The sequence below is a fragment of the Pongo abelii genome, chromosome 9 (genome assembly GCF_028885655.2).
Source record: "Pongo abelii isolate AG06213 chromosome 9, NHGRI_mPonAbe1-v2.0_pri, whole genome shotgun sequence".
NCBI classification, from domain to species: Eukaryota; Metazoa; Chordata; class Mammalia; order Primates; family Hominidae; genus Pongo; species Pongo abelii.
Genome location: NC_071994.2, coordinates 8788894 through 8926873, shown reverse-complemented (window position 1 = coordinate 8926873; position 137980 = coordinate 8788894). Strand labels below are relative to the sequence as shown.

General features: G+C 50.4%; 7 protein-coding genes across 39 annotated transcripts; 3 read left to right on the top strand and 4 right to left on the bottom strand.

The window, feature by feature from the left end:
• Positions 1-40280: 40280 nt before the first annotated feature.
• On the bottom strand, positions 40281-47410 carry AP5B1 (adaptor related protein complex 5 subunit beta 1). The gene is made up of 2 exons (XM_003777706.5): positions 46866-47410; positions 40281-46766 (listed from the first exon to the last, which is right to left on the bottom strand). The coding sequence occupies exons 1-2, from the start codon at positions 47013-47015 to the stop codon at positions 44280-44282; spliced, it is 2637 nt and encodes an 878-aa protein (XP_003777754.3). The 5' UTR covers positions 47016-47410; the 3' UTR covers positions 40281-44279.
• Positions 47411-53436: 6026 nt separating this feature from the next.
• Positions 53437-62445, top strand: OVOL1 (ovo like transcriptional repressor 1). The gene is made up of 4 exons (XM_024255338.2): positions 53437-53908; positions 60462-60679; positions 60969-61158; positions 61477-62445. The coding sequence occupies exons 1-4, from the start codon at positions 53809-53811 to the stop codon at positions 61770-61772; spliced, it is 804 nt and encodes a 267-aa protein (XP_024111106.2). The 5' UTR covers positions 53437-53808; the 3' UTR covers positions 61773-62445.
• LOC112135488 (uncharacterized) lies at positions 55425-99941 on the bottom strand. 14 transcript variants are annotated; one of them, XR_010141710.1, is made up of 7 exons: positions 99818-99832; positions 92538-92823; positions 90814-90939; positions 69728-69831; positions 58716-58814; positions 57189-57437; positions 55425-55861 (listed from the first exon to the last, which is right to left on the bottom strand). XR_010141710.1 is itself a non-coding variant. In XM_054525622.1 (3 exons), exons 1-3 carry the CDS (start codon positions 59088-59090, stop codon positions 55812-55814), a joined length of 624 nt encoding a protein of 207 aa, XP_054381597.1. In that variant the 5' UTR covers positions 59091-59220; the 3' UTR covers positions 55425-55811. The 14 variants fall into 14 exon arrangements, 1 of the variants encoding a protein (XP_054381597.1); XR_010141700.1 differs by lacking the exon at positions 99818-99832 and adding an exon at positions 97563-99808 and having other exon boundaries at positions 57189-57511; XR_010141701.1 differs by lacking the exon at positions 99818-99832 and adding an exon at positions 97563-99808.
• A 12-nt stretch (positions 99942-99953) lies between these two features.
• SNX32 (sorting nexin 32) lies at positions 99954-119972 on the top strand. 8 transcript variants are annotated; one of them, XR_010141697.1, is made up of 15 exons: positions 100026-100362; positions 114437-114541; positions 114880-114990; positions 115110-115231; positions 115390-115513; positions 115710-115814; positions 116014-116119; positions 116287-116362; positions 116599-116638; positions 117424-117479; positions 117589-117748; positions 117832-117917; positions 118265-118367; positions 118717-118880; positions 119192-119972. XR_010141697.1 is itself a non-coding variant. In XM_009246134.4 (13 exons), the coding sequence occupies exons 1-13, from the start codon at positions 100327-100329 to the stop codon at positions 118316-118318; spliced, it is 1212 nt and encodes a 403-aa protein (XP_009244409.2). In that variant the 5' UTR covers positions 99954-100326; the 3' UTR covers positions 118319-119972. The 8 variants fall into 8 exon arrangements, 1 of the variants encoding a protein (XP_009244409.2); XR_010141693.1 differs by having other exon boundaries at positions 117424-117510; XR_010141699.1 differs by lacking the exon at positions 117832-117917.
• CFL1 (cofilin 1) lies at positions 119742-124379 on the bottom strand. 5 transcript variants are annotated; one of them, XM_024254924.3, is made up of 4 exons: positions 124152-124379; positions 120874-121181; positions 120592-120668; positions 119742-120387 (listed from the first exon to the last, which is right to left on the bottom strand). In XM_024254924.3, exons 1-4 carry the CDS (start codon positions 124185-124187, stop codon positions 120275-120277), a joined length of 534 nt encoding a protein of 177 aa, XP_024110692.1. In that variant the 5' UTR covers positions 124188-124379; the 3' UTR covers positions 119742-120274. The 5 variants fall into 5 exon arrangements, with proteins under 5 accessions (XP_024110692.1, XP_024110694.1, XP_024110693.1 ...); XM_024254926.3 differs by having other exon boundaries at positions 124166-124270; XM_024254925.3 differs by lacking the exon at positions 124152-124379 and adding an exon at positions 123035-123568.
• On the top strand, positions 123196-131341 carry MUS81 (MUS81 structure-specific endonuclease subunit). 8 transcript variants are annotated; one of them, XM_054525607.1, is made up of 18 exons: positions 123196-123716; positions 125160-125265; positions 125608-125821; positions 125906-126035; positions 126287-126372; positions 126882-126980; positions 127146-127214; positions 127379-127464; positions 128003-128143; positions 128332-128424; positions 128522-128643; positions 128726-128823; positions 129419-129535; positions 129642-129737; positions 129939-130067; positions 130142-130245; positions 130717-130800; positions 130892-131341. In XM_054525607.1, the coding sequence occupies exons 3-18, from the start codon at positions 125687-125689 to the stop codon at positions 130956-130958; spliced, it is 1656 nt and encodes a 551-aa protein (XP_054381582.1). In that variant the 5' UTR covers positions 123196-123716; positions 125160-125265; positions 125608-125686; the 3' UTR covers positions 130959-131341. The 8 variants fall into 8 exon arrangements, 6 of the variants coding, with proteins under 6 accessions (XP_054381582.1, XP_024110687.1, XP_063584147.1 ...); XM_024254919.2 differs by lacking the exon at positions 123196-123716 and adding an exon at positions 124350-124719; XM_024254918.3 differs by lacking the exon at positions 123196-123716 and having other exon boundaries at positions 124753-125265.
• A 1-nt stretch (position 131342) lies between these two features.
• On the bottom strand, positions 131343-137765 carry EFEMP2 (EGF containing fibulin extracellular matrix protein 2). Of its 2 annotated transcripts, none has more exons than XM_009246132.4 (11): positions 137590-137765; positions 137151-137268; positions 136879-136927; positions 136067-136273; positions 135445-135567; positions 135034-135150; positions 134770-134889; positions 133422-133541; positions 133207-133333; positions 132773-132968; positions 131343-131981 (listed from the first exon to the last, which is right to left on the bottom strand). In XM_009246132.4, exons 2-11 carry the CDS (start codon positions 137259-137261, stop codon positions 131820-131822), a joined length of 1332 nt encoding a protein of 443 aa, XP_009244407.3. In that variant the 5' UTR covers positions 137262-137268; positions 137590-137765; the 3' UTR covers positions 131343-131819. The 2 variants fall into 2 exon arrangements, with proteins under 2 accessions (XP_009244407.3, XP_063584148.1); XM_063728078.1 differs by lacking the exon at positions 137590-137765 and adding an exon at positions 137369-137445.
• Positions 137766-137980: the final 215 nt, after the last annotated feature.

Sequence of the window (137980 nt, the reverse complement as noted above, 5' to 3'; positions counted from 1 at the left end):
CATTCTGGGAGGCCAAGGCAAGCAGATCACCTGAGGTCAGGAGTTCGAGACCAGCCTGACCAACATAGTGAAAACCCATCTCTACTAAAAAGTAAAAAAAAAAAAAAAATTAGCCTGGTGTGGTGATGCACACCTGTAGTCCCAGCTACTTGGGAGGCTAATGCAGGAGAATCACTTGAACACGGGAGGCGGAGGTTGAAGTGAGTGGAGATCTCGCCACTGCACTCCAGCCTGGGCGACAGGGTGAAACTGCGTCTCAAAAAAACAAACAAATAAATAAAAATAAGAAAATAAAAAAATAAAAAGATTAAAGACAAAGTGTTGGCGAGGATGTGGAGAGAAGGGCACTCTCGTATACTGTTGGTAGAAATGTAAATTAGTGCAGCCCTAATATGAAAGAGTATGAAGGTTCCTAAAAAACTCAAAATAGAACTACCATATGATCCAGGAATCCCATTGCTGGGTATATATTTAAAGGAACTGAAATGAATATGTTGAAGAGACATCTACAATCTCATATTAATCACAGCATTATTCACAATAGCCAAGATATGGAATCAACCTATGTGTCCACCGGTGGATGAAAGAATAAGGAAAATGTGGTGTATATACAAAACAGAATACTATTCAGCCTTTTTTTTTTCCCCAAAAAAGGGAATTCTGGCTGGGCGTGGTGGCTCATGCCTATAATCCCAGCACTTTGGGAAGCCGAGGTGGGCGGATCACTTGAGGTCAGGAGTTTGAGACCAGCCTGGCCAATGTGGTGAAACTCTGTCTGTACTAAAAATACAAAAATTAGCTGGGTATGGTGGTGCACACCTGTAATCCCAGCTACTCAGTAAGTTGAGGCACGAGAATCACTTGAACCAGGAGGTAGACATTGCAGTGAGCCAAGACCATACCACTGCACTCCAGCTTGGGAGGCAGAGTGAAACTGTGTCAAAAAAAAAAAAAAAAAAAAAGGAAATTCTATTATTTGCAACAACAGGGATGAACCTAGAGAACATTATGTTCAGTGAAATAAGCCAGGCACAGAGAGACAAATACCACATGATCTCACTTACATGCAAAATCTAAAAATGTCTACCTCATAGCCAGCTGCAGTGGCTCATGCCTGTAATCCCAGTGCTTTGGGAGGCTAATGTGAAAGGATTTCTTTTTTTTTTTTTGAGGTGGAGTCTTGCCCTGTTGCCAGGCTGGAGTGCAGTGGCGTGATCTTGGCTCACTGCAACCTCCACCTCCCGGGTTCAAGTGAGTCTCCTGCCTCAGTTTCCTGAGTAGCTGGGACTATAGGCACATGCCACCATGCCCAGCTAATTTTTGTATTTTTAGTAGAGACGGGGTTTCACCATGTTGGCCAGGATGGTCTCAATCTCTTGACCTCATGATCCACCCACCTCGGCCTCCCAAAGTGCTGGGATTATAGGTGTGAGCCACTGCGCCCGGCTGTGAGAGGATTTCTTGAGGCCAGTAGTTTCAGACCAGCCTGGGCAACATAGTGAGACCCCATCTCTAACCCCCCAAAAAAATTAGTCAGGTGTGGTGATTCACACCTGTAGCTCCAGCTACTGGAGAGGCTGATGCAGGAGGATCACTTGAGCCCAGGAGTTCAAGACTACAGTGAGCCATGATTGTGCCACTACACTTCAGCCTGGGTGGCAGAGTAAGACCCCATCTCTAATACAATACAGTAATATAAAAATGTTGTAGAATGCAAAGTATTGTTCCTAGGTGTGTCTCTGAGGGTGCTGCCAAAGGAGATTAACATTTGAGTCAGTGGACTGGGAGAGGCAGACCCACCCTCAGTCTGGCATGGCACCATCTAATCAGCTGCCAGCACAGCTAGATTAAAGCAGGCAGAAGAACATGGAAGGACTTGACTTGCTGAGTCTTCCAGCTTTCATCTTTCTCCCATGCTGGATGTTTCCTGCCCTCGGACATCAGACTCCAAGTTCTTCAGCTTTTGGACTCTCGGACTTACACCAGTGGTTTGCGGCTCTTGGGCCTTCGTTCACAGACTGAAGGGTGCACTGTTGGCTTCCCTACTTTTGAGGTTTTGGGTCTTGGACTGGCTTCCCTGATCCTCAGCTTGCAGACAGCTTATTGTGGGACTTCACCTTGTGATCATGTGAATCAATACTCCTCAATAAACTTCCCTTCATATATACATCTATCCGATTAGTTATGTCCCTTTAGAGAACTCTAATACACCTGTCTAACTGAAACTTTGTACCTTTTGAGCAATATCTTCCCATTTCCTGCTCTCCCATGCCCCTAGCCTCTGGTAATCTCTGGATACCTGATATAAAGGGTGCAACAGCAGGATATTTTCATTTTTCAGGTCATAAGATGGGATGGGTTGAAACCTTGTGCCAGCATCATCTTTATGTGGAATCTAGAAGACATAAACTTAAGTAGGAGGTCAACAGGAAAATTATAATTTGGAGGAGGAGAAAAATTAATGCATCTATGCCCACGGCATCATGTTTTTTATCTTTGTGTTTGTGAAACAACAGCTTTAAGTCTTGTAGGAGCTCACAAGTGTAAATCATGGTGTCCTCCTCTTATGCTGTCAGGAATTCATAGGAAACAGATTTAATCTTGGACAGGTGTACCCAACTAGTGATTCCCTGAAGTTTAACAGCAGGGAAGGTACTTAACAATACCTGATAGGGGCTCTTCCGTTTGGGTTGTAATTGATCCTCTGGGGATCCTTTTTAACAAAAAGTTTTTCATAAGACTAGGTGTTCAGGTTGAACAGAGGAGCTATTTCTTTCCTGTGTGGGAAAGGGAAGTACTTTGTTTTTATAATTTTTGAAGGGCCTTTGTGCCTAGCCTAAATTCTAAGGGGTGGCACAGTGAGGCATGTTTGGCCCCCTGTTTCCTGTCATGGTCTGACTTCTTTTTTTTTTTTTTGAAGGCTTCTTTGGAATTCCCTTTGGCTAAGGGACTTAGAGTCAAAAGACTTATAGCTAATTAAACCTCCTAGGTCAGAAGGAAATGGAGGTGAGCAGGCACTCATTTGCCCTTAAAATCTTTTAAAGCAATATAAGAGTCAAAAACTAAATGCCAATAAGGTTATATGTCAAAAAAAAAAAAACAGCATAGAATCAAGCTATATTGGGGGAAAACACTGTTTTCACAGACCTCTAAGACAAAACATTTTAGCACTGGGGCCCAACAATAATCAGAACCAGAGGAAAAAAAGTCACAATGTTGATGAAAAGGTTGATGGAAAGAGCCATCATCCCAGGCCTTCTTAAATGGAGAAAGAATTGAAAGCAGTGAGACACAACAACAGTTGAATCTTTGAGATATGAATCCAAGACATTTTAAAATAAACCAGGTAGATTATTAAAAGCAAAACTTCCTGTAATTTAGCAAATCAATACCTTAAGAAAACCTGTTGCCAATATATAGACCATTCTCTAGAAAGTCTACCACAAACAGTTTTCCTTTAGTCATAGTCAGCTTAAGCTTAATCATACACAAAATTCCCTTTCACAAACCCCATCATGACCCACATGGACCATCTACAACATGCTTGGACTTTCTGACTTGTCCTATAGGACCCCTTCCTTAAAGAACTAATCATTTTACTCTAGGATAAGAATTTACTACACAAGATCCCTCCTCATATAAAATAACTTTGTATCCTTCCTTGTATCCTTCTTTGTATCCTTCCTAGTATCCTTCTTTGTATCCTTCCTTGCAAAAAGTACATCTATCCATAACTTTCTTCATATCTCTCTTGTTTACTTACTGGTTCCTTCACATTTTGAACCTCTCTTTTAATAACTTCCAAATTAGACAAAAATTATTATTTTTCCCAATAAAAAACACATTGGGACATATGGAAGAAGGTTAGTTCTAATATTGACAGGGAGCTTTTTCCCTCATTTGCTGGCGATGGTTAGGACATTCTCATTGTGAATGGTCCTTTTGCTTATAGTAGGCACACTGATTCTGGACCAGGAGCCAGTGAGTTGGGGGCTCTCATTTGGGCATCCCAGATGGTGATCTTGTGACACTTTCTCAGGATAGGTAATTCTAAGGTGGCAGAAGACTTAAAGTAACAGCTAACAATTGCACTTTTTGGCTATTTCTTTTCTTTTTTGAGACAGGGTCTCACTCCACTTGCCCAGGCTGGAGTTGCAGTGGCATCATCTCAGCTTACTGCAGCCTCAACCTCCTGGGCTCAGGTGATTCTCCCACCTCAGCCTCTTCAGTATCTAGGACCACAGGCATACACTACCATGCACAGCTAATTTTTTGTATTTTTAGTAGAGACAGAGTTTCATCATGTTGCCCGGGCTAGAGCTGTTTCTTTTGTCTTTTTTTTTCAACTCTTTTTCCCTGTCCCTATTGTTGTAAATTTTAAAGGCCAAGTTTCAGTATTGGCTCATAGGGGTTTGAGGTTCCATTGCTGCTTTTTGTAGCTTCCTCCTAATGTCAGGGGCAACTTGAGTAATAAAATGCATACCCAGAAGAGTTTGCCCTTCTGGGGAGTCTGGGTCTGTGTTAGTATATTTCCTGAGTGCCTCAACCAAACAACCTTGAAACAGAGTGGGATTTTCATCTTTTCCCTGAGTTACTTATCTAACTTTGTCATAATTGGCTGGCTTAACTACACACTTTTTCCTCCACTTTTTTCCCCCATGGCACAGCAGGGAGACAACAATACTTGCAAGTCATGGCAAGTTAAATTAAAAACATTGTCAACAAATTCTTCTATAAACTTTTCTAGATTTTCTGAAAACTGGCCAAATTTTTTGCATAAAGCCAAATCTGACATAGAAAATGGCACATGTATTCTAAGTATTACCCCATTTCCATCAGTTACCTCCTACAATGGACACAAGTTTTATTTTAGAGGCTAATATGGGGCCCCACTCCTGGTGGTACTGGTTGGGCTTACTACCTTGGGAAGTGAGGAATATAGGCTGGGGCTAGTTGGATAAGGGTGCCTGATAAACTTGGGGTGGACTCCCTCAGAATTGGGGGACTGAGGAGACTCCAGGAAAGATGTAGGCCTTCTAGGGGGAGCAGCTAGGAGGGAAACCCTTAGGCATGGCTTCCGGGTTCCTGGGAGTAACATGAGCCCATAAAGGACCATAAAAGCCTGTACATAAAGGACCTCCTCCCATTTTCCTTATTTTATATAAAATAAGTCCAATTGTAAAATAGCATTACAATATATAGAACCAAATCTATATATTAGGCCAAATCTCTTGGTTTTCTAATTTGTTTTGGACCCAAGTGGTGCTGCGATAGAAAATGAGTTTCTTTTTCGTTAAGTTGAATTTGAATTTGCTCCAACAGCCTAAAAGACACCCTAGTGGTGAGTCTTCTGGGATGTTCATCGTTGTCTCCATGTCTAACAAGGATTTATACTGGACATAAAAGTTTTTCTTTTCTTTTCTTTTCTTTTTTTTTTGAGATGGAGTTTCGCTCTTGTTGCCCAGGCTGGAGTGCAATGGCACGATCTTGGCTCACTGCCACCTCCGTTTCCTGGATTCAAGCAGTTCTCCTGCCTCACCCTCCTGAGTAGCTGGGATTACAGGCATGCGCCACCACGCCTGGCTAATTTTGTATTTTTTTACTAGAGATGGAATTTCACCATGTTGGTCAGGCTGGTCTCGAACTCCTGACCTCAAGTAATCCACCGGCCTCGGCCTCCCAAAGTGTTGGGATTACAGGCATGAGCAACTGCGCCTGGCCAGAAGTTTTTCTAAGTCTAGTGAGAGGGAAAACAACTGGGCTGTCATTATTTTTCCCTTTTAGATTCTCATTTCCTGCAGAGGTGTAAGCAAGGCATTATGGAAGTGGATTGTAGGCATTTTCCAGTGGATGAAGTACGACAAAGAAAGTATTTTTATCAAGCAAAATGTAGAAGGAAAAGTGTAAATGAAGTGGCAAGAAAAGAAAATGCTGCTACAGAAAATAACTTTAACTTTAAGGCAGAAAACAAGAAAAGGCAAGACCGAGATTCCCCTAGAGTGTGCCTCTATCCCACAATCCTGAGAGACAGTACCAATGCCAAAACCCTTGGAGTTTGCCAGGGGGCAGCCAACAGTGAACCCCAAAGGCCTGGTTGGGGCCACAGAACAACATGACTCTGGTGTCCCAGGGTCAACACAACAGGGGACCTCTCAAAGACAAGTGTTCTGCCTTAAACAACTGCCCAAATACAGTCTATCAGGGAACTAAAGCAAAAACTACAAATGAAACATACATTTCAGAGAAAAAATTAAAATAAAATAAAAGGCTGGGTGTGGTGGCTCATGCCTGTAATCTTTGCACTTTGGGAGGCTGAGGCAGGTGGATTGCTTGAGCTCAAGAGTTCGAGACCAGCCTGGGCAACATGGTGAAACCCTGTCTCTACCAAAAATACAAAAAATTAACCAAGTGTGGTGGCATGCACCTGTGGTCCCAGCTACTCAGGAGGCTGAGGTGGGAGGATCGCTTGAGCCCAGGAGGTGGAGGTTGCAGTGAGCCAAGATCATGCCACTGCAGTCCAGCTTGGAACACAGAGTGAGACTCCATCTCAAACAATGAATACATAAATAAAAAGAAAAAGAAAAACATTTAAAATAAAAAATAAATGGCAATGGAAAAATGAAAAGATGTTAGGGAAAAGACTGAGAGAAGGAGTGACAATGACATAGTTGGTCAGATATGCCATGGGAGACTTTGAAATGACAATCTAGCCCAAAGCCTTATTTCTTGGCTTACTCAACATCAAGGGACAGAGAAGACAGTCACCCATCTGCAGAGCCAAAATGGACCAGTCAGTCTCCAACTTGGGGCCTGGGTTAAGGGCTCCTCCCCAAGTTTCCCCAGCTTGAACAGGCTCAGCTACCATGGCGGATACTGGCGCACAGGCCAGTGATCTGCTCGTCAGAGTGGCGGGTCCCACACAACGCAGTAGCTCTGTGGCTGCTCACCTGTCTGCTCGGCTCCACTGCCTGCCAGGAAAGGTAATGGCTCTTAAAAGAGCCTTTGGCTAGTCTTACAGCTCTGCAGCATGTATTGCTGTAGCACCAGTCACCATCTCACCTACTCTCATTCATTGCTGTCTTGCTGCTTCTCATTGCCTCTCTCTTATTGCTGCCTCTTCACTGTCCGCCGCCTTGCCAATCTCTGTCTAGCTGATCACCATTTCTCCCTGTCTCTCATCGTCTCACCTCTCTGCCAATCGTGGATCACCAGTCTCACTGTCAATCACTGTCTCTCACCATCTGTCCACTGATTGCTGCCGTCTCTGCTGTCACATCACTTCTCTGCTGATCGCTGGTCACCACTGTCTCACTGCCACTTCACCAGTCACCAATAGCTGTCATCTCTGCTTGTTGTCTTTGTGGTCACCAGATGATACAGGACAGGTAAGCCCCAAAATTAGGGCTGAGCTTTGGTGAGTTCTTGGCTTCACCCAGGAAAGAATTCAAGGGTGAGCCAGTGGTGTTAGACAACAGCAACTTTTACCGAATGGTGCTGCTCCTTGCAGACCATGACTAACTAATTGGCAGTGCACCCAGAGTAAGAAATGTATGGGTTAGGCCAGGCATGGTGGCTCACACCTGTAATTCCAGCACTTTGGGAGGCCGACGCAGGCAGATCACTTGAGGTCAGGAGTTCCAGACCATCCTGGCCAACATTGTGAAACCTCGTGTCTACTAAAAATACAAAAATTAGCCGGGCGTGGTGGTGAGTGCCTGTAATCCAAGCTACTCAGGAGGCTGAGGCAGTAGAATCACTTAAACCCAGGATGCAGAAGTGGCAGTGAGCCAAGATGGTGCATTGCACTCCAGCCTGAGCGACAGAGCAAGACTCCGTCTCAAAACAAAACAAAACAAAAAATGCCAGGCATGGTGGCTCACGCCTGTAATCCCCAGCACTTTGGGAGGCTGAGTTGGGTGGATCATGAGGTCAGGAATTCAAGACCAGCCTGGCCAGCATAGTGAAACCCCGTCTCTACTAAAAATACAAAAATTAGCCAGGCGTGGTGGCGGGTGCCTGTCCCAGATACTTGGGAGGCTGACACAGGAGAATCTCTTGAACCCAGGAGTCGGAGGTTGCAGTGAGCCAAGATCACACCGCTGCACTCCAGCCTGGATGACATGGTGAGACTTTATCTCAAAAAAAGAAAGAAAAAAAAGAAATGTATGGAGTCTTGGCAACTGTGTTTATATTCACTTAAATGCATTTTCAATTATATTCAAATTAAGGAGTGAGTCAATTCAAATTGAGGGGCTGGTTATTTAGAACTTTCTAGGAAAAGGGCAGTAACTTCCAAGTTGTTGCCATGGAAAGGGGTGGTAGCTTCCAGGTCATTGCCATGGCATTTCTAAATGGTCACGGTACTTGTGGGAGTGGCTTATGCTAATGAATAATGAGGGCAGCCAGGGATCACTTTCCTTGCTATCTGCTGGTTCCTGCCAGTTTCCTCACTTTATCCTGTCTAGATCAGATCCTGTTTTGGTCAGCAGTGTTGTGATCAGAAAACAAGTCCTACTGGTCTCCTACCTCAGAAAGAGCACAGGATTGGCTAATTTGAATAACTCTGGTGGGTTTGGGGGCATAGGGGCTGTCTCTTGTTGTCTAGCACCTGGCCCTGATTTGATTCAGGGCAGGAGAAATATTGGTTTGGTGTTTGAGGGTTGAGTAAGAAAGTAGTTCAGAGTATGGGCTCTGGATCACAGGAAAGATGGAAACAACTTTAGCCATTAGTTTGGCCCTTAGGTTAATGGATGCCAAACAGACAAATACACAATCTAAGTAATCACAGTACAGTGCTCTGAACCAATGACCTATATGTGATGTTTTTTCTCTTTTGGTCATAATACAACAGTCTAGGAACCAAGGGTTAGAGGTGGATGTGGCTTCTCTTACTTAGACAATAACCATCTGTCTTAGTCTGTTTGGGCTGCTAAAACAAAACCCCATACAATGGGTAGTTTATAAATAACAGAAGTTTATTTCTCACAGTTCTGAAGGCTGGGAAGTCCAAGATCAAGACACTGTCAGATTCGGTATCTGCCAAGGACCCATTTCCTGGTTCACAGATGGCACCTTCTTGCTGTATCCTCGCATGGTGGAAGGGGCAAGGCAGCTTTCTTGGCCCCTTTTTTTTTTGAGACGGAGTCTCGCTCTGTCGCCCAGGCTGGAGTGCAGTGGCACTATCTCGGCTCACTGCAAGGTCTGCCTCCTGGGTTCATGCCATTCTCCTGCCTCAGCCTCTGGAGCAGCTGGGACTACAGGCACTTGCCACCACGTCCAGCTGATTTTTTTGTATTTTTAGTAGAGACGGGGTCTCACCGTGTTAGCCAGGATGGTCTCGATCTCCTGACCTTGTGATCCGCCGGCCTCAGCCTCCCAAAGTGCTGAGATTACAGGCGTGAGCCACCACGCCCTCTTGGCCCTTTTTAATAAGCTCACTGATCTCATTCATGACAGTTCCACCCTCATGACTAATCATCTCACCCCAAGCCCTATCTCCTAGTTCCATCGCCTTGAGGGTTGGGATTTCAACCTGTGAATTTTAGGGAGACAAACATGTAGACCATACCACCATCTCATTACTTTTTTCAACTCTTACTGGACATAGTTTTAGACTTAGAGAGAACTTGCAAAAGTAGTACAAAGAGTTCTTAAATATTCCTCACCTGGCTTCTCCTAATGGCAGCAGCCAGCCCATCGGGAGCCACAGCTGCGAAGATGCAGGCTGCAGCGTGGGAGTCGCAGAGGAGGAGGCACAGCCGGGGCTGTGTGGCCCACGGGGCCGGCGGGAGCTGGGAACAGGTGAAAGCCCCTTTGGCAGGGCAGGAGCCAGCACCCCTGGTGCAGCCGCAGCCACCCAGCTGCAGCTCCAGACCCCAGCATCCCTGCGCTCTTCAGGGCCCAGGAAGCCTTTTGCCCCCACAGGCTTGAAAGTGCCTGCTCCCGCTCCCTGGCCTCTCCCCACTCCTGGAGCAAAGTTGTGGCCCAGCCTAGGCGCTGTTGCAACCCAGCTGGGTGTGTGCACACTCGAGGTGGCATTGACACACCAGCCCCCTGCCACCTTGGCCACCTCCAGACTTTGGGCACTGATAAGCATGGGAGGGAGGCCAAGGCGGGGCTGGGTTCGGGCCTGCAGGCTCCCCTCAGCATGAACAGCCTGGGCACCACGGACAGGACAGCATGTTGATGGTGGCAGGAGGCAGACAGGCTCCTGGGCGGAAAGGGGTGGTCCTGGTGAAACCCTACCTTCAAGCGAGAAATGGCCTGAAGCCTGGGAGCTGGGCAGCCAGTTCTGGGTGGAGTCCGAAGTCCTGAGTGAGAATTTACGGTGCTTTTTCCAGGCCCACCCATAGCCGTCCATGGGCCAATCAGCACGCACTTCCTCCCTTCTGATCCTATAAACACCCAGGACTCAGCCAGACTCCAACAGACTTCAGGACTACCAGCAGAGGGAAGCAGCGGCCCACTTTGGGTCTCCTGGACTCTTCAGGATGACCTGCCTGCAGAAAGGATGACCTGTCTGCAGAAAGGAGCTACCCACTGGAGGTCTCTCCTCTGCTGAGAGCTGGTCACTCGGGGAACAACCTGCCTGTAGAAAGGAGCTACCCACTTCGGGTCTCCTGAGAGCTGTTCTGTCGCTTAATGAAGCTCCTCTCCACCTTGCTCACCCTCCAGTTGTCCATGTACTTCATTCTTCCTGGTCACAGGACAAGAACTTAGGACCTGCCAAATGGCAGGACTGAAAGAGCTGTAACACAAACAGGGCTAAAACACGTCCCTGCCATACCCCCCAACCCTTGCCATGTTGTGAGAGACAAGAAGGAGAGAAGAGCTGAGGCCCTTCCAGGATCCCCAGACCTAGGGGCTCCCCAAGCCAGGGGCTGTGACAGCCTCTTTGGGGCTCTGCAGTTCCTGGCATCTCCAAGCTTCTGGGTGCCACTGTGTTCCCCTCGTCCAGACACGGGTGCCCGCAGCGGAAGCTGTGTGTGTTACATCTGGTCCAGCCGCAGCCTCGCATGGAGCCGGCACCTGTGCTGACACCCAGAGCTGCCTGCCCTGCAGCAGCGGCTGGTGTGCCTGTTCCGCGCGGTGGCTGGACCCCACACTCGCTGGCTCACACATCCCTGGCTTGCCCTTGGCAGGTGTGGGATCTGTGCTGGTAGCACTAGCCAAATGCAGCCTCCCAGGCCGGGTGTGCAGAATGAGCCCAGTGGGTGCAAAACCCAAGTACAGGCGCCACGGGCCATGGAGGTTTCCAGCTGGCAAAGGGACACCCTAACGATACTGTGACACTAACGTTATCATCTTCTATATCCGTAGTCCAATGATCAAAACCAGGAAATCTGCACTGATAAAATAAGACTAACTGATCTGTAGTCGTTACTAGAATTTTGCCAGTTTTTCCATTAATGCCCTTTTTCTGGTCCAGGATTCACTCCAGGGTCTCACATTGCGTCTAGTTTCGGAAATGCCTTCTAGTCTTCTATCTGTGACAGTTCCTCTGTGATTCTGTGATGACTCTGACTTGGGCACTGACCGTTATTTTGTAGAATATCTCTCCATTAGGATTTGGTTGATGTCTTTTCCTAATTAGATGGGTGGTATTTCTGGCAAGAATGTCACGTAAGTGCTCTTGCGCCCTTCTCAATGCAGCACATTACTTCTCCTATTCCTGGTGCTTTGCTCTGATCACTTGCTTAAAGTGGTGTCTGTCTTCTGTCAGAGTTCTCCACTGTGAAGTTACTAGTCTTTATTTTGTAATCATAAGTGTCTTGTAGGGAACTATTTTGAGACTATGCAAATAATCTGTTCCTCACCATGCTTTTGCCCACAGATTTGAGCATTGATTCATGATTCTTGCCTGAAACAATTATTATTATGGTGTTTGCCTAATAGTGATTTTCTATTTCCATCATTCTTTCTACATTTCTTTTCTTTTTTGAGATAGGGTCTCACTTTGCTGCACAAGCTGGAGTGCAGTAGTGCAATCAGGGCTGACTGCAGCCTTGACCTTCTGGGCTCAAGCAATCCTTCTGCTTCAGCCTCCCAAGTAACTAGGACTACAGGGACACACTACCATGCCCAGCTAATTTTAAAATCTCTTTTTGTAGAGATGAGGTCTCATTATATTGCCCAGGCTATACATTTTAAAATTTGCATTCTGAGGCTGTTCTTTCTCCCTAATTTATTTATTTATTCAATGATTTATTTACATCAACATGGGCTCATGGATATTTACTCTAAAGATTTTAATTTAGGTCAGGCGTGGTGGCTCACACCTGTAATCCCGGTAATTTGAGAGGCTGAGTTGGGCAGATTACTTGAGTCCAGGAGTTTGAGACAAGCCTGGGCAACATGCTGAGACCCTGTCTCTACTAAAACTACAAAAAATTAGCCAGGTGTGGTGATGCAAGCCTGTAGTCCAAGCTACTCAGAAGATTGAGGTAGGAGGATCACTTGAGCCTGGGAGGTCGAGGCTGCAGTGAGCCCTGATTGTGCCACTGCACTCCAGCCTGGGCGACAGAGTGAGACCCTGCCTCAAAAAAAAAAAAAAAAGATTTTAATTTATTACTCTCATGATTTATTTTGTTGCTCATCTTGTTCCAGATTTGGCCATTGAGATGTCTTTCAATTTTGCTGCTTTTGTACATTCATCATTTAAAAAATTTTATATCAATATTTATTTCACCTACCATAAAATTCTCCCTTTTAGTTGGGCATGGTGGCATATATCCGTAGTCTCAGCTACTCAGGAGACTGAGGTGGAAGGATCACTTGCCTCCAGGAGTTCAAGATCAGCCTTGGCAACATAGCAAGACCCCATCTCAAAAAAAATTCCTTTTAAAGTGTAAAATTTAGTTATTTTAATATATTTATAAGATTCTGGAGTCATCACAACTATCTAATTCCAAAATATTTTCACTACCCCCAAAGGAAATGCCATATTATTTCTCACAGTTTTTTTTTGTTTTGTTTTGAGACGGAGTCTCGCTCTTTCACCCAGGTCACTTCCATTTCTCATTTTCCCAGCCTCTGGCAACCATGATTTACTTTCTTTATGGATTTGCCTATTTTGGACATTTCATATAAATGAAACCATATGATATGTGGCTTTTTGTGTCTGGCTTCTTCTTTCACTTAGCATAATATTTTCAAGGTTTAACCATGATGCAGCATGTATTAATATTTCATTCCTTTTCATGGTTGAATAATACGACATTATATGGCTATACTACCTGTTGTTTATCCATTCACCCATTGATGTATATTGGGTTGTGCTATGGTTAGAGCATTTGTGTCCCCTCCAAACTTCATGTTGAAACTTAATCCCCAATGCAGTAGTATTGAGAGGGAGGGTCTTTGGGAGCTGATTAGGCCATGAGTACGCTACTGAGGACACAACAATAAGGTGCCATCTCAGAAGCAGAGACTGGACCCTTACCAGACACCATGCCTGCTGGAGACTTGATCTTGGATGTCCTAGCTTCCAGAACTGTGAGAAATAATATTTTATTGTTTATAAATCACCCAGCCTGTAGTATGTTGTTATAGCCGCACAAGCGGACTAAGACAGGTTGTTTCCACTTTTGGGTCTTTGTGAATAATGCTATCATTAACACGGATATACACGTTTCTGTGTGAATACACGTTTTCAGTTATCTTGGGTATATACCTAGAAGTGTGTATCAGTTTGCTAGGGCTGCCATAACAAAATACCACAGGCTGGGTGACCTAATAAACAGAGATTTCTTTAATCACAGGTCTAGAGGCTAGAAATAGGAGATCAAGAACATAGTTAGTTTCTGGTGAGATCTCTCTTCCTGGCTTGTAGACAGTCACCTCCTCACTGTGTCTTCACATGGTCTTCTTCTCTGTGAATGTGTGGAGAGAGAGCTCTCTGGTCTCTCTTCAGTTTCTTATATGGACACCAGTCCTACTGAATTAGAGCCCTGTCTTTATGATTCACATAACATGAATCACCTCCCTAAGGGCCCTGCCTCCAAATATAGTCACATTGGGGGTTAGGGCTTCAACATGTGAATTTGGGGTGGGAGACCAAATCAGCCTATAACAGGGAGTGGAATTGCTGGGTTACATGGTAACTCTGTTTAAGTTTTTGAGGAACTACCAAACAGTTTTCCAAAGCATTTTCATCATTCTGTATCACCACCAGCAACGTATGAGGGTTCCAATTAGTCCATGTCTTCACCAGTACTTGCTACTGTCTGTCCTTTTAACGGTAGGTATTCTATTGTTTGTAAGGTGGAATCTCATTGTGTTTTCCTATCTCGCATTTCCCTAATGAATGATTTTGTGCATCTTTTCATAATATTGGACACTTGTACATCTTTGGAGAAATGTCTATTCAAGTCATTTGCTCATTTTTGATTAAATAATTTATCTTTATGTTGTTGAATTGCAAGAATTCTTCCTTCATATTTTCCAGATATCAAACCCTTAATCTGTTTTATGATTATCAAATATTTTATCCCACTTTGCAGGTTGCCTTTTTATTGTTGATAGTGTTCTTTGATGCACAATTTAAGATTTTGATGGAGTCCAATTCACATATTTTTATATTTTTTCTTTTGTTTCTTATGCTTTTGGTATCATATCTAAGAAACCATTGCCAAATCTAAGCCCATGAAATTTTACCCCTATTTTTTATTCTAAGCATTTTATAGTTTTAGCTCTTATAGTTAGGTCTTTGATCAATTTTGAGTTAATTTTATATATGGTGTGAGGTAGGGGTCCAATTTTATTCTTTTGAATGTGGATATCCCTTTGTCCTAGCTCCATTTGTTGATGAGATTGTTCTTTCACCCTTATATAGTCTTGGCACCCTTGTCAAACATTAATTGACCATAAATGAGTGTTTATCTCTGGGCTGTCAAATTTTTTCCATTGGTCTATATGTCAATTTTATGCTAGCAACACTGTTTTGATTACTGTAGCTTTGTAGTAAGTTTTGAAATCAAGAAGTCTGAGTCGTTTTTCTAAATTTTTATTTTTAGAGCAGTTTTAGGTTCACAGCAAAATCAAGCAGAAGATACAGAGATTTCCTATAGACCCTCTGCTCCCACACAGGCACAGCCTCTCCAACTATCAATACCCCATACCAGAACACCAGAGTGGTAGTTTTTTATCCTGGTGGATTCGAGGCTGGAGTTGCCCCAAAAGCTGAGGTATGGGAATTGCCCCAAACTGTCAGTTAGAATCCAAAGAAAGAAGAACTAAATGCCAGGTAGTTAGTCCATTTCTCAGGGAAACTTACAGAGTGCTGCAGTGTATCGTCACAACAGAGAGCAAGAAAAAAGTATGGTCTACCTAGGCATGCCTACAACAAGGAGGTTGGGGTATGAGTTTATATGTTGGTTTAAAGAGCCTGGCTCAGTGCTTGGGCTTGTTTCCTTCAGTGTTTTGAGCAACAACCTAAACACCTTATTCAGTGCCTGGGAATATTCAAGTCCCCGGCTTGGGGTCAAGCCTGCAGGGAATAACATACAGCTGCTAAGGCACTCTGTTTCTCTGTCAGAACAAGAGAAAAAGTGGGGGGGAACTGGGAGGCCTTACATTAGTTACAGTTGATGAACATACTTTGGCACATCATTATTATCCAACATCTATAGTTTACATTGAGGCTCACTCCAGGTGGTGTACATTCTATAGGTTTTGGCAAATATATAATGATCTGTATCCGCCATTATAGTATTAGATAGTGTAGTTTCACTGCCCTGAAACTCCTCTGTACTCCCTGTATTCATCCCTCTTTCTCCCTTAACCTCTGGCAACCACTGATCCTTTTGCTGTTGCATAGTTTTACCATTTTCAGAATGTCATGTAGTTGGAATACTACAGCATGTAGCCTTTTCGGACTGGCTTCTTTCACTTAGTGATACGCATTTAAGGTTCTTTCATGTCATTTAATGGCTTGATAGTACATTTCTTTTTAGCACTGAATAATATTCCATTATCTATTCACCTACTGAAGGACATCTTGGTTGCTTCCAAGTTTTGGCAATTATAAATAAAGCTGCTAAAACATCCATGTGCATGTTTGTGTGTGTGTGTGTGTGTGTACACAAGTTTTCAACTCATTTGAATAAAAGGAGTGCAACTGCTGGATAATATGGTAAGAATATGTTTAATTTTGTAAGAAACCACCAAATTATTTTCCAAAGTGGCTGTACCATTTTGCATTTCCACTTGCAATGAATGAGAGTTCTATTACTACACATTCTCACCAGGTTTGGTGTTGTCAGTGTTTTGGGGTTTTGCCATTATAATAGGTGTGGGGTGGTAGCTCATTATTTTAATTTGCAATTCCTAATGACATATGAGGTTGAACATCTTTTTATATGCTTATTGCCATTTGTATATTTTCTTTTGAGGTGCCTCTTCAGGATATTTTGCTCATTTTTATATCAGGTTGTTTGTTTTCTTATTGTTGAGTTTTAAGGGTTCTTTGTAAATTTTCTCTTCTTTTCTTTCCTTTATTTTTCTTTCTTTTTTTTTTTAGATGAAGTCTTGCTCTGTCGCCTAGGCTGGAGTGCAGTGGCATGATCTCTGCTCACTGCAACCTCTGCCTCCCAGGTCAAGTGATTCTCCTGCCTCAGCCTCCTGAGTAGCTGGTACTACAGGTGTGCGCCACCATGCCTGGCTTTTTTTTTTTTTTTTTTTTGTATTTTTAGGAAAGACGGGGTTTTGCCATGTTGGTCAGGCTGGTCTCGAACTCCTGACCTCAAATGATCTGCCTGCCTTGGCCTCCCAAAGTGCTGGGATTATGGGCATGAGCCACCATGCTTTGTATATTTTCCATAACAGTACTTTTTCAGAAATGTCTTTTGCAGATATTTTTTTCCCAGTCTGTGGATTGTCTTCTCATTTTCTTGACATTGTATTTTACAGAGCAGGATTTTAATTTTAATGAAGTCCAATTTATCAATTATTTCTTTTGTGGATCAGGCCTTTGGTGTTATATCTTTTTTTTTTTACACTTTAAGTTTTAGGGTACATGTGCACAACGTGCAGGTTTGTTGCATATGTATACATGTGCCATGTTGGTGTGCTGCACCCATTAACTCATCATTTAACATTAGGTATATCACCTAATGCTATCCCTTCCCCCTCCCCCACCCCACAACAGGCCCCTCTGTGTGATGTTCCCCTTCCTGTGTCCATGTGTTCTCATTGTTCAATTCCCACCTATGAGTGAGAACATGCAGTGTTTGGTTTTTTGTCCTTGTGATAGTTCGCTGAGAATGATGGTTTCCAGCCTCATCCATGTCCCTACAAAGGACATGAACTCATCATTTTTTATGGCTGCATAGTATTCCATGGTGTATATGTGCCACATTTTCTTAATCCAGTCTATCATTGTTGGACATTTGGGTTGATTCCAAGTCTTTGCTATTGTGAATAGTGCCACAATAAACATACATGTGCATGTGTCTTTATAGCAGCATGATTTATAATCCTTTGGGTATATACCCAGTAATGGGATTGCTGGGTCAAATGGTATTTCTAGTTCTAGATCCTGAGGAATCGCCACACTGACTTCCACAATGGTTGAACTAGTTTACAGTCCCACCAACAGTGTAAAAGTGTTCCTATTTCTCCACATCCTCTCCAGCACCTGTTGTTTCCTGACTTTTTTATGATCGCCATTCTAACTGGTGTGAGATGGTATCTCACTGTGGTTTTGATTTGCATTTCTCTGATGGCCAGTGATGATGAGCATTTTTTCATGTGTCTTTTGGCTGCATAAATGTCTTCTTTTGAGAAGTGTCTGTTCATATCCTTTGCCCACTTGTTGATGGGGTTGTTTTTTTCTTTTTTCTTTTTTTTTTTTTTTTGAGACGGAGTCTCGCTCTGTCACCCAGGCTGGAGTGCAGTGGCGCGATCTCGGCTCACTGCAAGCTCCCAGGTTCACGCCATTCTCCTGCCTCAGCCTCCTGAGTAGCTGGGACTACAGGTGCCCGCCACCACGCCTGGCTAATTTTGTGTTTTTTTTAGTAGAGAAAGGGTTTCACTGTGTTAGCCAGGATGGTCTCAATCTTCTGACCTCGCGATCCACCTGCCTCAGCCTCCCAAAGTGCTGGGATTACAGGCGTGAGCCACCGCGCCCGGCCGGGGGTTGTTTTTTTCTTGTAAATTTGTTTGAGTTCACTGTAGATTGTGGATATTAGCCCTTTGTCAGATGAGTAGATTGCATCTAAAAAGTATTTGCCATACACAAGGTCATCTAGATTTGTTCCTATGTTATCTTCTATGAGTTTTACAGTTTCGTATTTTACATTTAGGTCTATGATTCATTTCAAGTTAATTTTTGTGGAGGGTTTAAGGTTTGTGTCTAGATTCTTTTTTTCTTTTTCTTTTTTTTTTTTTTTTTGCATGTGATGCCCAGTTGTCCCAGCACCATTTGTTGCGAAGACTATCTTTGCTCTATTTGTATTGCCTTTGCCCCTTTGTTAATGATCAGGTGGCTGTATTTATGTGAGTCTATTTCTGGGCTCTTTATTCTAGTCCATTGATGGATTTGTCTGCTCTTTTTCCAGTACCACAGTGTCTTGATTACTGTAGTTATATAGTAAGTCCTGAAGTTGAATGGTGTTAGTCCTCTGAGTTTGTTCTCCTTTAATATTGTGATGGCTACTCTGGGTATCTTTGGTGGTGGTGATGTTTGTTTTAAATGTCTCCATATAAACTTCACAATCAGTTTGTCAATATAAAAAATAACTTGCTGGAATACTGATTGAGATTGCATTGAATCTATAGACAAAGTTAGGGAGAACTGACATCTTAACAATATTGAGTCTTCCTAATCATGAACATGGAATATTATTCTATTTATTTAGGGCTTCTTTGATTTCTTTCATCAGAGTTTCATAGTTTTTAAAAAATATATAAATCTTGTACATATTTTGTTAGATTTGTACTTAAATATTTCATTCTGGAGGGAGCTGATGTAAATGATACCGCGTTGTGTGTGTTTGTTTGTTTTGAGACAGGATCTCAATCTGTCACTGAGGCTGGAGTGCAGTGGTGTGATCATGGCTCACTGAATCCTCAGCCCCCTGGGCTCAAGCAATTCTCCCACCTCAGCCTCCCCAGTAGCTGGAACTACAGGCACATGCCCCATACCCAGCTAATTTTTTTTGGTAGAGATGGGGTCTCATCATGTTGCCCAGGCTGGTCTCAAACTCCTGGGCTCAAGCAATCCTCCTGCCTTGGCCTCCCAAAGTGCTGGGATTACAGGTGTGAACCACTGTGCCCAGCCTGCATTTTTTTTTTTTTTTTTTTTGAGATGGAGTCTCGCTCTGTCACCCAGGCTGGAGTGCGGTGGCACAATCTCGGCTCACTGCAAGCTCCGCCTCCCGGGTTCACGCCATTCTCCTGCCTCAGCCTCCCGAGTAGCTGGGACTACAGGCGCCCGCCACCACACCCAGCTAATTTTTTTGTATTTTTAGTAGAGATGGGGTTTCACTGTGTTAGCCAGGATGGTCTCAATCTCCTGACCTTGTGAACTGCCTGCCTCGGCCTCCCAAAGTGCTGGGATTACAGGCGTGAGCCACCATGCCCGGCCTCCAGCCTGCATTTTTGATATTTTTTATTTTTAATTTTTTAGGTACATAGTAGGTGTATATATTTATGGGTTACATGAGATGTTTTGATACAGGCATGCAATGCATAATAATCATATTCAGGTAAATAGGGTATTTATCACTGCAAGCATTGAACCTTTATGTTTCAAACAATCCAGTTATACTCTATTAATTATTTTTAAATGTACAATTAAATTATTTTTTGCTATAGTTACCTTGTTGTGCTAGCAAATAGTAGGTCTTATTTATTCTTTCTAACTATTTTTTGTACCCATCAACCATCTCCCCTTCCATCACCAGCCCCCACTGCCAACTACCCTTCCTTGTCTCTGGTAACCACCCTTCTCCTATCTCCACGAGTTCAATTGTTTTAATTTTTAGCCCCCACAGATAAGTGACAACATGTAATGTTTGTCTTTCTGGGCCTGGCTTATTTCACTTAACATAATGTTCCCCAGTTCCATCCATTTTATTGCAAATGACAAGATCTCGTTCTTTTCTATAGCTGTATGGTACTCCATTGTGTATATGTACCACATTTTCTTAATCCATTTATCTGTTAATGGGCATTTAGGTTGCTTCGGAATCTTAGCAATTGTGAATAGTGCTGTAATAAACATGGGAGTGCAGACATCTCTTTGATATGCTGATTTCCTTTTTTGGGTGTATATATCTAGAAGTGGGATTGCTGGATCATATGGTAGCTCTGTTTTTAGTTTTTTGAGGGATCTCCACGATGTTTTCCATAGTGGTTGCACCAATTTACATTCCCACCAACAGTGTACAAGGGTTGCCTTTTCTCCACATCCTCGCCAGCATTTGTTATTACCTGTCTTTTGAATAAAAGCCATTTTAACTGGGGTAAGGTAATATCTCATTGTAGTTTTGATTTGCTTTTCTGTGATGATCAACTACGTAGAGCACCTTTTCATATGCCCGTTTGCCATTTGTGTGTCTTTTTTTGAGAAATATCTATTCAGATCTCTAGCCCACTTTTAATCAGATTATTAGATTTTTTTTCTGCAGAGTGGTTTGAACTCCTTATATATTCTGTCAGATGGTGTGATGGTTAATACCGAGTGTCAGCTTGATTGAAGGATACAAAGTATTGATCCTGGGTGTGTCTTTGAGGATGCTGCCAAAAGAGATTTACATTTGAGTCAGTGGGCTGGGGAAAGCAGATCCACCCTTAATCTGGTGGACACAATCTAATCAGCTTCCATTGAATATAAAGCAGGCAGAAAAACGTGAAAAGGACAGACAGGCTTTGCCTCCCAGCCTACATATTTTTCCTGTGCTGGATGCTTCTTGCCCTCGCACATTCGGACTCCAAGTTCTTCAGTTCTGGGACTCAGACTGGCTCTCCTTGCTTCTCAGCTTGCAGAAAGCCTATTGTGGGACCTTGTGATCATGTAAGTTAGTACTTAATAAACTCCCCTTTATATATATAGAGAGAGAGAACACTGACTAATACAGCTGGGAAGTTTGCAAATATTTTCTCCCATTCTGTGGGTTGTCCCTTCACTTTGTTGATTGTTTCCTTTGTTGTGCAATAGCTTTTTAACTTGATGTAATTCCATTTATACATTTTTGCTTTGGTTGCGTATACCTGTCGGGTATTGCTCAAGAAGTCTTTGCCCACTTTGACGTGCTGGAGAGTTTCCCCAATGTTTTCTTTTTGTAGTTTCATAATTTTCAGTCTTAAATGTTTTTAATTCATTTTCATTTGATTTTTTTGGCAAGAGATAGGAGTCTAGTTTCATTCTTGTGCATATGGATATCCAGTTTTCCCAGTACCACTTATTGAAGAGACTGTCTTTCCTCAATATATATTCTTGGAAACTTTGTCAAAATCGAGTTCACTGTAGATGTATGAATTTATTTCTAGGTTTTTGATTCTGTTCCACTGGTTTATGTACCTGTTTTTATGCCAGTGCCATGCCATTTGGTTACTATAGCTCTGTAGTATAATTTGAAGTCAGATAATGTGATTCCTCTAGTTTTGTCCTTTTTGCTTAGGATAGCTTTGGCTATTCTGGGTCTTTTGTGATTCCATACATATTTTAGGATTGTTTTTCTATTTCTGTGAAGAATGTCATTGGTATTTTGACAGGAATTGCATTAAATCTATTGGACATTTTAACAATGTTGATTCTTCCTATCCATGAACACGGAATATCTTTCCGTTTTTTTGGTGTCCTCTTCAATTTCTTTTCTTTTCTTTTTTGAAATAGGGTCTCACTCTGTCATCCAGGCTGGAGTGCAGTGGTGTGATCATGGCTCACCAAAGCCTTGATTTCTCAGGCTCAAGTGATCCTCCCACCTCAGCCTCCTGAGTAGCTGGGCCTGCCGGCATGAACCACCATGCCCAGCTAATTTTTCTTTTTTGTATTTTTTGTAGAGTTGAAGTTTCACCACGTTGCCCAGGCTGGTCTCGAACTCCTGGACTCAAGAGATCCACCTACCTTGGCCCCCCAAAGTGCTGGGATTACAGGCTTGAGCCACCATTCCCAGCCTCACTTCAATTTCTTGCATCAATGTTTTATAGTTGTCGTTGTAGAGATCTTTCATTTCTTTGGTTAATTCCTAAGTATTTTATTTTATTTGTAGCTATCCAGTGTGTGTTTTTAATTTCAGATTCCACTTGTTCATTGATGGTATATAGGAAAACAATTGATATTTTTATATTAATCTTGCATGCTGCAATGTTGCTATAACTGCTCATTAGTCCCAAGGGTTTGTTGTTGTTGATTTTTCCAGATTTTCTACATAGACAATCATGCCATCTAGAACACCTTTCTTCCTTCCCAATCTGTATACTTCTATTTCTTTTTCTTTTCGTAGCATTAGCTAGGACTTCCAGCATAATATTGAAAGGAGTGGGGAGAGAGGACTTTCTTTTCTTTTTTCTGATCTTAGCAGCAAAGCTTCTAGTTTCTCACTGTTAAGTAAAATATTAGCTATAAGGTTTTTGTACCTTTTAAAAACCAAGTTGAGGAAGTTCTCCTTTATTCCTAGTTTACTGAGAGTTTTTTTTAAATCACAAATGGGTGTTGAATTTTTTCAAATGCTTTTTCTGCATGTATTGAATTATCATTTGATATTTCTCTTTTAGATGTGATGGATTACATTAATTGATTGCACACCTGGGATAAATCCCATTTGGTCATGGATTTGACCATTTGTATCATTGGATTTGATTTGCTAATATTTTTTGAGGATTCCTGTACCTACGGTTATGAAAGATAGGGATCTGTAGAGTTTTTCTGGTAATGTCTTTATCTGGTTTTTGTATTAGATGCTGACCTCATAGAATGAATTAGGAAGTCAGTGGCTCACGCCTGTAATCCCAGCACTTTGGGAGGCCGGGACGGGTGGATCACAAGGTCAGGAGATCGAGACCATCCTGGCTAACAAGGTGAAACCCCGTCTCTACTAAAAATACAAAAAATTAGCCGAGCGTGGTGGCGGGTGCCTATAGTCCCAGCTACTCGGGAGGCTGAGGGAGGAGAATGGCGTGAACCCAGGAGGCAGAGCTTGCAGGGAGCCGAGACCATGCCACTGCACTCCAGCCTGGGCGACAGAGCGAGACTCCACCTAAAAAAAAAAAAAAAAAAAAAAAAAAAAAAAAAAAAAAAAGAATTAGGAAGTGTTTTCTCTGCTTATATTTTCTGGAAGAGATTTCACAGAACTGGCATAATTTCTGTCTTAAATGTTTGGTAGAATTCACCAGTGAACTCATCAGGCCTGCTGCTTTCTGTTTTGGAAGATTACTAATTATTGATTATTATGGTCTGAATGTTGGTGCCACCCCCACTCCAAAATTCATACGTTAAACCTAATTACCAATGTAATAGTATTAAGAGGTGGGCTCTTTAGGAGATGATTAGGTCAAAAGGGTGGAATAGAACTAGTGTCTTTATAAAGAGACTTGAGGAAACTGTGTCCCTTCTGCCATGTAAGGATGCAGCTACAATGATCCATTTATAGAGCAGACAGAAAGCCCTAACAGACACCACATCCATTAGTGCCTTGATCTTGAACTTCCTAGCCTCCAGAATTGCAGGAAATAAACTTCTGTTGTTTATAAATTACCCAGTCTGTGGTATTTTCTTATACTGAATAAGCAAAGACATTGATTCAATTTGTTTAATAGATATAGGGCTATTCAAATTGTCTATTTCTTCTTGTGTGAGTTTCGACAGATTTTACTTTCAATGAATTGGTCCATTTCATCTAGGTTATCAAATTTGCGGGCATAGAGTTGTTCATAATCTTCCTTTATTATCCTTTTAACGTTCATGGGATCTGTAGTGATGGCAGCTCTTTCATTTCTGATATTAGTATTTCATGTCTTCTCTCATTTATTTTTAGTTAACCTGGCTAGAAGCTTATCAATTTTATTGATCTTTTCAAATAACCACCTTTTGGTTCTGTTTATTTCCTCAATTGGTTTCCCATTTTCATTTATTTCTGCTCTATTTTTTATTATTTATTTTCTTCTGTGCACTTCGGATAGAATTTACCATTCTTTTTCTATTTTCCTAAGGTGGAAGCTTAGATGATATATTTTAGACCTTTCTTTTTTCCTAATATATGTATTTAATGCTATAAATTTCTCTCTAGGGCAAGGCACTATGGCTCATGCTTGTAATCCCAGCATTTTAGGAGCCCAAGGTGGGAGGGTTGCTTGAGCCCAGGAGTTTGAGACCAGTCTGGGTGACATAGCGATATCCCATCTCAAAAAAAAAAAAAAAAAAAATTCCTCTAAACACCACTTTTGCTGCATTTCACAAATTTTGATAAGCATATTTTTATTTTCATTTAGTTCAAAATATTTTTTAATTTCTCTAAGTTTTCTTCTTTGAGTCACGTGTTAGTTATAAGTATGTTGCTTAATCTTCAAGTACAGGGATTTTTCAGCCATCTTTCTGTTATTGATTTCTAGTTTAATTCCATTGTGGTCTGAGAGAAGACATTGCATGGTTTCTATTGTTTTAAATTTGTTAAAGTGTGTTTTATGGCTCAGAATGTGGTCTATCTGATGAATATTCCATTTGGTCTTGAAAAGAATGTGTATTCTGCTCTTGTGGGATGAACTATTCTATAGATGTCAACTGTATTCTTTTAAAAAAGATTTTTTTTTTTTGAGACAGAGTCTTGCTCAGTCACCCAGGCTGGAGTGTAGTGGCACAATCTCAGCTCACTGCAAGATCCGCCTCCTGGGTTCATGCCATTCTCCTGCCTCAGCTTCCCGAGTAGCTGGGACTACAGGTGCCCACCACCACGCCTGGCTAATTTGTTTTGTATTTTTAGTAGAGAAGGGGTTTCATCATGTTAGGCAGGATGGTCTCGATCTCCTGACCTCGTGATCCACCCACCTCGGCCTCCCAAAGTGCTGGGATTACAGGCGTAAGCCACCACGCCCGGCTAGATGTCAACTGTATTCTGTTAACTGGCAGTGCTATTGAATTCAACTACATCCTTACTGATATTCTGCCTAGCAGATCTGTCTATTTCTGTAGAGGAGTGTTCTTCTTTTTCAAGATCGTTTCAGCTATTTACAACCCCTTGCAATTCCATGTGGATTTTAGGATCAACTTTTCCATTTCTTCGTAAAAGACCATTGGGACTGTGATAGGGATTGCATTGCATTTATAGATTACTTTGGGGATTACTGCCATCTTAAAAATATTAAGTCTTTCAATCCATGTACATGAATGTCTTTCCATTATTTATGTCTTCTTTATTTCTTTTAGCATACTTTTTAGTTTTTGGTATACAACTCTTGTATTTCCTCAATTAGATTTATTCCCAAGTATTTTATTCTTTTTGCTGCTATTATAAATGGAATTGTTTTTGTAATTTCCTTTTGGAATTGTTCATTGCTAGCATATATTATAGCGATACAACTCATTTTTACCTATTGATCTTATATCCGAAAACTTTGCTGAGTTCATTTATTAACTCTACTAGTTTTTTGTGGATTCTTTAGGATTTTTTCATAAAAGATCACGTCATCTGTTAAGAGATATTCTTACTTCTTCCTGTCTGATCTATATGCCTTTTATTTATTTTCCTTGCCTAATTACTCTGGCCAGAACTTCCAGGACAGTGTTGAGTAAAAGTGTTAAAAGTGGACATCCAGGCCGGGCATGGTGGCTCACGCCTGTAATCCCAGCACTTTGGGAGGCCGAGGCGGGCAGATCATGAGGTCAGGAGATCGAGACCATCCTGGCTAACACGGTGAAACCCCGTCTCTACTAAAAATACAAAAAATTATCCGGGTGTGGTGGTGGGCGCCTGTAGTCCCAGCTACTTGGGAGGCTGAGGCAGCAGAATGGTGAGAACCAGGGAGGCGGAGCTTGCAGTGAGCCGAGATAGCACCACTGCACTCCAGCCTGGTTGACAGAGCGAGACTCCGTCTCAAAAACAAACAAATAAAAACAAAAACAAAAAAGTGGACATCCACTGGGCACAGTGGTTCATGCCTGTAATCCCAGCACTTTGGGAGGCCAGGGTGGGAGGATTGCCTGAGCCCAGGAGTTCTAGACCAGCCTGGGTAACATGGTGAGGCCTCATTTCTTTTTTGTCTTTTTTTTTTTTTTTTTTTTGGAGACGGAGTCTCGCTCTGTCACCCAGGCTGGAGTGCAGTGGCGTGATCTTGGCTCACTGCAAGCTCCGTCTCCCGGGTTCACGCCATTCTTCTGCCTCAGCCTCCTGAGTAGCTGGGACTACGGGTGCCCGCCACCACACCCGGCTATTTTTTTGGTATTTTTAGTAGAGACAAGGTTTCACCGTATTAGCCAGGATGGTCTCGATCTCCTGACCTTGTGATCTGCCCACCTCAGCCTCCCAAAGTGCTGGGATTACAGGCGTGAGCCATTGCGCCTGCACAGGAGACCTCATTTCTATTAAAAATCAAAAAAATCAGCCAGGCATGGCGGTGTGTGCCTGTGCCTGTAGTTCCAGCTACTTGAGAGGCAGAGGTAGGAGGATCACTTGAGCCCAGGGAGATCAAGGCTGCAGTGAGTTTTTTAATTTAATTTTATTTTGTGAGACAGGGTGTTGTTGCTCTGTTACCCAGGCGACAGAAAGAAAAAAAAAAAGACATCCTCGTCTTATTCCTGATCTTGGGCAAAAAGTTCTCAGTCTTTCACCACTGAGTATGAGTTTTTTTTTTTTTTTTTTTTTTTTGAGACAGTCTCGCTCTGTTGCCCAGGCTGGAGTGCAGTGGCTCTATCTTGCCTCACTGCAAGCTCCGCCTCCCGGGTTCATGCCATTCTCCTGCCTCAGCCTCCCGAGTAGCTGGAACTACAGGCGCCCGCCACCGCGCCCAGCTAATTTTTTGTATTTTTTAGTAGAGACGGGGTTTCGCCGTGTTAGCCAGGATGGTCTCGATCTCCTGACCTCATGATCCGCCCGCCTCGGCCTCCCAAAGTGCTGGGATTACAGGCGTGAGCCACCGCGCCCGGCCGAGATTTTTTTAATAAGTGCCTTTTATCATGTTGAAGAAGTGCTCTTCTATTTCTAATTTGTAAAAATTTTTTATCATGAAAGGGGGTTGGAGTTTATCAAATACTTTTTCTGCATCAGTTGAGATGTTCATTGTTTTTTTTCCTTAAGTTTTAAGAGTTCTTTAGCCCTTGGTCTATTGTAAATATTTTCTCCCATTTCATCAGTTGTCTTTTTATTCACAAGTAGTTGTAAGTAATAATACAGATCTCTTTACCCTTAAACCAGTTTCCCCCAATAATAACATCTTGTAAAACTATGGTATGATATCATAACCAGGATATTGGTATTGATACAGTCAAGATACTGATCATTTCCATGATCACTTCCCTCTCACTCACACCCTCTCCTTAACCTCTGGCAATCACTAATCTGTTCTCCACATCTACAATTTTTGTCATTTTGAGAATGGACTATAAATGTAATCATATAGTTTGTAATATTGTAGGGTTACCTTTTTTTCACTCAACATAATCCCCTGGAGATTCATTCAGGTTGTCATGTGTATCAGTAGTTTGTTCCTTTTTTATTGCTGAGTAGTATTCCATGGTGCAGATGTACCAAAATTTGTTAACCATTCACCGCATTGAAGGACATCTGATTTGTTTCCAGTTTTTTGCTATTATGACCAAGCATCTATGAGCATTCATGTGTGGGTTTTTTGTTAATATGTTTTCATTTCTCTGGGATAAATGCCCAAGGGTGTAACTGGTTGGTTGTATGGTGGTTGCATGTTTGGCTTTATAAAAAACTGCCAAGCTCGGCCAGGCGCGAAGGCTCATACCTGTAATCCTAGCACTTTGGGAGGCCGAAGTGGGTGGATCACTTGAGCTCAGGAGTTTGAGTCCAGCCTGGACAACATGGCAAAATCCTGTATCTGCTGAAAATACAAAAATTAGCCAGGCATTGTGCTGCATGCCTGTGGTCCCAGCTACTCGGAAGCCTGAGGTGGGAGGATCGCTTGAGCCTGGGAGGCCGAGGTTGCAGTGAGCTGAGATTGCACCACTGCACTCCAGCCTGGGTGACAGAGCAAGACCCCGACTCTAAAACAAAACAAAAAACCTACAGATCAATTTAGGGAGAATTGAAAATTGCTATGTTACATCTTCAAATACAGGAACACAATATGCCTCTCCATTTATTTAAATCTTTTCTTTCATTAGCACTTCATAATTTTCAGCATACATATCCTACACACATTTTGTTAGGCTTACACCTGAGCATTTTACTTTCTTTGGAATGATTGTACATGGTATTGTGTTTTACATTTGGTTTCCATATGTTCATTGTTAGTATATAAAAATGTAAGTGATTTTTATGTTACTCTTCATCTGCAACTTTGCTGAACTCAATTAGTTCTAGGAGGTTTTCTGTTGTCTTTTTAGTTTGTTTATGGTGATTTTTGCCATGCAATTTAAAAAATATAGTCAAGCTATCATTCTTTTATTTTATTGTCTGTGGATTTTTTTTTTTTTTTTTTTTTTTGAGACAGGGTTTCCCTCTGTCACCCAGGCTAGAGTGCAGCGGTGTAATCTTGGCTCACTGCAACTCTGCCTCCTAGGCTCAAGGGATCCTCCCACCTCAGCCTCCTGAGTAGCTGGGACCACAGGCAGAAACCACTACGCTTAGCTGATTTTTGTACTTTTTGTAGAGAAGGTGTTTCACTGTATTGGCCACGCTGGCCTCAAACTCCTGGCCTCAAGTGATCTGCCCATATCAGCCTCCCAAAGTGCTGGGACTACAGGTGTGTGCCACTGTGCCTAGTGGATTTTATTTTTTTAACACGAAGTCTTACTCTGTTGGCCAGGCTTAAATGCAGTAGCATAATTTTAACTCACTGCAACTTTGAACTTCTGGGCTCAAGCGATCCTCATGCCTCTGCCTCCCAAGTAGCTAGGACTACTGACATGTGCTACCATGCCCGAATAACTTTTTAATTTTTTGTGGAGACAGGATCTGGCTTTGTTGCCTGGGCTGGTCTCAGGCAACCTCTTGACCTCAAGTGATCCTCCCACCTCAGCCTCCCAAAGTGCTGGGATTACAGGCATCAGCCACTACATTTGACCTATTTGTTTTAAGCAGTCAGAAATTCAGTGGATATATTTTGTTTTAATGTCTGACAGAGCTAGTCTTCACCATAGTTATTCTCTTTTTTGGTATTTTTCTGGGTATTCTTGCATTTTTTTCTATGTAAATATTAGTTATCAATTATGTAATGCCATATAAAAGCTTATTGGTATTTTTATTGGGATTGCATTAAATTTATAAAGTAACTTAAGAAAAGCCAACATCTTTATAATGTTGAGTTCTACCTGTTTATGTAAGTCTATCTTTGTGACTTTCAGTATTTTAAAATTTCTTCATATGAGTTTTGCACATTTCCTGATACTTTTATTTCTAAGTATTCAATCTTCTTCAATACTATTTAAATGAATTTTATCATTATGCCCTCTGATTATTGTTTGTTTGTATGAAAGCTATTGATTTTTGTATGTTAGCTTTATATGCTGTCACTTTACTGAATTTTTTAGTTAATTTTATTTTTGATTTGAGTTTTTCCAGCATTGTTGGCAAATAGAGATAATTTTACTTCCTCTTTACCAATCTTATGCTTTGAATTGATTTATCATGTTGAATTGCAATGGCTAATACCTCTAGACAATGTTGAATAGTAGCAGAGATGGTGAGCATCTTTGCATTGTTCCTGAGCTAAGTGAAAAATGCTTTTAGTATTTCCCTATTAAGTAAGATGCTGGCTAAAGCTGTGATGTTGGGAAATAATAAGAAATTCTGTCCCATTTTCTGGCATAGAACTTCTAATCCTTTGGAATTTCCTGAGCTATAGGAGCATCTATTTTCCCCTAAAATCTATTTATTAGGAAGAATGAATTTTCATAATTCTAGTAGCAAATCATACTACAGAAGTATCAGATAGAATTCTCATAGCCTTGATATATTGTCTCAATGTTATAAGAAGTTGACCTCCAAATCAACAATCATAGTCAACTGAAAAATATCATTTGTTGATATCTTTCAGAGGCCAAGACATGATTTTCTGACTTTTAAACCTTTTATTCTCCACTTAGTGGCATAAAGGAATCTCTATTATGCAAAACTAATCTGAAAGTTAATAGTTATATAGTGGCTACAGAAAATTTTACTTTTTTTTTTTTTAGACGGAGTCGCCCAGGTTGGAGTGCAGTGGCGTGATCTTGGCTCAGTGCAACCTCTGCCTTCCGGGTTCAAGCAATTCTCCCACCTCAGCCTCCTGAATAGCTGGGATTACAGGTGCATGCCACCACACCTGGCTACTTTTTGTATTTTTAGTAGAGATGGGGTTTCACCATATTGGCCAGGCTGGTCTCGAACTCCTGACCTTGTAATCCGCCGGCCTCAGCCTCCCAAAGTGCTGGAATTACAGGTGTGAGCCACTGCGCCCAGTCAAAATATTTTCTATATCCGTGTTAAATGTGATTCTCTGTTCATTGCCTAATTCTCACCAAATAGGGCAAGTAATTAAGGTTTCACAAACACCTTGTTACAACGGGCAACATTACATCAGAGGAGAATGGTCATGTTATTTAAAGTTGGTTTACCACTCTGCACCTCACTCTTATGTAGAAACTTGACTGACCACAAACACAAATGTTTTAACATTTAAATATCTGTGTATTCATTTTTATACTTCTTGAAAGTACTTCTAGGAGTACAAACATGAACTGCTAACAAGTCCTGGCAATATTATTGTGGGGGTAGGAGCATCTTCTGTCCTAACAAGAGGACCGACTCTTGGTGGCTCCTGGATGAGGCCTGGTCACCAGAAAGATCAAGCCATAATGAGAAGCTTGGACCTTTCAGTCCCACCCCCCATTCTCCAGGAAGGGGAGAGAGGCTGGAGATTGAGTTAATAATCAACCATGCCTGGGTGATGAAGCCTCCATAAAAATCCTGGAACTACAGAGTCTGGAGAGCTATTGGGCTGCTGAACACGTGCAGGTGCCTAGATGGTGGGACATCCCAGAGAGGGCAGGGAAGCCCAGCAGCTCTTCCCATGTGCTTTGGCGTGTGCATCAATTTCATCTGTACTGTTTAATAGTCTTTAGAATAAATGGGTAAATGTAAGTAAAGTTTCTCTGAGTTCTGTGAGCTGTCCTAGAAATTATCAAACCCCAGGATAGGGTTGTGGGAACCCCTATTTATAGCTCATTGGACAGAAGCACAGGTCACAGCCTGCGGCTTGTGACTGGCCTCAGAGGTGTGGGCAGTCTTGCGGGACTGAGCCCTTAACCTGTGGGTTCTGACTCTAACTCCAGGTAGAGGTGTCAGAATTGAATTAAATTATAAGACACCCTGTTAGTGTCCACTAGAGAATTGTTTGGTGTGTGGGTTTGATCACCCACACATTTTGGTGATCAGAAGCACTCTGTGTTGAGTGTGAATGTAGAAGGAAAAACAGTCCATTGTTTCCTAACTCATACAAAAGCTAAGGTGCTGTATGTGGGCAGTCTTTGCTTTGCCCAGTCCCCATATGGGCGTATTTCGCTTACCACATTTTAGTTAAATAACTCCAATCCTCCCCACCAGCATGGTTCAAACTTCATTTACCATAGAATTTTAACGAATTGTGTAAGGTGCAAATCTTGCTGCTGGCTCTTTAGTCCAAAAAAATGACATAAATAACAGATGGGCATCATGATTAGGGCATCACTGCTTTCGAAGACTAGTGGTGATTGGCTAGTCAGTGCCAGTGTGTTATTCAGCTCATGCAGAAGTCAGACAAGTATATAGTTGGGTTGCCCCCTCATCTCCCAGTGATCAACAGATATAACATTTTATGAAATTCAATGATTGGGCTGGGCGCAGTGGCTCACACCTGCAATCCCAGCACTTTGGGAGGCCGAGGTGGATGGATCACTTGAGGTCAGGACTTCAAGACCATCCTGGCCAACATGGTGAAACCCTGTCTCTACTAAAAATACAAAAATTAGCCAGGCGTGGTGGCGGGCGCCTGTAATCCCAGCTACTCGGAGGCTGAGGCAGGAGAATCGCTTAAACCTGGGAGGCAGAGGTTGCCGTGAGCCGAGATTGTGCCACTGCACTCCAGCCTGGGCGACACAGTGAGACTCCATCTCAAAAAAAAATAAAAAATAAAAAATAAAAAAATTGGATGGATAATTGGAAGGGGGAACGGCTAACATATAAAAGTACAGCAAAAAAAAAAAATGAGGATGATAAGACTGGAAGTGAAATTGTATATGAAGCTGTGGCATGAACTATATTGAAAGTCTGATGAATATCATGATATGGTTTGGATGCATATCCCCTCCAATTCTCGTGTTGAAATGTGACCTCCCCAGTGCTGGAGGTGGGACTTAGTGGGAGGTGTTGGGCCATGGGAGTGGATCCCTCAGGAATGGCTTGGTGCCCTCTTCGAGGTAATGAGTGGTAGTAAATTCACACGAGAACAGGTTATTTAAAAGAGTGTGGCAGCTCCCCCTCCCTCTCTCTTGCTCCCTCTCTTGCCATGTGATACACTGCTCCCCCTTTGCCCTCTGCCATGATTGTAAGCTTCCCGAGGCCTCACCAGAAGCAGGTGCTGGTGCCAAGCTTCTCGTACAGACTGTAAAACCGTGACCCAAATAAACCTCTTTTCTGTATAAATTACCTAGTCTCCAGTGTTCCTTTAGAGCAACACAAAATAAACTAATACATATAATAAACGAGGTAAAGTTGCTTCGACATATTTTTTAATTTTTTTCTTTTAATTTTTTTTTCTTTTTTGCCCAGGCTAGTCTCGAACTCCTGAGCTCAAGCAATCCTCCCACCTCAGCCTCCCAAAGTGCTGGGATTACAGGCATGAGCCACCACACCCAGGCTGCTTCAACATCTTTTAGTTTAAATTGCACTGGAAACAGAAGTCGTTCGTGGTTGAAATGGAATGTTTACTTCTATGTTGAACTGAAGACTGTAATTTGTTAACAATCCCCATCGGTTTGGCCAGCATTCAGGCTGAAGCACTGAAGTTAATTGCCACATCGACAGAAAACAGTAATTTCAAGGAGACTGCAGAAAATTTTACTAACGGTAAAGAGTGGTTTGTTTCATCATTTCAGAAGTTGGCATGAATTGATTAATGTGAAACTGTCAAACACAGATGAGGACGTTGCTGTGAAATCTACCCCCAGATGTCAAGGATTTTTTTTTTTTTTGTCAGGGTCTCGTTCTGTTGCCCAAACTGTACTGCAGTGGCACAATCACGGCTTACTGCAGCCTCAAACTCTTGAGCTCAAGCAATCCTCCTGCCTCAGCCTCCCAAGCAGCTTAGATGATAGGCATGTGCTACCACACACAGCTAGGTTTTTACATTTTTTTAGAGTCCAGGGGCGGTGGCTCACGCCTGTAATCCCAGCACTTTGGGAGGCCATGGCTGGCAGATCACCTAAGGTCAGGAGTTTGAGACCAGGCTGGCCAACATGGTGAAACCCCGTCTCTACCAAAAATACAAAAATTAGGCCAGGCGTGGTGGCACACGCCTGTAATCCCAACACTTTGGGAAGCCAAGGAGGGCGGGTCACCATGTCAGGAGTTCGAGACCAGCCTGGCCAACATAGTGAAACCCCATCTCTACTAAAAATACAAAAACAAATTTTTTTTCTAGAAATGGGGTCTCACTATATTGCCCAGGCTGGTCTTGAACTCCTGAGCTCAGGCAATCCTCCCGCCTTAGCCTCCCAAAGTGTTAAGGACTATAGGCATGAGCCACCACATCCAGCTGATTTTGTTTTTTTAACTAACCGCTATACTAACGAGGACCAAGGATAATTATTACGGCAGGCAGTGGTTACAAAAAGGATAAAGATATCCTAGAAGAAATGCCGCTGGCAAAAAGTTTAAAAGAACTTGGAGATATTTCACAACATTGGAAGTACAAAGGATAAGATGTTGAAAGTTGATCCAAACTTAGAAAGGAGTATGACAATTTGCCAAGGCATGGAAAACGTGTTTTTTTTTTCTTTTGAGACGGAGTCTCCCTCTTGTTGCCCAGGCTGGAGTGCAATAGCGCAATCTCGGGTCACTGCAACCTCTACCTGCCAGGTTCAAGTGATTCTCCTGCCTCAGCCTCCTGAGTAGCTGGGATTCTAGGCACCAACCATAACACCCAGCTAATTTTTGTATCTTTAGTAGAGACGGGGTTTCACCATGTTGGACAGGCTGGTCTTAAACTCCTGACCTCAAGCGATCTGCCCGCCTTGCCCTCCCAAAGTGCTTGGATTACAGGCATGAGTCACCGTGCCCGGCCTTCTTTTTCTGTTTTTTGAGACAAGGCCTCACCCTGTCACCCAGGCTGGAGTGCAGTGGTGTGATCATGGCTCACTGCAACCTTGAACTCCTGGGCTCAGGCTGCCATCCTCCTGCCTCAGCCTCCTGAGCAGCTAGGACTGCAGGCATGTGCCACCACACTTGGCTGTTGTGTTTTTTCTTTTTCTTTTTTTTTTTTTTTTTTAATTTTTGTAGAGACAGGGTCTCACTATGTTGCCCAGGCTGTTCTCAAACACCTGGCCTCAAGCGATCTTCCTGCCTTGACCTCCCAAAGTGCTGGAATTACAGGTGTGAGCCACCATGCTCAGCCTATATATAGTATTTATAATTGTTCTCTTTGGTACGGATGAAACACATCTCTATCAGACTGGCTCATGGGTGCAGAATTCCATAGGTACTTATTGAAAAACAGAAAATTGTTTCCTATAACCATGATACTTGAAGGATAGTTTGTCTGAATATAAAATCCTGGCTCACACTTGTAAAGGTGTAATGTCTAAAACCTGCTGCTCCGTTGCTGTCTTGCTTTGTACACTGGCTTAAAAAGTCTGCTGTCGGCCTGGCGCCGTGGCTCACGCCTGTAATCCCAGCACTCTGGGAGTCGGAGGCCGGCGGATCACGAGGTCAGGAGATCGAGACCATTCTGGCTAACATGGTGAAACCCCGTCTCTACTAAAAAAATACAAAAAATTAGCCGGGCGTGGTGGTGGGCACCTGTAGTCCCAGCTACTCGGGAGGCTGAGGCAGGAGAATGGCGTGAACCTGGGAGGTGGAGCTTGCAGTGAGCCGAGATGCGCCACCGCACTCCTGCCTGGGTGACAGAGTGAGACTCTGTCTCAAAAAAAAAAAGTCTACTGTCATTCTCATTATTTCATTATTTTGCCTTTGTGAGTTATTTGATCTTTTTGCCTGGAGTCCTTGAGGGTTTTTTTAAAAGAGTCTTTGAGGCCAGGCACAGTGGCTCTCACCTGTAATCCCAGCACTTTGGGAGGCCGAGGTGGGCAGATTACCTGACCTCAGGAGTTCCAGACCAGCCTGGCCAACATGGCGAAACCTCGTCTCTACCAAAAATACAAAAATTATCCGGGTGTGGTGGCAGGTGACTGTAATCCAAGTTACTCAGGAGGCTGAGGCAGGACAATCACTTGAATCTAGGAAGCGGAGGTTACAGTGAGCCAAGATCATGCCAATGCACTCCAGCCTGGTTGACAGAGTGGGACTCCGTTTCAAAAATAAAAAATAAAAAATAAAAGTCTTTGAAATTAGAGTTTTACTAGGATATGTTTCAAAGTTGATCACACTGAGTGAATTTGCCCACATTCCCAGTGGGCTCTTCCAGTGTGCAGAGTTTTTGCTCCTGGACAGTTTTCTTACAGTGTTAAATATTAGTTCTGGTTTACTTGTTTATTTTTTCTTCAGGGACTCCAATAATACACGTGATTCCTTCTTTGAGATTCTGTTTCCATTACTTTCTTTGGACCCAGCCTACTTCTTTATCTCATTTTCATTCTCTTGCTTGGTTTCCTGTATTCCTTCAATGCCCCTTATTAAATTTTTATTTGAATTTATTCTCCCTTGGACATCTTGTAATTTAATATTTACTTCTAGATAATTTTGTGTTTATTCCATTTCTTTCCTGAGTTCAACCAAATCTATTTTCATTTCTTCCTCTATTTTGTCTATTTCTGTTCTTCGTTTTTAAATTTCCCACCCAAAGTGGTTTTGCATGTCTTCAAATGCTTGTTTTGCATATATTTGGTTCTGTTTGGTGTTGTATTACAGCTTTCTTCTTCTTCATGGCTATTGTTTCAGAGGTTTGTGTGAATTTTCCTTGGTTCATATGTGATGAAATTCATTTTCTGATATTTTGCAATAGCTATATGAACCTATCTTTTCATTATTCATTTTTGTGGTATTGGGTGTTTTACAAGATCCCTAGATAATGCGCCCTCTTCTGGCAACATTGTGAAGTCCAAATGCTTTAGTGAATTTGTTTTTGCAGGGGTGGGGGTTGTGGGCCTTCTTTTTTTTTTTTTGTCTTGGAGGGCAATTAAACTTCTCTATTTGCTTCTCTCTTCACACCCAAATGCCAAAGGACACTTTTCCTTTCTTTTGTGGGTAGTTGCTCCCCAAGGATCTATGTGTTTCCAAGACTGTGGCTTCACATTTCACGTATAACTTTTTTTTGAGACAAAGTCTCGCTCTGTCATCCAGGCTGGAGTGCAGTGGCATAATCTCAGCTCGCTGCAACCTCCACCTCCTGGGTTCAAGCGATTTTCCTGCCTCAGTCTCCTGAGTAGCTGGGACTACAGGCACATGCCACCATACCTGGCTAATTTTGTATTTTTAGTAGAGATGAGATTTCACCATGTTGGCCAGGCTGGTCTCGAACTCCTAACCTCAGGTGATCCACCCGCCTTGGCCTCCCAAAGTGCTGGGATTACAGGCATGAGCCACCGTGCCTGGCCTCATGTGTACTTTTAAACCCCCCACCTATTGTCCCAGCTCTGACACTACTGCAGACACTTTTGAACATTTTCAGGCTCAAGGTGTACTTAGCGTTTTTGGTGAGGTCTTAGATCAAGCTTAAGCCCCATTACAACTCCCCCCTCTCCTTTGCCCCAGTTTTCCTCAGCCAGTCTTGTGGCAGGTGGGGCTGGAATGGGCGTGTGGGAAGGAGAGTCTGAGCTGTCACTTGTTTTTCCTTTTTCGTTCTTTTCTTCTCTTCTCTTTCTTTCTTTTTTCTTTCTTTCTTGTCTCACTCTGTCACCCAGGCTGGAGTGCAGTGGTGCAATCAAAGCTCAGTAGAGCCTAGACCTCCTCGGCTCAAATAATCCTCATATCTCAGCCTCCCAAGTAGCTAGAACTACAGGTGCACACAACCACACTCAGCTAATTTTTGTATTTTTTGTAAAGACAGGTTTTCACCATGTTGCCCAGGCTAGTTTCCAACTCCTGGGCTCAAGGAATCTGTCCACCTCAACCTCCCAAAGTGCTGGGATTACAAACGTGAGTCATCACGCCCAGCCAGGTAATTTCTATGTTATTTGTTTTTCTTGTTCTTTTTAAGTTTGAGCATTCTTGTCTCCAAGCTATCCTGAGGGCTTGCTGTTGCATAATTTTATCTTTTCTCCTCATTCCATATTGTTCTTCTAGGCGACACTGGGGACCTACACTGCTACCATTGTCCTCCTACCTGAAAGCCTCTGACAAAATATTGTCTTCCCATTCCATCGAAGGTTTAGAGGCCTCAGTGTCCAACGGAGAATGCTGCCAGGAATGGACACTGCATGGTTTTTTTGAACTGGAAGTAAAGGCTGCCCCGCTGTCGCTTTGCCTCGGGACCAAGAGCTCTAAGAGGAAGACTGACCCTGACTGTCCACCGAGAAGCTGTTGCTGCCATACAACGGAGACAAGGAGTCCATCGTACCCAGGGGTCCCCTGAAACATCTCTGAGGATTGCCGGGTTCAGTGACAGTGTTAATGAAAGCCTCAAGTGACCCAATACAAGCAGAATAACCAAGGACTCAGACCCTTCAGGAATGAAGTTTGGGCCACCTCATGAAGTAAAGGAACTAAAGGAACATAGAATGGGTATGGAAGAAAGAAGTTGTAAATATCAATCCAGGATTAACAGATAAAATACAGGATGCTCAGTGTTAAAAGGAAAACTTTAGCCCAGGTAAGTTTCACAGTGTTTAACCGAGCAAAAAACAATTCAAGAATCAGGCAGCCTCTCATGCCAGAGTGGGCTCAGAGACTCCAGTGCAGCCATGTGGTGGAAGATTTATGGACAGAAAGGAAAATGAAGTACAGAAAACACAAGTGAGATATAGAAACCAGCCAGATTGGTTTCAGATTGGTGTTTGCCTTATCTGAACACAGTTTGAACAGTTGGCCACCTTTGATTAGCCAAAACTCAGTGATTGCCACAAGCATTGGCTACAGTCTATTTACAAGTCCATTTAGGTTATAGTTCACGATGTACAGAGAGACTTTTAGGCCAAACTTAAAATATGTAAGGAGGCAGCTTTAGGCTAAACATGATTTAACACTGGTTATAGCCTGGGCACAGTGGCTCACACCTGTAACCCCAGCACCTTGGGAGGCTGAGGCGGGTGGATCACTTAAGGCCAGGAGCTGGAGACCAGTCTGGCCATCACGGCAAAACCTTGTCTTTACTAAAAATACAAAAATTAGCCAGGTGTGGTGGCACATGCCTGTAATCTCAGCTACTCGGGAGGTTAAGGCACAAGAATAGGTTGAACCCGGGAGGCGGAGGTTGCAGTGAGCCAAGATCACGCCATTGCACTCTAGGCTGGGCAACAGAGCAAGACTGTCTCAAAAAAAAACAAAAAAAAAACCACCAGTTATATCTGAACCTTGGAGAAACAACTACTGGTTTTTTAGTATAAGTATGTCCTATTAACAACTAAAAAATTCATTGTTTCTCCAAAATTCAAATTTAAATGCACATCCTATGTAATATTTTTATTTGCTAAACCTAGCAACCCTAATTAGGGCCTCATAACGCATTGCACAAAAGATTCATACTTTCTTCCTTGCACGTAAAAGAGAGATTAACCAATATATTTCCCCATCTTTTCCCTTGTTTCATATAAAGTGTATTATTGACAATTGTTAACTGAAAAAAGAAACTCAAGATACACAATTTATAAATTTTGAAAGGAGGAGACTTTATTTCTTATAAAAGGTTAGGCTGGGCCTGGTGGCTCACACCTATAATCCCAGCACTTTGGAAGGCCAAGGCAGGAGGATCACTTGAACCCAGGAGGCCTTAACCAGCCTGGACAACATAGTGAGACCCCATCTCTACAAAAAATTTTACAAATTAGCCAGGTGTGGTGGCATGCACCTGTAGTCTTAGCTACCCCGGAGGCTGAGGCAGGAGGATCACTTTTGCCCAGGAGTTTGAGGTTGCAGTGAGCTATGATCGCACCACTGCACTCCAGCCTCAGAAAGGGAGAGAGACCCTCTGGGAAGCATGTCTCCAGCCAAGACCAGAGACAGGCACTTCAAAGGAGGAGGGGTTAGGGTAGGAGCTTCATGCTCAATGGATTGACTAAACATACACATTCAATAAGTTACATGAGGAGCTATGAATATTCATGAAGGTGGTTCTGACACATGCATATTGAACAAACATGCATGTAACATACAACCCATGGTCACTTTGGGGTGGAGACTTAACATTTACATGTATTATAATTAGGCCCTACATGGCAAAAGGTCTTTTCAGGACACAAAGACATGCAAGTGCAGGAGCTCTGTAAGCCAGCCAGAACCAGTCCATGGTGGGTGGTCATCTTGTCAGGAAAAAGTTACTGAAATCAGTCTCTTGTCCAACCAAAGCTGTAGTTATGGCTGGTGGAACAGTGGCTGGAGGTCAGTTAGTCAGCATCTGGTGGAGCTGAAAATGTTTTTAATATTGCTTATCTCAAAGCCAGTGCTTGGACCAGGTGCGGTGGCTCACGTCTGTAATCCCAACACTTTGGGAGGCTGAGGCGGGCAGATCACCTGAGGTCAGGAGTTCAAGACCAGCCTGGCCAATATGGTGAAACCCCATCTCTACTAAAAATACAAAAATTAGCCAGGTGTGGTGGCGGACACCTGTAATCCCAGTTACTCAGGAGGCTGAGGCAGAAGAATCACTTGAACCCAGGAGGCAGAGGTTGCAGTGAGCCAAGATCACGCCACTGCACTCCAGCCTGGGCGATACAGTAAGACTCCATCTCAAAAAAAACAAAAAACAACAAAAAAAAGTGTTTTTGTTTTGTTTTTAAGCTTTTTAGCTGCTACAGAAAAAAACAAAACAAAACCTTGTGCAGTTAGAACATAGTTTATTCATAAGTGGGGGGCAGGGGGCAGGAGAGGCAGGGCATGAAGGGGAGCCCTACATGACTTAACCCTTGCTTGGCATGGCCTTAGGTCCTGTTTACAATTTGGTATCTTATTGCCACAGAGTCTGTTCTGTCCATCTCATGATCCCTATTTTGTTCATTCATGCTGGGCAGCTGTGTCTAAACCATAAAGGGATGGAGTATAACAAGTTGCATCTGACCTCCCAGCCCATCAGCGCCAGGAATTGTTTTTTTTTTCTGAGATTCCCTTGGCCACGAGGTGGCATCTGTTCAGTCAGTGGGGTTTTAGGATTTTTAGTTTACATAACTGATTTGATAATCCAGGGCATTTGTTACAGCGTATCAAGGTGAGATTATGACTCAACTATTTAGCACCTCCATCTCAACATGTACTTCCCCAACGGTCATGGCAGAGGAAGAGAGGGCTGGAAAATTGAGCACTGCAATGACATATTTTGCCCCAAAACTGACCCCTTCACATTTCTTTTTTCTTTTTTGAGACGGAGTCTTGCTCTGTCGTCCAGGCTGGAGTGTAGTGGCCCAATCTCAGTTCACTGCAACCTCCACCTCCCGGGTTCAAGCGATTCTCCTGCCTCAGCCTCCTGAGTAGCTGGGATTATGGGCACGCCACCACACCCGGCTAATTTTTGTATTTTTAATAGAGATGGGTTTCACCATGTTGGCCAGGCTGGTCTCAAATTCCTCACCTCAGATGATCAACCCACCTCGGCCTCCCAAAGTGCTGGGATTACAGGTGTGAGCCACTGTGCCCGGCCCTTGACTCCCTTCACATTTCATTAGCCAGAGCTGGGCTTGTGGCCAGACCTGCCTTGAAGGAGGCAAGGAAGGGTATGTGAACATGAGCAACATCCACACAGGTGGACAAGGTGACCCATATGACTTTGGTTCCCTCTCTTTAGGAAGAATTTTTGGTTGTACTTGGGACAGTTACAGGCATGCTGCTATTGCCATGATCTTCAGGAAGCTGAAGTGATGAGCAGCACTGCGTGATTCTGAGGACACAGAGGGCCGGCGTCTAGGAGCTATCTCAGGTGGGCTCAGTCAGTGCCATCCTCCCTCTTGGTGCCTCCCTAGAAGTGCTGAGAAGATGCAAAACCAAAAGCTTTTACTCCAACATTGCTTAGCCAAGCTAAGCACATGCATTCCCTACGATTCAGCAATTCTGCTCCTGGCATGTATCCCAGAGGAATTGTCCCATGGGTCCACAGGGGCATATAAGAATGCCCATTGCAGCACAGTTCTGGTTGGGGTAGGGGGAGCTGAAGGTCATCTGGTGTCCACAACTGGAGGAATCGATGGATAAAATGGGATGGATGCACAAGTGGGCAGACAGATGGTGTGAAAGGATGGTCAGTCCTCATACGGACCAGTTTCCTTACTCTTAGGCTAAGGATTAGCATCTCCAGGCAAAAAGAAAACGTTTCTGGATTCCCTTGCCACTGGAGTTCTGTGGAAGAGAGAAATGGAGTCCACTAATGAGATGTCCTTTGAAAGATGTGGACAGAGGAAACAGGGCCAAGGAAGTTTGCTCTGCAGGCCCAGCCTTGGAGATGTTCAGTCCTGCAGCAGCATCAGGCTTTTGACTTTGTGGGTGTCAGGAGACAGGAGTGACAGTCCCACCCCATGTCCCAGGGCCCAAACCCAGCTTCTGGGGTGCTTAGAGGGAGTGGATGGCAGGCAGGACAGTATGTTCTGATCCCAGCTCCAGTGGGAGCTTCCTGGAGGCGACTTCTCTAGCCTTCCCATGTACTTGGTTAAGTACCCTGATTCCCTTAAATCCCCTTCTGCCAAAAACAGCTCGAGAAGTTTCTGTTTCCTGAAACTGACCCCTTCCTGATTTGGAAATGACTTGCCGAGGTGACAAAGCAAGTTATTGCCACATCTCAAGTTTGAGACAGGCCTCCTGACTCCACCTATAACAGTCCCACTGTCCCAGGCCCTTTTTTTTTCTCTTTTTTTGAGACACAGCCTTGCTCTGTCGCCCAGGCTGGAGTGCAGTGGCGTGATCTCGGCTCACTGCAACTTCCACCTCCCGGGTTCAAGCAATTCTCCTGCCTCAGCCTCCCAAGTAGCTGGGATTACAGGCGCCTGCCACCACACCCAGCTAATTTTTGTATTTTTATTAGACACAAGGTTTCGCCATGTTGGCCAGGATGATCTCGAACTCCTGGCCTCAGATGATCCACCCGCCTCAGCCTCTCAAAGTGCTGGGATTACAGGCGTGAGCCACCGCACCCAGCCCAGGCCCATCTTTCCTCTCCTAGCCTGCCCCAATCAGAAGGATCAGAAGGGGTAAAGCTGGCCCATGGGGAACCTGTGGCTGGGAGCCCATGAGGCAGGGGCAGCAGAAGAGGGAAGAGAGGGTTGGGACCTCTGTGGCCCTGGCTGAGGTCTGCTCTGATGGCATGGTAATGGAAACCTGCTACCAGATGACAAAACACTATTACCAAACAGTTGGGTGACCTTAGGAAAATCACTCAACCGCTCCTGCCTACAGATTTCCTCATCTGCGGGGCCCTGCAGAACTGTTGCAAGGATGAAATGAGGCAACGTACATGTGCCTGGCAGCAGAGCTGACCCCACACAGCTCAATCCTCAGTGTTTGCATGTTTGGGGAAAAAAAACAACAACTAGAGGAACTAGTTCTTCTTACCTGGGAAGATTCCTAAGCACAAATTAGGTTTCTTAGGGGCTGAGATTAGAAAAAGCTTAGTCTCAGACCCTAGACCTTATTAGCAGGCCCTTCCTAGAGCTGGCTGTAATCGGCACAGCTTGGGAAGCTCTCCACCTGGCCACTGCAGCCTTTCTGTTTCTGGCTTAGGCCCACTGGCCTGCCTGGCATGAGCTCCCTGGGGCAGGGAGCCTGCAAACCTTGGGAGTTGAGAAGCGCTGGCTCGGCCGGGTGTGGTGGCTCACACCAGTAATCCCAACACTTTGGTGAGGCTGAGGCAGAAGAGTCGCTTAAGCCCAGGAGTTCGAGACCAGCCTAGGAAACAGGGAGATCCTGTCTGCAAAAAATACAGTGGTGACTCACACCTGTAGTCCCAGCTACTCAGGAAGCAGGCTGAGATGGGAGGATCACTTGAGCCTGGGAGGCAGAGTCTGCAATGATCCCTAATCACACCACTGCACTCCAGAGCGCCAGAGTGAGATCCTGTCTTTAACCCCTCCCCGAAAAAAAAAGAAAGAAAAGTACTGTCCGACAGGTCAGGTCCACACTCTAGCTTCAGCCTTCTTCCTAAATCACTGAGTGGCCTTGGGCAAGGCCAGACTCTCTCTGGGAAGCAGAAAGGAGATTTTTCCCCTGCCTCCTGGGCAGGGATTCTGGAGAGCGCTAGTGTGTCTGGGTGAGAAGGAACTCTGTAGCTCTGCAGTGCCGGGTTCTGTCTGGAAGCCTTCTTGGGGCCTACGACCCTGCTATGGTTTCAATGTTTGTCCCCTCCCACACTCATGTTGAAATGCAATTGCCACTGTAACAGTATAAGATTAGACCCTAAGAGGTGGTCAGGCCATGAGGGCTCTGCCGTCCTGCGTGGACTCAGGCCGTTATCTTGGGAGTGGGTTCGCTCTCTCCCCTCACTCCTGCCATTCTGTCCTCTGTCATGGGAAGATGCAGAAGGGTCCTCACTGGGCTCCGGGCCCTCAACTGTGGACTTCCCAGCCTCCAGAGCTCTGAGACAATACATTTCTGTTTATTAGAACTTACCCAGTCTCAGGTATCTTGCTAGAGCAGCAAAAACAGACTAAGACAGACCCTCACCCCCATGAGCCTGCTCCCAACCGGGGCCCAAAAGAAAACAAGCCAGCGAGGGCACTGCGGAATGCAGGGTTTTGGGGACAGAGCTACAGGAGTGTGCCTTGGCCCCGACTGTAGCTTGTCTTGGGCCCCGACTGTAGTGTGCCTTGGCCCTGACTGTAGCCCCTTGTCTCCCGGGGCTCAGACAGCAGCCGCCAGCCCCCGGAGGTAGTCCCCCACCAGGGGCAGTGCGGCCCAGTCATCGGTCCGCAGGGCCACAGGCACTCCATCTGCCAGGGCCGCCTCCAGCCGCAGCAGCAGCTTTGAGTCCGGGGGCAGGTGGATCGCTACATAGTAGCTGGTAGGGGGCTGGGCCACCACCACAAAAGGCTCCAGGTGGCGGGACACCAAGCCCTCCAGGCCCTGTGGCCCAAGTGGACACCACACACGACTCTCAGCACCCTCTGGCAGGCAGGAATCCCAGAGCTCCTCAAAGAAGCCCAGCCTGGCCCCCTCTGGGGGCTGCGGGAAAGGCAGAAAGAGGTCAGCAAAGTTCACGAACAGGGGTGGCAAGTGCGCATGGCACGTGAGACCAGTGGATGTGGTGTAAAGGGCGTCGACGTCCAGCCGTGCGGGGGCCGGGCATCGGGGCTGCAGCGGCAGGAGCAGAGGGCGGGCAGGGCGGCCAGGACACAGGTAGGGCACATGGACAGCCTCCAGGGGTGCATACAGCTGTCCTTCCACACGGAAGCGCAGCTCCAGAGAGTAGATGGGCTCCAGCGCCTCTGGCTGGAGCTTCAGCACTGGGAGTGGGCCCTTGACCCGATGGGACCCCACGCTCAGCCGTACCAGGGCCGGGGCCTCCTGCACCATCAGTGCTGCCACAAAGCCCTGGTTCTCGGCCACCAGTGAAGAGGCCAGTGCAGGTGCGGCAAGCGAGGGGCCCAGGGCCACCCCCAACTTGGGTGCTGCCAGGTGTGCCAGCAGGATGTAGTAGAGGCGGGCGTGGTCACGCCCATCAGGGTCCTCCAGCTGCCTGGCCAGCACCTGCAGCAAGTCGACCAGGCCACCCCTCACCCCTGCCCGCAGCAGCGCCTGGCAGACCCGCAGCAGGCCCTGCTGTAGGTCCCAGTTCGTGCAGTGGGCAGCCGCGGCCTGTAGAAAGTTGAGGGTAGCACTCTGGACATCTCCATCTGCCACCTTTGCCAGCATTTGCAAGTGCCAGCAAAGAGCTTCATCTCTGCCTGGCCTGGACACCACCACCTGCCGCAACACCACCTTCAGGGGCTCCCTCAGCTCAGAGTCCACCTGATCCAAGAGGTCCACAAAGTGGGGAGCCAGCATGGGCCGGGCTTGGTACAGCTCAGCCAGTCCGTGGATCAAGGGGGTCAGCACTGTAGGTTCCCCAGCCAGGCAGCGGGCCACCAGATATGAGGCCTGGAAGCAGAGAGTGGCCAAGGCCCGGGGGCCCCCATCCAGGGCTGCCCACTGCCGCAAGCCAGCCAGCAGCTCTTCCAGGTAGTGCCGTGGGCTTGGAAGCTGGCCTTTCTCCTCTTCTTCGTCCTCGGCACAGAGCAGGCCCAGTAAATGCAGGCGGGCCAGGAGGGCCATTGGGTCATGCAGGAGACTGGGCAGGAGACCACGGCATAGCTGGGGCCCTAGCAGCAGTGGGGCAGCCTCCTCACCTTCGGGGCCCAGCGGCCAGTTCTCAGGGAAGCTCAGGAGGCAGTGCAGGTAAAAGAGATGGGTGGGCGGAGGCAGAGCAGGGTGCTGGGCAGCCAAGGTGAGCCGGCGGAGCAGCAGCGCTTCATCCTGGGCTGTGAACAGGGCCTCACCAAAGGCCGCCTTGAGCGCAAGCACGGCGTGCAGCAGTGTCAGCTGTGCTGTGCCTAGCAGCCGTACCAGTTGCGGCTTGAAGAGTGCCGGTGGCTGTCCCTGCAGACCCCGCAGGGCCCAGCCCAGCAGCCACAGGAGCTGGGCCTGGGCCACAGGAGTGAGCAGATAGGAGGTGTCCAGAAGCTGGATCACCGCAGCCCGCAGCTCCCGCGCCTCCTCAGGGCTGTGCTCTCGTGCTGTAAGGCTACGCTCCCCCTCTCCCTCCTCAGCTGCCGGCCAGCCGGGTGCCTGGGGCTGAAGGCGTCCATCGCCCTCCTCCACTAGTGTCCAATCCCAGGGACCACCCCCAGTTGGGGAGACCTTATCCGTGAGCAGTACCCCCAGGCCAGCCCCAACCCGGGACTGGAGCACCAAGGTGTTGCGCAAAGCAAGGGCCAGCAACAGGCTGAGTGGCTGGATGGGGCCTTCCTGCCCCAGCAGGCCCCGCAGCAACCCCAGGGAGCCCCCCAGCAGCCCGGGCTTGCAGCTCTCTAGCTCTCGCAGGCACTCGCAGGCGGTGGCCTGCAAGGGGCGCTGTTCCGAGGCGGGGACAAAGCCTCGCCCCAGATCGCTGCCCGCGGCCAGGCCGAGCAGTAGGGGCAGGAGCCGGCAGGTGGCGCCCGAGGTGGGGCCCAGCGCGCCGCCCGCCGCCAGGGCAGTGGTGGCCGCCAGCAGCAGTGGCCGACGGAGAGCAGAGGGCCGCGGGGGTAGGAGGACCAAGGTGTCCAACAGGGAGGTGGCCGCCACCTCGGCCGCAGAGGCATCGGGCCACAGCTGCGCAGGGTACTCCATGCTCAGGGCCAGCAGGGAAACCTGGATGGGGGATTAGGAGGGAATCACGAAGATGAGGTTCAGGACGTGGCGGGCTGGGGTGACCCTGCGGGCCGGGGCAGGGGACGCGTGGGGGCCTACCTTGGTCTGTTCGCTCAGCTTCTCACTTCTCAGGTCGCCCAGCAGGTCGCGACCCAAATCCTCCTCCTCGGGACCTGCCATGAAGGCGGACGGGCTGGCCCGGAAGGCCCCCAAGCGCTGGGCCCAGGCGTCCCGGCTCGGGGGCCCCATGGTGAGGCGCGCGGGCCCCTGCGCAGGGGAGAGGGACCCTCAGGCCGCAGCCACCGGGAGCGCGGGGCCCGCTGCCGACCCCAAGGTGCTGCGGTCACCCTCGGCCGCCGCGCAGATGCCGGTGGGACGTGCGCCCGGCTCCCACGGTGAAACCAGGGCTCTCGAGGCCGACGCCGGAGCTGGGCGCCGGGGCCCCCGCGGGACGGGACAGGAGCGGGGCGGGGAGGGTGCGTGCCGAGAGCTCGTTAGGCCGCAGCCCTCCCGCCCGCGGCCCGCACCGAAACCACAGCGCCACCCCGGCTCCCGGCGCCGGCGGTAACGGGCCGCGCTCGCCGCCTGACTCAGCCGCCGCGGGCGCTCAGGCCGGCCGGCTCCTTCCGGGCTGGCGGCGCGGGGCGGGGCGCGGCGCGGGGGCGGCCGAGGCCGGGCGGGGAGGGGCGGGGCGTAACGGGGCCACCGCCTCCCGCAGGTGCCGACTCGCCGGTTTCGCGGGGGCTGACTAACTGTCCCGCCGCGCAGGCCCCCTTCCCCGAAACCGCCGCAGGCCCGGGCAGGAAAGGCGGAGGGGAGTGGGTAGGGGCGGCGGAGCGGGGTGGGCCTGGGCCCCAGATGCCGGGTCCCGCGGGGCAGGGCTGCGATCCCGCGGCCCTCGGCGGACAGCGGACCGGCCCCACCAGCGCCCGCCAAGCCGCGCAGGGCTGCGGCCAGCGCGCCCCCCGCCGGCGCCCGGCCACACCGCACCCTGCGCCAGACGCGCGGCCCCGGGGGACGTGGGTGCGGGTCCTGGGGCTCCTGGAATGGCCGCTGGGGGTGAGCAAGGTGCGGTCGCAGGGCGCCCGCAGGAAGAGCGCCCCAGCTGAACCGGTCCGGCGGGCGCCGCAGGGCTTGGCTTCGCTTCCCTGACGCCTGCCCGGGCCCCCAGCCCGCTCGGCTTGGGGGCGAGGAGCCGGCGCCGCGATTGCGGCCAGCCAGGAGCTTCTGACCTTTGTTTGCCCGAGGCCGCGCTGGCGGCCCGCAGGGGTCGTGACGGCGAGGGCGGGGCAGGGCCCTAAGTCGAAAACAACGGGATCCATACTCGGGAAGTGCGGGCTGTCAGGGCCTGGCCGGTCACGGGGCTCGAGGCATGCCTAGCGATGGGGAAAACAGGCCCGGGAGGAGGGCGGCCTTGCCAACCGAGACCTGGGGCCAAGCCGGGCCGGAACCCAGCACTCCTGACATCAGTGGGCTGGATTCTGGCTGTTTGGGGGCATTCGGGGGTCTGGGCCGCGGTCTCTCCCAGGCCAGAGGCCCAGGTTGCAGGTGCCCCACAGACCACCGGTTTCCAGGGCACAGAACCGCGGGCGCCCAAACCCCACCACCCACCTCTGCCTCCAATTAGCCGCTTTGAAGATGAAACAGGCCTGAGCCCCCATGCAAGCCACTGCCAGCTGGCCTCTCCCTACCCTATCCTGCTCCAGATGGGAGGTGGTGGAGAGTTGAGGGATGGAGAGTGCCAAAAAGGAGGCTGTCTGGGTGCCCTTGGGGATGGAGAGATAGAGACCCACCCGGAAGGACAGGTCCGGCCAGAAGGCCCGGTCCCGGCTCCTCTAGGCCCTGGCTCCACAGTTGACTCACAGGCGGCAGCCCCAAACCACTTCTCTCTAGGTGCCTCAGTTTCCCCATCTATAAAATGGGAGTGATAACTCCCACTCAAGAGGCTGTGGGGTGAGGCAGCCTGGCTAATTAAACCTAAGATGAAAGAGGCAGGATGAGAGCAGCCCTGGGGAGGGGAGGCAGCCTGCAGTAGGAGCCAGTCTGGTTTCTCTGTCTGAGCCCAGAGGGTGCTGGTAACTGCACATCCCCGGCCCTCACCACCCTCACGGTGAGGCAGGAATGATCATTAAACTCCTTGCAGAGTTGAGGAGACAGGCTTCCAAGGGTCAGGGGGCCTGACACTGGCTCTGACCCCGGCTCAGCCTCTGACGGCATGGCCTCTGCACACCTCCTGCCTGAGTCTTGGCTCCTTGAGGCTGAGGGTCTGGAGGGAGGGAACCCACTTGTGGTCTCCAATACTGCAGTGGACGAATCCGCATGGGCTTATTGAGGCTCACAGCAACCCCAAGTACCGAGGGTGGGTACCAGATGAGGAGAGGGAAGCCCACAGAGGTGCAGTCTCTCAGTCACAGAGCCCCTCAGAGGTGGAGCCTCGACTTCCACAAACAGCCCCTTGTTGCATCTGACCTGGTCCTCCCCCCACACCAGGTACCCTCGGCCCTCTTGGGTGTCCAGGTCCCTGGATGGGCCCGGTTCTCACCTGTCTGCTCCCCTATTGGCGGGTGGTGCTGGCTCTGTCCCTGGCAAGGCCAGGCATGGAGCTGAGCTCAGACTGTCATCAGACTCACCCCGGACAGCAACAATCCCAGTCAAGGGCCCAGGTGTGGGCCACTGCCGGATGCTGAGCTGGGAATTCCCCACTCCATGCCCTCCCTCATTTCTTCTCCTCCTGCTGAGTTTCTGTCCTCCCCATGCAGCCCAGTTGTGGGCAGACACTAAACACAAGGCTTGTAAAAGGGAAAGTCTGTTTCCCAAGGGGTCCTGAGCCTCAGTTTTCTCATGTGTAAAATCGGGCTACAACAAACACACCCTCGCAGCACTGGCTGCTGGGGATACAGGAAGGCTTAGGAAAGAACGAGTCAATAGGCAAAGCCATGGAGATAGAGCAGATAGTGGGTGCCGGGCCAGGGGGAGGGGAGACACAGTGACAGCTAATGAGTACAGGGTTTTCTTTGGGGCGATGAAAATGTTCTGAGATTTAGTGACGATGGTTGTACAGCTCTGTGAGGTTACTAAAAACCAGTGAATTGTACATCTTATAAAAGGGTGAATTTGATGGTATATGAATTCTATCTAAATAAAGCTATTTAAAATGGTGTTTAAAAAGGGGTCCCAACCCAGACCAGCAGGGGCACAAAAAGTAAAAATAAAAAATAAGGCCGGGCGCGGTGGCTCATGCCTGTAATCCCAGCACTTTGGGAGGCTGAGGCGGGCGGATCACGAGGTCAGGAGATCGAGACCGTCCTGGAGAAGATGGTGAAATCCCGTCTCTACTAAAAATACAAAAAAAAATTAGCCGGGCATGGTGGCGGGCGCCTGTAGTCCCAGCTACTCAGGAGGCTGAGGCAGGAGAATGGCGTGAACCAGGGGGTTGGAGCTTGCAGTGAGCCAAGATCACGCCACTGCACTCCAGCCTGGGCGACAGTGAGACTCCGTCTCAAAAAAAATAAATAAATAAAAATTAAAAAGTAAAATAAAAAGGGGTCCCTCAAGTTCAGAACTTGCACTGGTGGGGAGGAGAACCAACAATAAACAAGAAAGACAAAACGAAATGCCACGGAGTCAAAGTTTTGGCAAAGAAAATAGAATAGTGGGACAGAGGTGGCGGGGGACAAGGATTTAGCTGGGGTGGATGGAGAGGCCCCTCAGAAGAGGGGACATTTGGTTGAAACCTGAATGAAGAAAGGTGGCCAGTAATCCAGTAGGGAAAAGTGTTCCAGGCAGAAGGAGCATCGGGAGGAGGGGCCAGAGCTGGGAACAGGCCAAGGCTTGTTCAGGGGACGCAGGAGACAGCAGTGTGGCTGGCATACAGGGACCCAGCTGGAAGGGAATTGGGAGGTCAGCGGTGGCCCCAGCACGCCAGGCCTCAGGCTCTTATTCCAGCTGCAGTGAAGCCACTGGAGGGTGTGAGCCGAGGGGAGGCCTGGCCTGGGTTTTAACAGCACCTTGTGTGGCCCACCTGCCTCTCCAACCTCAGCTCCCCTACCCCCTCTTCCCCCAACCGCACGGCCAGGTTGCATTTGGGTTCGCGGTACACACTAGGCTCACTCCTGCTCAGGGGCCTTGGCATCAGCTGTTCCTTCTGCTGGTCATGGTCTTCTCCACTCTGCACAGCTGGCTCCTCCCTCTCATTCAGGCCTCAGCACCCCTACCTGCCATCATCACATTCTCTCACCAAATGTTCTGTGTGCATCTTATGCTTCTGCTTACTTGTTTCCTTATTTCTTTGTCTGCCTTGCTTTGTAGAATCTCAGTGCCTGGCACAGCAGGTTCTCAGGAATTAAGGGATGAATGAATGCCATCTAGCTGGCACTGTGCTGCTAGATGAACAGAGATGTGCTGCTAGATGTGGTGAACAGAGCACAGGACGCCAGCCTTCGTGGCACTCACAGTTCAACTCCGTGTTTCCCTGCCATCACATACATCGTCTGTCTCCTGAGCTGCCCGTGAAGACAGCCACACCACACACTGCGGCCTGTGGGTCAAACCTAACCCACAAGGGTGTTTTGTTGGACCCATTCCATGTTTTAAAATTTTTTGATTAGCTGGGTGTGGTGGCAAACACCTGTAGTCCCAGCTACTCAGGGGGCTGAGGCAGGAGGATCACTTGAACCCAGTAATTCGAGATTGCACCACTGTGCTCCAGCCCAGGCGACCTAGTGAGACCCCAACTCTTAAAATTATTTTAAAAATAAAAAAATTGAGCTAACATTTAAAAATTAGTTGATATCACTTACAAATCTGGACTTCTGGCTTCTCTTGGAAAATGGAAAGCTGTGAACACCTGGGGTTTGTGCACCTGAATGACAGGATTGTGACTGCCGTTTAGATAGGCACATTCTCTCCCGTCCCCCCCACTCTGTTCTCCCCAACGGCCAGGGCCAGTTGTGTTTTATCACTGAATTTGTAGTATTGTCTTCCTATATCTATGTCTCCACCAAAAGTTGGACTGTGAAAGGTGAATGGGTCACAGGAGTCAAGAAAAGATATTCATTCATTCAACAAACATTTATTGATAACCCACTTTGTGCCAGGCACAGCTGTAGATGCTGGAGATACAGCAGTAGACAACACCACCTCCCACCTGAGGCCCCATTCCACATCCTGTAACTCACTTATGCAGGGAGGGGTTCCCCTGGCCGGCTTCACTTTATTTACCCAGTGTCCTGTCCTTCTGGACATTGGAGTTGCTCCCTTGATGGGGAAGACTGCCCCTTGTGTCTAGGGACATCTGTGAAGACTTCACCATAGTATCCACCGAGCACCCACTGTGTATCAGCGCATCAGGGCTTGGCACAACAAAACTGCTCAATCAATATTTGTTGAATGAATGAACTAACTGCACCTCTCTCTTGGACAGATTGTGTTTAAGGTTGTTTCTCCTGGATTCACCTCAAAGGTAGGCACATACCAGGTGTTCACTTAATGTCAGTTGAATTCAAAGGTCTGGCTGGGATCAGAGTGGAGCTCACAGCCCTTGGAAAGGCAGGGGAAGAGGCAAACACGAACGCCCCATCCCTGCCCTTAAGTAGGTCAGCGAGTGAAGGAAGCCCAGCCAGCGCCAAAGTGTCACGATGAGAGTGTGGGCTTCATGGAGGCCTCTGAGGAGCGGGGGCATCCCTCCACGTGGGCCTGGGGCCTGAGGAGGGTATGAAGAGTGGCTGTATGAAGAGTGGCTGGGGGCGCGGGTCCCAGGCTGAACCTCAGCCCAGGGCAGGCCGTGGGTAGGAAGCTCTCTGCGGTGGCCGCAGCAGGGCAAAGGAGGCTGGGCCTTTCCCGGTCTGAGGTCCCCAGCCCTCCGCGCTCCACCAGCCTGGCTGCACCTGAAATCCACCCATTTGGGACAAGGAGGAGAGTTTTTGAGGATGCATAAGTCCCAGTGGCCAAGACGCGGGGATCTGTCGGGCTCTCGGCGCACTCCGCGCAGTTGAAGCCACTTCCTCCGTGAAGCCCTCCGGGCAGAAGGCGGGTTCTCCGCCAGGTACTCGGTCGCGCGGTCCGTGCCTCCCCACACACCGGCCAGGGCCGCTCCCTGCGGCCCTGCGTGCCTTTTCCCACAAAGCCGGCGCCCAGCAAACACCTCCCCGGCTGAGCCACGAGTTGCTCAGCCAAGCCTTTGGGATCCCGCGCCGCCTGGGCCCAGGCCCGGTTCAACAAGTGCGGACCGGGCCGCCCGTTCCCGCCCGGCGGCTTCGCGCCTCCCCAGGAGCCTTGGGCGCGCCGGGTTGGGCCGGCCCTAGTGGGACGAAGTTTCGTGTCATCACCCGCGGAGCGTGCCAGCGCCGGTGCAAATAACGTTGCCCCCTCCCTCCCTGCTCCGCTCGCTCCGAAACTCCAGTTTGCAAACGCCAGTACGCCTGGCTAGGAGGTCCCGCGGGAGCCAGGCCGGCTGGGCAGCCAGGGGCCGAGTGCCCGAAGCCCGCCCCCCGCCCCGCCCGGCCGCCCCGCCCGGGCCGCGAGGCCACCTCACCCGCAGCGGAATGGAAACCGGTTCGACAGGTAACAAATAGGTGGGTTGTCACCGTTATTTCCCAACGCATGCGCCGTCGCTCCCCGGGCCACCCCAAGCTAATTAGATCAGATCACCGCCCCCCACCCCCACCCCCCCGCCCCAGCCACCAACACACAGCGCCGCGAGCCAATAAAGCGTGAACCCGTCCGTCCGGCTCGCACTTTAAGACTTCCCGAGCGGTGGCGGGGGACGCCAGTCGAGCCGGGAGACGCTTACCTGCCGCTTCCCCGCGCCGCCCGGTGCACCTGGCCGCAAGGGACCTCGTTCGCAGGGAAGACGGCGACACTCCGCGGAGGTGGAACCGGCGCGCGCCGTCCGGGCTCGGACCTTACCCGGAACGTGAGGGCGCCTTAGCGACTCCTTCCCTGCTGTGCCCCGTTCCCGGCGTTCAGCCCGGCCCCGCAAAGGTGGGACGGCTCCCGGCTTCAGTTACGGAAGCGGCCCGTGTCCAGCGACGAGGGTTCGAAAATGCCGCGCGCGTTCCTGGTGAAGAAGCCGTGCGTCTCCACGTGCAAGAGGAACTGGAGCGAGCTCCCCGACGAGGAGCGCGGCGAGATCTACGTGCCAGGTGAGGCTGCAACCGCCCTCCGGCCTGGGGCGCCCGCGGCGGCGTCGAGGCTGCGGGCGGGCGGGCGCAGGTCCGCGGAGCCAGGCGGCAGGCGCGGTGTGGGCGCCGGGGCTGAATGCGCCCGCGGCCTGGGCTCGGTGGGCCCGTGGCTCTCTACCCGGGACTCGGGGGGCGGGGGCGGGGGCGGGGCCGGCGGAAGAACGCTGGTTGGGGCGGGGGCTGCATGGTGGAAGGGGAGCCGCTCGAAAGCCCGGGGGGCGCGGAACCGCGGCACAGAGGAGGCAGCGGGGTGTGTCACCGCTCAGGCGACCCTCGGCTCCGACGTCGTAAATCCAGAAAACCGGGACTTGCATGAGGCGGGAGGAAGGCACTGGAGCGATGCCACTTCGGGGGGCGGGGAGTGAGCTGGAGTTTCGGCCGAGATTTGTGTTAAAAGACTTAGAGCTTCAGCCGCTCGCACGGGTCCTTCCTCCTCCCCCACAACACTGGTGGCCGGGTCGGAGTGAGGGTCGGGCCGGTGGGGGGCGTGGGCCCCCAAATTTTCGTTGGGCTCCGGCTGCTGGTCCCGCGCAGTGAGCCGACACGGTGGGGCAGGCGCCCGCTGCGCTCCGCTTGCCCTTAAAGCAGAGGTGGGATCGGGTCTCACCTCTGTTAGAAACGCACTTCCTTCACCTTGCGGAGGGCACAATTGCATGGAAAGCAGCCGCAGGGAGCCCACCCCACAGCGGAGGGCCAGGCCCGGGGAAGCTGGTGTACCCAGTTATTTTTGGCAGACGCCTAGAGAGCGTCGACTGTGAGAGTTGCTTCTTCCTCCAGCGGCATCTTCCCCTGAACGCCCCAGGAACACTCCTACCCCTTCTGTCCTCCCCCACCCCCAACAAAGTCTTTGGTCTGAAGAAAGCCTGCTTCCTTCCGAACGCCCCCTCCCCAGGCCTTGGGGGCGGGGCGGGGACGCTCTGAACGCCCAGCCCAGCCCCTCCGAGGGGGGAGGGGAGGAGTAATTAACCAACTGACTTTGACCCTTGATCTGCAGACTCCCTGGCACCGCCCCAGGCCTTGTAGGAAAGTGGGGAAATGAGGGCAGCAGTGAGGGGCCCTGTGAGGGCTCTTGCTCAGTTTCCCTCCTGAATAAGCTGTTGGAGACAGTGTCCTGGTGAGGTCTTGGTGGCCTGACCTTCCAGGACCCAGTGGTCTGTGGCGCTGGCAGGATGTTTCACAGCTTAACCTGATCTCAAGGGGACCCCTCTTCCACAGTTCCTTAAAACAAGGGAATGTGCCGGAAGACCCTGATAACCCCAGTGGGGAAACTGAGGCAAAAAGGGAAGTGAGTGGCCTCCTCACCTGAGGCAGATTAGGGTGTGGGCTCAGAATCCTGTTTATAGCTTCTTGCTTGGCCACGCTCCCTGGTGAGCTGGCTGGTTCTCTACCTGGGGGTTGGTAGGGGCATGCAGAGGGCCAGAGCCCCCTCCCCGCTCCACCCTCCGCCCTCCGCCCTCCACCCTTACCTGTGTTTGACTTGCTGCTTAGCTGCTCCTTGGGATCTGATAAACTGAACTTGGACCGTGGTAAAGGTGAGCTGAGCCCTGAGCCAGGCTCAGTGTGCTGTTATTTTTAGTTTTATTTCACATCCCAATCAGTAACAGATCATGTGTTGACTTTTACAAAGGACAAAGAAATTCCACTGGTTGAAATCATTGACTTCTTTTTGTCCTAGCGATTTTCTCCGCCACACTTCTAGTGACCACAGTGGAAGTGGCAGGGGAGACTTATGCCCCAGGGGCTTCCCGTCAGGTGCAGGGGAGGGCCTCTGGGTGGTCCAGGCCCCCCACTGCCACCATCCAGGTGAGGGAGACCTGCCGGCTTCTCTGTAGGCTCCTCCAGGATGTGTGGCGGGAGTCCAATCTCAAGGAGGAAGGGAGAATTTGTCCTCATCCCCATGGCAAGGAGAGAATCCTGTGGCTCAAGGAAAGGGCAGAAGATAGAGAACTTCATTTTATCTCTGAAAGTCACGTGGCCCATTGGAGAGTTTTCCCACAGTTTTTGGCAATGAGAAAGGGAATGTCCTCAGTCCACGCTTGGGTGCCTCAGATGGCTGGAGAGTGGGGGTGTGTTTTGTGCTGGCCTGTCCCCTGGCTGGGCCATTCCATCACCAGCCAACCATGACCCCAGAGCCAGCTGGGCACGTTTCCGTTCACCTCACAGATTCCTGTTAAGTTGTGACCAGCTAAGCGTTGACCCCATTTCCAGTGGAGGGCCCAGGAACGTGGGAGTGTTTGAGTTCTGACCTTCCTGCCAGGTTCCTCTGAGACCCTCAAACCCTCCCAGAGACCACCTGGAAGGAGAAGGTTTTACCAGCCAGAGACGCTGGGCCCCAGCCCGACAGCACTGATTCCAGGGCCCCAGTTTGCCAATCGCATCAGCCTCTCTCCCCAAGGCAGAATTCTAGAGCTTCTCACTCCCAGGGCAGAATCTTTCCCCTGGGAAGAGGTGAGGATGGTTGCAAGCACCCTGGAGACTTGAAAGGATTACTGGCCAGGAAGCCACCTTGAACTGCTCCCCCCCAGCCCCCCCAACCACCTTCCCCTCGCCTTCCTTTGTTATGTCAATATGGACTTGGAGTGACAGGGAGTAATGCTGGTTCCTTGAGGATAAACCCAGGCACCTGTACCCAGGGGGTAAATTCTACCTCCTGGACTGACCAGGGAAGGGCTCCGGGAACAGGGTTGAAGCTGGTTCCCCTGAGCCCCACCCCATGCTGAGTGAAATCTCCAGGCCAGGAAAGCACCTGAGGACAGACTGAGGCTGGAAGCTGGAGTCAAGGAGCATCCCAGGGCCTCTCCCAGGCCTCCCACCACTGCTTCCCAGCCTCCCCTCTGTCACTGGGCTGGCTACGGTCTGCTCTGCCACTCACCTGGTGGACAATCGAGCTCAGGGAGGCCAGCAGGCTGGGCGGTGGGACACTGGAGCTTCCTTCAAGGAATGCGGTCCAGCCTGGCTCTACCACTAGGTAGTGTGGGCACTTGGGCAGATCTCTTTCCAGCTGGTCAGGAAGGCTGAGCGTGAGCTTTGGGGCCCAAGGATGTGTCAGGGGTGAGGATAGGGAGAGCTCCGGCCTCCGATGGGATGGTTATCCTATAGTCATTCCTGGGCCGTGTTTGGCAGCGAAGGAGATGTTTGCTGTGCTCGCCAGGGAGCGGGGCTGGGAGAGTGGACAGCCACACAGTGGACAGAGACAGAAGAGCAGCATGGGCCTGGGCAGCCAGCTAGATGAGACTCCTACCTGTCCCCCGGGATCCTGTCACCCAGGCTGCTAGGCTGTCTGTGTTGAGCTTGGGTGTCCCAAGGCGGAAACCTGGCAGATGACTTGTCTCAGAAAGAACAGGTGAGGGCGAGTCCTTTGGCCGCAGGGAGGATGGCGAGGGAAGCTGGCCATGGGTGAAGTCGGGGCTCCTTTGTATCATCGGCCATTTCAACAAGTCCTGGACAGAGTCCCACAGAGGCACTGGGCCTGTGCCTGGCTGGGTGGGGGCTGCAACAGGAAGCACTGCTCCCACTGTTCTGGGCGGGCACCCTGGCACTAGGGCCGAGGCACAGTTTTAACTTCTTTATGGATACCCAGTGAAAAGCGGTTGGGAAAGAGGGAAAATATACTGTCTGAGGGGACCTGTGGCAGTTCACAGCGTGGAAACAGAAGGCCAAGAGACAGGCCCGTGCGTTTCCGGGCTGGCCTGCCTCTGGCTGGTGCTGGGTCCTTTTGGATGATTGCTAGCTGACCTACAGGGACCAGAGGAGATGGGCACGGGGGGCACCAGCCCTTCCTGATAAGGGTGCAAGGCTGCTGAGAACCAGCTGCACTGTGCTGACATGCTGGGCCCTCGTCTCACCTTCAGAACTGGGCTGACCCCCATGTTCTGGGGCAGCACCCATGTGGTCAGTGGGGCCCAGGAGGGGGTCATCCTTGCATCTGCTTCACTTACTCTCCCCAGAGAGCCAGGGACAGGCCTCATGCCCAGCCCTGTCCTGAGGCCTTGGATGGGGGGACCCGGCACTTTCCCCAGCATCTGGGCCAGCAGCTTTCCATCCAAGAGATGGAAGACTTACAGAGGCTAAGGCAGGAGACAGGCCTCGATGGGCAGCTGCCCTGGACACGGTCCCTCGGTGTCCATGCCTCTGCTCTGGGCCTGGCCCTCAACATTGTCCAGGTAGAGGCAAGTAGGGCCAGCAGGAGGGGACCCATAAGCCCCCAGGCAGTAGGAAGAGGACCAAGCTAGTTTGACCTTGCCATACTCCACAGCTGTGGGCGGGTGCTAAGTGGTCATAGCGCCACCGCCTTGCCGGAAACATCTAATTAGGGACAGAGAGCACCACAAGCAGGGCCCAACCAGTTCTGCTTCCTGCCTCCTGCCACTCAGCAACACTCAGTGCCAGGTGACACGCCAGTGCGCACTCCCTGTGCGTGTGGCCGCAGAAGGGACATGCTTATGGGGGTGGCAGGGAGACAGGTTTGGCGGGGTGGGTGGGATGAGGCAAACGTCCCCACCCTGGCAGCGGGTGGCCGCCCATCCAGCCTCCTCTGCCCCTCGCTCAGTGTGGAGGTGGACCAGAGAGCCAAAGCAGGCAGGCCCACTCCCTGGCCCCGGTCTCCCAGCACCAGCTCAGCCAGGTTTGTGTGGAACAGCAGAGGTGGGCAAAGGACACAGGTCTCCTCCCAAATGCATGGATCTCAGGACCCTAACCATGAGCCTCCCCTCTCATGGAGCAAGGCAGCCCAGAGCAGCCACCCTTGTGGGCTCAGCCCATCCCTCACCTGCTGTCTCCTGCCCTGCTGTGGTGCAGCTGGGGGACCTTGCTCACACCATCCAGTACTAACAGGCAGAGGAGGATAGAGGTTCCTGTTTGTCTCCACCTGGATTGAGAAATGGAAACTGTCATCCAGCTTTGAATTCTCAGCCAAGGTCTCCAATAGCTGGTGAGCCTGCATCAGAAGCTCACCATCGCCCCTGCCCACCCCCAGCCCTGTGGGCACAGACAGCTCCTGCGGCAGGGGAACAGGCTTGGGTAGACAGCCAGACCCCGACGACTTGAGCCTGACACTGAGGCTCAGAGAAGGGTGCAATGCCAGCCCAGAGGCCAGGCTGGGGCCAGGCGCTGGTGAATCAACCCTAGGAATGAGGTGGCTCATTAAAGGTCCCCGGACAGACGGACGCCAATGCCTGCAGGACGGGTTCTGGGCGGCGGCGGGCGCATTCTTCTCTCTCAGACCTTTGTTGTGTTTTGAGGGGGCGAGAGCTGGGGCCTCTCCCGAAACTTCAGCACTGTCAAACGCAGCCTTGCTCTACAATCACATTCCTCTGCTTCCCCCACGTCCCTGTCCTCCTGGGAGAAGAGGTGAGGGCGGCAGCCCTCCTGCCCGGGCCCAAGCCCGTTCTCTGTCTCGCCGGCTGCAGGATGGCAGGGTGCACAGGGCCGTGCTCCTGCTTCTGCAATCCCACATCAGCCTCCCTCGGAAGCTCACTTATCCTTTTGGTCATAGGCCCCTCGTGATTTTTCCTTCTGAAGCTTGGAAGATGTCCTTAGCTTACAGGTTTCAAGTACTGAGCTCAGGCTCTTTGGAAGAAAAATATTAAGTTGAAAAATTTGCCCCAGCTCTGTTGGCTTTGAGAATTGTCTGTCTGTGTCCCTCGAGAGTGCTCTCTTTCTGGTCCTCTCTAGTCAGCACTGGGCTCAGGGTCTGCAGCCAAAGCCTCCCTGGCCCGTTCGGTGTGAGGTGTCTGCCGTGGGGCGTGGCTGCATCCAAGGGCTGCCAGGTATCGGTGCTGCCGCTGCTGAGGGAGCCCAGCCCGACATGCCCCGGCGAGCGGTCCTGCCGAGGGGGAGGGTTGCATAAGCCTGGGCAGGCTGCCGAGACTGTTAGGCTGCATCCACCTGCGGCTCCCTGACCTCCTCCCAGTTCCACCCACCTGGCCTGTTTCCCTGCAGAGCTGGGACCAGCTGGGAGTGGAGAGCCTGGAGCCCTAGGGTGCAACAGCAGGGACCGGCCTGCTGGGGTGGGGGTGGGAGGCAGGACTAGGACCACCCAAACCCCCAAGGCCACCAGCCAGATCTGTTGGAGGAGAGGCCTGGAGTGGCCCAGACCACCAGGGACCCTTCTGATGAGGTTCCAAGAGCTGTTCCTGGGCAGAAGGTCTCCACTGGTGCCCTTTGTCCCTGCAGGAGAGAGGATGAGGCCTGGAATTCAGAGGGACCGGCCCAGGTGGGGCAGGCAGACAACTCCGGAGGGATAATTGGCAAGGCAGTTCAGTCCTCCCAGTTCCGCTAAGACACAAATTACTCAGCGGGCAGTGGCGCTTGGCTGGCATCACCTGCAATTACCTTAATAGGGCGGGAGGGTGGTGCAGCAGTGGTGGTCGGGGCAGCCCCGCTCTGCTGCATGCCTGCGATGGGAGGGACAGAGTCTCCAGGTTCCAGCCGTCTCACGGCTAGGGAAGCTTCTAGAAACTCGCTGGACCCTCTCTTCTCTACCAAGCCTCTCACCTGTCTGTTCTCTCCCCAGTCAGCCTGGGCTTCTGCCCACCACAGCCCTACCGGGAGCCGGAACCCTCCGTGGCCGAACCCCCTTCCTGCCCCCTGGCTTTGAACATGAGCCTTCGAGACTCTAGCTACAGCATGGCCCCTGGGCCCTGTGTGGTGGCCCAGCTGCCCTCTGAAGACATGGGCCACTTAACAGGCCCCCAGAGCAGAGACCATGGCTTCCTGCGCACCAAGATGAAGGTAATGCCACTCACGCTGTCTCCGAGGGCCGGGGGCGAGCGTGTAGACCTGCGTCCAGCTCATGAGACATGGCACAAATGAGATGTAGGCAGAGACTGACCTGGGACCTGGGCCAAGGTTTCTGCAGAGGAGTGCCGATCTCCGGGCAGACGGCACAGAGCTGTGGTCTCTGGGAGGTGGGCACCACCCTCCTCAGGGGCACTGGGGGCTGGCATCCACGTCTTCCCAATCTGCCAGCCTGTGGCCCCAACTTCTGGATGTGTGTCAGCAATGCTGTCCTCACCCACAGATGACCCTTGGGGACAGTCCCAGTGGAGACCTGTTCACCTGCCATATCTGCCAGAAGGCCTTCACCTACCAGCGCATGCTGAATCGCCACATGAAGTGTCACAACGACGTCAAGAGGCACCTCTGCACGTACTGTGGGAAGGGCTTCAATGACACCTTCGACCTCAAGAGACACGTCCGAACTCACACTGGTAAGTGGAAGCCCATGGCTGGGAGGAGCACACCGGATCCGCCTGGCCGCGGCCGTGCAGGAAAAGTCCAGCACCCCCTGCTCTCCCTCGGTGACGGGCAGCCTGGGAGGGCATCCCAGAGCTCAGGGCCAAAGTCCTCCTGAGCTCATCAGTTAGGCGTTTTGATTTGAGAGTCACTCGGGAAGTTGGTGTTGGACAGGCCTCCGTCCATTCCTTGGCCCTAGAGGCAGGGGTCCTGTCTTTTCTGTGTCTGGAAGCAGCCGACAGCCTCTGAAGTCCCTGCCAGGTCTCTGATGCTGGCCCCTGTCCTCCCCACAGGCGTGCGGCCCTACAAGTGCAGCCTGTGTGACAAGGCCTTCACGCAGCGCTGCTCTCTGGAGTCTCACCTCAAGAAGATCCATGGCGTGCAGCAGAAGTACGCGTACAAGGAGCGGCGGGCCAAGCTATACGTGTGTGAGGAGTGCGGCTGCACATCTGAGAGCCAGGAGGGCCACGTCCTGCACCTGAAGGAGCACCACCCTGACAGCCCGCTGCTGCGCAAGACCTCCAAGAAGGTGGCCGTGGCACTACAGAACACTGTCACTTCCCTGCTGCAGGGCAGTCCCCACCTGTGAGCGGCTCGAGCCCTGGGGGTGCTCCTGGAGGCCCCGAGAGCATCCAGGATTGCCTCCCAGCTGCCTGGCCAGCCCACCCTTCTGTGACCTCTCACCCGAACACCAGTGATCAGGACTGGAGCCCCCGTGCCTTGGTCTCCCCCCGGGCACACGTGCTCACTCAGGCCCAGCAATGACCTCTGCTCATTTTTGCATTTTTGACTTATGGGCCGAGGCTGTTCTGAGCCTGGGAAGATGTGCCTATGTCAGGAGAAGGGATGAGGCCAAGGCTGCCTTCAATTAGAAGCAGCCGCCCACAGAGACAGGCACTGTGTGCCTGGCAGCAGGACTTCCTACCCAGAGGAGGTTCGAGCTAGGATCCCACTGCCCCTGCCTCTCAGCACAGGGCAGGGGCTGCAGGTCCCCAGTGGACATCAGAGTCAAAAGCACTGGCAAAGGGTTCCCCTGCAAACAACTGCGGTGGGGGTTGGCTGCGGACCCCCCAGCTGGCAGGGCTTCTAATGCTCAGGGTTCTGGAGGGCTCTGTCCTTCCGGCAAGGAGAGGCACACGTGTGCCCAGCCATGTGTGTGCGTGTGCTTGTGTGTGCACTGCTGTGTGTGTGCATGTTCACGTGCAGGAAGCCTTTCCACATTTCACCTCATTTCTACGAAATAAACTGCAAGGTGCCAAGAAGGTTTTATTTCCCTTTTTTTTTTTTTAAAGATGACAAATGTACAGATGTTAATATATTTTTGGTGCCAATGGTGATGTTTTTAAGAGTGGGATGGAGCTGGCTTTTCTCCATTCCCATGCACTTCTATTTATCCTGGACATTTCAAACCTCCTCTGTGCCTTGGCTCTGGGCGGGGGCTGCCCCAACCCACCCCTATTCTTTGTACGTGCTGAGACAGCCACTGGAAGATCTTCCTCCAGTGGCGCCCTGGACGGCTGCTCCTGCGAACAGCCCATGGCATCTTCTGCTCTTTCCTCCCGGCTCTGCCCTGCACATCGTGTTGAGGCAAGCCCCAGTGACCCAGAGAGCTGGCCTGATGCTGAAGGTGTGTCCTTCTGGGGCTTTAGGGGGCAGGCAGGTGGGATGAATGACGATGCCCATCCACTACCTGAAGCACTAGGACACTCTTGCAGGACCAGGCTGGAAGACCGGCCCTTTTTTTGGTTGAGTCAAAAGCCCTAGCGCAGTGGCAACACATGGGACAGAATGATGACCAGCACCTCAGAAACTTCCAGAGGGAGGAGAGGATTTGACGGCTATCAAATTGTATCTGTTGCCTCTTTTCTGACTTTTTCACCTGGTCAGGCTGGGGTTTGGAGTGGCTGTGGGGAGAGCCGTCCTGGCTGGCTGGCTGGCTCCCTTGCTGCAGCTGGGAAAGGGGTTCTGGGTGTAAAGGGGTGTGTGTCTTGTGGGCCAAAGGGAAAGACAGGCAGGGGTCAGAGCCAGCCTGCCAGAGGCAAATGCAAAAGAGGTCCCCAGAACACAGCCAGCTGGGCAGCCCCTTAAAGCCAAACCCCACCCGAAGCAGAACCACTTTGGCCTCCCCTGTCCAAAATGGGTAGTGTCTACACCACCCCGGGCTCAGGCTCAGGCCCAGCCCTGGGCTGACCTAAGAGGAAGGCTCCTTCCTGGACTGCCCTCTGAAATGTGTATAGATTGATTCTCAAAACTCTTGTTTCACTTGACTTTAGAGTGTCTGGGGAGCTGCTGTATTCTGAAAGTTACATAGCACACAATAATGTTATCTGGAAGCTCTGTTTTTGTTTACATTTCTGTATCCCTGGGTTGACTGCCAATCCGAGGCCGTCATGAAGCTCTGTGTTGTCTGTTTTATTTTATAACCTTCCTCTCAACTATTAAAATTAGAGATCTAATGTTTTCTGTGTTTCCGATGTTTTTGTCTTATGGGCCCCTTTTTCCCCATGCAGAGAAGTAATCGAAACAATTGACACATTCTTATCCAAACACTTCCTCGTTACGGTAACCGAAGTGGGCCCTGGTCAAGACAAGAGCCTGGCTCAGACAGCTTAAGTGACCTGCCCAGGGCCTCGGACAGTCACTGCCTGCTGAGTCCCGGTTCAGCATGCTCTGCTCTCGGCAGCGGCAGCAGCGGGGCCCCCGGGCTCTGTCCATCAGCCTCATCCTACCCTGCGTCCTGACTGGTGGCCTCTGCCAGGCCGAGACTGCCAGGCTTTATGTAGTCACCTGGGGATCCTGTCTTGGCCTCCCAGGACCCTCCCAGGGTTAGACCACAGGAGGAGCCACAGTCCCAAAAAGAGGGTGCAAAGCTCACATCACTTCTGGTCAGACACTTAGGGACGGCCACACTCTGTGTCCACACACCTAGGGACAGCCACGCTCTGTGTCCACGCACCTAGGGAGGGCCACACCTGTATCTACACACCTAAGGATGGCCACACCTGTACCCACACACCTAAGGATGGCCACACCTGTGTCCAGGCACCGAGGGACGGCCACACCTCTGTCCAGGCACCTGGGGACAGCCACACCTGTGTCCATGCACCGAGGGATGGCCACACCTGTGTCCAGGCACCTGGGGACAGCCACACCTGTGTCCATGCACCTAGGGACGGCCGCACCTGCACAGCACTTGTGCCAGGCACACTCAGAAGTGTTATGCGTATTTGCTCACTTGACTCAACTTGCTTCTGAGGCAGGTTCTGTGACCACCTCCACCCTGGCAGAGAGAATTTGGGTAGCTGACACAGTGTCTCACAACTGACCAGCAGGGGAGCTAGGCTGCCACCCACCCGGCCTGGCCCAGGGTCTGCTCAGTAACTGCTCACGCTATGGATGGAGAAAGCAGGAAGGGACGTACGGTCCCTCTAGGCAATTCAAACTAGGAGGAAATTTGGAGCTTGCCTGGCTTTCCCTGTCGCTTACTAGGATTGCTCTGGGAGACTGATCTCCTTGGGGGTCCTGGTCCCTGGGTCCCAATTCGTGCTTTTCCACCATGGCCTGGCCAGATGGACAAGAAAGCTACAGGCCTGGGACATTGGTCTTGTTCCAGGAGGCGTGAGAAGGGTTGGTACCAGGCGCTGTGAGGCGAGGGAAGACATCCTTTTCCAAGGCTCCCTGTAGCCGCCCACAGGACTAAAAAGGGCCCCAACCCATCTTCTGTCTCTAAATAGCTGGCCATGAAGGATTTCTCTTATCCAGAGAGGCCTCTCTGTGAAAGGCCAACTAAATCCCATTTCCTATCCCAAGACGTGCACCCCGCTGTTGGGAACCCAGGGGACTGCCCGCCACATGAACCTCAGGAGGCAGGACAGCCTCCAGGAAGCAGGGGCAGTGTAGGGGTGGAAGAGGCTCCCTCTGAACCTCTGCACTCCTTCCCATGCCTTAGATGAACTCAGGTGGGTGCCGTGCCCTGTGCCACCCAGAAGAGCTCTTCCCTCGCAGGGTGGGGCCAGTCATATTTCCAGGCCCAGAATATTCTCCAGGCTCTGTTGGTATTCTCCAGGCTCTGTTGGATTGTGGCTGTGAGGCAAATGAAAAGCGTATAGGGCTCTACTGACTGGGAAAAAGAGAGGAGATTATCTAACCCAGAACAAATGGTGTGGCCAAACTACAAACACTATGGAACCCAAAAGCAGTCTTTTGCATCAGAAAGAACAAAGGCTTCTTGGAAGAGGTGGGTCTGCAGCTGGGCTGGAAGAACAAGAGGATGTGAGTAGAACAGAGGAGGAGGTGTTTCAGGGAAGGAAAGTGGGCTCAGACACCAGGGGAGAGGAGTGAAGCCAGGAGGGGTGTGGAAGGTGTCCCTGTTTCCACTAAAGCCGATGCCTCTTCATTCAGCCAGTCACACTGTAGGCATTTTTTGAGTCCCGCCTAGGTGCCAGGAAGAACTGGTAACTATACAAGATTCTGAGACACAGGAGAGCTGGGGGATGTAGCCAGACAGCCTTAACAAGGATGAACGGAGAGTCCTATTTTTATACATAAAAACAAAGCAAGCAAGGGCAGAGTGGGAAAAACTTTACAACAACAGTAAGTGCCATTAAGATTTATATTCTATCTTGGAATATTTTCCAATATATATATTTTTTGAGACGGAGTTTCGCTCTTGTCGCCCAGGTTGGAGTGCAATGGTGCCATCTCGGCTTACTTCAACCTCTGGCTCCCGGGGTTCAAGCTATTCTCCTGCCTCAGCCTCCCGAGTAGCTGAGATTACAGGTACCCACCACCAGGCCTGGCTAATTTTTTGTATTTTTAGTAGAGACAGGCTGGTTTCACCATGTTCGCCAAGCTGGTCTCGAACTCCTGACCTCAGGTATTCCACCCATCTTGGCCTCCTAAAGTGCTGGGATTACAGGTGTGAGCCACTGCACCCGGCTTCATTTTTTTTTTTATAGTGAATATATATTATTTTTACAATCAGAACAAAAAGTTATAAGACAATTTAGGTGTTTTCAGTGACCTGAAGTTCAACAGGTCAACAGGAAAATGGGGTGGTCCCTTCCCCTGCCACCGAAAAAAGAGCTAATGATGGCTGAGAGTGGCGGCTCACAGCTTAATCCCAAAACTTTGGGAAGCCAAGGCAGGAGGATCGCTTGAGCCCAGGAGTTAGAGGCAAGCCTGGGCAACATAGGGAGATCCTGTCTCTACAAAAAAATTTTAAAATTAGGCCGGGTGTGGTGGCTCATGCCTGTAATCCCAGCACTTTGGGAGGCTGAGGCGGGTGGATCGCCTGAGGTCAGGAGTTCCAGACCAGCCTGGCCAACATGGCGAAACCCTGTCTGTACAAAAAATACAGAAATCTGCCAGGTATGGTGGCACACTCCTGTAATCCCAGCTACTCAGGAGGCTGAGGCAGGAGAATCGCTTGAACCCTGGAGACAGAGGTTGCAGTGAGCTGAGATTGAGCCACTGCACTCCAGCCAGGGTGACAGAACAAGACTCTGTCTCAAAAAAAAAAAAAAAAAAAAAAAATTAACTGGGCATGGTAGCATGTTTCTCTAGTCCCAGCTACTCCCAGGGCTAAGGTGGGAAAATTGCTTGAGCCTGGGAGGTCAAGACTGCAGTAAGCTGAGATCGCACCACTGCACTCCAGCCTGGGTGACAGAGCAAGACCTTACCTCGCAGAAAAATAAAAAGAGCTAATGTGATTTTGGACAATATCCAAAGTGTGGCACCAACAGCCAAGGCTGCCTCCCTCTGCTTGGTCAGGCACCCATCAGTGGTGCAGGGGAAGAGCAGGGCCTCAATCAGGAGCCTGGTTCAGAGCCTAGCCCTCTGTCACTGTCTGCGTGATCCCAGGCGAGAGACCACCTCTGTTTCCTCATCTATAAAATGAGGTGGGCTCCTAAATCCAAAAGTTCCAGTTCCTCTCTGCTCTAAAGACTCCGTAAAAACTTTTTTTATTTTGAGACAGAGTCTCACTTGCTCTTGTCACCAGGCTGGAGTGCAGTGGCTCAATCTCGGCTCACTGCAACCTCCGCCTCATGGGTTCAAGCGATTCTCCTGCCTCAGCCTCCTGAGTAGCTGGGATTATAGGCGCCCGCCACCATGCCCAGCTAATTTTTGTACTTTTAGTAGAGATGGGGTTTCAGCATGTTGGCCAGGCTGGTCTCGAACTCCTGACCTCAGGTGATCCACCCGCCTTGGCCTCCCAAATTGTTGGGATTTCAGGCATGAGCCACTGTGCCCGGCCTCATAAAAACTCTTGAAGACACTTGCTGGCAAACTGGCAGAGGTGAGGAGGCTAAAGGCTGGGAGGTTGCCCTGCAGGAGAGGCCAAGGGCAGGGAGGCCAGGAGAGCGGTGCAGGCAGCGGGAGACTCTTCCAAGTGCCCCAAGCCCCAGCTGCTGGGAACGGCTGGAGGGCTGCTGGCCTGGCTGGGGGTCATTTGCTGGAGCTCACTAAAGGGACCTAATTCTGGCGCTGCAGGTGGGACACAGCCACAAAATCTCCTAGCCACAAAATCCTCTAAGGTCAAAGTGCGCTGGCCGTGACTTCCAGGCCTGCTCATCAGATCCAAGAAGGCAGAGCCAGGGAGAAAATGCTGGTGAGCCGAGTGGGATGGAAGAGACAGCCGAGCAGACAGCAAGACCTGCAGCAAGGCGGCTCCCTGTGCTGAACCTGGACTCACCACGGGCAGGCACTCCCCTCTGATCCTCTCACTGTCCTCTGGGTCCACTCCCTCGGGCGATGGCAGCTACTTGACCCAGGATGTCCTGCTCTTTTCACAGCCAAATCTCTCTTCCTGAGCTCTGGAGTCTGTCTGGCTCCTGCTCTCCCACCTTAGGCTCCAGGGCCTGGCTCTTTCAGTCCCTACAACCAACCAGTCAGCTCCCAGTTCACCACCCTCCCCCAACACCCCAGCTCTCCCAGGCGGAGGTGGCATGTGGGCAGCGGGGGCAGCAGGCAGGCTGCATGTGGGGGCTCAGGCACCTCACCCCTGCGGGGCCCACGCCAGGGGTAGGTTGACTCAAGTGTGGAGATCGGGGTCTTGGGCAAGGGCACTCCCTTGTGACTTAGATCTTCCAGGTTCTGTTTCCTGATTGTAAGAGCTGGGTATCAGTGCCTGATTTCCTCCGTTCCTCACTTTCTGTCTCTCCGTGAAATGATTCCATAAAATCCTACTTTGACCAATCTTTTAAAATAGAATAAAGGCCGGGCGTGGTGGTTCACGCCTGTAATCCCAGCACTTTGGGAGGCCAAGGTGGGCAGATCACGAGGTCAGGAGATCCAGACCATCCTGGCTAACACGTGAAACCCCATATCTACTAAAAATACAAAAAAAAATTAGCCAGGCGTGGTGGCACGTGCCTGTAGTCCCAGCTACTCGGGAGGGTGAGGCGGGAGAATCACTTGAACCCAGGAGGCAGAGGTTGCAGGGAGCTGAGATCGCGCCACTGCACTCCAGTCTGGGCGACAGAGCAAGACTCTGCCTCAAAAAATAAAATAAATAAATAAAAATAAAATAAAATAGAGTAAAACACAAAGAAAACAGATCATTTAAAATGTGTTCAGAGGCCAGGTGGCTCACGCTTGTAATCCCTGCACATTGGGAGGCGGAGGTGGGCGGATCACCTGAGATCAGGGGTTTAAGACCAGCCTGACCAACATGGTGAAACCCCGTCTCTACTAAAAACACAAAAATTAGCCGGGCATGGTGGCACACACCTGTAATCCCAGCTACTCAGGAGGCTGAGGCAGAGATGGCTTGAACCCAGGAGGCGGAGGTTGCAGTGAGCCCAGATCGTGCCACTGCACTCTAGCCTGGGCAACAGTGTGAGACTTCATCTCAAAAAAGAAAAAAAAAAAAAAGACCAAGAGTTCTTGGGGGCAAGATTTGGCTTTGGGGGCAGAAGTAAATAGTCCTGTAATAGCAGCTAATCACGACTTGCACTACCTGAGCTCCCTCTACGCATCAGGCCGAAGCCTCTGACATCATCTCTAGTCCCCAAAACAACCCTAGGAGGTAGCTATTATTGTTGCTATTTTTAGACAAAAAACTGAGGCTCAGGGAAATTAACCATCTTGCTCAAGGTCACACGGTGAGCAAGTGATGAAGCTGGGCTCTGACCTGACGCCTGCTAGACTCTAAAGTTTGGGCTCTTGTCTCTCAGATCCTCAAGTGCTTATGAAACTCCTTCCCATTCAGTTTTTCATTTTGTCTCCGAACATTCAGTCTCTGCACCCACTCTGTGCCAGGGGCGGTGCTCAGGTTTTGAGGGTGCAAAGATGCCTAAGATGACCTCCGTCCAGAAGGTCACCTTTGAATTGGGGGAACAAATATGGCCCAGTCCAGGCAGCGGAAGGGGAGGGTGAGAAGTGGAGACTGGAGGGGGCCAGGCTGCCCCAGGGCGCACAGACTCCACCACGACAGACTCCACCCTCCAGTAGGAATCTCTTGAGCTCCCAAATGTCACCCCATGTCAAGACAGTTGAGAAAAGACAAAGGAGGAAGAAATACTAACACGGGTGGGCACCTACCTGCCATCTGTCTGGCATATTGCACATGGCATCTCATTTAATCTTCCAGCAACCCTGAGAGGCTGGCACTGTTACTGTCACTTTCTAGACAAGGGCAGTCAAACCTAAAGAAGTTAAGAAACAGCCAAGGTCAGCCCACGTTCCCTGCAGAGCGGAGCGTCCCGGCTCCGAGCCTAGGCTCTCTCTAGAGCATGCCACTCTCTTCCCAAGAATGTGTAGAAGGAAAGAGAGTTGGGGACACCCCGAAGCCCAACTGCAGGGAACTAAACCCAAGACCCGGAGGGAGACCACAGGTGCCTGGGGCTGGTCCCACCACACCACTGTCAGGTGTGTTTGCTCCTGCTAATGTCGCAGCCACAGCTATCTCTTAAATGTCCCAAACCTGGAGGAAGGGTGGGACGGAGGTGCAGGAAGGAAGATGCTGGGGGATCCAGAGTGAGCGAGGACATTCCAAACCCACAGGAGCTCTGGAAGGAACTCCCGACGTCCGCCCCTGACATGCCCTGAACTCCTCCCTACAGTTCCAATTTTCCAAAGTAATGATCTTGGTGGGTAAGAAACTCATCCTGTCCTCACCGCCTCGGCCTTGGCGGGCCAGTCCAGCCGGCTCCCTCCGCCTCTCCCCCTTGAGGACTCCAGGCAGGTAACAGGCCCGAGCGCTTCCCTCCCCACGCACAGCGGACAGGCGAGACCAGGAGGACTGGAAGGACTTGCATCCCTGTCACCAGCAGCACAAATGAAGCCGCCAGCGGTAATAACAGGGCAAGGGCGCGCTCACCAGCTCTCAGGCCTTGCTAGAGTACGGGCCCTGGAGGAGTGGGGTTCCCTGTGTGCCAGACTGGTGCCTCCTGCCCTCCCCAACCAGCACACTCTCCTCTGACTCAAACGCCCCCTAACTGTTTGCTCCCCTCCACTCCCTTCCGGGAGCTGTAAGAGGTTCCTGCCGGGGTTCTCAGAAGCCTTGTGTAGGGACCTCTGTGGGGCCACCACAGCCCTCAGGCCACAGCCCTGTAAGGGAGGCAGTAGGTGCTGGAGTCAGGGCAGAGGGGCTGAGAGCTGCCCTGGCTGAGTTTCGTGCCCAGGTCGGGAGGAAGTGTTCCCTAAGGAGGCCAGGAGCCCTCTAAGAAGTTTGATTTGTTTGGGGTTTGAAATTTCAGCCTTAATATAAAGAGTTCCTATATATCTGTAAGAAAAATAAAATGTGGCTGGGCGCAGTGGCTCACACCTGTAATCCCAGCACTTTGGGAGGCCAAGGAGGGTGGATCACCTGAGGTTGGGAGTTCGAGACCAGACTGACCAACATGGAGAAACCCTGTCTCTACTAAAAATACAAAAAATTAGCTGGGCGTGGTGGCACATGCCTGTAATCCTAGCTATTTGGGAGGCTGAGGCAGGAGAATTGCCTTAACCCAGGAGGCAGAGGTTGCAGTGAGCCGAGATCGCACCATTGCACTCCAGCCTGGGCAACGAGAGCGAAACTCCGTCTCAAGAAAGAAAGAAAGAAAGAAAGAGAGAGAGAGAGAAAGAGAGAAAGGACGAAGGAAGGAAGGAAGGAAGGAGGGAGGGAGGGAGGGAGGCAGGCAGACAGGCAGGCAGGCAGGCAGGCAGGCAGGCAGGCAGGCGTGGTGGCTCACGCCTGTAATCCCAGCACTTTGGGAGGCAGAGGTGGGCAGATCACTTGAGCCCAGGAGTTCAAAACCAGCCTGGCCAACATGGCAAAACCCCGTCTCTACTAAAAAAAAACCCACAAAAAATTAGCCGGGCATGGTGGTGCGCACCTCTAATCCCAGCTACTCAGGAGGCTAAGGCACGAGAATTGCTTGAACCCAAGAGGTGCATGTTGCAGTGAGCCAAGATTGCACCACTGCACTCCACCCTGGGCAACAGAGCAAAAAATAAAATAAAAATAAAAGAAAAAATAAAATATGTACCATGGGAAGCTGGCAAACAGTATGGATTATTCATAAAACAGCTTCAAATGATAACAATTATACGAAAAAAATTCAACTTCATTCATAATCCAAGGAATAAAAATGAAAATTAGGTATCTGTTACCTATAAGCAAGTCTATCAAGGCCCAGTGTGGTGGCTCACGCTTGTAATCCTAGCACTTTGGGAGGCTGAGGTGGGCGGATTGCTTGAGGCCAAGAGTTCAAGACCAACCTGGCCAACATGGTGAGACCTCCATCTCTAAAAAAAAAAAAAAAGAGGCTGGGCACGGTGGCTCGCGCCTGTAATCCCAGCACTTTGGGAGGCTGAGGTGGGCAGATCACGAGGTCAGGAGTTTAAGACCAGCCTGACCAACGTGGTGAAACCCCGTCTCTACTAAAAATACAAAAATTAGCCAGGTGTGGTGGCACGCGCGTACAATCCCAGCTACTCAGGAGGCTGAGGCAGGAGACTAGCTTGAACCCGGGAGGCAGAGGTTGCAGTGAGCCAAGATCACGCCATTGCACTCCAGCCTGTGCAACAGAGCAAGACTCTATCTCAAAAAAAAAAAAAAAAAAAAAAGCCTATCATAAAACTAGTTATAATATTGAAAAAGTAGAAACAATCTAAATATTTAACCTGAGTACATTAAAAATTATAATTAAATAAGCTGTGTGTGGTGGCTCACACCTGTAATCCTAGCACTCTGGGAGGGTGAGGCAGGCAGATCACTTGAGGTCAGGAGTTCAAGATCAGCCTGGCCAACATGGTGAAACCCCATCTCTACCAAAAAATACCAAAAAAATTAGCTGGGCGTGGTAGCGTGCTCCTGTAGTCCCAGCCACTTGGGAAACTGAGGCACAAGAGTTGCTTGAACCTGGGAGACAGAGGTTGCAGTGAGCTGAGATCACACCACTGTACCCTAGCCTGGGCAACAGATTGAGACCCTGTCTCAAAAAAAAAAAAAAAACTATAATGAAATATGTGTATCTCTTAAATATGATGGCATAAAAATATTTCAGGAAAATGCTTACAATATATTAAGTTTAAAAGCAATTTCCAAAACAGTATTATGGGGTAGGCACCCTTGTCATTTTTATAAACATAAGTCAGTCTACATGTCCGTAATAAAAATCTCGGAAGTAAAAATCTTAAATTCTTGTTCAATGGCGGAATTATGACTTTTATTTTCTTTTGTTTTTCTATATTTTGTACTTTTTTCTACAATGTTCCCATATTGCTTTTGTAGTGAAATCTTCTTGATGATTTTGAAAGAGTCCTTCAGGAAGGCAATGTTGGAATAATTGGCTGCAAAAGGATGTTCTTCATTGAACAGTGAAAATTCTTGCCAATTTAGGCCGGCCGCGGTGGCTCATGCCTGTAATCCCAGCACTTTGGGAGGCCGAGGCAGGTGGATCACTTGAGGTCAGGAGTTTGAGACCAGCCTGGCCAACATGGTGAAACCCCATCTCTACTAAAAATACAAAAAAATTAGCAGGGCGTGGTGGCGGGCGCCTGTAATCCCAGCTACTCAGGAGGCTGAGGCAGGAGAATCACTTGAACCTGGGAGGCAGAGGTTGCAGTGAGCTGAGATTGCACCACCGCCCTCCAGCCTGGGTGACAGAGTGAGACCATGTCTCAAAAAAAAAAAAAAAAAAAAAAAAAAAAAATTGCCCATTTGATGGTTATAGAAATGGGCTGGGATGGCAATGGGTGAGAGGAAGGCCGAGGGAATAAACTGCTCCAGATCCAGGAATCCTGATTTTTGATGTTACCATGAAATCTAAATGTGTAGAAAGCACAAAGAATCTGGAGTCCCCGGACACAGAGTTTGAATCCTACAGCTGCTTTGAGGAAGATGCCTTAGCTTTCTGAGACTGACTGTTCATTAAGTGGAAGTAAGAGCAATGTAGGATGATGGTGAAGATTAAGATAATGAGTTGCTTTGTGAAGCAGAAAGCTCTAAACAAATGCTGGATGCAGCAGATAATAACATCCATGTCTGGTTTAGCTTCGGTAAGACGGGCGGTGGCTGCCGTAGTTGAATTTGCCCTGACTGCTGAGAACGCTGGGCACGTTGCGGGTGAGAGACAATTTTCCCATAGGCTACAGGCAAACTCTTGGATTTTCCGGTCCACAGTAACATAGAATATAAAAATAAACTAGCTGGGCTCGGCGGCTCATGCCTTTAATCCCAGCAACTCGGGAGGCTGAGGCAGGAGGATCACATGAGCTCAGGAGTTTCAGACCAACATTGTGAGATCCTGTTTCTGCAAAAAATTTAAAGATTAGCCAGATACAGTGGCAGGGCCTATAGTCCCAGCTACTTGGGAGGCTGAGGTGGGAGGATCACTTGAGCCCAGGAGTTTGAGGTTATAGTGAGCTATGATGACACCATGCATCCTGTGTGAACAGAACGAGACTCCGTCCCAGAATTTTTTTTTTTTTTTTTTTTTTTTTTTTTTTTTGTGACAGAGTCCTACACTGTTGCCCAGGCTGGAGTGCAGTGGCAGGATCTCAGTTCACTGCAACCTCTGCCTCCCAGGTTCAAGCAACTCTCCTGCCTCAGCCTCTCGAGTAGCTGGGATTACACGCATGCGCAACCACGCCCCGGTAATTTTTTTTGTATTTTTTAGAGACAGTGTTTCACCATATTGGCCAGGCTGGTCTTGAACTCCTGACCTTGTGATCCACCCACCTCAGCCTCTCAAAGTGCTGGGATTACAGGCGTGAGCCACTGCACCCGGCCTAAAAAAACTTATTTTAATTAAAAAAATTAAGTAAAAGTAAACTTATTCTGAGTTCAGAGGAAGGTGTTTGGTGACCTGCTGACTACCCTTTGAGGAGTGAATAGACGGCCCCTGATGAGAACCCCTGGTTAGTTGTGTGCTGAGCACTGGGAAGGAGAGAAAACGGCACAAAATGCAGACACCTGTGACCTCCTTCACCTATACCTGCTTACTGATGTTTTGGCAAAATGCTTGGGGGCTGAGTTGGGTGGACCGAGGATGCCAGAGCTTGTCATCTAAGGAGGCTGGGAGAGCCTGGGTGGTGGTTCCGGTTAGATGGGTCTCCACCCTGCACGAGACAGATGGGCAGGCTCATGAATCATGAGCCCCTCGTGTTCATAACAGATTAGCTAGTTTGTCGCAGCGCCACTCTTGACTTTCCCACAATATGGGCCCAGACATCCTCAGAGAGTACCACGTTCTTCAGTCCACCCAGATGAAATGGATTTACAAATCCAATGATGAGCTTTCTGAGTACTGACTGTGTTTGGAGACTCGTTCTTGACTGTGCCACTCCAAGTCCTTCAAATGAAAGACAATGTTCACCCTTTTTTTCCTTCCTCTTCTGCTCCTTCTAGGATACCCCTCGCCACGTTTTCTGTTTTACCTCCTTGTCTTTCAAGGAATCATTTTAATTGCTCTTCCTCTCCTTGTTCCTCAGTTTCCCTCACCTTCTCCTCATGTCCTCCTCTGCCTCTGGATCTAGCCAGCATCTTCCTCTGTGCTCTTCATGTCACAGGCACCTGCCACCAGGAGCCACTGATGCCAGGCTGTCCTGAGCTAACGCACAGGGAGGACTGTGTGACGACGGAGTGCAGACGGCAAGACAGCCACTCGACAGCAGAATGGGGGCTGCCCTTGCCGCCCAGGCCACCCAGGCTGTGGTTCCTGAGCTGCATGGTCCTCCCTTCATCACTCGCCCCCTCTGAATTCTCCCATAGCCTTTTACAATCTTTTCAAACAGCCCTCCTCCCCTGCTCTCCCTCCAAAGGAGCCCTTGGATTTATCCACACCTGCTGGTGCTGACATGCCCTAGACTGAGAGCGCCGCTCCCAGTGTGGTTTCGCCTGGTGAATGGAGAGGCACGGGGCGGCTCTGTGTCCAGAGGTGGGAGAGGCCGTCCAGGGCCAGCCTTGCGCCTGGGTTCAGCCAGCGTGGCTGCCCCCGTCCATGCCAGGCCACTCCGTTGATCCCCGCTATCGAGCGGAGCGTCAGGACAGGAGCTTTTGCTGTCTCCTTCCTGCGTCAGAACCCCACCCACTATGTTTTTTCTCATCTGAATCTCATTTCGAAATCTCCAGCCCAAGGGGTTTCCCAACACCTCCCAGTTTTGAATCAACCTGCTGATGCCAGCATTCCCAGATGAGGAATAGAGATGTGAGGTGGGACCTGGCCTGGCACTGTGCGGCGAAGACACTCCTGTACCCGCAACAGTCATCCGACTGGTGGCATCTGGACAAACAAACCTAGTCCCCTCCTTAGCTTCCACGAAGGAAAAAAACAAGTGGGTACAAGCTGAGGACACGGCTGGGAGTGGAACTGCAGGAACAAGGACTGGCCAGATGGCGACACCAAGGCGGCCATGCTCCTCCCCTGAAGCCGCAGCTGCAGGTCTGGCCTGCACCAGGTGGTCCTCTCTGGCAACCAAAGAATTCTCTGCCCCCAACAGTGTCTCGGTGGAAACCATGCCCAGTCTCTCTTAGAGCCACCCCACAGGAATATGCTTTTAGTTCCCCACCTATGGCTTCATGGGGAAGACTTCTGGCAGCAGAGGCCCGGGCATGGCAGCAGGAAACAGAGAACTGGGTCAGTCTTCTTTGTCCTACTGCGGCCTCGGGGTCTGGTCATTCTCCGAATGGGGCTGAAGGACAGCAATAGGGCCAGAATGGCAATCTGGGTCTGTGCATCATGTTCTAGCCAACAAAACATCCCACCTTGGATTTTATTTTTTAAATCTATTCAAAGCTTCGGTTCCGCATCCAATTCCCAGAGAGGCCATCCCCTTGTCCAAATGGGCAGAGTGGCATGCCGGCACTGAGCCACCTCTGGAGGGGGTTGGCCACCTCTGGATGGGTCGGCACCCTCTCACAGGAGTGAACACCGCAGACTGGAACTGAGCTTCTCTCTGCTCCTCTGATTTGAGGAGAGAGCACACCTGACACCACAGCAAGCACTTGTTCTTGGCACTTGGTGTCACTCTTGCTTCATCTTGGCTCAGCTTAAACCCTTCAACTGAATGGTGGCGATCACCACAGAGGAGAACTCTCTTCTACCCCCTCCGCGCCACATGCACACACATGCACATTCACACACACACGCACACAATTGTACACACATGCAGACTCACACGCTCACACTAACATACGTGCACAATTGTACACACATGCACACTCAAACACGCACACCCGTGCACAACTGCACACACGCACTCACACATGCACACACGTACACACGTACAATTGCACACATGCACACGTGCACTCACACGTACACACTCGCACACATGTGCACACCTGCACACACGTGCACTCACATGTACACACTCGCACACACGTGCACACCTGCACACATGTGCACTCATACGTACACACTCGCACACACACACGCTCACACTTGCACTCACACACGCACACTCACACACATGCACACTCACATGCCCGCCAGGGCAGGCGCCTGGCTCTCCAGGAGGCAGGGCAAGTTTCCAGACAGAAGGATGAGAGCCATGTTGTGGCACAGGAGGGCCCCATGGCAGATGATGGGGAGGAAAGGCCATGTGGACAGGCAGGGGTGGGGTTGGGAGGGGCTCCTCATCTTTCCTGAGCAGGGCCCGGGTGGAACCAAGTCTCCTGGAATTGTTTATTGTTGACTTCACCAACATATTCTTAAAACTCAAAACTGCTCAGAAGATAATCTAACTGCACAAACATGCAGACACAAACAGTAAGGGTCCCTTGGCATCAAATTGGCAAACTGTGGTGGCAGAAACACAGGAAGGAGCCATTCCAGGTGTGAGGCTTGCTGTCCCTCCCTCTTCAGTGTGCTGGCTACCAAGCCTTTGCCAATCCCCAGTGCAGCAGTTCACAGACTTTTTACTGCTAAGAACGGCTTTTGGCAACCCCAAAAATGTGATGTGCCCTTTTGGTGGGTAGAATTAATTGGCGTAATAGAAGGTGTCCTCCTCTCAGGCTTCAGCGCTGCTGCTGCATCTTCGCAGCCTCTCTCAGCCTTGGTTCTGCCACCTTTCCTCACTCAGACAACAACAGGCTCCTCCTAGCGAGGAGGTAATGAGCTCCCACTGGACTTTGGGGTCCTCTAGAGTCACCTGCAAACTCCACTCCTCCCTCCCAATGTCGCCTCTAGAAAATTCCTTTGTCCTCGAGGCTCTCCTTTCAGGGAAGGACCCTCATGGGGACACAGTGCCTCCTCTGGGACACACAGCCATAATACTCTTCTCATAAGAAATCCAACTCCTTGACCAGGCATGGTGGCTCACGCCTGTAATCCCAGCACTTTGGGAGGCCAAGGCAGGTGGATCACCTGAAGTCAAGAGTTCGAGACCAGCCTGACCAACATGGTAAAACCCCATCGCTACTAAAAATACAAAAATAGCTGGGCGTCGTGGTGCGTGCCTGTAATCCCAGCTACTCGGGAGGCTGAGGCAGAAGAATCACTTCAACCCGGGAGGCGGAGGTTGCAGTGAGCAGAGATCACACCACTGCCCTCCAGCCTGGGCGACAGAGCAAGACTCTGTCGAAAAAGAAAAAGAAAAAACAAAAGAAAAGAAAAGAAATCCAACTCCTCTGCTACCCATGAGGGACAGTGGCTCAGGATGAAAGAGAAGTTTGACAATCCCTAAATATCACAGGCTTAAGAAGAGCCATTACCCAAGAAGTCGGTGTGGAAAGAGCTGCCGGCCTCAGCCACAGCTGTCCTCTACCCACACTGCCACCTGCCGCAGGCCACAGCACCGTCAGCCAAAAAAGCCCACTGATATCTGGGTTACAGGGCTTGAGGCTGCCTTGATTTCTGGCTAACAGCTGGGCCGTCCTCGGCAAGAGCTCTCCTGGGAACGGGTTGGGGAGATTCCCTGTGCCCTGTCATTCTGACGTCTCCCTGCACAAGGGAGCAGGTTAACCATGTCCTTGCCACCTCATCTTTGAAAACATCTCATAAAAGCGCATCAGAGAAAACAGTCTTTTCATCCCACCTATCATTAGTTCCCAGAACAGGGGCTGGAAGTAGGCAGCCTCCCTGAGAGTTTGCGGGATGAGGCAACACCGGCGCCTGAGCTACCATTTAGCCTATTTCTAGAGATAAGCCTGTTGATGTCAAAGTCAGGAATGACCAACTCCAGCCAACAGCGCCCTGTGGGACTGGGTCTGTGACATCTCCTTTCTCCCAGGCACCATCCCCAGGGCAGGAGACAGGAACCCTAGATCGTGGGGGTTTGTGAACTGACCTAGGTAAATAATAACAAGTTGGGCTGCACTCTCCTTGAAGTAATTCAAAGTACTTTATCACCATTACCTCACTGATCTTAACTAACATCCAAAGAAGGAAGGAAAGAAAAAAGGCAGCTTTCTCATTTCCTAAAACAAAAGTGAATGGGGGCTGGGTGCGGTGGCTCACACCTGTGATCCCAGCACTTTGGGAGGCCAAGGCAGGTGGATTAGCTGACGTCAGGAGTTCGACACCAGCCTGACCAATATGATGAAATCCCGCCTCTGCTAAAAATACAAAAACTTAGCCAGGTGTGGTGGTGGGCACATGTAATTCCAGCTACCCAGGAGGCTGAGACAGGAGAATCGCTTGAACCTGGGAGGCAGAGGTTGCATTGAGCCAAGATCTCACCACTGCACTCCAGCCTGGGCAACAGAGCAAGACTCCATCTCAAAAAAAAAAAAAAAAAAAAGTGAATGGGGAGTGGGAGCTTTTAGGTGAACCAGCTCCTGTTCACCTATGGTCAGTGAAAAACAAGTACCTCAAATATACACAATAACATTAATGGGGACGGGGGAGGGCATACAAATGAACTCCAAAGCCCTGACTGTGGCCCATAGCTGGAGAAAACAAAAAAGATTCCTGATTTGGGGAGAAGAGTCCTCAACTGGGAGTTTGACAGTTCAGACTGATTTCAAAAGACAGGCTGAATTTTACCCCTCTGTGCTGGAAAGGGTATCGAACCATAAACTCCCCCTGCCCTGACTTCACCAAACTTTGTAAATAACAGAGACGCGCACCCGAGTAATTAGAAGAAAAAGCTAAGTGGTTTGTCAGCTAAGTGGCTTGAGTAGGCACAGGTGTGGCTGGAAGCATTCTGTGTATTTTCTCTACAGCCAAATGTGTAAATAGTCAGAAATACTAGTTTAATGAGCTTATAAATTTGGAGTGACTCTTTACATCTGACAGTGAGGTCTGGGGTTCAACTATTTCGCCTCTGAAATCAAAGAGGCTGTGATGGGGTATTCATCTTTTACCTTTTTTTTTTCTTTTCTTTTTTTTCTTTTTTTGAGATGGAGTTTCGCTCTTGTTGCCTAGGCTGGACTGCAGTGGCACAATCTCAGCTCACTGCAACCTGTCTCCCGGGTTCAAGCAATTCTCCTGCCTCCGCCTCCTGAGTAGCTAGGATTACAGGCACCCACCACAACACCCGGCTAATTTTGTGTATTTTTAGTAGAGACGGGGTTTCATCATGTTGGCTAGTCTGGTCTTGAACTCCTGACCTCAGGTGATCCACCCACCTCGGCCTCCCAAAGTGCTGGGATTACAGGCGTGAGCCACCACGCCTGGCCCATCTCTGACCAATTCTTCCAGAATGTTCCACAGGTTTCTTCTTCACACTTTATGATTCTATTTTACCGACCCAAACAATTCGCCCTCCAATGTTTTGTGGAGGGGATAACAACTCTGGGTATTCGAAGATGTTTTCTGACATCTTATCTCTTTCCTTCCCTCCTTGGTCTGCGCTGGGCTACCTGAAATGCCTCCTAAACGCGTGCTTCCCTTATGAATGTTCATTAGATGGGTACTTGTCCTGCTTAACTCCTACAAATTCACAAGTTCTCTAATGCTCAAGTTCAAAGCACTTGCATCTCTAGGTAATCACTGTTTGCTAAAATGCTCTTTAGCTTTTTCTAACTACAATGTTTCTAAACGTTAATTTAATTGAACTTAAAAGCGATTGTGCATAATGTGCCGCAACTTTGCACTCAGCTCTTGTAAACAGTGTCTTGCTGACAGGGTAGGTCCAGTGCAGGAAATAACCCTGTCAGCAGCGCTGTCCCACACAGGACTACAAATCCATGACAGCCTCAGGGGCTCCCCACGAGGCACACTGGGTGATGTCATTCTTCTGGGGCTTGGCTAGGCCATGACTGGGTCTAGAGGCACTCTCTCTTCCCAGTCCGTTTTTAGAACTAATATTTGCAATGCCACTTCCACATTTCCCTCTATTTCTGATTCATGTCAGCCTGGGGCCTGAGACAGAACAAGCCTGCAGCTGAACACATGGTTGCCACTTTTTTTCCAGAACCTTAGGAAAACGTTGTTAATATTCAGGGCTATGAGTGACCTTGCCGTCCCACATCGTGGAACTGTTTATTAAACAGACGGATGGACAACCTTATAATTAGGTCAACTACGTACACTCCGATTCAAGCCCTTGGTTCCATTCCTTTTCTCTCTAAGATTAGGGAATTTCTCAATGACCAATAACGCAGAAATACACCCCCTCACATCCCGAGGGAGATTGCTCAGCCTACAGCCACCCCGTGAAGATCCCATGACTTCTGGCATCTGCCCTAATAACCCGAGTCTCTTATCTGTGAGTTTTGGTTTGTCAGACCCTGTTGTTCGCATCAGTCTTCCTGTGCCTGTGAGGACAGAACCCGGACAAAGTGGGAGTCCTGAACCTGCGTATGCTGGTTGAATAGGTAAACACCCTCAGATAAGGAGGCCTTGGGAAAACCATTGTGACGTCCTCCTAAGAATGCAAGGTGTAAAAGTTCCGATCCCACTCTCCCACCCCTAAACCAGTTGAGACACAGACCTGCCCTTCCCCAGGTTGACTTGGCCCGACTAGATAGCATCTGCAATCTGCACTCGCTCCCTCCCTCCCAAGTGAATCAGTCCCCAACCGGTTACCTCCCCAGGCTCCTTGGAGACAATGCCAAGTACAGCCTAGGGGGTGATGGCTCCATTTGAGGAGCCTGGCATCTCGGAGAGTGCCACCCCAATCCCCCGCTTTGGGCAGGTGCATGGGGAGGACTCAGGAAAGAGGTGTTCTGCCATGGACCAGTCCAGGTCCAAAAAGTCTCGAGAAACGCCCGGGAGCCAGGAGAAGAGCTAAGAGATGAAAGGAGATGCCTGAGGTGCCGCAGCCCAGGTCTGAGCCGGGCTAGAAACCGCGTGACAAAACAACGATGCGTTCTTAGCCTTGATGGAACTCGCAGATTAGCTCGGCTTTCTTCCTTTTGTTTTGTTTTGTTTTATTCATCTCTGTCGCATCTATTGTCCTCTGGGCATGTGACACTTCCACTTTTTCTCTTCTTTGGTCCTCTTCCAGAAGTTCTGTTCTGTGCTGGATTAGGTCAGGAGTGATGGATTGTTATACACATGGGATATGGTGGATGAATGTGTTGATCTGACACTCATTGAGAGTTCTAAACAGGGAATCATAGCAGTGACAAGTGGTGACAGACATGGTTCCTGCCTCTTGAGCTTCTGTGGGACCCAGCAGGCTGGAAGGCGCACCCAGCTTTATGCATCTGCCCTCAGGAGAGCTGCACAGGCTCCAATTTTTCTACTTTTATTTTTAATTTATTTCTTTTTTTTGAGATGGAGTCTCACTCTGTCGTCCAGGCTGGAGTGCAGTGGCACAATCTCTGCCCCCCAGGTTCAAGTGATTCTCCTGCCTCAGCCTCCCAAGTAGCTGGGATTACAGCTGCCTGCCACTGCGCCCAGCTAATTTTTGTATTTTTAGTAGAGACAGGGTTTCACCATCTTGGCGAGGCTGGTCTTGAACTCCTGACCTCGTGATCCACCTGCCTTGGCCTCCAAAAGTGTTGGAATTACAGGCGTGAGCCACTGCGCCCCGCCTCAGGCTCCGATTTTTCTAAATGAAAGCCTCATCTCTTACTGACCCACTGGGTAACTGAACCCTTGATTTTCATGTAAGACTGATCTCTTGGCCTGGCGCAGTGGCTCACGCCTATAATCCCAGCACTTTGGGAGGCCAAGGCAGGCAGATCACCAGATCAGGAGATTGAGACCATCCTGGCCAACATGGTGAAACCCCGTCTCTACTAAAAATACAAAAATTAGCTGGGTGTGGTGGAGTGCACCTGTAATCCCAGCTACTTGGAAGGCTGAGGCAGGAGAATGGTTTGAACCCAGGAGGCAGAGATTGCCCAGTGAGCCAAAATCACACCACTCCACTCCAGCCTGGCGACAGAGTGAGACTCCGTCTCAAAAAGAAAACAAACAAAAAACGGATCTCCCACTGGTAACAACTGGTTAATTAGTCTCTGGTTTTCTGTCCTTCTACTCAAATGCTCCAGAAGAGCTCTGTATTTAAATACGCCCAAGTATGAATCTCTGGTCAAGTGAAGACTATCTCTAGAAAACGAGTAAGTCTTCCCAAATTCATCTGCCTCAGCTAGGACTGGCATAAATCACTTTTTCTTGAATTGGTCTCCATTGCATATCCCATTTTCTTCTCATCTTTTTTTTTTAATTGCCAAACAAGATGTATGCCACCCAAGCCACAAAACGGTAGGCAACCAATTTCTGTCCTGCTACATCCAAAATTCTCTAAGGTTCTACAAATACGAGCAATGATTACCAAAGGACTTGTGCTGTAAGGGAAGAAGAGCAATTGGAAATATTCCGGCTAGTGCCAGGAGCTCTGGGGAGCCCAGCTCTGCCTGGCTGCCTGGGTCCAGTCATTCCCAAGGAGATAATGTCTATGGCTGCTGATAGGTCTCTCTGGTGACCGCAATTTCAGAACTGGGAATTGGTGGTGGTCTGATGCGTAGCCTAACAAAGGGCCAGTGTGTCTCTGTCCCAGAAATTGAGATTGTCCCAGAAATCTGAGGCCACATGATTGCCCGCAGGACAGCTCTGAGAAGACGCCATTTAGCTGATTAAAGCAAATGTTCAAACTCTCCTCCAAACCCACCTATCTACTCACAATTTGCATCCCCCCAACCCCCATCAGTCTCCTTTTTTAAAAAAAGAGATATGCTAGGCCAGGCATGGTGGCTCAGGCCTGTAATTCCAACATGTTGGGAGGCTGAGGCAGGAGGATCACTTGAGACCAGGAGTTTGAGACCAGCCTGGGCAACAGAGCCAGACCCTGTCTCTAAAAAAAGAAAGAAAAAAGAGAGAGAGAAATGCTAGCGGTAAAAAAACGTAACTTAAAGCCTGTACATTCCCCGCAGGGGGGTCTTTATGGCCTTGTATCCAGCTGGCTCTTCCCAGATTCAAAAGCAATTATTCCAAAAGAATGCTTTATGGTTAAAATTAAACCACAGTCCAAAAGCTATTAGAACTGGACTTTGAACAAATGCCAAAGAGGACAGTTATGAACATCTTCTTGACAGAAAAAGAAGGAGACCCACCAGAAGGAAGAAATCTAAAACAAACAAAAAATTAAGTAAAATGTTGAAACCTGTTCAACCACCCTACTTCAGTTAGAACGCACTTTTTAACCACATTAGGAAAGCGAAACTCGCCGTGGGTGGGGTGGAAACGCTGCCAGGTCATCCTGTCTAAAGAAACTCTTGGTCGCGCCTACCTGAGGGACGTGCGGGCGCGGCTCGGCCCCCACGAGGCGCCCCGACACCCCGCCGGCCGCGCGGCTCCCGCAGGCACAGCGCCCGCCCCGGCGAGCACCAGCGCATCACCCCGGTGACGTGGGTCACCTGCCCTGATGCGTTATTCCGCCGCTTGATGAAGAAACCAGCATTTAGGAAAACACAGAGGCGCACATTACCGTGCACGAAAACGCCCGAGGGAGCTGAGAGCTGGCGAGGTCACGAGTGCCGGGCTCCGGGCGGGGGGTGGGGCAGGGCGGCGGGGCAGGGCCGGGGCGGGAGCGGCGATCCGAGGCCGGATCAGCAGCGCCCCCTCCTGGAACGCCGGGAGCGCCGCGCGCGCGGATGCCGCTCTCCTTCCAGCCCGGCGCGCCGCTGCCCCCTATCGGACAAACGCTTTGACCGTTGGCTAAAGCAAGTATCAGACGTCAGCCCCTCCAGGTGGCAAGCACGCCTGGCCAAGCCTCAGTTTCCACATCTCTCAAATGGGAGCGATGGCAACACTATCTACCCTTGCACACCTCAGAGGGTGACCAGGAGCAAATGAAGGAAGCACCGCAGTTTCTCCCTGGGCCAGCCTCGCTGCTTAGGCCCCAGCAAAATCCGGGTCGCCTCCCCGAGGTCATCTTTCTCCCCCGTGTCTGAACTAGGAGCACAGTTATAAAACCACAGTCATGTTGTTCTAAGAGTGGCGTCTCTCTTCTAGTAGCTTCGATAACTCCACAAATGTATTTAACATAATTTTCAAAACATTTTTTCTTATAAGCATGTATCATAATTTAAATTAGTTTTCTGGCAATTATCCATTCACTGTCTGAATCCCCCACCACACTGTGAGTCCTGGGGATGCAGGGACCTCCCTGTCACTGTCATTGTTGTGTCTCCAGAATCTGCCTAGTATAGTGCCTCCCACACAGTAGGTGCTCAATAAATCGCTGTTGGAAAAATACATGGATGAAGCCTAGGAGCTGGAGGCTAGCCAGAAACAGAAAGGACAAAGTCAGATACGGGGGGAAATCCTATTTCCAGAATGGTAACTCAAGTGAATATTAAAAATGAGGCGCCGGGCGCGGTGGCTCACGCCTGTAATTCCAGCAGTTTGGGAGGCCGAGGCAGGCAGATCACGAGGTCGGGAGATCGAGACCATCCCGGCTAATGTGGTGAAACCCTGTCTCTACTAAAAATACAAAAAAAATTAGCCCGGCATGGTGTTGGGCACCTGTAGTCCCAGCTACTCGGGAGGCTCAGGCAGGAGAATGGTGTGAACCCGGGAGGCAGAGCTTGCAGTGAGCCGAGATCGCGCCACTGGACTCCAGCCTGGGCGACAGAGCGAGACTCCGTCTCAAAAAAATAAATAAATAAAATAAAAATAAAAATAAAAATAAAAATAAATAAATAAATAAACAAATAAATAAAAATAAAAATGAGGCCAAAGGCTGGGTGCGGTGGCTCATTCCTGTAATCCTAGCACTTTGGGAGGCCGAGGTAGGTGAATCATTTGAGGCCAGGAGTTCGAGACCAGTGGGGCCAACATGGTAAAACACTGTCTCTACTAAAAATAGAAAAAAATTAACTGGGCGTGGTGGTGCGCACCTGTAATCCCAGCTACTGAGGAGACTGAGGCATGAGAATCTCTTCACCCTGGGAGGCAGAGGTTGCAGTGAGCCGAGATTGCACCACTGCACTCCTGCCTGGTGACAGAGTGAGACTCTGTGTCAAAAAATAAAAATAAAAAAGGCCAGGCACAGTGACTCACGCCTGTAATACCAGCACTGGAGGAAGCCAAGGTAGGAGGATCATTTAGGCCCAGGAGTTCAAGACCAGCCTGGGCAACAAGGTGAAACCACATCTCTGCAAAAAATACAAAAATTAGCCAGGCACTGTGGCGCATGTTTGTAGTTTCAGCTATTTGGGAGGCTGAAGTGGGAGGATTGCTTGAGCCCAGGAGGTGGAAGCCGCAGGGAACCATGATCACACCACTGCATTCCAGCCTGGGTGACAGAGTGAGATCCTGTCTCTAAATAATAATAATAGTAATTAATAAAATAAAATAAAAATGAAAGGCCAGGCACAGTGGTGAGTGCCTATAATCCCAGCTACTCAGGAGACTGAGGTTGGAGGATCACTTGAGCCCAGGTGTTCTAATCCAGCTTGGGCAATGTAGGGAGACACCATCTCTATTTTAAAAAGAAAAAAGAAAGAAAAAGTGGGGATGATGAAAAAGGTTTTTAAATAGAAAGAGGTGGTGGTTGCACAACATTGTGAATGCACCAAATGCCACTGAATTGTGTGCTATAAAATGATTAATTATATGTTATATGCATTTCACCTCAATAAAAAAATGAAAGGGCAGAATTGTAATATAATCATTATGATCATTCCTGATTTAGACACTGCAAATACTTGATGAAGTCAACATAAAGAGAATAACTTTTATAGAGTGTTCTACAGTTGACATAAATGTTTTCATATAAATGATTTCATTTGTCCCTCCCAACAAGCCCATTAACTTGCAGATGAGGAAAACAGGATTGCAGATCAGTGGCTTCCTTCCAACGGGTAGGACACACTCCCACTCGGGGGCTCTGCCCTTGCGGCTCCCCGCTATGAAAAGACTTCCTCCAAACCACAGCTTCCCCCTCCCCTCTTGCTGGGCTCTGCTTCAAGAGTCACCAGAAGGGCCTTCCTCAAAGAGCAGCCCTCCTCCCCATCGTCATTCTCTCTCCCTTACCCTGCTTGAGTTTTTCTTTAAAATTCTTAGGACATATTATATTGACATTATTTCTTTTTGTCTCCTTCCACGATAATGTAAGCACCAAGAGAACAGGGCTATTTGTCAGTTTTGTTCTCTGTTATAATCCTGACATCTGGAATGGTGCCTGACAAATAATAGGTGCTTAATAAATATTGTTAAATGAATGCATTTGTTAAAGGAATGAATAACTTTGCCATGAACTTGGCCAGATCTTTTGAGGAGCCAAGGCTGTTTAGGTCACACCACAAAAACGAAATTACAATGTGATGGAGATAAAATACCAGTTGTGAGAGGCCTGTAATGAAGCGCTACCCAGTTCACTGATTGTTACCTGCGTGTGCTCCACTTATCCCCCAGGGAGGCACCTGTCTGTTGTATCCCTGGCTCCCAGCATGGTGCTAGACAGCTAGTATTAGGCACTGGTCTGCATCAGTAAGAAACAATGGATTCTGAGCAACACAAACAAGAACAGAACTGGCCACAGTGCACGTCCCGGTCCCGCCCTAAGTGTGCACATGGCGGGGAACGGGGAGTCTCTGAGGACCAGAAGAAGGAGGAAGGAGGACGTGCAAGACAGGGGTCAGAGTCCAGGGAGCAGCAGAGCATGGCCTTGTGAGCCCCACGTGATTTGTGTAGAAATGGCTCCCGATACCAAGCTGATCTGCCATGCAAACCTCGAACGATTACTTCCTATTCCCAGGGGAGAACTTGCAGGGCTAGCCTCTCGTGAGTGGAGTCAGCGTGGTCTGACAGGATGGATGACCCCTGTGCTATGGACATATGGACAGTGAGCCTCTGAGAGGCAGTGGCCACTCCATAATACTGTCCAGTGGCCTCTGAGAAATTCCTGGCCAGCAGTGGCCGCCTTCCTCCAGTTCCTGAGCCAGACAGCCAGGTGTGATGGAAAGTTGTCAGGTGTAACTCAAAGAACATAGATTAAGAGTCTAGAGGCTGAGCGGTGGCTCACACCTGTAACCAACCCCAGCACGTTTGGGAGGCCAAGGCAGGTGGATCACCTGAGGTCAGGAGTTTGAGACAAGCCTGGACAACATGGTGAAACCTCATCTCTACTAAAAATACAAAAATTAGCCGGGCATGGTGGCAGACACCTGTATTCCCAGCTACTTGGGAGGCTGAGGCAGGAGAATTGCTTGAACCCGGGAGGCAGAGGTTGCAGTGAGCTGAGATCAAGCCACTGCACTCCAGCCTGGGTGACAGAGCGAGACTCTGGCTCAAAAAAAAAAAAAAAGAAAAGAAAAAGAGTCAACTCCTGCGCTTTGCTGGCAGCTCTGCTTCCTGCACCTGTTTGAACCTATATCTCTAAGGGCACTATACAGATCGCAAACAAAAACTCACACAAGCATGAAATGTGGTCATTTGTCCAACCTGACCATGGGCACGGGGAATTATTGTTATACTTTAAATGGAACATAATATTTAATACAGATAAATACCTGTTTGCCAGTGTGGGCCTCACATTTGAACGTTATGGTACAGAAACATGTTTTCACCCTTTAACAAATCATAAAAGTTTATTAAAATGTTCTCTTTTTTTGAGACCGAATTTCGCTCTTGTCACCCAGGCTGGAACGCAAAGGTGCAATCTTGGCTCACTGCAACCTCCGCTTCCTGGGTTCAAGTGATTCTCCTGCCTCAGCCTCCCGAGTAGCTGGAATTACAGGCACCCGCCACCATGCCTGGTTAATTTTTGTATTTTTAATAGAGATGGGTTTTCACCATGTTGGCCAGGCTGGTCTTGAAAAAATGTTCTGAAAGTGAAGTTTGTTTCCTTCCTTCTTTCCTTGCTTTCTTCCTTCCTTCCTTTTCTTTCTTTTTTTTTTTTTTTTTTTTGTTTTCATGGTCTCGCTCTGTCACCCAGGCTGGAGCGTAGTGGCACAATCTCAGCTCACTGCAACCTCCACCTCCCGGGCTCAAGTGATCCTCCCACACCAGCTTCCAGAGTAGCTGGGACTACAGGCATGGGCCACCAGGACCCTCTAATTTTTGTATATTTTGTAGAGACGGGGTTTTGCCATTTGCCTAGGCTGCTCTCAAACTCCTGGACTCGAGCAGTCTGCCCACCTTGGTGTCCTAAAGTGCTGGGATTATAGGTGTGAGCCAGGGCACCCAGACTCTGAAACTGAATTTCTACAGAAAACTCCAAGCTTTGTAAACTGTGGTCCATGCCCCCATAAACAAACATGCACAGGTGTGCGCGTGCGCGCGCACACACACACGCAATCTTCCCCCACAGCTTCCTTATCATATGTCCAAAGTACGCAGCTCAAAATTCAAGCAAATTATTTCTTACAAAACAAATTTTTAAAAAATCACAACGTGATTCGCATACTGGCAATAAGCTGTTACTTGCCATTTTCCAGGGTACTATTCGTATTTTGTTTTAATTTATGCTGGTTTCAGGAACTATGGCCATTTGCCTTTTTCCTGCACTACCTGTGCAGAACCCTTCTCCCTGTGGGCACTCAAGCATGAGTGGGCATTTAGTTTTTCTCAATTCCCACAGCATGTTTTTATCTTATATTGCCTACAATTCAGAAAAGGTATTTAGCCATCAGTGGAGGCCTGGGCTTGGCATGCATTAAATGCACAAACACAGCCTGGTGTCAAAGCCAAGCTGAGTGGCGCACCTCGTGACAGAACAGCAGAAAGGCAGACCCAGGTGCCTGCGGAGGTGGCAGGGACCCCAGGCAGGCCAGGGGGGCCTGGCCAACTGGGGTGCCCAGGCCCCAGCGGAAGGAAACAGAGAGAAGCAACTCCAGTTCCTACATGGGCCCAGTGTGGCCAGATCTTCTCATTTTCCAAGAAAAGCCAGAAACTCACTTTTTAATGTGAATCTCTGCATTTCAAAAAGGTACCAATTAATTCTAAACATGGTCTTAAAATATTCTGTGAGGCAAACATAACACATCTATGGCCGATGTGGCATCAGAGCCACCTAACTGTGAGCTCTCCAGAGCAGAAGATGGTTCCAGCAGGCTTCTGCCCAGAATCGGCCATTCATTCACTGCTAACTAGGGCGGTCGCTTCACCTCCTAGTCACATGGCACTGAAGACCCAGCCAGCTGGTAGAGCTACCACATAGGTCCAAACCCTCCTCACACCACCACTTACTACCAACACATACTAGCTATGTCGTTTCGATTGACCACTCTGACGGGCTTCAATGCCACCTATAAAATGTGGATAATAATACAATCTTGCTTATAGGGTGGTTGTGGGATTAAGTGAGATAATGCGTGTAACGTGCCTAACGCAGAGTAAGCATTTCACATCAGCTACTGCTATCCATGCGCCTGGCACCTCCTTCCTCACCATCCATTCACATTAATCAGCCAATTCTGTTAAATGGGACATTTAATATTCTCTCAAGTCTTGTTTTTATTCCTCCTCTGTCTGCTGTAACTCATAACCTCATCCTCTCTACCCTGAACTATTTATTTATTGTGTGTGTGTGTGTATAAGTGTGTGTGTGTGTGTGTGTTTGAGACAGGGTCTTGCTCTGTCACCCAGGCTGGAGTGCAGTGGTGCGATCAAGGCTCACTACAGCCTCAACCTCCCAGGCTCAAGTGATCCTCCCACCTCAGCCTCCTGAGTAGCTGGAACTACTGGCATATGCCACCATGCCCAGCTAATTTTGTTTATTTTTGTAGAGATGGGGTCTCACTCTGTTGCTCAGGCCAGTCTGGAACTCTTGGACTCAAGCAGTCCTCCTGCCTCGGCCTCTCAAAGGGTTGGGATTTCAGGCTTAAGCCACCTTGCCAGGCCTGAACTACTTACCATAATGATCTAGTAATCATATCTCCACTTTACTGAGTGCCCGCACACCATGCCCCGGTGACTCCATCTCTAAGCCGGACTTCTCTATGTGAAGCACAGATCTGATGGCATCATCTTCCCTGTCACCTACAGAACAGAGTTGCAATTCCTTAATCCTGCCTTTGAGGCTGCCTCCCCAGTCTGGCCCTAGGCTCATATCCTGCTAGTTTCTTTAAGATTCTCTCTGCTCTGGACTGGGCGTGGTGGCTCACGCCTGTAATCTCAACACTTTGGGAGGCCAAGGCTCAGGTGGATCACCTGAGGTCAGGAGTTTGAGACGGGCCTGGCCAACATGGTGAAACCCTGTCTCCACTAAAAATACAAAAATTAGCCAGGTATGGTGGCACATGCCTGTAATCCCAGCTACCTGGGAGGTAGAGGCAGGATAATTGCTTGAACCCGGGAGGTGGAGGCTGCAATAAGCCGAGATTGTGCCACTACATTCCAGCCTGGGTGACAGAGCGAGACCCTGTCTCAAAAAGAAAAAAAAAAAGGCCAACGCCAAGAGCCTGGTTTTACACATTTTTTGCATCCCCAGAGGGCACACGGTAAGTGCTCACTGTTTGCTGAATGAATTAATTGGACCAACTAAGAATGCATTTTAACCAAAAGTTAATGTTACTTGTTTTTTGTTTGTTTGTTTTGTTTTGTTTTTTGTTTGAGACGGAGTCTCCCTCTGTCGCCCAGGCTGGAGTGCAGTGGCATGATCTCTCCTCACTGCAACCTCCACCTCCTGAGCTCTATCAATTCTCCTGCCTCAGCCTCCTTAGTAGCTGGGATTACAGGTGCGCACCACCACACTTGGTTAATTTTTGTATTTTTAGTAGAGATGGGGTTTCACCATGTTGGCCAGGCTGGTCTCAAACGCCTAACCTCCAGTGATCTGCCTGCCTCAGCCTCCCAAAGTGCTAGGATTACAGACATGAGCCACGGCACCCAACCAAAAGTTAATGTTACTTTAACACATTCTGTTACAAGAAACAAGGCTGGGACTATACAAAGAATAAAATAATAAAAATTTTAAAAGTCATCCATGCTTGGCCGGGCACGGTGGCTCATGACTGTAATCCCAACACTTTGGGAGGCTAAGGCAGGCGGATCACAAGGTCAGGAGATCGAGACCATTCTGGCTAACACAGTGAAACCCCGTCTCTACTGAAAAATACAAAAAAATTAGCTGGGCATGGTGGTGGGCACCTGTAGTCCCAGCTACTTGGGAGACGGAGGCAGGAGAATGGCGTGAACCTGGGAGGCGGAGCTTGCAGTGAGCCGAGTTCGTGCCACTGCACTCCAGCCTGGGTGTCAGAGCGAGACTCCGTCTCACAAAAAAAAAAAAAAAAAAAAAATCATCCAGGCTTGAGCCCAGGAGTTTGAGACCAGCTTGGGCAACATAGCGAGACACCATCTCTATTTTATATACACACACACACACACACACACACACACACACACACATAGATATATATATTTTTTAAATATACATATATGTGTATATACATATATAAATGTATACATACACATATAATTATACATACATATATGTATATATACTTAAATATACATATATATAATATATAAAATCACTCGAGCCCTGGAATGTGTGTGTTTTGGTTAATTTTAGTAGAAAAGGGTATTACCTATGCAAAGCTCTAGCTACCTAGATAACTGAAAATATCTGCACTTACGAGGTAGTTGGCATTTGTCACGGTATCTTGGTCTTCATTTTTCTTTCTGTGGCCCTGGTGAAATGTGTCTGATATCCCAGGAGAAAATGCAATCCAAAGAACGAATGTGGTTGTCTGGTTCATCATTTGTATACTGTGCGGTGCAATCTGAGAGATTTTCACAAAGCCAAAAACTGCCCAAGTATGACCTCGTGCCTGTGCAGTCCTCTTATGAAAGAGACGATTCCCCGGCTCTCAGAGAGTTTCCAGAGGAGGCTAGGAGTGATGATCTCGGGATGGCAGAGATCTAGGAAAGAAAATAAATGTCATTGTTTTTTGACATTTATATGTATATATATAAAATTATTATTATTATTTTTGGAGACAGAGTCTCACTCTGTCACTCAGATTGGAGTGCAGTGGCACAATCTCAGCTCGCTGCAACCTCCACCTCCAGGATTCAAGTGATTCTTGTGCCTCAGCCTCCCAAGTAGCTGGGATTACAGGCGTGAGCCACCACATCTGGCTAATTTTTGTATTTTTAGTAGAGACGGGGTTTCACCGTGTTGGCCAGGCTGGTCTTAAACTCTTGACCTCAGGCGATCCGCCCACCTCAGCCTCCCAAAGTGCTGGGAGTACAGGTGTGAGCTACCGCACCCCGCCAACATTCATATTCTTAAATATTTGCCACTGAAGCGCTCATCCAGTAAGCATGCGCCGAATGAATGGAGGGGGTGCTGCACAGCCTCATTCCCTACCCCCATTCACGATCCCAGGCCTTGCTTTGGCAGGTGAGGAAGCCAAGGTTCAGGGCTTGTCTGGTAGGACTAGAGGAGGCCATTCAGCAGACAGAGCGGTTTCCAGCTCAGCTCTGGAGTCAGGCTGCCTGGACTCTGTGCCTGGCTCTGGCAGTGTCTAGTGGGTAGAGTCGATGGAGTAATAATAGTTCGTATCTCAAAGAGCTATTGGACTAAATTATAGAGAACATGTAAAGTGCTTAGCATGGTGCTGATTAAATTACTCTGATTATTACAAGAATTCAGTAAATGTTAGCTATCATAATCATTTGTCAAGAAGATCCTACCATGAGGCTTGAGCCATCTATAGCTTACCTTTACAACTCTGCCCACTCCCTATTAATATCTCTTTATTGTCTAACAATGGGATCAGAGTTCCTAGAAAATGAAAGAGCAAGCTATCAGCTTCTCCCCAGTAAAGAAGCAGAAATAGCGGAGCTGGGGAGAAGCAAACAGGTCTCATACACAGAACACCTGGTTGTGCAACTGGCTCGGCTTAGAAATAGATCTGGACTCTCAATGGCCATGCAGGAAGGAAGAAAACAAAGGCGCACGTCTTCAGGCTGCTGAGGGAAATTCTATACCCAGAAAAACCTCAAGTACAAGTATGGAACAAAGACAGTTTCAGGCTTTTGAGGTTTCAAAAAATGTGACATTCTAAGAAACGGTAAATTATTATAGCAATTTCTCAATAGATATTAAATAGTACTGAGATTGATAAAGTCACTGAATATGACGGGTTGATTTATTCTGCAAACATATGCTGAGTGCTACTATGTGCTGGTTACACACTGGACTAGAGAGGGTAACCAGACAGACACATATTGCTGCCTTCATAGAGCTCATTTACATCTTAGTGAGGACAGATAGATGTAAACAGCTACAATGGGAAAGCTCTGAGTCAGAAGGTGATGAATATGATGGAGAAAGAGAAGCCAGGGCCTCTAGCCTCAACTTCCAGGAACTGGAACTACAGAACTACAGGAACTACAGCAGACAGATGAATGAACTACGGCTGGGTGCGGTGGCTCATGCCTGTAATCCCAGCACTTTGGGAGGCTGAGGCGGGCACATCACAAGGTCAGGAGTTCGAGACCAGCCTGGACAACACGGTGAGACCCCGTCTCTACTAATAAATACAAAAATTAGCCGGGTATGGTGGTGGGCGCCTGTAGTCCCAGCTACTTAGGAGGCTGAGGCAGGAGAATAGCATGAACCCAGAAGGTGGAGCTTGCAGTGAGCTGAGATCATGCCACTGCACTCCAGCCTGGGCAACAGTGCGAGACTCTGTCTCAAAAAAAAAAAAAAAAATTACCAGCAACTGATGGCTTAAAACAACAGAGGTTTATTCTCTCACAGCTCTAGAGGTCAGACGCTAAAACCAAGGTGCTGGCGGAGGCCACATCTACAGAGACTCTGGGGAAGAATCCATTCTGTGCCTCTTCCAACTTCAGGCGACTATCGGCACTCCTTGACTCGTAGCTGCATAACTCCAGCCTGTGCCTGGGAGGTCACACTGCCTCCTCTCCGTGTGTCTGTTCTCCTTCTCTTCCTCTCTCTTATAAGGACACTTGTAATGGCATTTACGACCCACCTCTAAAGTGTGCCCTTCTCTCAAGATCTTTAACTTAATTACATCTTTTGCCATATTAAGGTAATATTCACAGGTTCCTGGGATTAGGAAGTGAATATATCTTTGGTGGACCACTTTTGTGCCTACTTTAAGGAGTAAGAAAAATGGGACAGTCACTAGAGGGAAAGGTAGGGTACAGAGAGGTTTTTTGTTTTTGTTTTTTAAGATGGGAAAAGTTGGTGGGGTGCAGTGGCTCATGTTGGTAATCTCAGCACTTTGGGGTAGAGGCAGGAGGATCGCTTGAGCCCAGAAGTTCAAGACCTGCCTGGGCAACATAGAGAGACCTCATCTCTACTTTAAAAAAAAAAAATAGCTTCGTGTGGTGGTGTGCATCTGTAGTCCCAGCTACTTGGGAGGCCGAGGAGATTGCTTCAGCCCAGGAGGTTGAGGCTGCAGTGAGCCGTGATCATGCCACTGTACTCCAGCCTGAGTGACAGAGTGAGACCCTATCTCAAAAACAACAACAATGACCAAAAAAAAAAAAAAGTTTGGAGATGGAGCGGAAACCAACTTGGCAGAGTGGAGGTAGCTGGCACTTAAGTGCTTAAAGGTAATAGAAACGAAAAGTTAACAGTTCATTCTACTTATCCCCAAAAAAGTTCAGGACATGGAGGGACCAGATACCTCAGATGGAAGGAAAAAGGCATAGATCTGAGAATGAGAAATTATTTAAGAGTCTGTATATAAAGCAGTTAAGCTCACAAACCCCCTCCCCAACATTTTTAGCTGGGCACCAACTCCCATAGCACAGCAGAGGGTTTACTCTTTGGGGAAACTGAATCTGAGAAGCACCAACTCAGGGACACCAGGCACAGCTGAAGGTGGAGTGAGCACTAAGCTGAAAACAAGGGACTGGGTAAAAACATATGTAGCAAGTGGTGGCTCCACAGCCGTCTCCCCCAACCCTGCTGCTGTAACCTCTATAGCAGGGGCCATGCAGATATCCCCCAGACAGACTGGAGAATTCTCTGTAGAAACCAGATGGTCCCTTCAGTGAGATTTACAGATTCTGATATTTGTGTGTAGCCAGTAAAATATCCTGCTTGCTTCAGTTGCCACAGAGTGAAGCCCATAGATCAACAAGCCCCAGATTGTGCTTCTAATTGCCTCTGCTTAATGCCTCATTCTTAAATATGGACAGCCAAAGATCAAACATTTGAGGAAAACTTCCAACAATACACACACACACAAAACGGAGTGGGGGGAAGCAGGGGAGGGGAACTCAGGGGAAACAATAAGAAAAGCAGAAGAAAACTTAAAAACTGGAAAAACCCTTGGAGAGCTAAGAGAACAGACTCATGAAACAAGAACAGAAATACTATATATAAAAAAAGAAGCATGGCTGGGCACGGTGGCTCACACCTGTAATCCCAGCACTTTGGGAGGCCGAGACGGGTGGATCACCTGAGGTCAGGAGTTCAAAACCAGCCTGACCAACATGGCAAAACCCCGTTTCTACTAAAAATACAAAAAATTAGCCGGGTGTGGTGATGCATGCCTGTAATCCCAGCTCATGCAGTGAGCACGGGAGGCTGAGTCAGGAGAATTGCTTGAACTGGGGAGGCAGAGGTTGCAGTGAGCCAAGATCACGCCATTACACTCCAGCCTGGGCGACAGAGCGAGACTCCAGACTCCATCTCAAAAAAAAAAAAAAGCAATCAATGAACAACAGAGTTAAAATGTAAAATTTCAATAAGAAGGATAGAAAGATACAGTTAGTAAAGTTGAAAGTGGATCTCACGAAAATAGAGATGAGATTGGTGGTTACTGGAGGCGAGGAAGGGTGGAGGAAATAAAGACATGTTAATGAGTAGAAATGTACAGTTAGATGGAAGAAATGGGACCCAGTGTTCTATAGATCAGTACGGTGACTGTAGTTAACAATAATCTATTGTACATTTCAAAATCACTAGAAGAGAATAATTCAAATGTTCCTGGCATAAAGAAAAGATAAATATTTAAGATGATGGATATCCCAATTGCCCTGATTTGATCTTTACACATTATATGAATGTATCAAAATATTACATGTACCCCCAAAATATGTACATCTATTATACATCAATTGTTTTAAAGTTAATGAAGTTGCCCAGAGAATAGAATAAAAAGAGATGGACAAAAGGAGAAAAAAAGATAACAGCTATAATTCAGGGTCCAACATCCTCTAGTAAAGCCAGAGAAAATGGGGTGAGGATGCAGGTTGAGTTAGGGAGTGGAAGCAAACAGGTAATTTACATAGAAAAGAAAAACACTATCTATAGAATTAAAAGAAAAGAACAAAAAGACTTATAAATAGCAATACTTGGAAGTTAGAAGATAGTGAGGGAATTAGCCAGGCATGGTGGCACATGTCTGTAATCCCAGCTACTTGGGAGGCTGAGACAGGAGAATCGCTTGAGCCTGGGAGGCAGAGGTTGCAGTGAGCTGAGATCGCGCCACTGCACTCCAGCCTGGGCAACAGAGCAAGACTGTATCAAGAAAGAAAAGAAAGAGAGAGAGAGAGAGAGAGACAGAAAGAAAGAAAGAAGGAAAGGAAAGGAAAGGAAAGGAAAGGAAAGGAAAGGAAAGGAAAGGAAAGGAAAGGAAAGGAAAGGAAAGAAATAATGAAGGACATACCAACAAACACAATCACCATCATGGCATGTGGCTTCTTACGTTTTTTCTCACTTCTTTCTTATCTCCTCTCCTGCTTTTGTTACTTGGGAGCCCTTTATTCTTCAGGCTCCTCTTTCAGAAATTTTGCCCACTTCAGTCTGCACCTTCTTCCACAACCCTCAAAATCTACCCTTTATCCTGCTGCAATTCTGCATCTCATACACCCCATCATGTGTCAGACTAAATCCTTCTAGCCCATCCTCCATCCTTTTCTCAAACATTTCCTTATGAGCTCCCAGTCACAGCTTTTCTCCCAATATCCAAGTGTCCTCTGTCAACACGTTACCAAGTCTTCTCTTTCTCCTCCATATGTTCCCACTTCCCTCTGAACCAGACACTCCTCTTTGCTTCCTTTGATCCTGGCCTCCGCCTTCAGCCCCAGCAGCTCTTCTTCCTCACTCTCTTTTATTTTAGGCTCAGACTCTCTCCTTTCCTTTCTCAACTTTACCCCTTCAGTGTCAATAACGTTCTGCCTGGCTCTAATTTCTCCTCTGACTTTCAGTACTTCCCCTGTCTGCCTCTTTCCTTCTTTGGTGTCAATCCTTCATCTGCCTCAGTCACTGGTACCTTCACCTGTAATATCTTTCTTTTCCATAGAAACAGATTCATCAGTGATATCTTTCACTTCACTCAAGATGCCCCCCTCAACTCCCACTCCTTTCTCAGTCCCTTGTAGTTCCTCACTCCTTTTGACACTTTCAAAAGGAATTTCCATCTCATCATCAGTAAATGCCATCACTCTTTCATCGCCAGTAACTTCTACCACTTTTTCAATGTTCTTCTCATTTATGCTCCCCATTCTTGAACCCTCCAATTTCTCCCCGCTGGTCCCTAACTTCTCCTCACTAGATCTCAGCTTCTCCGCACTTGACCCCAGCTTCTCTCCACTCAACCTCAGCTTCTCTCTGCTTGATCTCAGCTTCTCTCCACTGGTTCCCAGCTTCTCTCTGCTTGATCTCAGCTTCTCTCCACTCAACCTCAGCTTCTCATCACTTCTTCCCAGCTTCTCTCCACTCAACCTCGGCTTCTCTCTGCTTGATCTTAGCTTCTCTCCACTCAACCTCAGCTTCTCATCACTGGTTCCCAGCTTCTCTCCACTCAACCTCAGCTTCTCTCTGCTTGATCTCAGCTTCTCTCCACTCTACCTCAGCTTCTCTCCACTCTACCTCAGCTTCTCTCCACTCAACCTCAGCTTCTCATCACTGGTTCCCAGCTTCTCTCCACTCAACCTCAGCTTCTCTCTGCTTGATCTTAGCTTTTCTCCACTCAACCTCAGCTTCTCTCTACTGGTTCCCAGCTTCTCTCCACTTGATCTCAGCTTCTCTCCACTAGTTCCCAGCTTCTCTCCACTCCATCTCAGCTTCTCTCTACTTGATCTCAAATTCTCTCCACTTGATCTCAGCTTTATGCCACTGGACCTCAGCTTTACTCCACTGAATCCCTGCTTCTCTCCCCTGCACACCAGCTTCTCACTAGTAGACCTCAGGTTCTCTACACTTGATCTCATCTTGTCTGCACTCGACCTCAACTCCTTCTCATTCTGTCCCAGTTTATATCCACTGGATCTCAAGTCCTCTCCACTGGTCCCTACCTTCTCCCCAGCAGACCTCAACCTCTCTTTAAACCCAGACCCTTTCATAGGCCCTGCTGTCATCCCTGCACTCTTAGATTTAGCCCTTATTTCGTGTTTGACCTCTTGCTTTCCCCAAATCCCCCTTGGGCTGTCTTTCCCCAAATCTGCTGAAGCTTGTGATGCACTTGCTCCACGGTACAGCAGCTTCACATCCATCCTTTCCTGACTCGGGCATGACTTCCCTTTCAAGATCGTCTTTTCCACATCTTCCAGTCTCCAGTACTCAGACTCCAGCTTCGGCTTTTGAGTGTTTCTAGTCAGGAGCTCCACTCTCTTCCCAATCACCATGAGCCCGTTCCAAGGTCCCCAGGTTTTCTCTCGCAGCATCGGCACCCCCTTGCAGCCCCGCTCCAGTGGCGACCGTTCGCGGACCCCGGCCTCGCTTGGGGCGACCTGGCCGCGGGACTTGTGGAGCCCTCTAGTCCTCCTAGGCTGCTTACCCCGCCGCTCCCTCCCGTCCAAGGGCGGAAACCTTAACAGAGCCGCCTTCTCCACAGACATTGTCCCCTGCCCTCGCCCCTGGTCCACCACCCACATCCCCACCACTGCTTCCCATTCCCCGTCCCCATCCTGCCACCCTCACCCTCTTCCCCTTCCCCTTCCCCATTGCCTGGTGGGCGCCAAACTGGGCGAGTGCGCACGCGCAGGTCGCACGTGGCCGTTGGAAGGAGGGGCCCGGAACGGCGGCACGGGGTTGTGGGGGGGGGTAGGGGTCAGTCCGCCGGGGACTGGAGGGAGACGCGGCACGCGGCCTCTGCGACCCTATGAGCTCTGACCCCAGCTCCCACACTGTCGCCTATCACCGGCCCACTCTCCGTGCCGCGTGCCCCTTAAAAGCTGGGGCCTGGGACAGGAACGACAGACATTGCAGCCAATGGCGTCACGCACGGTGCCCCGCTACCCAATCGAAAGGCGCGGCTGAGGGAAACGCGGTGGGAACCGCCCCCGACTCCAGGCGACTCCTTGGCCGGGCGGGGGAGAGCGTCCCCGTCAGCTGAGAGCATCCTCACTCGGTCGGTTCCTCGGGCGAGTTACGGGGACGACCTGCGGGAGCACGCGGGCAGTGGCCGGACGCTGAAGCCCAGGAGAGCGATGGAGACGCATGCGGAGGCTGGGAAGGAAGGCAAGGTAGAGGAAGGATGAAGACCCCCACCCCAGCCTCCCCTCACTCCATGAAAGCCCGTGACTCCCAATCATGCGGTGGTGTGTGTGTGTCTGTGTGTGTGTGGTCTGCCTCTGTGTGTTTCTGTGTGTGTCTGTGTGTGTATAGTCTGCATGTGTCTGTGTCTCTGTGTGTCTGTGTGTCGATGTGCCTGCATGTCTGTGTGTGTATCTGTGTATGTCTGTGTTTGTGTCTGTGTGTCTCTGTGCGTGTCTCAGTGTGTGTCTGTGTCTTTGTGTGTCTCTGTGTATCTGTGTGTGTGTGTGTCTGCGTGTCTCTGTGTGTGTGTGTGTATGGCCTCTGTGTGTGTGTGTGTGCACGTATGCGTCCATGTGGGTGTTTGTGCATGCATGTCTGTGTCTGTCTCTGTGTGTGTCTGTGCATGTCTGTGTGTGTGTGTGTGTCTGTGTGTCTGTGTCTGTGTATGGTCTGCGTGTGTCTTTGTGTCTGTGTGTGTCTGTGTGTATGGTCTGCATGTGTGCACGTGTGCATCTGTGTGTGTCTCTGTGTGCGTCTGTGTGTGCACGCATGTGTCTGTGTGTGTCTGTGCATGTCTGTGTCTCTTTGTGTCTGAGTGTGTGTGTGTCTGTTTCTGTGTCTATGTATGGTCTGCGTGCATCTTTATGTCTGTGTGTGTGTGTCTCTGTGTGTGTGTGTATGGTCTGTGTGTGCCTGTGTCTGTGTGTCTGTGTATTTCTGGGTCTGTGTGTGTGTTTGCATGTGTCTGTGTGTGTCTGTGTCCGTGTGTCTCTGTGTATCTGTGTGTGTCTATGTCTGTGTCTGTGTGTCGTGTGTGTCTGTGTGCCTATGTATGATCTGTGTATGTCTTTGTGCCTATGTATGATCTGTGTATGTCTTTGTGTGTGTCTGTGTGTGTGTTTCTCTGTGTCTGTGTTTCTCTGTGCCTGTGTGTTTGTGTGTGTCTGTGTATCTGTGTGTGTTTCTATGTGTGTCTGTGTGTGCGTGTGTCTGTGTTTGTCTCGTGTGTCTGCGTGTGTGTGCGTGCCCATGTGTATCTGTGTGTGTGTGTGTGTCTGCGCAAGTGAGAGAAGGGAGACTTGAGCAAGGGAGTGGGGAGCCTCTGTGGCACCTGTGTGCAGACTGATGAGGATGCCAAGGGAGGCAGGGTTTTGCCTTTGTCCTGACAGATGGAAAGGGACCCGTCACTGTCATGCTTACCCTCCCCAGGACCAACTCACGCTGGCTTGATGGGGGTAGGCGGGAAGGGGGTGGTAGGTTAGGGTGGGGAGGAGGGCAGGATGTTAGGGATTGAGCAGAGGCTGGCGTCCTCGTCTCCTTTCCCAAGGCGAGAGAATCCTGTTCAGCCCTAATGGCTTCACTTGTGTTCTGAGTTCATATAATGATACGACCATTTCTTCCTTTTGACTTCCTTCAGCAAAGAGTTGTCGAGCATCCACGTTGTGCCAAGGATGGTTAGAGCATGGAGAGGTGCACCCTTTTGGGAGATGGAGGCATATGCATAGTGGGCCATGGCTGAGGATGAGGATGGAGCAGCTGTGGTCCACCTTTGAGGCCCATCTCCCTCAAGCAGCTCCAAGCAGTGTAGGTCAGAGTAGAGATGCTAAGGCAGGAGGAAACAGGCTGGGGACTAGGGGACCTGCTGCACCAGTTAGCAAGACTGCATGTGTTTGGGGTCTGGGGCAAGTGGGAGAGCCTGCCTTGGGAGTGTCAGAGAAGCCAAGAAATGAGGAGCGGGGTTCAAGTGGTTTAGAGGGACAAGAGGGGCTGAGAGACACAAAGCATGGAACAGAATGGTCTGCTTCAATGTTTATCTATGTATGTTCATCTTCATGGTTAAAGGAGTTAACATATATAAAATGCTTAGGGCATATACATGAAATGGTTAGAGTGGTGCCTAGCATATTGTAAGGGCCAACATAAGGGTTAGCTATTATATTATTATTATTGTTATATTATTATTGCTGTATGTTCTGAGGATGTGCTGAGCTATTGAACAGATGGATGCACCCCCCCCAGCCTTTGCAGGAGCCATACTCTCTGAAAGTTCACTACCAATACTTATCCTCTAGGTTAGGTATTGCCTTCTCTAAGATCTTCCTTTAAATATAGAGACATTAAAAGAATATATAAGCAAAAATATAATAGAGGAGAAAATGAAATAATATAAAATACTGGCCAGATGTGGTGGCTCAAGCCTGTAATCACAGCACTCTGAGAGGCCAAAGCAGGCAAATTACTTGAGGTCAGAAATTCAAGACTAGCCTGGCCAACATGGTGAAACCCCATCTCTACTAAAAATACAAACAATTGGCCAGACATGGTAGTGTGCGCCTGTAATCCCAACTACTTGGGAGACTGAGACAGGAGAATAGCTTGAACCCAGGAGGCAAAGGTTGCAGTGAGCCAAGATCGCACCATTGAACTCTAGCCTGGGCAACAGAGTGAGAATCTGTCTCAAAAATAAATAAATAAACCCAGAGGATTATAAATAATTATACTATAAAGACACATGCACACGTATGTTTGTTGCAGCACTATTTACAATAGCAAAGACTTGGAACCAACCCAAATGCCCATCAATGATAGACTGGATAAAGAAAATGTGGCACATATACACTGTGGAATATTATGTAGCCATAAAAAAGAATATCATGCCCTTTCCAGGGACATGGATGAAGCTGGAAGCCATCATTCTCAGCAAACTAATACAGGAACAGAAAACCAAACACCACATGTTCTTACTCATAAGTGGGAGTTGAACAATGAGAACACATGGACACAGGGCGGGGAACAACACACACTGTGGCCTGTGGGGGGCTTGGGGGTAAGGGGAGGGACAGCATTAGGACAAATACCTAATGCATGTGAGGCTTAAAACCTAGATGACAGGTTGATAGGTGCAGCAAACCAGCATGGCACATGTATACCTATGTAACAAACCTGCACATTATGTAAATGTATCCCAGAACTTAAAGTAAAATTTAAAAATTAAAATAAAATAAATAAATAAAAGGAATAATATAAAATACTATTTAAATAATCCAAAAGAAGACAAGAAAGAAAGAATACAGGAATAAAAACAGATGGGACAAAGAGAAAGCAAAAAGCAAGATGACAAGTTAGTAGCCTGCTACGTCAGTAATTACAATAATTATGAATGGACTAAATTCTCCAATTTAAAAAAATATTGTCAGATTGTATTTTGGAAAAAAAAAAGCAACTAGAGTCTGTTAAAAGAGACATATTTTAAATATAAGGACACAGAAAGCTTGGCATAAATGGGTGGGAGCTGGGCATAGTGATGCACACCTGTGTTCCCAGCTATGTGGGAGGCAGAGGTAGGAGGATTGCTTGAGCTCAGGATTGTTTGAGGTTACAGTGAGCTGTGATTGTGTCACTGCCCTCTAACCTGGGACACACAGTAAGACCTTGTCTTAAAACAAAAACAAAACAAAACAAAACAAAAAAAAGGCCAGGCGCAGTGGCTCACACCTGTAATCCCAGCATTTTGGGAGGTCAAGGCGGGCGGATCACTTGAGGTCAGGAGTTCGAGACCAGCCTGGCCAACAGAGTGGAACCCCATCTCTACTAAAAATACAAAAATTAGCTGGGCTTGGTGCCACACACCTGTAATCCCCACTACTCAGGAGGCTGAGGCAGGAGAATGGCTTGAGCCTGGGAGATGGAGGTTCCAGTGAGCCAAGATCATGCCACTGTACTCCATCCTGGGCAACAGGGCAAGACTCTCTCAAAAAAAAAAAAAAAAAAGAAGAAGAAGAAGAAGTATATTAGAAATAAAGAAGGATGGCTGGGTGTGGTGGCTCACGCCTGTAATGCCAGCACTTTGAGAGGCCAAGGTGTGTAGATCACCTGAGGTCAGGAGTTTGAGACCAGCCTGGCCAACATGGTGAAACCCCGTCTCTACTAAAAATACAAAAATTAGCCAGGTGTACTGGCAGGGGCCTGTAATCCCAGCTACTTGGGAGGCTGAGGTAGGAGAATCACTTGAACCCGGGAGGCGGAGGTTGCAGTGAGCCGAGATCACGCCATTTCACTCCAGCCTGGGTGACGGGAGTGAAACTCTGTCAAAAAAAGAAAGAAAGAAGGAAAGAAGGAAGGAAGGAAGGAAGGAGAAATAAAGAGGGACATTTTATAATGATGAAAGACTTGATTCCACAGAAAGATAAAACAATCCTAAATTTATATGCACCTAATAATATAGCATCAAAGTATGCAAAATAAAAGATGACAGAACTAAAAGGAATAATAGGCAAACCTACAATTAAATAGTAAGTAATTGTATTTATTTTTTTAGAAATGGGGTCTTTTTATGTTGGCCAAGCTGGTCTCCAACTCCTGAGCTCAAGTGATCCTCCCACCTCAGCCTCCCAAAGTGCTAGAATTATAGGAATAAGTCAGCATGCCCAGACCAGTTAGAAATTCTAACACAATTCTCAACAACTGTTAGAACAAGCAGACAAAAAAATTAGTAAGGATTTAGAAGATTTAAATAACATGATTAATCAACTTGATCTAATTGACTTATGTAGAGTTCTATACCCAACAACTGCAGAAAATACATTATTTCAAATGCACGTGAAATATTTACCAAAATAAATGATACGTTGAGCTATAATGCAAGTATCAATAAATTTTAAAAGACTGAAATCATATAGATTATATACTCTGACCCAGAATTAATGTGGAATCAAAACAAAAACATAACTAGATTCCAAAATATTGGAAATTAAGCAACATGCTTCTAGATAATTCACAGGCCAAAGAAGAAATTATAATGGAAATTAGAAAATATTTTTAAATTTATGATTATAAAAATATGACATATCAAAACTCATAAGATACACAGTTTCCAGAGGGAGATTTATACAACCACATGCATATTTTAGAAAAGAAGAAAGCCTTCAGTATATGACACTAAAGGAAATAAGTAATTATTATTATTATTATTATTATTTTTGAGAGGAGTCTCACTTTGTTGCCCAGGCTGGAGTGCAGTGGCATAATCTCAGCTCACTGCAACTTCCGCCTGCCAGGTTTAAGCGATTCTTCTGCCTCAGTCTCCCCAGTAGCTGGGACTACAGGTGTGTGCCACCACGCCCGGCTAATTTTTTTGTATTGTTAGTAGAGACGGTGTTTCACCATGTTGGCCAGGCTGGTCTTGAACTCCTGACCTCAGGTGATCCACTCACCTCGGCATCCCAAAGTGCTGGGATTATAGCATGAGCCACCACACCCAGCTGGAAAATAAGTAACTAAAAAAAAAAATTTTGTGAACCATGATCACACCACTGCACTCTAGCCTGGGTGACACAGTGAGACCCTGTCTCAAAAAAAAAAAAAAATTATCAAGCTGAATAAGCAATATATAAAAGGATAATACTTCATGAACAAGGCCTTCTTCCAGGAATGCAAGGTGGTTTAACATTTGCAAATCGATCAATGAAATTCAGCATATAAACAGATAACAAAGGCCAGGCGTGGTGGCTCACGCCTGTAATCCCAGCACTTTGGGAGGCCGAGGTGGGCGGATCACCTGAGGTCAGGGGTTCGAGACCAGCCTCACCATGGAGAAACCCTGTCTCTACTAAAAATACAAAATTAGCCTGGCATGGTGGTGCATGCCTGTAATCCCAGCTACTCAGGAGGCTGAGGTAGGAGAATTGCTTGAACCTGGGAGGCGGAGGTTGTGGTGAGCCAAGATCGCGCCATTACACTCCAGCCTGGGGAACAAGAGCGAAACTGTCTCCAATAAATAAATAAACAGATAACAAGAACATCCATATGATTATCTCAATCAAGGGAAAAACGATTGATAAAAATCAACACTCTCATCAAATTAGGCATAGTGGGGAGCTCCATTAAGCTTCATTAAGATACCGTTGATTAAAAAAAAATCTAAAAGCACTTTGGGGTTAAATTTAAATGCAGTCCCTCTGAGATTAGGAACATGTCATCATATCATCACTTCTACATTGTACTGGAGGTCCTGGCAAGTATAATAAGGCAGTAAAAAGAAATAAAGGTATAAAGGTTGGAAAGGAAGAACTAAAACTGTCGTCATTTTAGATTATAGGACTGTATATGTAGGAAATCCAAAAGAACTGCCCAGGAAGGTGGCTCAGGCCTGTAATCTCTGCACTTTGGGAGGCCTAATTTAGGAGATCTCTTGATCCCAGGAGTTCGAGACAACCTGGGCAACATAGTGAGACCCTATCTCTACAAAAAAATACAAAAATTAGCCAGGCATGGTGGCAGATGCCTGTAGTCCCAGCTACTCAGGAATCTGAAGTGGGAGGATCCCTTGAGCCTGGGAGTTCAAGGCTGCCATGATCCAAGATGGCACTACCACACTCCATCCTGGATGACAGAGCAAGACCTTGTCTCAAAAAAAAAAAAAGAATCTACAAATGATTAAATTAATAAGTGAGTTCAGCAAGATATTTTAAAAATTCATTAAAATTAACAAGTAAATTTGTGGGGACACAAGGTAGATATATAAAACTGTATTATGGTTTTTTTTTTTCGTTCTTTCTTTCTTTCTTTTTTTTTTTTTTTGAGATGGAGTTTCACTCTTGTCACCCAGGCTGGAGTGCAATGGCACAATCTCGTTTCACCGCCACCTCTGCCTCCAGGTTCAAGGGATTTTCCTGCCTCAGCCTCCTGAGTAGCTGGGATTACAAGCGCCCCCCACCACACCTGGCTAATTTTTGTATTTTTAGTAGAGACGGGGTTTTACCATGTTGACCAGGCTGATCCTCGAACTCCTGACCTCAGGTGATCCACCTGCCTCGGCCTCCCAAAGTGCATGAGCCACCTCGCCTGGACTTTTTTTTTTTTTTTTTTGAGACAGGGTCCTGCACTGTCATCCAGGCTGGAGTGCAGTGGTATGATGGTGTGATCATGGCTCACAGCAGCCTCGACCTTCTGGGCTCAAGCGATCCTCCTGCCTCAGACTCCCAAGTAGCTGGGACTACATGTGTTTGCCACCACACCTGGCTAGTTTTTCTATTTTTTTGTAGACATAGGGTTTCGGCTCACTGCAACCTCTGCCTCCTGGGTTCAAGGGATTCTCCTGCCTCAGCCTTCCAAAGTGCTGGGTTCACAGGCATGAGCCACCATGCCCAGCCTATTGTGTTTCTATATACAATTAGAAGATGAAACTTTTAAAAATATAATTTAAAAAGCAAAGAAAGGGCGCCTATAATCCCAGCTGCTTGGGAGGCTGAGGCAGGAGAATTGCTTGAACCCAGGAGGCAGAGGTTGCAGTGAGCCGAGACCGCGCCATCGCACTCCAGCCTGGGCAACAAGAACAAGACTCTGTCTCAAAAAAATAATAATAATAAAACAAAAATAAAAAGCAAAGAAAAAAGAGAATCATCAAATACCTAGGAATAAATCTCACAGAAGACATGCAAGACCTTTACACAGAAAACTACAAAACATTAAAGAAGACCTAAATAATTGGAAAGATATTACATGTTTTTAGATTGGAAGATTAAAAATTATAAATTATAAAATTACGAAGAGATCTAGTCTTCCCAGATTGATCTATATATTTGATATAATCACAATCAAAATCCCAGTACGTTTTTTAGGGATAGAAATTAACAAGCAGAATATCTGTAGAAATGTAAAGGACCTATAATAGCCAAAATTATTTTGAAAAGAAAGAATAAATTTGGAGGCTTTGCACTATCTGATTTCAAGTCGCGCCTGTCAAGTTACAGTAATCAAGACAGTAAGATATTATCATAAGGATAAACATTTGGGCCAATGGAACACAGTAGAGAGTCCAAAATTTGTCACTCTTAATAGGTCAGTTGATATGTGTACACCAAAGCAATTCAATAGCAAAAGGAAAATCTTTATAACAAACAGTGCTCAAATAGCTGGCCACATGGCACAGTGAATCACAACCCATACCTCACACTGCATATTCAAAATGAATTGAAAACCGCCGGGCATGGTGGATCATGCCTGTAATTCCAGCACTTTAGGAGGCCAAGGCTCAGGTGGATCAACTGAGGTCAGGAGTTTGAGACCAGCCTGGCCAACATGGTGAAACACCGTCTCTACTAAAAATACAAAAAAATTAGCCGGGCGTGGTGGCACGTGCCTGTAATCCCAGCTACTTGGGAGGCTGAGGCAAGAGAATCGCGTGAACCCAGGAGGCGGAGGCTGCAGTGAGCCAAGATTGTGCCACTGCACTCCAGCCTAGGTGACAAAGCGAGACTCCATCTCAAGAAATTAAAATTAGGCCAGGCACAGTGGCTCACGGCTGTAATCCCAGCACTTTGGGAGAACAAGGCAGGTGGATCGCCTGACGTCAGGAGTTCGAGACCAGCCTGGCCAACATAATGAAACCCCGTCTCTACTAAAAATACAAAAATGAGCTGGGCGTGGTGGTGGGCGCCTGTAATCTCAGCTACTTGGGAGGCTGAGGCAGGAGAATCGCTTGAACCTGGGAGGCAGAGGTTGCAATGAGCCGAGATCCGCCATTGCACTCCAGCCTGAGCAACAAGAGCGAAACTCCGTCTCAAAAAAAAAAAAAAAAAAAAGAAACACTTTGGGAGGCTGAGACAGGCGGATCATGAGGTCAGGAGATTGAGACCATCCTGACTAACACAGTGAAATCCCGTCTCTACTAAAAATACAAAAAATTAGCCAGGCGTGGTGGTGGGCGCCTGTAGTCCCAGCTACTAGGGAGGCTGAGGCAGGAGAATGGTGTGAACCCGGGAGGCGGAGCTTGCAGTGAGCCGAGATCGCACCACTGCACTCCAGCCTGGGCGACAGAGCAAGACTCTGTCTCAAAAAAAAAAAAAAAAAAGAAAGAAATTAAAATTAAAATGAAGAAAATGAATTGAAAATAGATCATAGCCGGGTGGGGTGGCTCACGCCTGTAATCCCAATACTTTGGGAGGCCAAGGAGGGTGGATCACTTGAGGTCAGGAGTTTGAGACCAGCCTGGCCAAAAGAGTGAAACCCCATCTCTACTGAAAATACAGAAATTAGCCAGGCATTGTGGCGGGCGCCTGTAATTGCAGCTACTCAGGAGCCTGAGGCAGGAGAATCACTTGAACCTGGGAAGCGGAGGTTGCAATGAGCCAAGATCGTGTCACAACTGCACACCAGCCTGGGCAACAGAGCAAGACTCTGTCTCAAAAAAAAAAAAAAGAAAAGAAAAAGAAAAAGAAAATGGATTATAGACACAAGTGCAAGAGCTTAAACTGTAACACCTCTAGAAAAATAAATAGAATATCTTTATGACCTTGGGGTAGGCAAAGTTTTCAACAAGACACAAAAAGCCTTAACCATAGAAATAAAAGACTGTTATGTTGAACTTGTAACATTTGAACCATTAAGAGAGTCAAAGGCAAACTATAGACTAGGAAAAGATACTGACAAAACGTATAATCAACAATGGGTTTGTCTCCAGGAACAGAGTTCCTACAAATTACTGAAAAACAGATAATCTGATCTTTCAAAGAGGTGGCAGGAAAGAATCAGAGACCTGAATAGGCACTTTACAAAAGAAGATATGCAGATGGCTGATAAATACAGAAAATGCCGCTCAACATCATTCCTCACCAGGTAATACCAGTTACACTCCCCATGTGCAATTACCATGCCTGGACTAACAGGGTGAAAGTAAAAGACTAACAATTCTGAGCTGTCACAGTGGTTTGTGCCCAGACTGATCTATATATTCGATGCAATCACAATCAAAATCCCAGTATGTTTTTCAGGGGTAGAAATTAACAAGCCAAATATGTGTAGAAATGTAAAGGACCTATAACCACCCAAATGATTCTGAAAAAAAAGAATAAAGGTGGAGGCCTTACACTATCTGATTTCCAGTCTCACCTGTCAGATTACAGTAATCAGTCCAGTGAGATATCGTCATAAGGACAAACATAGACCAATGGAACAGAGTAGAGAGTCCAAAGTTTATCATACTTAATAGGTCAATTGATACGTGTACACAAAAGCAACTCTCAGCTACTCCAGAGGATTGCCTGAGCCCAGTTCAAGGCCAGCCTGGACAACATTAGCGGGACCCCTTTTCTTTAAAAAAAATAATAATAATAAATAAAGAGAGAGAGAGAGAGATAAAACGACTAACAACTCTGAAGTATTGGCAAGGATGTAGTACAACTGGAACTTTCATGCACAGTGCTGCTGGGAGTGCACATTGGTTTAGTCACCTTAGAAAACTGTTTGGTGGTATTTACTAAAGTGTTTTAAACATACAATATGTCTTCCCTGTAACTAAGCAATTCTCATGCCCAACAGAAATGGGGACTTAGGTCAAAAGTCCTCAAAAGACGGCTGGGCGTGGTGGCTCACACCTGTAATCCTAGCACTTCGGGAGGCCGAAGCGGGCGGATCACTTGAGGTCAGGAGTTCAAGAGCAGCCTGGCCAACATGGCGAAACCCCATCTCTACTAAATTACAAAAATTAGCCAGGTGTGGTGGCGGGCACCTGTATCCCCAGCTACTCAGGAGGCTGAGGCAGGAGAATCACTTGAACCTGGGAGACAGAGGTTGCTGTGAGCTAAGATCACGTCACTGCACTCCAGCCTGGGTGACAGAGCAAGACTCTGTCTCAAAAAAAAAAAAAAAAAGTCTTCTAAAGACCTGTATAAGAATGTTCATGGAAGCCAGACATTGTGGTGCACACCTGTAATCCCAGCTACTTGGGAGGCTGAAGTGGAAGGATGGCTTGAGGCCAGGAGTTCAAACCAGCCTGGGCAGCATAGCAAGAACACCCCCCTGCTTAAAAAAACAAACAAACAAAAAAAAAGGCCGGGCACGGCGGCTCACGCCTGTAATTCCAGCACTTTGGGAGGCCGAGGCGGGCGGATCACAAGGTCAGGAGATCGAGACCATCCTGGCTAACACAGTGAAACCCCATCCCTACTAAAAAATACAAAATTAGCTGGCCGTGGTGGTGTATGACTGTAATCTCAGCTACTCGGGAGGCTGAGGCAGGAGAATGGCTGAACCCAGGAGGCGGAGGTTGCGGTGAGCCGAGATTGCGCCACTGCACCCCAGCCTGGGCAACAAGAGCGAAACTCTGTCTCAAAAAAAACAACAAAAAAGAATAGGCCAGAATAATCTACAGTGATAGAAGTCAGAATGGTGGTTAGTTCTGGGGTGGGGTGGGGGATAATTGATGGGTGTGGGGCAAGAGGGAGCCTTCTGGAGTGTTTAAAAAAATGTTTTTTGCCAGGTACAGTGGCTCACGCCTGTAATCCCAGCACTTTGGGAGGCCGAGGCAGGCGGATGACCTGAGGTCAGGAGTTCAAGACCAGCCTGACAAACATGGAGAAACCCCATCTCTACTAAAAATACAAAATTAGCTGGGCATGGTGGCGGGCGCCTGTAATCCCAGCTACCCAGGAGGCTGAGGCAGGAGAATCGCTTGAACCCGGGAGGTAGAGGTTGCGGTGAGCTGAGATTGCACCATTGCACTCCAGCCTGGGCAACAAGAGTGAAACTCCATTTCAAAAAAAAAAAATTAGCTTTAGTTTTTTTTTTTTTTTTTTTAGACAGTTTCTCACTCTGTCACCTAGGCTGGAGTGCAGTGGCGAGATCCTGGCTCACTGCAGCCTGCACCTCCCAAGCTCAATCTTCCCACCTCAGCACCCCCCCAAGTAGCTGGAACCACAGGCATGTGCCACCACACCCAGCTAATTTTTAAAGTTTTTTTGGGGAGGTGGAGGTCGAAGGGTGTCTCACCATGTTGCCCAGGCTCGTCTCAAACTCCTGGGCTCAAGCAATTCTCCTGCCTCAGCCTCTCTCCCAAAGTGCTGGATTATAGCACTTTAAAAAAAAATTTTTTTAAATTAGCTGGGCATGGTGGCACATGCCCGTGGTCCTTGCTACTTGGAAGGCTGAGTCAGGAGGATTGTCTGAGCCCAGGATATGGAGGCTGCGGTGAGCTGTGATGGCGCCACCAAACTCCAGCCTGAGTGACAGAGCAAGACCCTGTCTCCAAATAAATAAATAAATAAAATATATATCTATCATGATCTGAGTTGGGTGATGGTTACCCAGTTGTATACATATATACAAATAATTGGTGCTTTACACTTAAAATTTGTGCACTTTCCTGTATATAACTTATACCTTAATTAAAAAAACAAAAGGGGGCCGGGTGCAGTGGCTCACACCTGTAATCCCAGCACCTTGGGAGGCCGAGGCAGGCAGATCACTTGAGCTCACAAGTTCAAGACCAGCCTGGCCAACATGGCAAAACCCCATCTCTACTAAAAATACAAAAATTAGCTGGGAATGGTGGCGCGCGCCTGTAATCCCAGCTACTCAGGAGGCTGAGGCAAGAGAATCGCTTGAACTTGGGAGGCATCGTTTGCAGTGAGCCGAGATCACTCCACTGCACTCCAACCTGGGTGACAGAGCAAGACGCTATCAAAAAAAAAAAAAAAAAGCAAGAAACAATGTAGAGATAACCCTGTAAACAGTGGCCAGTGACCTCAGGGTCAATTCCTTCATGCCGGACAGCCAGGAGGAGGGGACAGATGCAGGGATCTCCATCCGGGGAGGAGACATCACTAGACCAGCTGCAGATGGGCCACCATCAAGCAAGGTCTTGCCTGTTTCTGGACCCACATATCACCACGCCCCATCTCAGGGACCATCTCCAAAGTGTGCCAAAACCAGAGAGAGGAGAGAGTGAGGAGGCCTCCAGATTGAGAGGTGGGATAGGTGCCTGTTGTATACTGGTGAGCAATGCTGAAAGGTAGAGTGATTCCTAAGCCTCTTCCCTTCCCCCTAATATCACTTGGCACTATGGTGTGGACACAGTAGGTATTCAATAAATGCATGTTGCTTCCGGCCCTTTGGGAGGCTGAGGTGGGAGGATTGCTTGAGCCCAGGAGTTTGAGACCAGCCTGGGCAACATAGCAAGACTCTGTTTCTAAAAAAAAAAACAAAAAAAACAAAAAAAACAAAAAAAAAAACAACTTGGCATGGTGGTACATGCCTGTAGTCCCAGCTACCTGGGAGGCTAAGGCAGGAGGATCACTTGAGCCCAGGAGTTGGAGGCTGCAGTGAGCTATGATGGCACCACTGCATTACAGCCTGAGTGACAGAGCGAGACCCTGTCTCAAAAATAAATAAATACATGTTGAATAGCTCAATGCAAGAATGAGCTAGTAGCTTGGTGTCTTGTGGATCTTTTCACTTGAAGAAATACACATGCTTTGCATGTAAGCTGTTGCCTCTTGGCACCAAAAGTAGTAAATGGAATGGTTTTGGCAACCTCCCCAAAAGAGGTGGGAATGTCTCATCCAACTCACTTGAAACCCTGGTTAAGGGATGCCTGAGGTAGCCAGCTGGGGAAGGGGTGGGCAAGTCACTGAGAAAGTGCATGGGCTTGGGAATTAAGAAACTGGGTTTCGCTGGGCACGGTGGCTCATGCCTGTAATCTTAGCAATTTGGGATGCCAAGGCAGGTGGATCATTTGAGGTCAGGAGTTTGAGACCAGCCTGACCAAACATGGTGAAACCCTCTCTCTAGTAAAAATACAAAAGTTAGCTGGGTGTGGTGGCTCATGCCTGTGGTCCCAGCTACTCGGGAGGCTGAGGCAGCAGAATCGCTTGAACCCGGGAGGTGGAGGTTGCAGTGAGCTGAGATCATGCCACTGCACTCCAGCCTGGGCAGCGCAAGACTCTGTCTAAAAAAACAAACAAACAACAACTGGGTTTCAATCTGGCGCTGTCGCTTTGCAGCTGCATAACCTTCGACAAGTTACTTCCCCTCTCTGGTTGTCTCAGCTTCAATAGGTGTAAAATGGGAAGCTTTCTGCCTGCCTCCAAGGATGGGAGGGTTAAAATGTTTTGGCAGTTGCAAAACTCAGGTCAGTGCCTTATCAGGACCCCTCTCTGGTGACCTGGGGCATTGCTGAAGCAGTGCTGCTGAAGAGGGTTCTGCAGGTGGATCAGAAGGCCTGCAGGGTGAGGAAGGGCAAAGGGGCCGTGTTCAGCCAGGCCAGAGACCTCCCCTCCTCCGCAGCCTTCCTGTGCATCGGTGGATCTGCAGGGAGACAGCTCCTTACAGGTGGAGATTTCTGACGCAGTGAGTGAGCGGGACAAGGTGAAATTCACTGTTCAAACCAAGGTGAGGCGGTGTGGGGCACGAGGAAAGGTCCTGGTGGCTGCCCGCAGGAGGCCTCCCCCAGGGTGGTAGGCATGTGCCAACACAGCCTGTGGGCACTCTTCCTCCACCTGGCACTTGCCCTCAGCCCCTCCTGGAAAGCGAGCCTCTTAGCTCTGCCTAAGGCCCCAAGTCCTAATCATCCCTGTCCACCATTCTAAATGAAATCATGCACACCTGAGCTCTAACTTGGTCCTCCCTGGGATGTGGGATGAGGGGGCCCCAAAAGTGGGTGCCCAGGAGACTTGCTGAGGCAGGGCTTGGGGCAGAGAGAGGACCTCAGTTGGCCTTCCCACTTCCAGAGCTGCCTCCCTCACTTCGCCCAGACCGAGTTCTCAGTCGTGCGGCAGCACGAGGAGTTCATCTGGCTGCATGATGCCTACGTGGAGAACGAGGAGTACGCCGGCCTCATCGTGAGGAGGGGCCGGGCAGGGGCTGGGAGGGACAGGCAGAGCACTTGGGTGAGGACCAAAGGCTGTGATGGCCGTCTCGGCAGTGAGAGGCCTCCCAGCTCCGTCCCTCCTTTGAGCAGATCCCCCCAGCCCCTCCGAGGCCAGACTTTGAGGCTTCGAGGGAAAAGCTACAGAAATTGGGCGAGGGGGACAGCTCTGTCACTCGGGAAGAGTTTGCCAAGATGAAGCAGGAGCTGGAAGCGTGAGTGCCCCCTCCTTTCCCTGCCATCCCCAGAGCCCAGATGTCTTCCCCAGCTATCCCCCCATGAATGTTTAGCGACCCTGACCTCTGACCCCAGAAAGGGAGCAGGCAGGATGATGGGGCTGAGGAGGGCCCGTGAGCCGCTGCCACTCTCGCAGGGAGTACCTGGCCATCTTTAAGAAGACAGTTGCGATGCACGAAGTCTTTCTGCAGCGCCTGGCGGCCCACCCCACCCTGTGTCGAGACCACAACTTCTTTGTGTTTTTGGAATATGGACAGGATGTGAGCTGGGCCGAATCCCTGGGGTCACCCCTGGGGCAGGAGTCTACCTTGGGTGGGGAGGCACCCAGGGGTGGCAGGGCTGGAGAAGGGGCCCAAGTGGGCCCAATCCTGTGTCACAGCTCCGTGAGTGGCTTGCGACTCGGGATGGGAGGCGAGAACGCCCACCCCAGCATCATACCCTCCCTGTGTGCCTCAGCTGAGTGTCCGGGGGAAGAACAGGAAGGAGATCCTCGGAGGGTTTCTGCGGAATATCGTGAAGTCCGCGGATGAAGCCCTCATCACGGGCATGTCAGGGCTCAAGGTAACCCCTGGTGCTCCTCTCCGGATTCAACCCAGCACCTCAAGTCCACAGCACAGATTGAGGCCCAGGCTGGGTGTGGGAAGGAAGCCACTGGTGGGGCCTGGCCTGGGTTGGAAGGAGATTTTGCCAACCCTGGGTGCCTGTGCTGCCAAGCTCCTTGGTGACCCAGTGTAAATGGGGTCCTGCCTGGCTCCCTTAGGAGGTGGATGACTTCTTTGAGCATGAGAGGACCTTCCTGTTGGAGTATCACACCCGTATCCGAGATGCCTGCCTGCGGGCCGACCGCGTCATGCGCGCCCACAAGTGTACGCAGGGCCCAAGGGGTCCTGGATCCCCCTGCCCCTCTCCCCAGTGGTTCAACTCCTTGGGGGAGAGAAGAGAGCAGGGCATGCCTTGTTGTTTGTCAGTGGCCACAAGCACCAGGGCTTGACGTGCAGATGTAGGGGCTCTGATGGGGGCTGTTCCCCAACAGGCCTGGCAGACGATTATATCCCTATCTCAGCTGCGCTGAGCAGTCTGGGAACACAGGAAGTCAACCAGCTAAGGACGTGAGGACTCCCCCCACTCCTACCCTCTCCCTATGCCTGTAATACCATGTCTTCCCATGAGGGGTCACTCTGTAGATGTCTACTGTCAGCTCTAGGTGGGAGGTGTAGGCTCTCCTGTTGGGGGAGGGTGTTGGGAGAGAAAGGGGAACGGGAGATTCCCAAGGAGGGGCTGAGACAGAGAGGCTTTGAGCTGTTCCTCAGCCCCCTACCCTAACTCCCTCCCTACTGCTTCCTAGGAGCTTCCTCAAACTGGCAGAGCTCTTTGAACGGCTGAGGGTGAGTACCACCTTCTGTGCTCAAAGGCTTTCCTGGTGAGCTTTGCAGGGAAGATGAGTCCTGGCAGAGGGAAGAGCTCCAGGATCATCTTGAGTTCAGTGATAACTTGGGCCCAGTGGCAAGTTGGGCTCACACTCCAGACTAGTTTAACAAGAGGTGGGGTGAAGACAAGGATCTAGCTTCGTGTGTGTGTTGGGGGGTGCGGGGGCACGCGCGTGCACGCACGTGTGCGGCAGGGGAGGGCTGGGAGGCACAAGGGTGTGCCCAAACCTCTGGCAGACTGCACCCAGCTGCCAGCACACTGCCCGGGCACACAGGTCCCCCACTCTTCCCCAAGAAAGTCACTGGAGTGTTGCCGTCTTCCTAAAATGTCTGTTGGACCGCATCTCTTCCCTGCTCAAGGCCCTTCAGAGACCCTGCCCCTTCTGGAAGCTCCTAAAGTCCTGAGCTTCCACTTTCAGCCTCTTGTGCTCCAGCCACTGCCTCCCTTCCCTGCTTTGCCCAAGTGCCCTCCCTGAACTAAAGCTTCCCTGAACACATAGCTGGGCTTGCACAGCTGCCAAGCCCTCGGTGCCCTCTGTCTGGCTCTTACTCAGTCCCCGAGATCCAGACTAGATCCCACTTCCTCTGTGAAGCCTTCCCTGGCCTGCAGCCCTCAACACCAGACCTGACCTGGAACAGTTACCTAAGGCTTCTTTGCTGGATATTTAGATGAAGAGGTGCCTCCCACCCCTTAGCTGCCCCTCTGACAAGCTCCCTTCCCAGTGCCTACCTTTCTGATGCAGAAGCTGGAGGGCCGGGTGGCTTCCGATGAGGACCTGAAGCTGTCGGACATGCTGAGGTATTACATGCGTGACTCACAGGCAGCCAAGGTGAGAGGCAGCCCCAGCGCAGCGCTCAGGCCTGGAGGCCAGGACAGGGCAGCAGTGACCCTGTGCCCATGGTTCTAGGACCTGCTGTACCGGCGGCTGCGGGCACTGGCCGACTACGAGAATGCCAACAAGGCACTGGACAAGGCGCGCACCAGGAACCGGGAGGTGCGGCCGGCCGAGAGCCACCAGCAGCTGTGCTGCCAACGCTTCGAGCGCCTCTCCGACTCCGCCAAGCAAGGTGAGCCCGCAGCCCCCAGCCCCGGCCTGGGGCCACATGCCCTGCCCTGCCCGGATCCCCATGCCTCTTCCCCTCCTCTCCAGAGCTCACGGACTTCAAGTCCCGCCGGGTCTCCTCTTTTCGAAAGAATCTCATTGAGCTGGCAGAGCTGGAGCTCAAACACGCCAAGGTGTGCCCTCCCACCTCACTGGACCCTTGTGAGGCCTCCCACCTCCCACTTCCCTCCCTCCCCCAGGCACCAGGGTGTGCGTGCATGTGAGGGTGTGCACGCATGTATGTGCGTGGGTGTGTGCACATGCATACGTGTGTGTGTGCATGAGAGGAGCCCCAGCTAAGGCTTGGGGCCATGCTTCCCTGGCTCAGGACCCGTGCCTTCTGGGTAGGAAGGCCCAATTAACAGCAGCTGTTATTGCAGAGAGCAGGGGTGTGGGGAGCGAGGGAGCATCTAAGGTACAGAAAGAATGACAGCCTGACTCAGGGAGCAGGGGACTTCAAGGACCTGTTTCTCCTCTGCAGGCCAGCACCCTGATTCTCCGGAACACCCTTGTTGCCCTAAAGGGGGAGCCTTAGAGCAGCCAGAGCTCAGCCAGACCCTACTCTGGGATCTCCAGTGACCAGGGTATCCCAACCCCTCTCTCCGGCAAGATGTCTCCTTCCCTAGCACAGCGCCACTAGCCACGCCCTCACTCTGCCCCACATCCTCAGGGAAAGCCCAAACCCCCTACCACCACCACCACAGGTGCCAGGCCCTGCAAGACACAGGGCAGCATGGGCATCATAACTGGCCACAGTCAGCAGAGCCCCAGAGACCCCGACACCCCTCCCCAGGAAGCTGAGGAACAGCCTCTACCCTCACCCCTAGCCCTGAAGGAATCATAGCTCACTTGATCCCAGCCTTTTCTCCTTCGCAAATAAAAACCCTGGTTTTGTAGCAAGGAGGCCTGTTGTCCTTACTTCCCTTCCCACAGCTCAAAGGTCCACCAGGCACACTTTCTGCCAAGGCAGTATGATCAGATCCTGGAGACACCAAGGAGGGCACCCCTGCAGCATCCTCAGCCCTCCAGTGACAGCAGGCTCCCTGTGGGAAGACGCAACACCCAGGAGCTGGGACCTAGGAACCCCAGTTTTCCAGGTTTGCCCCCACCCCCATAAACCCTAGCACAAAAATGAATCCCAAGTTCTCCACACCTATTTCCTAACCAGAAAAGGGATCTAGCCCTTCCTCCCAGAACTGCTCACAAGCTACCGGGAGTTATGGAGCCAACTGTAACACCAGGAGGCCTCTTCCTCTACCACTCCCAACTCACCTCACCCTAGGGCCAGATTTCTTGGATGTCTTTGCCTGCTGGGCAGGTGAAAGCCCAAAGTACAGGCTGGAAACAGCCCTTGACAATGCTGGCAAAAGGCTCAGGGTACCGGCAACACCCTTTTCATTAAACACAGGGAGGCGGTGCTCAAGACACCTGGGTCTGAAGTCCCGGGCTCCACCTGGCTGGCCCCACCCTGAATGTACTCCAGCCACATCTAGAGGAGGTCAAAGGCTCAACCTGGCCTGACTCACAGCAGCCACTGAACCTGACCCTCATAAACTTGAGTCAGCCATCCAGGGAAGACAGCAGACCAAACAGAACCTTTAAGCTACCTCTGACTTGCCTATCAGCCCACACCCAGGCAGGAACAGAACCGAGTATCGGATGGACCTCACTGTCCATCCAGGCAAGGCTACAGAGCACCCAGTTCAGGCATAAATCACTTCCGCTGGAAGACCTCTGTAGCCAGCACCCACTCCTTAAACAGCCAGTCCAGTGTCAATCACAGCACCAACAGAATAATGGTGACCATCAGAAAGGCGTCTCAGCCAGTCATTGGAGCCAGATAAGGGTGTGCAGGGGCTGGTTGGGTATGGGGTACAGAGGAGAGAGACAGCACCATTATCCCAGTGCACCCCCAATCCCGAAGTCTCCTGGGCCCCAACCTTGAAACACACATCCCATTAATGAGCCTTTTTATTATTGTCTTTTTTTTTTTAATCGAAGGTCCCTTACTGGTCCTGCGTCCATGAGTAGCAGTGACCAGGGGAAAAGGGAGAGGAACCAGCCGGCACAGGGAGGGGTCATCTCCACAACATTCCATTTATACACAGAACTAAACAGACAAGCACAGAGTCACTATTGCGGTTAGAAGTTGGCAGCATGGGAAGGGGGAGGACCAGGTGGGGAACGGGGATGTTGTTAAAAAAAATACAGGCTCCCCCACAACTGGGGTGCCTGGGGGGAACTTGGTCTGCTTCAACCCAAGAGGAATCAAAAGATCGAAAGCAGTTTGGGAAGGCCAGAACCGTCAGGGATGGAGGAAGAAGGAAAATCCAGGGGGTGGGGGGTCTGTTTGGCAACTAGGGTGAAGGGATTGCCCTCCCCCTGCTGGGATCACCCCAGCCCCTCCGGTCTGGCAGGAAGGGGGCAGCCTGCAACCCCCGAGGGCAGGTGTGGGGCTGCCAGATGCTCCAGGCAGGGGGCCAGAAGGGGCTCACAAAGGCTTGCCCTCCAGAGAGATGACGGCACTGCCCCCCAGCTTCTCTGCCAGGGTGCAGCGGTCCTTGACCTCCTCGTAGCAGTTTGCTTGCAATTCATGCTTGATCCCTGTAAAGAAGAAAGGGGAGCATCTGTGAGCAGGAAGCACTGGGGTGGGGGTAGTTTCTGTGGCTGGGAAGGAGCCAATCAAAGCAGATGGAAGGAACAAGCAGGCAGCGAAGACAAGGGGGCGGACCCCCTCTGCGTGCCATTCACCCGACCTGCAGCCAAGGCCAGGGCAGAAGGGCACTCAGCACCAATGCCAGCCCTTACCTGTCAGCTTCTTCTTGATGGCGTCCTTGGAGCTGGCATAGATCATTTTGCTCTTAAGGGGCGCAGACTCGGGGGCCCTGGACAGAAACACGCGTCAGGCAACTCGCAGCAACAGCAAAGCCATAGGTGACTTTGAGAAACCCTTGGGGCTGGCAGTGAGGAGTCTTTTGTTACAGCCCCCTCCCACTCCAAACCCACACATCTGGGTTGACCAGGAGCCACAGAAGTTCCCATCATGAGAAAGGGGGCAGGTGACAGGAAGAAGTGCCAGAATGAGCTCACCAGAAGATAAACACCAGGTCCTCCTTCTTGCTCTCCTTGGTCTCATAGGTTGCATCATAGAGGGCATAGCGGCAGTCCTTATCTGGCAGCATCTTGACAAAGGTGGCGTAGGGGTCGTCGACAGTCTGGCCCACATCGCCCACCAGAATCTCCTTGCCCTCCTCCAGGATGATGTTCTTCTTGTCCTCACTCAGGCAGAAGAGCACCGCCTTCTTGCGCTTCTTCACTTCCTCTGGCGTTGAAGACTTACGCACCTTCATGTCGTTGAACACCTTGATGACACCATCAGAGACAGCCACACCGGAGGCCTAGGAGACATGCCACGTATACCTCATCAAGAAAAGGATTCCAGGGAACTGCCCCTTGTTTTCTCAGAAGATCCCAGTCCACGTCCCGAGTGGTCACTAGTGCCCTTCCCAAGGCAAGTCACTAGTTTTCCTACCCAAGCCACTGTCAAAGAACCAGATGGGACACAACCTCAGAATGGCAGCCATGGCCTCTGATCACCTAGTTCAACAACCCCTTCCCTCACTTTACAGGATAGAAATGGAAAACTCGTGAAAAGCACAGCCTTGACCAAAATGTGAACCCAGAATTAAAAGATCCACCAGCTACTGACTCACTTGCTACTCACAGTACTTGCTCTCAGCCTTTGGATAAAACTGGTGACTTAGAACTTCAGATATGGAGGACCCAAACACCTGAGCCAAGACTCCTCTTCAGAAAGAGCCAAGACCCCACAATGCTAGATGGGACCCCAAGGACACCGAACAGTTACAACAAACCCACCAGAACTGCTTAATACAGTTACTACACAAACGACCCCTGTTCCCAGCTAGGCTCTTTCCCAACCAAGACAAGAATCGCAACCCCCAATAAGGACCCTGCCCGACAACTCCCTTCTTCCGGGAATGGTGCTAGGCCCCAGAAGTCGCTGATAAAAATTAACACGCCAAACTCAAGAGGCCTCGAGGTCTTTAAACTCTTCCTACTCTGCGTCGTGCTTCGGGGTGCCCGAGCCAGGAGAGGGAGGGGCAATCCAAGGTAAATCTGGTCCCCCAAACTCCCCGGAACTGCAGAGGAAGCCGGCCACGTGACTCGGCCGCTTCCGGAGTGGGCGGGGAAAGGAGATCGGCTGGGCCCGGCCCCCTCCCCAATGCAGAAACGCGTACCCGAGAGGCAGCAGCATCTCCAGGTCCCAGGTCCCTAACCCTGTGGAATCGCCCTAAAACAACGGGTGTATCAGACCCATCTGCTGCAGGCAGGAGCCTGGGCAAGCTACATAACCTTCCGTTTTCTCAGCCCTCGGGCCGTATACAGGGGGCGGGGTGGTTTCCGGGCGGTGCCCGCCTGGGTCACTTCCCTAAACTCGGCTCCACCCTCAGGCCCATCCGGGAAGGCCTAGCTGGCCCAGGGCTTCGGCACCGGCGGCCAGGCCTGAGCGTGCGCGCACGCACCGACAGACAGCGCCGTTCCAGCCCTCGCCCGATGCACGGGTGAGAACGCAGCTCGTTAGATGCGCTCCCGAACGGGCCGCGGTCTCTGCGATGCCCCTTCCAAGCCTTGCCGTGCAAGGCCCTAATCGCAGGCACCCACGCCCCCACGGTGACCCTGTCTTCCCAGCATCACCCCTCGCCGCGCCAGCGCCCGCCCCTCCCGGGCGCAGGCATCCCTGCCACCTGCTCCCTAGACGGATCCGGCTGCCGAGGGAGGGTGACGCGCAGACAGGAACAGCCTTGGGTGGGGCGCGCGCGCCGAGACCTCTCGCGCGCTTTTCCCTCGCCGCCCCCGGGCCGGGTTTGGACGCCGCGTGCTCCAGTCGAGAGCGCGCCCCTAAGAAGAAACGCGCGACGCCGGCCGTTCCGCGAGGGGCGCCCCAGCGCGCGCCCCGGACCCCTCCCCCCGCGGCCGGTGTCCGCGCGGGCGCACCAGCGGGTGGGGGAGGGGAGCCCAGGCGGCGCGCGAGCGACGTCCAGACCTGCCCTCCCCGGCGCCCACGGGCGCGCACGCGCATTCCGGCACCGCCCGCCCCTCCGTGCGAGACCCTCATCCCGCCCGGGGCGCTGGGGGAGGGGGTGCGGACGTCGCTCCCCCGTCGCCTCCCGCGCACAGGCGACCGACCCGCAGCCGCCTCCCTCGGGCGCCGTGGCCTGCCGCTCACCATGTTTCCGGAAACGAAAAGAAGAGGGCACCGAGAGCCGCAGAAGACGAGAGCGCTGCAGCCGCTGCCGGGACCCGACTGAACGCGGCCTCTCCCGGCCCCTTCCGTTTAGTAGGAGCCGCACAATGAGGGGTGGGGCGGGCTTCCGGCGCTCCCACCGCGAGCCGACGGGAAATGGAGTCCACCGGCCTTGCGCCGCCGCCTCGCTCGCTGGGTAACGGAGTCTTCCCGCTGGCCGGCCCCGAGCTGCAGTGCATGCGGGGAAATGTAGGCCCGGGTCCCAGGCGGCACCGCAGCGCGCAGCGCGAGCCCATTGGTCCAATTTCCCAGGAACCGCTCTGAGCCCGGCGAGGCGGCGCTCAGTAAAATGACCCGAAAACGATCCCCGACTAAGCGGCTCTTTATCCCGCAGCAAAACGGCCTTCTTAAGACCCATCTGGTATTATCTGGATCCCTTGGTCTGAAATTTTTGAGTGAGGTTAGGGTTTTGCATTTCTGAATGGAAGCAACTATTGATTAGCCTGGAATCCCGACCTAAAGCAAAGAAAATCACAAGTATGAAGGCGTCATCAGTCGGATAAAGACTAGTACTCCGCATGTCTAAAGCCACTCTCGTCTTCTGAAAAAAGGCCATGTGCAACGTCAGTAAAATAAGAATAGGAGGAAAAGGCACAGGGGAAAGGTACAAGGAAATCTCTGAGAGCTTTGTTCTTGTTTAAAGATGTTTGGCAAAGTCATGAGGCGTTAAAGGGTAAAGACGAGGGTTTGTGCATTCAATTCAAGGCTTCTTTACATGCCTTTACGTGCCAATGAGAAGAAACAGATATTAAACCAGACTTGAACCCAGCTCTCGAGTTGATAGCCAGGTACATGGTTATTCTAACACCTGAAAAACTGAGACAAGTTCTGTGGTAGTATATGCCTTAAAAAAAAGAAACGAGCGGGGGACTCCGGGATGATTTTGTTGTCCTAGAACAATGACCACAGCCTCACACTATGCAGGAAAAGACTGGGTCGCAAACAAGTCAGAGGCAAACCCAGAAAGGGAACTGGGGGCCCTAATCCTATAAACGGAATTAAGGGTGTAAACGGAGAGCGATGCCTGGGAGTGGGGTACCTTGCAGAGCATACCGGGGGTTGTAGTCGGGGACATTCCACAGCACCGCCCCCGCCCGGACTCCCGGCGCTCCAGGTGGAGACAGCAGCTTGACCCCCGCCTCCCGCGAGCGACCCTGCATGAATAGGAGGCTAGGGCCCCCTTTTCCGAGCCTTAGAGTTTCCAAGAGCAACGGGGAGAGGGAGGGGGCTTCGCAGTTACCCTGGAGACGCGCTCCCGCCCGCCCCCAGCCGCGGGATGCCCTAGATGTCCTTATTAGGACAAGAGACTCGAGGGGGCGGGGCCAGCCCGACAGCCGGCTTCAGGCTCCTTATAAGGCCGCGGCGGGCGGGAGGCGGGAGTCAGAGCCCATTGGTCCGATTTAGCCCGGCTGGGGCTACTGCGCCGTGGGCTAGGCATCGTCCTGAGGGGCGGGCCTGGAGCTCTGGCGCCCACCTTTCCCTTCCTCGCAGGCTGGAGACCTGCGTGTCGCGACTTCCGGCATAGCAGCTAGAGGCCGGGTGCTGCTTCAAACCCTGGCGGGTCGCCTGTGTCCAACTCAGCTATACGTGTCCTTCACGCTTCTCAGGTTGAAGCCCTTTGTAGGGTTTCCATCTTCAACCTCCCTGAGGGTCTCCCACTTCCGATTAGCCACAAAAATGACGAAGTGTTCTCCCCTCTACCTGTGTCTGGGCTTCTTAACCCGCAGCCTGCTCCTCCGCCCCCAAACCCAACCACGTGCCCATCTCAGGCCTCCCCAACTGCCAGGATGCCCAAGCACCTCTTACTTACAGTCCTCCTTCCTCTAGGCCTCTGACCCCCGACCTTCCGAGTCCTATTTTGGGCCTTCTCGGCACGTCCCCGACTTCCTCTCCACGACACACTCTTTGCCCTGTATCCCGGGGATGAGGATCACCATTTCTTCCAAGGGTCCTGCAGCTCCTCCTGCCTTACCTTTGTGTCCTCATCCCCGGCACCCATTTCTAGGTGTCCCTCCCACCAATACGTTTGCACCCGTTTGTCTCGTAGCCTTCGCCTCTCCTGGACTCTTCAAGACCAGTCTCCATCTCCAGCCTCCTTCAAGCTTGAGGCTGAAGCTGACAATCTTAAGAGACCTTAGAGCAGCCAAGTTCAGGTTAGTCCGTTAAGCGCCGCCCAGCCAGTCCTCCCCGTCACAGGGGGCGCTGTCCGCCTTCCTCTCGTCTACACAAAGACCCCGCTCTCGAATCTGGGGTGACAGGAAGGAGCCGGTCCAGGCTCCGGGGGCTGGGAATGGGCGCGTCTCAAAGGCTGGCTGGCGTGGGGCCAAGGGAAAAGATCGTTAGAGACAGCGCCCCTGACCAACCACTTGGAGCAGCGCAGGGGTGGGAGGGCGGCCGCAGGCTCTCCTCTCGTTAGTGCCCCGTGTGTTTGGGGCCCCGTGATCTCAACGGTCCTGCCCTCGGCCTCCTTCTTCCCCCGCCCCGCCCTGGGCCAGGTGTTCGAATCCCGACTCTAGAACTGGCGGCGTCCCAGTCCCGCGGGCGTGGAGCGCCGGAGGACCCGCCCTCGGGCTTATGGCGGCCCCGGTTCGCCTGGGCCGGAAGCGCCCGCTGCCTGCCTGTCCCAACCCGCTCTTCGTTCGCTGGCTGACCGAGTGGCGGGACGAGGCGACCCGCAGCGGGCGCCGCACGCGCTTCGTGTTTCAGAAGGTGGGTCCTGGTGTGGCCCGATGGGAAAAGCTGCTGGCCAGGTCAGGCCTGCCCTGACCAGGTACCCTACCCCTGCCCGGCCAGGCCCTGCGTTCCCTCCGACGGTACCCACTGCCGCTGCGCAGTGGGAAGGAAGCTAAGGTCCTACAGCACTTCGGAGACGGGCTCTGCCGGATGCTGGACGAGCGGCTGCAGCGGCACCGAACATCGGGCGGTGAGCGCCTGGGAAAGGGGTCGGTGATCCCCTACCTCCCCCAGGTGGAGCCTCCGTACTCACCTGGGAGCCCTTGGCTTTAAGCTCCCCACTCCTGTCCAAGTTGCCGTTCTGCCTAGGGCTAGCGGCTGGCGCTCCCTGAGCCTCCCTCACCGGTCTCACTTAACCATCTAAGCAGGTTGCATCCCAGATCCTCTCAGCTGCCGGATTCGTGCGTGGAGTGTGGAGTTAACTCTCTTCTGTTCCCGCAGGTGACCATGCCCCGGACTCACCATCTGGAGAGAACAGTCCAGCCCCGCAGGGGCGACCTGCGGAAGTCCAGGACTCTTCCATGCCAGTGAGGAAGGGGCAAGGGGAGTGGAAGGCAAAGTGGGAGTGCGGGAGTATGATTTTCTGGCTTGGGGGATTTGGCAAGCCTGAGTCCAAATCTCACCAGTGATGCCTGGCCTTGGGCAAATGACTTATCCTTTTTTCGACTTAGTATTTTAACCTGTGAATAGGAATATTGGTAACAGCCAATGAGAGAATTCCATGATCAAGCTACTTAAGGAGCCCAGCTCAGTTAGTTACGGGGTCACCATTATTGAGTTTTCCTGTCTAATTACACCTGTCCTGCAGCGCATGGTAGAACTGAGGCCAGGCTGGGCAGACACCCCCACCCACTGCCCCAAAACTGCCTGCTGTCTTATCCCAGATTTGCAGCGGGTCATCTCATCACCTGGCCCATTTTACAGAGAAGGAAACAGAGACAACTGAGTGACTTACCCAGGGCCACAAAGCCTGCTGGGGACTTATTTAAAGATGACTGGTTGGCTTTCACGTTCAGAACTCCTCTGTACCTTTCAGGTTCCCGCCCAGCCCAAAGCGGGAGGTTCTGGCAGCTACTGGCCAGCTCGGCACTCAGGAGCCCGAGTGATACTGCTGGTGCTCTACCGGGAGCACGTGGTGAGTACTGGGCTACACCGGGAGGCGGAACCATGGCAATGGGGTAGGAGGTTCCCAGAGGGGCCTGGCCCGGGCAGGGCAGGCAAAGATTATCCCAGCCACCTGAGCAGGATGAGGAGGGGCCCTGGCACTGAGCCTACCCTGTCTTTTCTACCTTTGTTTCAGAATCCTAATGGCCACCACTTCTTAACCAAGGAGGAGTTGCTGCAGAGGTGTGCTCAGAAGGCCCCCAGGGTGAGCACAGGGATCAGGGAGGACAGGCCCAAGTGGCTCTGGGGCCCACCAAAGACTGCCTTTTCTTGCAATGGGCCCATGTGTGGCCTGTGGCTGGGGACATAGGGAATATGGACTTGTGGTGGTACCAGATGCTCTCTGAGGATCTCTTTTCTGATCCACAGGTAGCCCCTGGGAGTGCTCGACCCTGGCCAGCCCTCCGCTCCCTCCTCCACAGGAACCTGGTCCTCAGGACACACCAGCCAGCCAGGTGGGGCCAACTGCAGGAGATACAGGAGAGCATGCGTGACCTTCTTAGTAGGGCCTTAGAGTTACCCAGTAACTCCCAGAGCTGATGCTGTTGAAGGTTGGGGGGCGTGGGCCTTTCCTCAGGAGCCCCCACTGTTGGAGTACCTGGAGGGTGTGAAACCGCAGCAGCGGGGGCAGGAGGGTGCAGTGGTTATTGGAGGAGGAGAAAGCCTTTTCGAGAGAAGATAGCATTTGACATGTTTTAGGATTTGGCGGGTAGAGATGCAGGATAAGTATTCCGAGGAGGAGGAAACAGCATTAGTGAAGACAGGAGGAATGAAATTGTCTGAGACACGCTTCTTGCAGACCTGAGAGTGGCGCTGAGCAGGCCCAAGGAACTGCTCTGAGAGCCAAGAAGACCAGGAGGAGCAGGAGCCATTGGGGTCATTTGTGTAGGGTGCCAAGGGGGTGGTGAGGCCAGCCCAGCAGGGGGCAGGCAGGAAAGCCTGCCAGGAATGAGTGAAGAAGGGAGAGCTGTGTTTGTCCCCTCTGCCTCCCAGGTATTCATTGACCCCAGAGGGCCTGGAGCTGGCCCAGAAGTTGGCCGAGTCAGAAGGCCTGAGCTTGCTGAATGTGGGCATCGGGCCCAAGGAGCCCCCTGGGGAGGAGACAGCAGTGCCAGGAGCAGCTTCAGCAGAGCTGTGAGGAGGAGGGCGGAGGAGGGGGGAAAACAGGGAGGAGGGGATGGGAAATGAGGCCAAAACCCCACCCGAACCCATCACCTGCAGCTGAGCTGTGGCTGCCTCCCTACTGTGGGTGGGTGGTGGGTGTGGGGCAACTGCCCTGGCACAAGGGGTTCTGGCCTCACATACCAACACCCCCCACTTAGTGCCAGTGAAGCAGGGGTCCAGCAGCCGCCACTGGAGCTGAGGCCTGGAGAGTACAGGGTGCTGTTGTGTGTGGACATTGGCGAGACCCGGGGGTGAGTGAGGTGGGGAGAAATGAGGGAGATGATCGGAGGAGGCTAGGGGGTAGGCACTGCCCTGCCCTGATCTAGGCTTCCCTCCTTGCCACTCCAGGGGCGGGCACAGGCCGGAGCTGCTCCGAGAGCTACAGCGGCTGCACGTGACCCACACGGTGCGCAAGCTGCACGTTGGGGATTTTGTGTGGGTGGCACAGGAGACCAATCCTAGAGACCCAGGTGAAGGGCCATGGACAGGCTGGCGCCAGAGGCAGGGCCTGGTGGGTAGGGGATCGCAAGCTAACGGCTGGCTTGTCGGCAGCAAGCCCTGGAGAGTTGGTACTGGATCACATTGTGGAGCGCAAGCGGCTGGATGACCTTTGCAGCAGCATCATTGACGGCCGCTTCCGGGAGCAGAAGGTAATTTTCCTGGCTTTGCCAGGCTTCCCTGCCTGCTCTGAAGCCCCCTTTTCAGCCCAGAGCAATCCAGGGGCACTTCTGGCAGCCTCCTTGAGGCAGAGCCCTTTGGAATCCAGCCACACCCACCCTGTGGCTGCTCCAGGATCAGACCCCCACAGGCCCATCCAGGCGCACAGTAGGAAGCCAGGTACCTGCATGCTTGGGCTGAGCTCAGGAGCATTTTAAAGACCTCTTGGGTACCCAGCCCCTGCAGTCTTGGATAAACAAGGCATAAACCTCCAGGAGTGGAAATACAGAGGCTGTACCTTGGTACTTGCTGCTGGGTAGACCCCTAGTCACAGAGGCCATGTACTGGCCCAGGGGAGGCTTGAAGGATGGGCAGTGTTGAGAGATGGAGGAAAGGCTTTCTAGACAAGAGTGTCAGCATGAGCAAAGCTGCGGAGACCCCTCTGAGGCAGGTGGAGAGGCTAGGGAGGATGCAGAGGCTAACTGGTGGGAACAGGGTCACAGCACCATTTTGAGTGTGACATCATGGATGCCCAGGCATGTGGTCATCCAGCCTGACCCTCCCTGTCCACTCTGTACACTTCCCTAGTTCCGGCTGAAGCGCTGTGGTCTGGAGCGCCGGGTATACCTGGTGGAAGAGCATGGCTCGGTCCAGAACCTCAGCCTTCCTGAGAGCACACTGCTGCAGGCTGTCACCAACACTCAGGTGAGCTGGGAGGGCAGGGCCAGGTAGGCAGGCAGGGGCCCCTGTGGTCCATGGTTCATGGTCTGGGCCAGGAGCCACCTTCCCTCTCTTGGGTCCTCTTCCCCAGGTCATTGATGGCTTTTTTGTGAAGCGCACAGCAGACATTAAGGAGTCAGCCGCCTACCTGGCCCTCTTGACTCGGGGCCTGCAGAGACTCTACCAGGTGAGCAGAGGCCCCTTTCCCAGTGTCGGGGCAGAGCCCACAAGGAATTCACCTTGCCTGGGCCCTGTGCATCCCCAAAAGAAGCAAGGTGGGTGAGATCCCCATTTCTCAGGCTGGCCCCCCAAGGCTGAGGACTGGGCAGGGGCTGGCTGGAGTTGTCCCTTCGAGCTCCAGCCTGGCCTCAGTCCCTTCTTCCTTCAGGGCCACACCCTACGCAGCCGCCCCTGGGGAACCCCTGGGAACCCTGAATCAGGGGCCATGCCCTCTCCAAACCCTCTCTGCTCACTCCTCACCTTCAGTGACTTCAACGCAGGAGCCATCAAGAATAAGGTACTGTCTCTGCCCAGCTTCTGAGACGTGGCCTGGCCCAGACCCCCACTGATCCAGCCCTTCCCCGAACCCAGGCCCAGTCGGTGCGAGAAGTGTTTGCCCGGCAGCTGATGCAGGTGCGCGGAGTGAGTGGGGAGAAGGCAGCAGCCCTGGTGGATCGATACAGCACCCCCGCCAGGTAGACCCTAAAGGGCCCTTAGGTGTCCTCAGCCCCTGCCCTCCGTGCATGGAATTCACCTTAATCCATGCTTCGTGGAGGGGGCCTGGCCTTGTGTGGGCTCTGCAGACCAGAGATAGACAGATCCCCGGGTGCTCGTGGAGGTCAGGTGGGGAGGAAGCCAGCAGGCCCACACAGTGTCCCAGGCAGTGGAGGCCACAGGAGGGAGGGAGACATCCCACCTGGTGGAGCAGAGGCTTCCTGGAGAAGGGGGTTGGGCCATTAAGGGGAGTGAGGGTGATGGTTTTGCCCCAGAGTTCCCACAGGGAGGGAGGACAGCCAGGCTGGCCTGGGGCCTTGAGTGCCAGGCTCAGGAAGTGGGGCAGTGTCTCAACTCTTCCATCCCATGCTGACCCCTCTGCCTGGCCCCTCATGGTGCTGGCCCAGAGTGGGCCACTGTCAGCCTCAGAAACTCAAACCTCTGCCCCCCAGCCTCCTGGCCGCTTATGATGCTTGTGCCACCCCCAAGGAACAAGAGACACTGCTGAGCACCATCAAGTGTGGGCGTCTACAGAGGTGAGGGCAAGAGACGGAACCTGGAGGGAGTGGTAGGGACTGGGGCTGCCCTAGGCCCAGGGTGTGACCCTCGCTGCCTCTCTTCCTGCAGGAATCTGGGGCCTGCTCTGAGCAGGACCTTATCCCAGCTCTACTGCAGCTACAGCCCTTTGACCTGAGCTTATGCCGTGAAACAGTCCCCAGCCCCCGTCTGTCCCCCAACCCAGGCTTGCCAGCCTTTTAACAACATATTTTGGGGTGCAATTAGAATCTAAGTGTTTGCAGCCATATTTGTCATGCGGAAGATGCCTAGCCCTGGGGACCTTGTGAAATACGCAGGAACCAGGGATACCATCTGGTCCAGTGGTTTTTAAACAAAGCTGCTTAGGACCTGGAATTCCCTGGTCAGGGAGATGGAGTCAGTGGGGCATTGCAGCTTTGAATCGATTTTATGTCACCAGTTGGTCCTCATCAAATAAAACTTCCTTAGGAGTGCAGAGGGCTCATTGGGAAAATAAAAATAATAAAAATAAAACTTCCTAAAAGAAAAGCTTGAAAACCACTAACAGTCCAGCTGCCTCGTTTTATAGAAAAACAGGCCCAGGGAACTACTAGGGCTTATCCAAATGCACAGTTTGAGGCAGAGTTAGGAATGGAACCCAGGGCCTCCTGGCGCTGTCCAGAGTGGAGTTTCTTAGGACCCCTGCAAGCCAGCCAAGTCCAAATCTCTGGGCCGGGGCCTGGAGTCCGCCCTCCTCGTTACCTCCTCTCCTCTCGGGGTGACTGAAGCTTGTGGTACAGAGCTCCCAGCTCCTGTCAATGGGGCCCCCTGGGCCTGAGCATATAGAGACTCCCATTTAGGTGAACCTGGCCTGCCCCTCCAAGTGCCACCCTGCCCCAGCCTGAGGCTTGCTGCTGTGTGACCCGCCCACCTCAGCCACCAGGACTTTCTTTCTCCCTTTATTGCCTTTCTCATTCTGCCCCTCACAACAGGCTCCTCAGCTAGGGTAGCTGCAGGGAGGGTGGCTCCCTCCTGCTCCTCAGAAGGTGTAGGCCCCCACAAAGACGGTGAGCCTCAGTACAGAGCTGGCCCGGTAGCTCATGAGGGAATTCATGGTGACCATCTCCAGGTCCAGCACGTACTCCCGGGGGCCCGTCACCGGCCGGGCGAGGACCAGCATGGCGCTGACGTTGTTGATTTGCTGCAGGGCAGTGGGTGGGGGGGACATATATATTGTGTCAGCCTGTGTGCTAGGCCCCTGCCCCAGCGTCACCTCCCTGCCCCGTGGCTGTGAGGCAGAGGAACAGCCCTGGCCAGGCTGCCACCCCGGCCTCTCATGCAGCTCTTTAACACCCTCGATGTCTCTCCTCCCCCACCCAGGCTCCTGCCCTCAGAAATCTCCTGCTGGGGCTCTTCCCACCCTCTCCAGCTCCTTCCGTCTCACCCAGGCTAACTGATGATTCAAGGCCACATGTGGCTCTTGGGAGTGGTGGGACCTTTGGTGACCCAAAGTGAGCAGACTCCCTTCAGAGCATTCAATTTCAAAAAGAAAGAGAAGCGCTGGTACCAGACAAACCCCTTCTCCTGCTGAGACCCATGCATGCCGCTGCCAGTCACTGTGAGCAGCTCACTGTGAGCCACCCTGGCCCCCTCCCACCTAACAGATCCACCAGCAAGGAGTGGACTTTCTGACCCCAGGCCCCTGCACACGCCATTCCCTTGGTTTGTGGGTGAAGAAACTGAGATCAGATATGGAAAACCAGTACCGGGACTCAAACTCCCGTGTCCGAGTGCTTCGTTAGAATTGCATTTAACCATCTGTCCTTTGCACGGGAGTTTAGAGTACCCCGGTCTTCCTGCAGAAACCCCGCCTCCCAGGGGCGGGGCTTTGGGGAGGGGTGGGGCATAGCAGCCTGGCCGAGTTCCCCCTTAAGGCGTCCTGGAGTTCAGTTTTAGATTGTGCATGTCAGTTGAGGGTTGCAGAAACCTTACCCTAATGTAAAAGTCCCCCTGCGAGTTTCCAGCACGGATCTGAAAGGCATTGTAGGCACCGGGGTAGACGGAGGTCGCCTGGATCTGGAACACGTCAGCGGGCACGCTCCTCTCCGAGGTGATGGTCATGTAGCGGTGCACAATGGATGAAGGCTGCTCTCGACACAGAGGGTTGGAGGCCGGGCAGAGGCAGCGGCTAGAGACCCCGAGGTGGGGGACACGAATGAGCTCCTTGCCCGTCCCCCCAATTTCTCCTACCCTACAAAGGGAGGGAATCCCAAAAGGACCCTCCCACCCCTGTGACTGGTTGTCATGAAGGACTATGATTCCCATCATCCCTCAGGGGCACTCGCTGGTCTGAATAGATGCCAGTCAGCCCCAAAGCCCCCTGGGAGACGTAGTTTCTGTGGGGGCCTGGCATCGACTTGACTCACTTCTCAGAGACCTGGATGTAGGGCTCCACACAGCGGTTGGTGTCCACGCAGCGGTAGCCCCCATGGAAGTTAACACAAGTTTGGGCCTCGGAGCACTGGTGCGCACCAGACTCGCACTCATCAATGTCTGTGCCAGGGGAGAGGGGCTGGAATCGGGGGCGTCAGGCTGCCAGCTCCTGACACCATCCTGCCCATCCCACCCGGGCAACCTGTACCTTGGCAGAGGCGTGTGGCCAGCAGCTGGTAACCCTGTGGGCACTGGCAGGAGAAACGGCCTGGTTCGTTGACGCAGCGGTACTGACAGAGGTAGCTGGAGTAGCTACACTCATCAATATCTGAGGAAGCATGGGATGGGGACCCCGGGTCAAGGGCATTCCTCACCATTCAGTCCCACAAACATTTCCCAAGAAGGCCCAGGCCCATGTTAGACTGAATGTAGGAAGACAGAGGGGGATGAGACAAGCCACAAGCTCAGCCGGGAGATGGAGGGTTCAAAGAAAGCTTGCCCAGGCTGCCCCAGCTCACAGACTTCTCTCTGCCCAGAACTGGAAGAAACACTAAATAAGTTACTGGGAATCTAGAGGCTTGGGTGTGAATCCCACCAGCTGATCTAGGGGAATCTTATTTTCCCAATCAGTAAAATGAGTGTGTTAGACTAGATGAGTCTTGTGGGTCTGGCCTGTGCTGTAACACCCAATTCCTGCAACCCACAGTCAGCCCGAGCACCCAGTGGTCACCTCCAGCTAACTGTGAGCTTCACAGGCAGAACATTTCCTTTCTCTTGTTCCCCTCTTGCTGTCAGGTAGCAGTGAGGCCTCATCCCGCAGCAAAGCATAACATAGAGGGTACATGCCAGTTTACAGGGTGTAAGAAGTCTGGGATCGAGCCCTGGCCCCATCTCATCCTGGCTGTGTGAGCTTGGACAGGTCACTTAACCTCTCTTAGCTGAATAATGAAAGTTACCATTTACCCAGGACTTCGTGATTATTTTTATGTAATCCTCCCAACAAACGTGGAGGGAGATATGAATGTCCTCATTTTGTAGAGGAAGGAGAAAATCATACCTCCTAGGGTTCTTGAGAGGAAGGAGGTCAAGTGTGTCAGGGAATACACTACGAGGGCAGGTTCTCATTAAGTGGCAGTTCATTCACTTTAAAGCACTGCAGCTTGAGACTTGCTGGAGCCCATCTATCACACTCTCACCTAATCCTCAAGACAACCCATTTTATAGAAGAAGAAACAGGCTCAGAGAGAAGAGTGACTTGTCCTAGTGCAAAATTCAAATGCAGGTAAATGCAGGTGAGCCTGACACGTGGGACAGGTGGCACCCACATGCTCAGTCTCCCCAGTAGGCTTCAGTAAGGACCTAGCTGCCTCTCCTTGTGCCTCCCCCACTAGCCTGGGAGTGCTCCACAGCCAGCCGGGGTGGAGTACCCAGGAGGCAGCTGGGTGCACAGTGACAGGATGCGGAAGCCTCAGATGGAGAACTGTGTGGCAGGAGGCACGGCATAGCTAGGTCCTGGGGGCCCACGGAGGAGTACGCAGCAGGGATGGAGCTCTCACCACTGCAGGAGAAGCCATCCCGGTGCAGCTCATAGCCCTGGTGGCAGCGACACAGGAAGGTCCCATAGGAGTTGAAGCAGCGCTGCTCGCATGGGGCCCCCATGTCACACTCGTTCACATCTGGGGGTGCCAGGAAAAACAGGAGGGATGAAAGCGGAGGAGGAGCCCAGAGCCTCCACTCTACCTGGGCTGGTCAAGAAGGGAGCGCTCCCACCTCACACCTCCCTGCCCAGGACCTAGGAGCCTGGCCCAGCCCAGCCTCACCAACACAGGAGCGGTTGTTAGGCCCCAGCTGGAAGCCTGGCTCGCACTGGCAGCGGAAGGAGCCAGGCAGGTTCACGCAGCGGTGCTGGCAGTAGCGGTAGCGGCACTCATCTATGTCTGGGGATAGAGGCAGGAGAAGGAGGGCGGAGGGCAGAGGGCAGAGGGCAGGTGGGCTCGAGCCGGCTGGGACTCAAGGCTTCACCACCCATAATCCTGTGTCCGGGGAGCTGAATTAGGGTCAGGCAGGACACCTCCCAAACATACCCCCCTACAGTCCTCTGTATCTGATGACAGAAGGGTGAGGTGGCAGGGGCCGGGGTGAAGCCTGGGTTGAATGGGGGTCAGGTGCTAGGGCAAGGGCCAGACCAGGGACACAAAGCTGGGACTAGAGAAGCTGTTTCCTGGACTCACCCACACACTCGGGCCCGATCTTGCGGTAACCATCAGGGCAGGTGCACTGATAGGAGCCAGGCAAGTTATGGCAGTCCTGGCTGGGGCGACAGTCATGCAGGGCCTGGGCACACTCGTCCACATCTGTGAGAGACACCACTCAGCCCCTGCCTGGGATCCCGCACACCACCCAACATGACAGATAGTTCCAACACTTGGATTCGGTTCTCTTCAACAGCACACGTAAGAGTTCACCAGCCTGGAGCCAACAGGAAAGGCACCCCTAACCTCTAAAACCGCATGTTGGGGGTTGCATAGGAAATAAGGTCCTGTCCACACACCCCCAGCAACACTGATTCCTGGACTCTCCTTCCTCCAAGGCCTGCGGCTCCCAGGGGACAGACACTGGAAGGCAGAGTTCCTGCAGTGTCTCTGCAGCAACCGAGGGGAGGGGCCCGGAGCTGGCTGAAGCAGTGGCACACAAGCTGGGGCCACCTGCGGCAGGTCCTAAACAACACGAGTGTCTGGATGAGGGTGTGGACATCACCAGTGGCCCTTTTGAGCCCGGGAGGAACATGAGGTCTGAGTTTAAGACGCCTGGTGAGAGGACTGGAAGCCAGGCACCAGAGCAGTCCCCACTCACCCACACAGCTCTCCTGATCATCGGGCTCATAGCCTGGTGGGCAGGGGTTGGGGTGTTGAGCAGGAGGCACTGGTGGCGGGGGTCCCTCGCCGTGTAGGTCGTTGATGACGGCAGCAGAGCGGGGCAGGCACAAGTAGCCCCCGTAGTGGTTGATGCACTTCATCTCCCCCTTGCAGGCCTCAGGGATGGTCAGACACTCGTTGACATCTGCAGAGAGGGGCCTGCTGGGCACAGCCAGTCTCCTGGGCTGGCCCTGGAGGGAGCGGAGGCAGGAACCCAGCTCGGCCTTCTCTGAGATGTGTGGCCCCAGCAAAGCCTTCCCACTCTGCTCAACAAGCTAAGTCTGCCTGCTCAGGACCCCTCCCCAGGGTTGGCCAAGGCTGGAGGTGGGGCAGCTGTTCCCACTGTTGCCCTCATTCTCGGCCTGCAAGTGGGTCTCTATCCCTCCCCACGGCCCTAGCCCTAGCTCAGCCCAAGAGGGGGGCCTCCTTACCCACCCCTGGGGACACTACCCTCCCAGGTTGTGATGAGACAAAGAGCTGGGACAGGAGAGTGGGTCAGAGAAGGCGTACAGGATCCAGCTCCTCTGAGGGGTAGGGGCAAGGTTTCCTAGGTTTCTGGGAGAGGGTGAGGCCACCCCTAGCTCAACTGGCCTCCAGAGAGCCAGAGCTGGCCTCCGTGTAGCAGAGCTGGGCATAGAACGGGCTGCTGGGCTCCCACGGCAGCTCTTGGAGGTGGGGCTGTCCCTTGGAAAGCAGCTATCAATCCCTTTCCGGGTTCCTGGGGGTGTTTGGTCCCCCAGGCACACACACCCCGGCAGTGCTGGCTGTCTGGGTCCCACTCATAGCCATCTGTGCATTCCTGGAAGGGAACCAGAAGTGGCCAGTGGTCACCCTAAGATCTCCAGCTGGCCAGGCCAAGACTAGGGCCTGAGCCTGGCCACCCTCCGGCCTGCTCCAAACAACGGCCCCCAGCCCTCCACCAGCCAGGGGAGGAAGACTTCCCCAGCAGCAGCCACCCCGGAGTCCCGGTCTCTTCCTCCCTACCCTTCCCGTCCCAGGCCAGCAGCCCTCACTGTCCCCACCGTGTAGCTGTCGGGCTCTTCGGAATCCTGAGGAGAAGCTGACCCCAAGAGCAACAGTAGCAGCGCCCAGAGCAGTAGAGACCCGGGTAGGCAGGAGGCGCAGGGGAGCATCCTGGGGCTGCGAGATGGTGGACACGGGTCAGGGGCCTCTGCTCGCGGCACCCCCACTCCCGGTACCGGGAGCCCGAGTCCAGCCCCCGCCACTGCCCGCTCAGGACCATGCTTCGGCCTCGGGGCCTCCTAGGGCTGGGGGCCGACTCCTCACAGGCCCAGGTCCCAGGCCCGGGTCCCAGGCCCACCCGCCCCGGCCACCCCGCCCCCGCCCTGCGCCCCTGCGGCGAAGGCCGAGGAGCGCGGGCCTCTGTGGGCGCTACGCTGTCGCGGACTCGGCCGAGACTCCGGCCCGCGCCCTCCCCCACGGACGGTCACAGCCACTCACTTGGGCCCGCGACGCCCCCGCGGCCCGAGGCTCTGGCGGCTCGGCTGGCTCGGGCAATGCCTGCGGGCAGACGGACGGGCGGACGGCACAGCTCCCTGGACGCGCGGCCCCAGGAAGCGCCCCCCGCCCGCCCGCCTGCCGCGGCGCGGCCCACCCCGGCGCCTCCGCCCGCCCTTCGGCGGATTCCTGAGCCCGCGCCAGGGGGAGGGACCCCGGCCCCCCACTTCTCCGCCCCCGGCCAGCCACAGGCCCCTACCCGGTCCCCAGCGGCGCCACCAGGAGCCGCCTCCCGGCGCCGGACCAGGGTCCCACAGCGCTCGACCCTGGGGCCCTGACCTTGATGCCAGGCCCCCAGACTCACCCGGGGCCCCCAGACGCTCACTAAAAATGT

What these genes read in the sequence shown, in the direction of transcription:
- MUS81 (XM_024254918.3), top strand. Translation starts at nt 125,036, where the DNA reads ATGAGGATCACCATTTCTTCCAAGGGTCCTGCAGCTCCTCCTGCCTTA. An exon ending in GTGCTCAGAAGGCCCCCAGG is followed by an intron (nt 127,215 to 127,378) that starts GTGAGCACAGGG and finishes TCTGATCCACAG; the next exon opens with GTAGCCCCTGGGAGTGCTCG. An exon ending in GACCAATCCTAGAGACCCAG is followed by an intron (nt 128,644 to 128,725) that starts GTGAAGGGCCAT and finishes GCTTGTCGGCAG; the next exon opens with CAAGCCCTGGAGAGTTGGTA.
- LOC112135488 (XM_054525622.1), bottom strand. Translation starts at nt 59,090, where the DNA reads ATGAGCCACCTCATTCCTAGGGTTGATTCACCAGCGCCTGGCCCCAGC. An exon ending in AGCAGGGCAGGAGACAGCAG is followed by an intron (nt 57,388 to 58,715) that starts GTGAGGGATGGG and finishes GACTCTGTCCAG; the next exon opens with GACTTGTTGAAATGGCCGAT. An exon ending in GACAGGATCCCGGGGGACAG is followed by an intron (nt 55,862 to 57,188) that starts GTAGGAGTCTCA and finishes CTTGAGCCACAG; the next exon opens with GATTCTCTCCTTGCCATGGG.
- OVOL1 (XM_024255338.2), top strand. Translation starts at nt 53,809, where the DNA reads ATGCCGCGCGCGTTCCTGGTGAAGAAGCCGTGCGTCTCCACGTGCAAG. An exon ending in CGGCGAGATCTACGTGCCAG is followed by an intron (nt 53,909 to 60,461) that starts GTGAGGCTGCAA and finishes TTCTCTCCCCAG; the next exon opens with TCAGCCTGGGCTTCTGCCCA. An exon ending in TCCTGCGCACCAAGATGAAG is followed by an intron (nt 60,680 to 60,968) that starts GTAATGCCACTC and finishes CCTCACCCACAG; the next exon opens with ATGACCCTTGGGGACAGTCC.
- EFEMP2 (XM_009246132.4), bottom strand. Translation starts at nt 137,261, where the DNA reads ATGCTCCCCTGCGCCTCCTGCCTACCCGGGTCTCTACTGCTCTGGGCG. An exon ending in GATCGGGCCCGAGTGTGTGG is followed by an intron (nt 135,151 to 135,444) that starts GTGAGTCCAGGA and finishes CTCTATCCCCAG; the next exon opens with ACATAGATGAGTGCCGCTAC. An exon ending in GGATGGCTTCTCCTGCAGTG is followed by an intron (nt 133,542 to 134,769) that starts GTGAGAGCTCCA and finishes ATGCTTCCTCAG; the next exon opens with ATATTGATGAGTGTAGCTAC.
- CFL1 (XM_024254924.3), bottom strand. Translation starts at nt 124,187, where the DNA reads ATGTCCCCGACTACAACCCCCGGTATGCTCTGCAAG. An exon ending in CCCCCGGTATGCTCTGCAAG is followed by an intron (nt 121,182 to 124,151) that starts GTACCCCACTCC and finishes CATGTCTCCTAG; the next exon opens with GCCTCCGGTGTGGCTGTCTC. An exon ending in CATCAAGAAGAAGCTGACAG is followed by an intron (nt 120,388 to 120,591) that starts GTAAGGGCTGGC and finishes TCTTCTTTACAG; the next exon opens with GGATCAAGCATGAATTGCAA.
- SNX32 (XM_009246134.4), top strand. Translation starts at nt 100,327, where the DNA reads ATGGAGACGCATGCGGAGGCTGGGAAGGAAGGCAAG. An exon ending in TTTTGGAATATGGACAGGAT is followed by an intron (nt 115,514 to 115,709) that starts GTGAGCTGGGCC and finishes TGTGTGCCTCAG; the next exon opens with CTGAGTGTCCGGGGGAAGAA. An exon ending in GTGACTCACAGGCAGCCAAG is followed by an intron (nt 117,511 to 117,588) that starts GTGAGAGGCAGC and finishes CCATGGTTCTAG; the next exon opens with GACCTGCTGTACCGGCGGCT.
- AP5B1 (XM_003777706.5), bottom strand. Translation starts at nt 47,015, where the DNA reads ATGGGGCCCCCGAGCCGGGACGCCTGGGCCCAGCGCTTGGGGGCCTTC. An exon ending in AGCTGAGCGAACAGACCAAG is followed by an intron (nt 46,767 to 46,865) that starts GTAGGCCCCCAC and finishes TCCCCCATCCAG; the next exon opens with GTTTCCCTGCTGGCCCTGAG.